The sequence below is a fragment of the Ochlerotatus camptorhynchus genome, unplaced genomic scaffold (assembly GCF_037179485.1).
Source record: "Ochlerotatus camptorhynchus isolate MF236.1 unplaced genomic scaffold, CSIRO-AGI_Acam_v1.1 ptg000597l, whole genome shotgun sequence".
Classification (NCBI taxonomy): Eukaryota; Metazoa; Arthropoda; class Insecta; order Diptera; family Culicidae; genus Ochlerotatus; species Ochlerotatus camptorhynchus.
In genome coordinates this window covers 319126-463304 of record NW_027041077.1, presented here as the reverse complement: position 1 = coordinate 463304, position 144179 = coordinate 319126, and the positions used below count along the sequence as shown (strand labels likewise).

The following is a 144179-nucleotide window of genomic DNA, read 5'->3' as shown; positions in this document are numbered from 1 at the left end:
AAAATTTTATTAAAATTCCAGGACTAGATTTTGTCTTCACACGTCTTAAAAAAATTGAAATTAAAACTAAATTGCAAAGAATGTGAATTTCTTTTAGATCTTCAGGGAACAGAAATTGAACAAAATTCTTAAAAGTTCGGAAAGCTTCATAGAAATGCAGCAAATATACAGTAGTGCTGAACTACAAGATTCTTGTACAAGTTGAAAGAATTAAATTGAAAATTGAGTAATTTCGCAAAACTTCTTTGAAGTTTAAGGAATTATGCAGTAGATCAGCCTAAGCAACACGGCTTGTCATAAAGAAGTAGAAAATACTTTTTAATGACTTACATAAAGAATCAATAATACTGTAATATACGTCATTTAAAACATTTATATAACCTGAAAAGCGTAAGACGCGGAGCTTATACAACTAAATACTGGTCTTATAACATGTTTTGGAAACATCATAAAAACCAGCGGCAAAAAAACATTAAAAAAAACTTGAGCATGGGATTCGATCACTGGTCCTTGGCGTGGCAGACTTATTACTTCCACACGCTTTCGATCCGTCATAAAGATGATTTGTTAGCAGCAAAGCGTACATCTAATTGCCAGAGTGTTATTTTAAAGTATTTTCAACTCCTTATAAGACAACCTGCACATTTTCAGTTATATTAATTTATGAGATGTCATAAACAAGTGTTTTCCACTTTCTTTATAACAAACCTCCAAATACCTCATAAGAAACTGTCAATCACTGTGCGAAGAGACAAGTCCGGCTGAATGGCGCCGTCAATGTTTACGTCAATCTGGAAAGTTCAGAATCTTTTCAAGAACTTTATAAATTCAACTAAGATTGATTTTGTATACGACAAGTTTTATAGTGGTATTAAAACAGTAAGATGCACGTTTAAATAACATTTAAAGATAAAAGCAAAAGAAAACTATTTTGGAAAATGTTGAATCAAGGAAGTATGAAGAAAACATCTATAAACCTCATATATAACGTGGGATGTTTTCTGCATCACTTATAATACATTTATATAACAAACCGTTCTAATTATTTTTCAAAAAGATGTTTTATGTGTTACTTGGGAACCACCATAGGGAAAAAAATCCCCTACCTGATAGTGGCGCCAGCACGCGCCTGCGATCCAGCAGCCACACCAAACCAACCATAAAACGCACTGCCCACAAAATCAGACACGTCCCCTCGAAAATGCAATCGATAAATATATAAAGTGGACCCAACACGATTGCTTTTACAGACAATAATCGTATTGTCAATACATTTTATATTGACGTCAATACATCGATATTGACAATATTTCTGTATTCACATCATTAATATTATTGTCAATAATTCCTCTTCACGTCAATATATTGATACGTGTGGGGTTCGCTTAAGAATAATCTTCAACTGGAACGTACTCACCAGATCAATGTATCCGGGAGCGCCTGATGCTTCCATGCATATTTTTCTCTAGACATTATAAACAATTCCTTCTCCAGCGCTTCCAACCACACAATCATTAGATATCCCTTTTCTTTTTCAAATCACTCTGTGCACAAAAGCAATGCAAACTATGAAAGCGAACGCACGCACAAAACAGAGAGCAAACTTAAAACAAAACCGTATCCAAAGGGGTTCGAAACTGCACTTCATTTTTAAACTGAGCAGTTCCACACAGATTCGCAAATCGTTTCGGATCGACCTTTTACGATTATGATGAAACTTTGCACAGTTGTTTGTTATTGCACAACATGCCATTTTACATATATGGCTCCCTAGTTTTGCACACGACTAACACTTGAAAAAGGCTTATGCAAAAATGATACGCATCAATAGAAAAATATATATCTCGTGAACGATTTGTTTGATCGAGATGGTGTCTTAGAAGAAGTTGCGGACAAGTATTGTGCCTTCCAAGAAAAAATATACACTGTAAAAATTATAATTTGTTTTACAAAAAAAAATCAAAAAAAAAAAATAAAATTACTCAAGTTGCATTTTTTTTTTCCTTGATTTGTTTTCCGTCGATCTTGTTTTCCGTGCTGAGCACCAGTGCTACCGACGCCAGGGAGGCAGCTCCTACACCTGGACCCTACCTATCGACCCATTAACTCATGAACCGGGGACCAACGGCTTTACTTCCCTTCCGAAGGAAGGCGTGATCAGAGATGTTATGCCTCAGAACATCCCGGCGGCGCCGACTGGGATTGAACCCAGGCCTGCTGGGGTGAGAGGTAATCACGCTTACCACTACACCACCGGCACCGCTTGACTCAAGTTACATATTTTTTTAAATTATTTTTTTGTATTAATTTTGTAGTTTAGGTAAAGTATTACCTACTGACACTGTGCATTTGCTATGCAAATCATAAACAAAAAAGTTATGAATAATCGTAAAAATAAGTATTTTTCAAAATACTACCAATAGTTATCGAATATCTTTGAAATAGTGTTAATATTAAAACACATTAAATTTACAACAAAAAAGCACGTGATACTTAAATTGCTCAAAGTTGTTATTTTCGAGATACTCGTAGGTTAAAATTCACTTGTCGCATAATTTGAACAATTTTTACTCTTTTGAGATGTTATTCGTCAGTGTTGAATCTTGAAAGTATTTTTAACAAAAAACCCAATTAATTTCCTTAAACTTTGCTGTTCACAGTTTTTTAATCAAACGCATGAGTTAATATATAAGGACTTTAGAAAACATTTTGGAATACAGAGAAATTCATAGATTAGGTCTGTTGAGTGTTGTCCATTGGTCAATTCCATGTTCATGTTATATTAAAACTATTGATTTGTTTTCCGTACTGAGCACCAATGCTACCGACGCCAGAGAGGCAGCTCCCATACCTGGACCCTACCTATCGACCCATCAACTTATGGACCGGGGACCAACGACTTTACTTCTCTGCCGAAGGAAGGCGTGATCAGAGATGTTATGCTTTAAAACATCCTGGCGGCGTAGACTGGAATTGAACCCAGGCCTGCTGGAGTGAGAGGCTTAGCATTACATCACACTTGTCAGAATGAAAAAAATAACTATTAACTTCCATCTCGTAAAATCTATTAAAATATCATTAAAATAACATGAGCATGGCCCTCTTATTATTGGAACAACATCAATTAACATCAATTGGATTTGAATCAACTGATTTGATAACGGGTTTCAATTTTTTTTTATCCTTATACGACCCATCAAGCGGCGCACAACGGTCTCGTTCACTGTTTTGGCTATTTTATCCCACACATTTTTCAACTGAGCTGCCGTTTTCATGACTGTACATTTTACTTTCAAATTTCTCTTCGAAATTGCCCACACGGTAAGAAAAAAGTGCCCTACGGCCCTTCCCTTTAATTACTTTTGACTAGTTTGACTCCTTTTCTCCTTCTAATGTTGTCAAAAACGGAGGAGCAAAACTACCCAACAGGGGTAGTAAAGTAAGGGAAACCAACGTTGAGTATAATCATATTTACCTACTTTTGGGTACAACTAACTTACTTTTGGGTAGAAAGCTAGTGGAAAATTCCATACGAATTGCTCACAAGTAAATGAAAACTACTTTTGGGTTCCTGCACTATTGTGCCAAGATGAGTGAAAAGAACTTACTTTTGGAGACTTTTTGATTACCGTGCAGTAGTTTTCAAGGGCCTGAACTGGGAAAAATTGGGCGGAATGAGGGTTTCGGGAACAAATTTTACTCCGTTGTCACTTCCCGGCTGTAGTGACAATTCGCAAGATCCGGCCAAAATGTCACCGGACCATCATGTGACTGGATGAAGGGCAGAATTCGCTTGTCTTCTAGCCGCAGCTGCAAATTCCCTGCCAGATCATATACATATTTGCGTGCGAATTATCCGCAAAAATAAATTTGAATCTGCCAAGGACACCTCCTCGAGCCTTCGCCTTGTCAAATGTTGGTTCTGAAAGCTGTCCGAAGTCGGCCTTTATCATCCATAAGTATGCACCCAGCGGACTTGGTCAGCAGGTTGTCATACTGCTTTCGATCGCGGGTTCTAGCTACGGTATTCAGCTTGAGTGATTGATTTGATTGCCTAATGGCTCGGTATGCCTGTAAGCCTTCGCGGTAGGGAATTCCCTGCACTTTACTACGGGCGGCATCATAGTGTTTACTCAAATCGCGATCGGACATACCTAGGTTGCTTCTGATGGACCTCACGACCTTTCTATGGAGCTGCCGGTTAGCAGTTCTACTCCGGCGTTTACTTTGAGGCTTTCGATTCGTCGTCAAGACATGCTTGGCATACACAGTTTTGGTCACGAACTGCTCATTTGCTAATAACTTCACAGTTCGAAAAGTATTGTAAATTTCTGTTCAATATGATGCACACAAATGGAGCGTCATATATCATATAAGTTTACATTATATATCATGTAAAGTTCTAGCACAATTCATGCAATGGAGCAAATATTGTATACAAACGCCCATCTTTGTAAACAACATTGTTTACAAGTTGCTCGGTTGTGTGAAATTAAATTTAAGTTTACGTGAATGAATGTTTACATCACAATTAAAATTCAGAATTTTTATCTGTGTTGACACACAGTTGACAAAACATAGTTCTGTTTGGAGCAGTAGATAGAATAAAGTTTAAGCTTGTAATAGGTACGTAAGAAAAAGTAGATTTTAATTCTAGTAATAAACTGTATTTGTTTTTACGTTGTAAAAATAAAGTGAGAAATGCTCGCTGCACATCTCGGACTTCAAGTGTAAAAATTCATTGGTGTTGATTCAAATTTTAAGGTTTACCTACACTTTGCATATCTATAGTAAGTTATGATCCTGATCTATCAATTACTTTAAAGAAAATCAATTTTCAATAACTGAGTGAAAAGTTATTAACAAATGAGCAGTTGGTGTGTACAACTGTGCATGCCAAGCATGCGTCAAGGTTTCCCTGTCCGTTTTGAGCACATGCCATACGGTGTTTCTAGGAAAATTCAACACTTTAGCCAGCTTGGACGCGGACCACGATGGATTTTCTACGCTTCTCTTGCATGGTAACTGTCACCGAAACAAGAGCGTTTTATGAACTGAAAAAAAATACAGAGCTATTGTTATTGTTGTTGTCAACAAATGGACGTCAAAAGCTCCCGAAAACGTCCACTAAGAGCGCTGTAATAAGCAAATGAATTTGTTCCATTACTAAGTGCGCCATGGTTTATCGTGCAAATATACGCCAAATCTAGCGTTAACTACGTGTGAGCTATGCATCGCAGAAATTTACATGAATTTTTAAACAGTGCTCCTCCGCAAGTACCCATAATAACTAAAGAAAGTTTATGTTTCGCTAAGTTATATGGAAATACATGTTCATCGATCTTGCTTGCCAATAACTTTAATCAATTTTATTTATATCCATCACCCACCAAACCACCTTGTGTTACGCATTGATTGATTTACGACCCGTCACGAAACTGCTACCAACAAGTTTCAGCCTTTTAAGGCCTCCAACGATCGATTGCAATCAAAACTGGAACCGCAGAATACTCGCGGACTCTTGCTGACCAGATCAATCCTAATGGGATCTTATGAATTCGATTTAAAGTGATTTTAACGATCGCTTCGAATACACACACAGGCTTACGCAGCGGGTGCTTATATTAGCAATCATTTTGTCTGTATCAGAAAGGACATTGCGTGAACAAGTTGTTGAAATTTCCAACCGAAAAAAAATAAACGGGACCATTCGGCTACGAAGCATTTCAACGCACAAAAAAATCTACGAACTCATCTTCATGCGTCATTCTCGAGTCTCTCGAATGCATCCTTCTGTTCGGAAGCATGTGGTGTTATTATGTGGTGTGTTTTATGGGACATTGATTGGGGTGCAACCTCGAACTTGGACAACGAGCGTTACAAAAAACGAACTAAAAACGGGTTCAACAGAGATTTTCTGGTCTGCCTAAAAAGAACTCTAAAAAAAGTGACGGCGATGTTTTTTTTTGTTTGGCTCGATTTAAGTGGCAGATTTTTTTGTGTGTTCTCTCACTGTCGACTTTTTTTGTACTGTTTGTATTGAGCAGCAGACGGTTTAGTTTGGATGCGAGCATTTCTTTTGGAAGTGGTTTTTTTTCGGGAAATTGAGCTAACAGGTTGTTGGGATGCAATGTGTAGGTCCCCGGGCGATTGACCGAGAATCAAAACAAAGTGGTTGATGACAAAAAAAATCGTTCAACAAACGGAAAAAGTGTGAAAATTATATAAAGCGGGAAGAGGCAAAAACTTGAGAACATAATTTGTTGCTTGGAAGGTTTGAAACTAAACGGAAAGTAAGCTTAGAATGAACTTGACAGAGGTAGATCCCCTCAAACAGTTTTGCATAAATGTGTCCTTTTGCAGGGCACGGTATGTAGTAGTAGTGATGCGAATTTCAGTGTGTGGAATAAACTGCAAGATGTCCTCTTTGGGCCATTGCAGAAATATGGAACTGAAAAGAACCCCTGTGTTTCTAATTCGGACAGGGACTGGGACGCTCATAAATTCTATGAGACGTAGAATAAAAAAAAAAACAATCATAAGAAAGACCGTTTTGGGGTCAGAAAGGTCTTTAACTGAAAAATTTGCTAGTTTGAAATCATCAATGTGGAGGCATACATGAAGAATCTTTTCTCCAAGTTCAGTAGTACCCAACCAACACATAGTTGAGACCCTTTTCAAACCTCATCGTTTTAAACATGGAAGCGGGTAACGGTATGTTCAACATTTTGCTAACATTTGATCTTTTACAGCTTCTGAAATTCGAACCTTTTGAATCCAAGGACAAGAAGACATATTCCAAAGCAAAACACTCATTCATTCAAGTGTTGACCTTTTTACAACGCGCGCGGATCCTGTTACACAACACATAACGGTAAACGCGACTCGGTGGCCTAGCCTGGTAGGTAAACTTGGGCTGATAAGTAGGTCAAAAATGAATTTTCCTGAATCCAAAATCAGAATACCTGTGCTAGTTTACGACTTGAAAGCCTGAACAATTGCATAACATCATCCTCTTGTTCTAGCGTAACGGTTTGACCTTAACAAGCGTTTCGTATTACCCACTCTCAATGATTTTTCGTTATACTTCGTGATGAAAAATATTCTAATTGCTTAATTGTCGCTTTATGATGGGTTTGAAAATAAACAACCTCACAACCGAACTCAATGCGTAACCCTTTCATCTTTGGACAGCGGAGAGGCTTAGAAAATAAATTTTGTATACCTGACTTCTTACCTAAATTTGCTGCTGATGTAGGGCAATAACTATTTTTGAACATATTGCAATATAATCCTTTCGGTGGAGTGAAACCTCGTTTTTTTTTTTTGGGTTGGAAAAGATCAATTTTGTAATGATTTTCTGCCGCAATAAGGACTCACTTTTTGCTACCCATTTAGTTGGGACGCACAATACACGTTGACTTCCCTTGTTACGGGATTGTCATGAATTGACGAAATAACCACCCAGAAATTGGGAACATACTAACTTCTTGGAAGGGGGCAAACGGGTATCATTTTTAATGATAGCAAAACACTACGGAAAATAACGGTATTGTACTATGCTAGGAAGCGAATTAACCCATCGGGCCACTATTTATAAAAATATGTGCTTAATACATTTAAAAAAATTGAAAAAAGGTAAGATTTCAAAGTGCAGCAAACTTTGACTAACACTTTCATGTGTGATATTGTAATGAAATGGTTGACGAGCTTCTACCACTCTACAAGATTTTCCTTAGATTCAGTTCATTAATATTTTATAGACAGCCAATTTGCTAGAACTGACTGTGTTGCAACTTTTTCGGATTTCTTAAGAAAGAAAATTGTATTTAAAACTGGGCTCGCTTCAGAACACGTTTGTTGATTAATAGCCCAATTCAGCTTCACAATCGTACCGGTAATCGATTTACAATGAACAAAGGTAAGTAAAGGAATAACAAATCTGTGTGATCTTAAAAAAAACATGTTTTTGGAAGTTTGTTGTTCATAACAGGTTATTCCGATGTACCTACTACACAAAAAAAACACAATTTATATTCGGAAAACCCTTTATGATTAACGTTAGGATGGCCAAGAAAGGGTTTAAATCAAATTTGGCTGTACTTAGCTGTGTTACCAAACTTCCGGTTACTTGAACGGACACGTTGAATATTAGACCCTTTTGTACTCGGCCAAATATTTTTGTCTAAAATATACCTTCACCGTTGAAAATAAACATTTTAACTGCTTGTTGACCATTTGCTACGAACAAAAGGCCAAATGCTTTTGAATATTTGGTTTAATATAATTCTAGATGCATTACTCATCCTTGTGCATGAAATAAATTGTTAATCACATGGTTTCTATAAAAGTGTTGTTTATAGCAATTGCTGCTGATTGTGAATTTGTTTCAGACTGTATCGTCTTATTCATTTTTAATACACTAAATCAAATGATCAGAATTGGTTGATAATTTGGAGAACTTGTATCCACGAAAGTGGAACCTATAAAATTGCGTAGATAATTGCTGCTGAGGTTGTCCTGAAAGTTGTGTTTGATCTTGAGGATCCCATGATATGATCTCCAGGGAGATTTGCTGAACCTAGAACATCATAAATACACGAAAATCAATCGTAACAGATGCGGTTCGACTCCATGAATTTGTTTGGATATGTTTCGCTGATAGGAACATTGTCTCAGTTGTGGTTGAAGCATTTAATCTAACGATCTGAACTCCACGATGTTTTGGAGTATATTGAATATCTTATATGTGAATAAAACGTAAATGATGCGCATATACTCTATGCATCTGTTTAGACATCTCAAGTAACAATCTTAATGCTTGGAAGATTTATTCTTATTTTATCATTGTTTTATCATAGCATCCCTTGCAGCATGTGGTTGTATTACGGTGCTTGTCATAAAATCAGGCCGTCAAGTCGAATATAAAACTGTTTTATGACTACTAAATTAAAACTCAGACTTCATAGTTTTAACGGTAGCTGTAAGGTGGTTCTGTATTACTACTTATAACTGCAGAATAAAACCAAAACAAAACATACAATTATGTTTTTAGCATACTTTTTATGACCGATATAAAACTTGAAGCAGTCTTAGACCTACATTAAAACCTTATTACAACTATCATCTTTATCAGAGGCCTAAAATTCACAGATAAGAAATATAGTACAACAATAACAAAAAATACTCTGAAAATTGCTACCAATATAAAAAAAAAAAACAAATCTATTCAGATACATGAAATGAAAACCCCGTCAGTGCATTTGAACACGATGAAGATGAGACAACCGCCACTATGAAACTCCTGGAGTATCTACAGTTATAGGCTCCCTCATTTAACATAAGGCACAGTGCGGTGAAGGAGCTTTTAAAAATATTAAACAAGCGGCTTTCCGATACACTTCCGACAGATCCACGAACCCTTCTTGAAACAACGCAGACAGTTTCACTAAATCCGGTTGGAGAGGGCCAGTATTTGCATCACGGCTTTGCACCTTGTATTGTAAAAGCTTTTAGTGGATCCAATAAGCATTTCTTACATCTTGATTACAAGAGAAAATAGGAGGATCGCTTGGAATGTTGACTTTTTGACAGGTTGCCATGGTTTTTGTTTTGTTTTGATTCGCTGTACCGAATAAAACCAGCAAGCTAGTTATAGAGCTTAAATATAACTTAACGCTATTAGGTTTATGTTATGCTATAGAATTCCAATCTAGGAGAATATGTTATATTGAGGAGTAGCAAGTTATAACGAAATAAAAAATCGCCGTATGAACAAATTTCACACCGTATGAATAATTACGCTTTATTCCTTTTGGTTTGTTTTTTCCGTCGATCTTGTTTTCCGTGCTGAGCACCAATGCTACCGACGTGCCAGGAAGGCAGCTCCCACACCTGGACCCTACCTATCGACCCATCAACTCATGAACCGGGTACCAACGGCTTTACTTCCCATCCGAAAGAAGGCGTGATCAGAGATGTTATGCCTCAGAACAGAACACAAATGATACGTATAGACTCTATGGATCTACTTGGACATGTTTCGATACCATTAACATTGTCTCAGTCGTTGTTGAACTTGTAGATCAATTTATGTGAGCTCCAGGACGATTTGGATAATCTAGAAAATCTGATATACATAGAAAATAATCAGAAATGATAGTGTATTGACTCACTGAATCTACTTGGACATGTTTCAGTGCTAGGGACATTGTTCCATTCTTTGTTGATCTAATAGATCGAATGATCTAAACTTCAGGACGATTTGAATAACTTACCCAAGTAACCATAGGCACGTTATTTCACATTGTTGGCTATATATAGCTAAACAACGGCTTTACCAGTGTTTGTAAGTTCTGATGAGGCCTGTATATAGATAAAAAGGTGAAATAACGTGCCTATGGTTACTTGGGTAGATCACCTTATAAACAAAGGAATATGATCGCAATTGATGCGCACAGGTGCCATGAATATGTTTGGATATGTTCTGTTACTAGCGGCGCCGGTTGTGTAGTGGTAGGCTTGATTGCCTATCATTCCGAAGGGCCTGGGTTCAATCTCAGTCGGCGCCGCCGGGATTTTCTGAGGCATTCTCTGATCACGACTTCCTTCGGAAGGGACATAAAGCCGTTGGTCCCCGGTCCATGAGTTGATGGGTTGATACTTAGGGCCCAGGTGAGGGAGCATGACGTCGGTAGTATTGGTACTTAGTACGGAAAGCAAATCAAGAAAAAAAATGTTCTGTTCCGATATTTTGCTATTTTTGTAAGATTTTCGATAAAATCTACCGAAAAACTTCAATCAATTTCTTAAAATAAGCATAGAAAAAAGTCGTCCCGAAAGAGTTAAGCCAAAATTTGCATTACACATTTGAGATTGCTTAAATAAGAAGAATAAACTCACTTCGAAATCATATATTGCTCTTTTTGTTCCTATAGTAAATTACATACTTATTGCGGCACCCGTAACTCACAAACAAAATTTGTTGGTTATTCGACTGAAATCACTGAAATCACTAGATATGCTATTTGTCATTAAAAAAACAATCATGAAAACAATACACAAGAGAGCGAATGAAAAACACAAGTTTTACTATTATTGTTAAAATCGGTTTTGTCAGAAATCTGTAATACATGGATATTGCCATAACTGATTCATATTCCCTATTAGATTTAATAATACATGTTTTGAAGTAGGATAAACAACCATTTCAACTCATCACACCCGTACCAATATCATATTTATTCAATTGCAGCCTTCATCTAGGTGCGACTGCCACCAGACCGATTCCAATTTCTCAAAATGGAGTCCACTTGGACGAAAAAAAAAGTAACACGTTTGATTCCTAGGATAAATTATTCGTTCATTGTGGGAGGGTGTCAAAGAATATAAGATCACTTATTAAGAAACCGGGGAAACACCAAATCGAGTCAGGAAACTTTGTTGAAAACTTGAAAGGGGTCGAATTCGCCGAGGGTTGCTAAAATGTGAAGTTTAATGAAAAAAAAGGATTTTTTTTTCTCATTACACCATGACGCATTCCCCTTCCCGTTGAAATTACATCTCTTACTGGAGGATTTTTTTCCCGCTCATTTGCATACTAAGAAGAAGAACCCCTTTCCTGAAAACACGTTTCTTGGGTACAGTTACTATCGCGTGGAATGAAAGTAGCCTATATCTCAGAAGTCAGCAGAACCTGGACGACAATGTTGCCTGGTTCAAGATGTTTGCGGAAGATCTGGAACAAAACTAATTGAACTTTCATGTTTGTTGCATCAATCGGTCAGATGTGGCATGCTGCTGCTATTTTACCTGAACTTGAATCTGGATATTTAATAAAGTTGATGAAATATTGCTACCTCAGAACAAAGAACGATAGCGCTGTCACTAAAAAGGAGAAAGTGTACGGTTTGATGCATCTGTTGCTTTGTCCTGGTTCAGGATTCCACCGTGATGAAACTTTCACATTTTTACACTTGTCAATTAGGAGTGAAGCAGATGCTAAAAAAAGTACCAAAATTCAATTAGTAGCAATGATTTTGCATTCTCACTGCCCCGAAGTTGCTGATCCGGGCAACAAAAGTCACAGCAAAATGTGAATCATTCAATGATGTGAAGTGAGGCTATGAAAACGAAAAACAGACCCATTTTGCACAATTGTTTTGACGAAGCCCTGGAGAGACAGAGCGAAGAGTGCCAAAGATATTTGGTTCAACCGGTTTCTTTCCTAGAAGAGGGGTCCCACCATCCCAGACTCTTCTTTCGAATCTACCTGAAGAACTGTGATGATGACCATTTCTTCCCGACCGCATTCGATTTCCGTCCCCTTCTTGCATCAGATTGGGATTCATCTTTCCTTTGCTCGGTTCCTTCGTTCCTGCCGTCGGTTGCCGATGCTTTTGCAAGAGAGTAAATTGCCTTGTGTAGTTGCTTGGTTTAACGATTTTTAGGAAATCGAAGGCCCCGAAAAAAAGTGTCTTCTTGTGCAAGTCGGTCAGCAACAAATAGTGGATGGAATCGTATACAAATGGAAGCAAAAAACGCACAAAACAAATTGTAACATAAACACACACAGAAATGGCACGCGCTAACAGCCCATCACACTCACTTACCGAGATGGCAATTGGCTGGTTATATGGTGGTTAGAAAACTGCTACACAAGACGAAAAACGAAGCGGTTAAACATCATCATTGGCCGACGAGATAAAAAGGAGCGTTGATGATGAGGTTTACTCTTTTTTGTTTGTATTCCTGTCACCTCCCTGGAGGTTTTGGTGGTTTTCTCTCTTGGTGGCATTGCATCGTACGAGCTAGCTCCACATCAGCCCTTTGGCTATGACGGTGCGTGGTATGTGCGCGAGCACGTGGTTTTTTCTTGGCATGCGTCGTGTTTTGCTAGTTCGACTGGGATTGTTTTTTTGTTGCTATAGAATTCATCTTACACTAGACTCTCTTTATGATGGGATTGTACTTATTTATATGAAGTATGTATTTATGTTGCTTTTTTTCCTACGCTGTAAGCCGATAGCAGTACAAGCTTATGATTTCTTAGATGTTTGACTTGGTTAATAGACATCAACTCGCTTTACTAAGTATGCTGGGTCATGTTGTTGGCTTCTCAGTCTTTTCTAGTGAACATAAACAAATTTATGTTTCTTTTCATGTGACGTTCTGATTCGTATTGGATTCGTATATGTATTAGATTTTATTACTTTCTGTGATTTTACTAGCGTCGTTTCTATGCATCAGATGAATTGTTCACCTAAAAAAAGGTACAATTTTACCGGGTTTTTGAATAGTTGAAAAAGTCGGTAAAATTTAGAATGACCGTTACGTGTAAGAAATCAATAAAATCGACAACCAGTCCGCATCGTGCAGATCTATTTGATTGTTGCTGAAGGAAGTGTTACTGCTACCTAAAGCTACAACAAATTTAAACAGCAGTTCGCAGTATTAAATATGACCTGCAAATTTTCTACCTTGTTCCATTCTTATTCCTATTCGATCCTTGTTTTAACCCTACACTTTTAATCACGGCTTCCTTGTTCGGTTTTTTTTTGTGATTTACAGTTTTTGAACTGTAAATCACCAAACATACCGAACATTCAGCTATTCCCAATAAACTACTGATGTTCAGTAGCTTTTGCGACAAACTACTGAATACGGTAATAGCAGGTACTGAATTTTCCGTAAAATGACAGATTTACGGTAAATGACTAAAACTCAGTAAAATAGAGTACCGAGTTTTCAGTATTCATTATGTTTTACTGAACAGTCATCAAACGAAATTTTAAAATTTCTAATCTCACCAGTAAGTCAACTTGCTTGTGTCATCCTCCTCCGTTTCTCCTCGCGTACTTTATCATGAAAATATCTGTGTGCTAACAGAAAACTCTCGAGAAAACCTAAGTGAAAATCAAGATGAAAATAAGTCAAACATCTGGAAGCAGGGTGCCTTCCATTCATTTTGACTAAAAAAATGTTTTAGGTAATTATGGAATAATACGATATTATGATGGTATTTTGTATGTGTAAGGAACAAGACAAATTTTTAAAGTTTGTGTTTGACACATAAAACCTGCAAATTTAGCTTTGACAGAGCCACAATAAGCGATTTTCTGATCGCCTCTTCGCGAAGAGTGAAGAGTGAAGAGTGGGTGAGATAAATGACAAAATCGCTTATTGCGACTCTCATGCAGCAACATTGGCTGGTATTATGTGTCAAACACAAACTCCACAATCTTTTCTTGTTGCTTACATAAACAAAATATTATTATAATATCTTATTATTCCATAATTTTATAAAACATTTTTTTAGCCAAAATGAATGGAAGGAACCCTGTCTGGAAGCCAATGCAGGAGTGCTGAAACTGCCACGGAATTGGGCAGTGTATGCCCTCCTGCATCGACTTCCAGTGCTGAAATAGAAATACTGAAAAACTCAGCAAAAAATAAATGTATACAAATAAATTACTGAAACAGCCAGCAATTATTTTACTGACTTAAACGGTAATTTTTGACAGTTCAGAGATTCTGCGATTTACGGAGTTTTCAGTAAAAGTAAAAACTACTGGGTCGATTACTGAAAACTCAGCTGTTTAAAAACCTAGAAAAATTTACCGACTTCGGTAATCTAAACTCTGTGTGTACCCGAGATAATCCTGCTTGGATTATTTGGAAGTCGATTTGAAGAAACTTTCCTCTGCCGCCATGGCACCATAACGCAAAAGAAAAGAGCAATCTCTTGATCCCTTTCTGATGAATATTATTTGAGCAATCAATTTGATACACTCACGGATGATGAGAGCGATCCGTCCTAAAAGGCAAAATTCCATTAAATATTCCCGGCTTAATGCCAAGAAGTAAAAGGTCCCCCCTATTGTGATAACCACTTCAGATTTTCATGCTCTTCGCACGGAACTTTTGAACCTGTTTAAATTCATGTTTTCACTTCAAATTCTAATGATTATGCCTTCACTGGGTACAAATAACAAATTTTCCAGAAAAATCAAGATAACTTTAAAAAAGAATTATATTAGTAATAGTATTAGACCAAAGCAACCTCTTAGCCAAATACGTGGCCCTACCTGCCTTAAACAGGTCTCATAAGAATTTGCAAACACTGATATAGCCGTTGCTCAACTGTATATATCAAAAAATGCGAAATAAATTGAGACTGGTTAGAAAAACTGCTGGCAACCCTGCTTTTGAGTATTTCAGTTAGGTTACCCCTAACGAAGCCTAAACCTGATTTATTTGCCCTTTCAACCTTTTATTCTTTTTAATTTTTGAACCGCTACAAGTTATTTGAATTTTTTGCGATTCGACCATTTGTCTCTTTTAATTTCAATTAAATTTAAAATTCGGCAATAGGCCCATTTAACCTTTGGTCCATTTGGATCTTTGGTGTTTTTGACTTTTTGGAATTTGGCTGACTGTTTATTGAAGGGACGTCGGTATATAGTACTGGTGGTAGTGGATGCAGAACTGAATTATGTGGTGAGATCGGTTCTGGATCAACATCATGTGTACTGCATACCGGTGAACAATGCGAGTTCTGCGTACCAGCATTTGGTTCGGAAAATGTATTAAACCAGTCGAAAACTACTTATACTGCAGAAACATACTTAACAATATGTGCTTACTTATCTTAACAAATGATGTAGATTCTTAGTCACCAAACCAGCTATGACCAACATAATCCATTGGATGCATGCTAGAAAACCTTCAATTATGTTTACAGGTGTTTGATTTCAACTTTAATAATTAGTCGTCTATATGAATAAAATTAAGTAATTTTAAGCAGTATGTACGACCATGCTATCGAAGACGATAATGATTTTTGTTATTATTATAATTATCGCCACTTAAACACATTTTATTTTTGCCCGGGGATTCAATTTAATGCTTGTGACCTTTAGCGTGAGAGGCTTGGATGCTAATCACTACACCGGACCCGTCTTCATGATAATTATTTAAATAAATAAATATATTTGCAGTCGTTAATAAATAAAACTGTTGATGTGCACTCGGGCTCTAGAAGGGCTTTAAAAACAGATGCAGGGCAATTTAATTTTGCAGCCAATTCAAATTATACCATGCATCAATAAGCAAAAGCACTTTTACCCCTAGAAAATAAAAAAAATATACCCATTCAAATTAGAAATTTGACCGGTAAAATTAAAAACACTCCCTAAAAAAATATAATTGGACAATAAATAAAGGTAGTTGTGCCTATTGCTAAACGAATATATACCCATAGATAAAGGTATATAAGTTAAGATCAAATCCCCCGGGATCCCTAACATAATACGTCCCAACACCAATCGCTCCGTTGATGCATCATTACGGTCAGCACCATTGCCAACAACAACAACAACTACAACAGCGGCATTGACGAAGACAAGTCAACAGCACCCATGGAAGCCAACACCATAATCGAACTCTGGACCGAAGTCTAACATCAGCAATTCTCCACCCGTCAACATTATAATCAAACCCCGAGACCATTAGCCTTGCGTCAACAACTTTTTACTCGAGAAGCGAATGCAGCGTATTACAACATCAATAAGCGACCATCCAGCAGTGAGCAACGACCTAACATTTGGACGGAAGACGCATCAGCAGTTCGATGCATTTGAAGCAGCAGAACAATGACAGCATTCTTTTTGTATTAAATAACGTACGCAGCTTATCGATAGGGTTTAAGGTTTGATTTTCTTCTTTTTGTATGAAATAACTTACTCAGCTTATCGATAGGGCTTTAAGTTTGATTTTATTAAATTCGGAATAAACCGGTCAGTCGGTCTAGGACCGTAGCGGTACACACTTAGAAATAACTAATTTTACACGTGACAGAATCCACCATTGACATACAAAATGAGACGTAAAGAAACATGTCATATAAAATTAAGTGCTCCGAGACTAAAAAGTTCGAAAATACGTTTGATTGAGCTGAATTTTGCGTCTATTATGATTCAATTTTATGTCAAAATTGACGCTCGTATATGTCAGTATCAGAGCACCTAAATTTACATGATTTTTTCTAAGCGTGTAGTTAAACTTATTTTCAAAAATTGGTAGTTGATGACAGCATTCACAAGTTATAAACCCATAAACCATGGAAAATGCTCCTTTACTGTGTAGCTTTCCAGATTTACTGTTCTGTCCATGTTGTTTTTAGTCAGAGGAGCGGAGCGACGGGCAAGCGTCTAGGATTAGCTTCTAAAAGAAAATTCTAAAGAAAATGCTTCTAAAAGAAGCTTCTAACGCAGATTCTAAAAGAAACATTCTTGACACTTGTCTGTCAATCCGCTCCGGGAAGGACAGTCAATCTGAGTATCTACGCAGTAAAGGAGCATTTTTCCATGATTGTATATTCCTTTATTTATGGTTTATGGGTTCATATTCCTTTAACCATGGATACAGATTCATGACGAGGCTCGGTAGCTCAGTTGTTACCATTTCTGCTTACTGAGCAGAAGGTCGGGAGTTCAATCCCAGGCCCGTCCCCTTCCTTGCAATTTTTCACATTGCCTTATTCTAACCCACTAGATTTTAATGAAAACAAATTCTTCTTTAACACCGATCGCATCACTTACCACAGTGTGGGTCCTGATCTAAAAATAGAAATTGGATGAGTGCACGCGCGTGTGTGTGTGTGTGTTTGTGTATTATAATCGCTTTACTAAAAAACGATCCCTGCGTGTGCGTGCAACCTTTCCCCACATCCAACATCCCAGTGATTTCTCGTGGAAGCGCAGAGGATTTCTCGGTTTCCTCACAGCGAGTACCACGTCAACACATTCCTTCCCATTCCCTAGTTGACCTGCATTCGGACACGGCCGGCGCTGGTATTGCTAAAGATTAGATCTCCAGTTCTTTTACACATTGAGGATGAATGTTAGTCCCAAACATCATCTGTTGGTTCTCTGTGTAATTGCAGCTGATCTGGTAATAACAGAGCAGCAACCGTGGGCGGTCAATCTGATTTGATTTTAACCATGGATACAGATTCATTAGTTTACGAGTAAAATATCGTTTATTTATGGTCACAACTTCCTTTATTTATGGGTGCATAATCCTTTATTTATGGACACAACTTCCTTTTGTTTATGTTACAATTAGGTTCTCTAGGGGGTATTTATGTATTGCATATTTGAAATCAGCATTAAGAATGGATCTGAAATCCAAAATTTCATCAATTTTGCTGCACTGGAACTATTTTAAATAGGTGTGATTACATTAGCAAAAATTAACATCTTAGCGCCCCTCGGTGGTACTTTCTATGGTAGCGACCTGTCAATTAATCATATCGTCGCGCAGTTTTGTGGCGATCTTCTACCAGCGATGTTATGAAAGTGAAACAATAAGTGCCGCTTTTACAATTTTACACTGCAATTGACCCTGGTATTTTTACGATAGTGTATATGTTTATAATGCGCATAGTGAATACCCCTAATATTAAAATATTGTTCGACGACAAAGTTCTAATGGTAGGAAACGTCATTTTAAACTGCTCTAATGATATGATCCATTGGTTAGTTCTGTGGTCCGCAGTACGAGTCAATCGATTTTATTTTGCAAGCCAATGGAAAACAGCTTGACATTTTTATCAACTGTTTTGCTCTTTCTCAGTTGATTCCCCCAAAATGCTCTGACCTGGGAGTGCTCAAGCAACCATGACTCTATCAGAGTGTGTTTACATATTTCGCCAAAGTATGGTTTACTGCAATTTAAAACTCAGCTGAGTCATAAAAACTATGCTGGTTTTTATGTTTTCATCACTGCACGGCGAATGAGAACGACTCAAATTTGAGTTTAGTTCACTAATAATCGCCAAAAGTGCAGGAACTCAGCGATGAGTAAAATTTGTCTCATGGTTTCCTGTGGAAAACCTAAAAAATCTGAGTGAGTGAATGCAATCTTTACTTTTCTCAAATTCGGGAATTTTTCCCTGGAAAAACCTGGGAAAACATGAGGCAAATTAACTCATCGCTGAGTTCCTGCACTTTTGGCGATTATGAGTGAACTAAACTCAAATTTGAGTCGTTCTCATTCGCCGTGTGAGCCTTTTTGTTTTTGCCTTTGAGCTGTGTTATAGAATGTGTTACACTGTACAAAAACATCATCCTCTGTTTGAATGAAACCTCAGACCATTCAAATCGACACATCGAAATCGTTTTTTTTTTCGAACGATGATGCTCCTCTCGAATACTAAAAGCACATTGATACGAGAAGCAAACGGACCTCAGTTGATATACGTAATGCTCTCTGCAGAATCATTGTCATCGCAAATTGAAATGCATCAGCCCCATAACACAAATTATCTAAAAGATTATGTAAATAATTCAATCGAACATCATTTGCCGATCTGAGTTGACAAACGAGTTGGAAACATCGTCATCGCTATCAGAGGTGGTACCAACATTGGTAAAGCGTGGAAACCTAAAATTGTCTATTGCGTGGTGAAGGAAGTTTCCTCCATCAACAAACGAGGTTTGTATCCGTGATGGAATGGCTGTTCATGGAAATGTAATCAATCGAATTATAAATCTAATTTAAAGCATTTGCAAGTCATCCTATTCTTAAATTGTTGCCCTCTGAGCCATAAGATAATCATCAAAAATTCGAAAGCATATAGTTAAAGGGCTCGACAGATGCAATAATCTTTCGAAGTATCGGGATATTTTCATTCAGTGTATATGGATATTTTTTATGGGATTGCAATGCTTGACGATAGATAAGAACAGTTTGATTATCGGTTTAGCGGCTTTGCAGTCAATTTAATTATTTATGAGAAAGTTTGAACATACTGAGAGGTAAAGCTACTCATAAACGAACAGGTAACTGTCAAATAAGAACAATCGTCGTCTAGCTCGTATAACTGGTTTCAAAAGATAACAAGCCATAAGCAGCGATGGTTTGTTGATGTTGGGAACCAAATTCACAAATGAAAAATTCATGAGTGTAAACAGGTGACGCCCAGTGAATTTGTCGTCTCTTTCGTTCTCCGACTGTTTAAATGGATGACGAAGTTTGAGTCACACTCCTTCAACCATTTAAACAGCGGGAGAACGATAGAGACGACAAATTAACTGGGCCATACCTATTTACATCTAATTGATGGATGATCAATAGGCCGATTTTTTCAGTGTTCACTCGGCTGTCGACAGAAGCAGGCACTCTCAATGTGTGTCACGCGATCGTCTGTTTACTCGGCAGCAACCATTGTGTGGTCTTCCTCATTGTTCTTCATCCGCAGTGCTTTCGGTCGATGCGTCGTCGACTTAGGAAAGCAACCGTATAGTGGATGATTGTGTGTGAGTGCTGACCACGTTTTGAATTCATTATTGCAGTGGAAGTGCTCTGCTCCCCGTTGGTGATACTGCCATATAATGAAACCACTGGAAGTGGATTCCGTTCTTAGCAGAAGATAAAGTGATTGTTGTGTTGTACCTGTTGACTATAGGTTTAAGATGTTTTTTATAATGAACAAGAATACTGAGCTCGGTAAAGTTAATTCGATTGAGCCTTATAGAATAAATTTAATAACAAAAAAAATAGGCCGATTTGACAGCTCATCTCGCCTCTGCTGAACCTTTGGCAGTGAAAGTTCACACTAGGTCACAAGTGACACTCACTGAAAAGCACATTGAGTGAAGACACAATACCCAGGTTTTAAAGATGAAAGTCTATGGGATCAAAAAAAATATCATAAGATCATTTAGAAATGGGGCACTTCATTTCGCCGAAAGTGGCGCTCGCAGTGGTCGAATATGCAAGCTTTTGACAGTCTTTTGTTGTGTGTAAACAGTTCTCGGTCTATTTTTTTTACAGTTTAAAACTAATGTGGTTCCGAGATATTCATCATGCAGGAGGAGAAAAGAAAAATAATTGTGCACTGTTACTTCCAAAATCCATCACCGTCAGCTCGAAAGCTGGCAAAACTGTTGGATTATCCTAAAAGTACTGTAGCGCGAGTGAATAAAAAGAACGAGGAAACTTTCACAACTACCAGAAAAGTGCAAACCAAGCGCCGGAATGGAACAGTTTATCGTCAACTGCGGTCATTCGGAAAATCAAGGCTGATACCAATTGCTCGGATTATGATATGGCAAAAAAAAACTGAATGCTGACCGGTGTACTGTGCGCCGAATCCGTCTCCAAGAAGGCTACAAATGTTACCTAGCAAGTAAACAATCCAATCGAAGCCTCCAACTACAAACAGTGGCTGGGCCCGTAAGCTGTACCACCAGATACTGACGAAACTCGATGGATGTGTCTTGATCGACGATGAAACCTATGCGAAAGCCGATTCCAAAGAAATCCTGGGGCTCAAATTTTACAAGGCTCCTGCTCGCGGTAAGGTTCCTGATAGATTCATGTTTGTTTTCGCGGATAAGTTCACGAAAAAATAATAATTTGGCAAAGGGTTTTTGTGACGGAAGTATACAAAAGGGAATGCCTCAAAAAACGGATTTTACCCTTTATTAAGTCCCATGATGGCCCGGTTATATTTTGACCAGATCTAAGTTCATCTAACCAGCTGCCATTACAGCAAAAACGTGCTACCGTGGTACAACGACAATTGGCGTTGACAGCGACTCTGTAGCTCTTTACTCCTACGGAAAATCCCGTACGCATACGTCAGACTGTGCGTGAATCTTGGCGGCCTTTGTACTATCTCTTCATTCCACCGAAAATTCCCATAAGATACGGATTGATTGATTTCTTTATTAGACTTTCAGCCATTGCCATATGATACTGTAATTTTTTGCTAGAAGAGAAAATGTTTCTACTGTGCCATCAATTCCAATAGACTTCTCTGACAGCCACCTCCAGCATATTCTTGCTTTGTAGCTGTGCCTTTACCGACTGAGCTAAGGAAGGCCCCGTTGTTACCGTTATTATGTTATTACCTATAAAATCTTAGAAAACTTTAAAAAAAAAAGTTCTAAAAAATAAACAAATTTGAAAATTTTTTATTTCTAAATTGTTAAGCCTTTAGTAATGAATATATGTCTATAAATTAAAGAAACCAATTGTTATTTTTATGGAATTTTTGTTTTTCATAATACCTGTGCATTTTTCAATTTTTATGGTACATTTTCTATTTTCTACAGGAAAAAGTACTATTTTTTAGGGTACATAAAACACTGCATTAATGACATAAAAATCCACAACCCGTTACGTTTGCTTTGCTCGGTGAAGTGATGTCATCTATTAAAATTTCAGATCTGCCGAAAGGACAGTTTGTGGTGATCTGTGAAATGCTTCAATTAACAATTTCTTTATTATTTAATATCTTAAAATTTGTTAAGTTGCCAGTAGGCGTAAATAGCCAGATGGGGAAAAATAGCCAAAGAGAGGACGATAAATAAGAAAATAATTACTATGACCTCTGAGCGCCGGCATTTAATGAACCATATAAGTAGGAAACTGAGAATCCATTATTTGAAACTAAGGAGGCGCATGGTTGTTCAATAGTCCACGTGTACCTAAACTATAACTGCGTTTGAACTTAAAACCTAAGAGGAAGAGGTGACAATTGGCTTCTTCCTCTTTTATTTCTATCTCTATCTCTATCTTTATCTATCTCTATCTCTATCTTACGCACATGAAATCGGCCAATCAGGAGCTGGTTCACGTTTGACAGAAAAGTGGTTCATTTTCGCCCCCGTATTGTCACCTCTTCTCTTAGCTTAAAATAACTCTCTTCATATGTAAAAATTGGTGTAATCTAGATTATTCTCTATGTGATTGGCTAAATGAATTAAAAAAAATTACAAATTTTACTTCAGAAATGGCACAGGCTGCTGGGCTGCAGCAATCGAATGTCTCTTACATTTCATGAAACCATACACGACAGCCAAACAGGGTGAAGAAAGTCAGAGGAAAGCATGAATGCTTGTTCCAATGTAGCACGTTAGTAAGCTGATACACCATGCACCGCCTGCTTCTTTCCAACAGCTCATCATCTAACAAACAGCGAACATCTCACGTCTCACTTTCTCGCGATCTCTCGTGTTCTCCTCCGCGGTTACTCGCCACATATACACCTAAAAGTGCCAGCAGCACTCACTCTCATGTTCTATGCTGCAGCTGAGCTCTTGATGCGTGCGTATTTCAATGTAACCACAATTACGCACACTTTACCAACGTGTGTGTGTGCTCTCAACATCATCATTCAACCGTCATTGACTACGACCGTCTGGCTTCTCTGCAAGTGGCATGTTCGTTCCGTCGTTCCTCTCCGGCCAGATCTATGCTGTTGCTGCCACTGACTGACCGACTGGCTGGTAGACCAACCAACACAGCACAATGCCAGAGTGTACGACACGCGGTGCATGGTTGAGTTCCATTCCAGCATTACTGGAGAAAGATGGGTGGCGGAAGGAGGCAGCATACCTACGTTGAGGTCTCCCAGACCGATTTGCGTATGTGTTGTTTTTTTTACTGCTTTAGTATGCTATGGTAGATTTTTTCGGCAGTTTCACTCGAGCACTCTCCGCACTTTTATCGAGTAAATTTTGATAGAGTTGGTTGTATATAGAAAAGGAAGTTGTTCCATGGCAGCGGCACTGTCAGTCAGCCTGACCTAGCAGTAGCGTGGTAACTGAAATTTTGGGAAAACTAGGGATGTTCTGGAAATGCGGAAGATTGGAAGAACATTAAAAACGATAGAGAATATTAGCAATATGCATTCTAGTTTACTAGATGTTCAAATAATCGTAAAAATATTAACAGGGAGCAATAGAGGAAAGCCAGAAGGATCCAGAATGTTCTGTGAAGCATACCCTAATAAAAATTGTATGGTTAATTTGCTTAACGACGTGTTCTGGGTATCATCCAAACTATTTGTGGAATAGTTCAATGATTTGGGTTATCGTTCGTTTATGGTTATTTTTTATTAGGGTAGCCTGATAGAAAGTTACTCGAGTGTCCAAGAAATGGTCCATCATAAAGATGACCCAAAAATCACTAACCACAGTTTAGTGGTTGAGAAGACGTCCATTAAAGCAGTTAAGAAAATAACATGAAAACATGTTGAAAGACAAATATCTAAATAACTTAATTTTATTTTTTCCTTGATTTGTTTTCCGTCAACCTTGTTTTCCGTGCTGAGCACCAATGCTACCGACGCCTGGGAGGCAGCTCCCACACCTGGACCCTACCTATCGACCCGTCAACTCATGAACCGGGGACAAACGGCTGTACTTCCCTTCCGAAGGAATGCGTGATCAGAGATGTTATGCCTCAGAACATCCCGGCGGCGCCGACTGGGATTGAACCCAGGCATGCTGGGATGAGAGGTAATCACGTTTACCACTACACCACTGGCACCACAAGAGATAGCTTAATAAAAAGCATGATATTTGCCGGGAAAAATAATAGAGTATGACACTGGACCATCTTGAAGCATAGAACAATAGCAAAGCATATCATCAAGTTGGCTCAAAATAAGACAGTAGAAAAGTACAAGGTACAGTACCGTACATCAGTATCTAATATCTGGATTTGTTTTTTCTCTTCAAAAAAGTTTAAAAGCTTTAAGTTTTAAGGATAACCATTCAATTTTTTGAAATATTAGCTACTCTTTGGTCAATTATTGGTTCAGTTTTGAGCGTGATTGGTTGAATCTTTAATAAGATTGAACATTTATAGTAAAATCCTTCTCTTTTGAGTAGCATTTTAAACAACTAAAATTGTTTATTTTTTTGTGTTTGGAATTCCCTTATTTTGGTGATGATAGACTTGAGAATGGCCGCCAAAATAATTGATATTCAAAACTACTTTTTTTACTTTTAGAAAAAAGGACATGTGTTGTAAAGCAATGTTGTAGCTGAGTTAATTTCAAGCAACTTTTTCAATTAATCATTTTTTTATATCTCTTAAAGTTCTTATTTAAGAGCAATTTTTCCGAATTTGATTTGGGTGTGTCTGAAGAATGTAGCTATCGGCTATAATTTCTAGATACACATTTTTCCGAATAAAGCGAATCAGTATCGCCTAACAATAACGCGATATTAACGATTTTCTTTATTAAATGCGACTTCTTCAGCACGGAGCAAATACACACAAATTTTGAAAGCCAGTATTGGAAAGGGCACAAATATTTGAGTATTTGAAGGAAGAAGTATTTGATACGAAAAAATAGAGATATTTTATAAACTCATGTAAATACAATTTTGCTTTATTCATTTTGATGTTGGATACAACATCTTTATAAAAAAAAAGAGATAGAGACATTTTTGTTGAAAAACATGCATCTTAAGATGCTTCAAAATATCTTCAAGTTGAACTTATTTTTAATATAGGCAAAACATTGTTTTGAGAAAGCCACCCTAGTGGCCACCCTAACGACAAATTTACTTCTGAATACTTACTCAAAAATGAGTAAGAATGAGTTAAGAGAGTTGCTTAAAATTAACTCAACTACAATTTTGCTGGGTAAAATATGTTCATATCTTCAAAAGTAAAATAGTTAAGTTTTCAATACCAATTATTTTGAGAGCCACTCTAATATTTACAAAAGAAGGGAAAACACCAAACGACTAAATATAACAGCAAAAGCTCGTAGTCAGGTTGGTTTTGTTTTCGCTGGCGCTGATTTCATCTGTTTTTTGCATTTTTTTTTAATTGTACCAAATCAAACAAATATTAGTTTTCGCGTGTGGATAAGTGTAAATTAAGATCAATCATGTCTTAAGAAGTTTTTTAGTGATATTGTAATTAACGTGAAAAATCTGGGACAAGAAATTGTTTCGAGTAGCTGTGTTGCTGTGGTGTCGCGTCGGTCGGTTTTTCATTTCGCTTGTTTTTGGTGCTTTGCCTCCCTCCCAAGAAGAGTTTTACCGGGTTTTTTTTTTCTTTTCTTGGTGCTAGCGTTCTGCCTTCTGGAGGATGCACGCGAATGAGGTGTCAAGCAAATATTCGGTGCAAATGAAAAACTTCAAATGTGATTCAAAATGTCTTGTTGGGTTGTAAAAACAACGCGGAAGATTTTTTCGATTACCCCGAGTGAACAAACCGGCCCTTTTTCGGAGGCAGAATTTGGTGAGATCCATCTGATTTATAATCAATCATAAATGCATATTTCCATATATTACTAAATACGCACCAGATTTCGAAACATCACATTTCGAAATCTGGAAGTGTGTTTGCAGTACCATTATTCATATGATAACGGTAGTGTTTACATGCGGGGCTTATTGTATGTGAAAGTAACCTCGGAATGGACGTGAATTACCAGGCATTCTGAAATGGGTTGCTGGATCTGCAGTAGAGCTATCACTTTCTAACTCCCGGACTAAACACACACACACACACACACACACACACTCGCTGTCACCCTGGCGGAGGACAGCGAGTGCTACAGGCAGAGGGAAGCCGGAAGAGTACGGAAAGTTGTGAGAGTGGAGTCATTGGCTAAGTGGCAACAGGAGTGGAACACGGCGGAGAACGGTAGATGGACACATAGACTAATACCGATTCTTTCGACCTGGGTGAACAGAAAACACGGAGAAGTCAATTTCCACCTAACGCAGTTCCTGTCTGGCCACGGCTGCTTCAGGAAATACCTGCATCGGTTCGGACACGCAGCGTCACCCCTCTGTCCGGAGTGTGGCAACGTCGATGAAACGCCGGAGCATGTGGTCTTTGACTGTCCAAGGTTCGAGGCAGTGCGAACGGAGATGCCCGTCCTTGACGTGGAGAATGTCGTTGATGAAATGTGTCGAGAGGAGGACTCTTGGAATGCCGTCAGCAGGGCAGTCACACAGATTATGTCAGAGCTGCAGCGTAAATGGAGAGAAGAGCAGCGATCTAGCAACGCCAGCTAGCGCTGAGAGTACGACAAGTGCATGAGCACAGCCACCCCCCGAAGTAGTCGCTTCACAGTGGTCCCGGGGGGATCCAGGCAGAGGAGAGAGTAAGGAATGGGTTTTAGTGGAGCTGCACTAGGCAACTAGTGGATACCACACCGTGCCACCTTCACTACAGGCCAGGCTTCTTGAAGCTTTCCTAAACCTTACTATAAAAAAAAAAAAAAAAAAAAAAAAAAAAAAAAAAAAAAAAAAAAAAAAAAAAAAAACACACACACACACACACACACACAAGTCCAGAAAGATAATAAGTTGAATTCAAAGCATTTATTCATCAGTATGTTTATTTCATAACTTCTGTATAGCGAATTATCATATAGAAAATAGTTTAACCACTTAATTTTAATATTTTTACTTCCAACGACAAAATTTTCCGAGCTGCCATCGATTTTTCTTCCGACATCTTTTGTGTTTTAATGTTTCAACTACCCTCGGGAGTATTGTTTACCCAGATTTCTTACAATGTTTCTTCCAGAAGTCCATCTGGCTTCCACGGTAGCTTCTTTTGACTTCCACTGGAAGGTTCATCTAACTTCTTCAACAAGTTTCATAAAATGAAATTTGAATTTTACATTCAATCGTTTTTAACTGCCCAGAAATTTTTATTTGTCGTCTCCGGAAGTTTCTCCGACTTTTTTGATAAGTTTTTTTGACTTCGCAAGAAAATGTCGTCTGATTTCCTCGGATGTTTTTTTCTGGACTACCGAGAACTTTTTTCAGGCTTCTCATATCAAAATTCTTCTGAATTCACCTAGAGCATTCTTTCAGTTTCCTTTAGAAGATCCAAGTCACTGGACGTTTCTGCAAATTTTCTCCTATATATATCATAACTTTTCCGGAAAAGTTCTTTTATTTTTCCCCCAAAAAATTGGGAAACGTGGAAAGGTTTCCGGGATGTCCTGGGTTGGAAGCACTATTTTGCACTAATCTGTCTCCCAGCCTTCCTTTTGGTAGCCTGAACTCATTTTCAGAAGACACCTACTTCCTAAATGATCAGGATTTTGAAGAATAGCTCATAGACTGAATAGGACGCTCACATGCACACTTGCTCTGCGTAGTGACAAAATTTTGAACATATTTGTTCAGCATCCGGAAATCCTCAATCATACGAACAAGTTTTTCGAAAATTACATCAGTATCAGCACAGACAAACAGACAGGTAGGAATCTGTTGACGTGATACCCGCTATGTTAGATACCGTGAAATGCTCTGCACTTCCACGAGGAATCACTGGGATGTAGGATAAAAGGGTTGGGCTTGCAGCAGAATTCGTTCTGGTAAACGGTAAGCTGAATTGATGTCCTAACGATCCTATAACGCGAAGGTGCTTGGGATTGAACCCATGGTCTTCTGCTTAGTAAGCAAAAATGTTGCAAACGAGCTCTTTATATTTATAAAAAATCCCTTAACGTCGAGTTGTTTACCAAGTAAACAAATAAAGCGATTAACGAATGTGCACGGGTCTGAGATTTCATGATGAATCCTGATGAATGTGGGCGTCTAAGAGGAATACCTGTATAATGAGAGAAAGAAGGATTAGTAATTTCCATTTAATTCCACTACCTTATTTGCTTATCCTTGACAGATACGCGTATTTCGTCTACAATGTGCAGACTTCTTCAGTGTCTTGTACTAATACTCGACTATACTCGACGAGTCGAGTATTAGTACAAGACACTGAAGAAGTCTGCACATTGTAGACGAAATACGCGTATCTGTCAAGGATAAGCAAATAAGGTAGTGGAATTAAATGGAAATTACTAATCCTTCTCTCTCTCATTATAAACTCGTGATGTTCTGCTCAGTAAGCATAAACGGTCGCTCTAAGGCCACGGAGCTCCTTATATATCACACGCGAAGGAGTGGTTGTAACCATTCAAACCCAGCACCAATGATGACGACAAGTTTCGCAAACCCACGATAAGCAAGCGATGTGATTATAAATATGAACGGACCTGGAACATAACACTTGAGATCAAGGGGAATATATAAGATTAAGTCGCTGAGACCATTGATCTTTCAAACCCGGAGACTAAAAACTACAAAAAAGCACTATGGCCTTCATTAAAATCTACTTTTACGTGACGTTCATTGTTTCGATTTGGGTTTTTCGTAAGACGGGTTTTTACGTAAGACGGAAATTCGGCCTCGAAATCATTCAACAAGGTCATCTAAACTGGATCAAACGTGCGTCATTCTGTTTATAACACATTATTTTTTTCCAATCATACACCTAAAGCATAGCATAGTATACCACAAGCAACCGAAAAAATCGTAAGTGAATATTCCAATTGAACAAAATTAGCATGATAAGGACTAGAAATGACAAATTATTCTATCAAACAAGAAATGAGACCACGCCCGATCGAGGCCATCCGGCCGGCAGGGTGGGACTCTACGAATCCCAGGCGGGATTCCACGAATCCCAGGCGGGATTCCACGAATCCCAGGGTGGGATTCCACGAATCCCAGGGTGGGACTCTACGAATCACAGGGCGGGATTCCACGAATCCCAGGGTGGGATTCCACGAATCCCAAGGTGGGATTCCATGAATCCCAGGGTGGGATTCCACGAATCCCAGGGTGGAATTCCACGAATCCCAGGGTGAGATATCAAGGAGCCCAGGGTGGAATTCCACGAATCCCAGGATGGAAGTGGGTAGTTTAAAGTATGAGGTTTCTCTTTTATGACTTATGCACTAATTTTCTAACCTACAAATACTTTAAAAATCATAATGATCACCCCTAGCTCGTCAACCCCAGCATACACATAGCCACACGATTATGACGGCTTCTCGTCTACATAGGCTCTATGGTTAGGCGGTATGCTCCGCTCCGCTGGTGGTTCGCTTGAGTGATGTGTGTATGATCACTTTTTTTTAGCTCTCCCTCTCTCCCCCACGATTTTTTAGTTAAAAGCCACACACATACATACCACAGCCTCTCGCACACTCGCGCTTACTCACTCACTTCTCTCGCCACTCGGCCTACGGTCCATGCGGACGGAACGAACGTGCTCAACTCAACACACCGCGTAGCGTAGCTTTGTTGTTGCTGCTGGTCTGGTGCTACTGCTGCTTCTGGCTGCTCAACTTCAACTCGCTATGCATATGTACAAGAGTTTTTAGAAATAAAAATGTATGTACACAAAAATGACGCGCGCCTGAGTGTGTTTTGTGTATATTGGGTGAGCGAGTGTGAGCGAGAGGAGGCAGGCAGGCAGACCGTAGAAGCAGCACGCAGAGCACACACAAAACGAACGGGGAAGATTATAATGCTAAAAAGTTTGAGGACCAAAAACTTTTTTCTAAAACCAGTCGAGTTTTTGCCTTGCGCTGATTAACACACATTTTCGGCCCCCTGTGCGAAGAGCTGCGGTAGACTTGTAGAGCCTAAATTTCACGGCGCGACGGCGAGAGTTCGGTAGATTTTTTCGCGCCGCGAATCCTCTCGAAACCCTCGAGGTTCTATTGTAAAAGATTTTTTGTCCGAACAGTGAAACAGTTCTTGATAGTGGCGACGGCGGAAAAAGTTCTACGAATCCTTGACTTGGATGTCATGACACAAAGTGACAAGTGGAACTCATCGGTCCGGAAGTGAATAGTGACAATTTCGCGCTAAATGCAGAACGCGCGCGCCGGTTTCCTCGAATGATTTTAAATGCTACGTGTGGGCAATGAATGATACTGCAGCGGTTGTAGAAGATTTTTCAAGAGATTCTATGCGCTTCGCTGGGTTTTGAAAACCCGGAATAGAACCAAAGCACAAGTACAAGAGTGAAGAGCGCCTGCTGCCCGCGTGTGCAGCGCCGCTTCGTTTTTTGGGTTCGTTTTTTTGAGTCATCGGTCTCTGTTGTTATGCGAATTATTTTTTCGCTATATACCACATAAAACGAGCGTCCTCCCACCCACCCCCGCATCGTCAAACCGCGTCCGCTGTGGGACCGTTGTCGTAAAATTCGTCGTACGTGAGAGCTTGCGGCGGCAAAGGTTTTTTTTTTTCGAAAGCAGTTTTTTGCCCCCTTTTTTCGCTGTCTATTTAGAGAGAAGAGAACCCGAAACAACTGAGAAAATTCAGACATCTGAAGGGAAAAAGTGAAGGAAAATTTACTTGGTGTGAGTGATACGAGAAAAAAAAAAGTGGTGGAAAAACGATTTCGGTGGTTTATCGACCGAGAGGAAAATAAACACAGTTTTCAAACTTCAAAGTGATAAGACAGGAAGTAAACAGTAAACAAACGGGGTAGTAGAATCGGTTGATCCATGTGCCGCGGAAAGTGATCGACGTACGGTGTTGAATGTGATTCGTGATTTGAAAATTGGTGCCTTCTAGTAGAGATCTGTGATCATTGCTGCAGACCGTTCCGCTGTGGTTCTCGAACGCTAGCCGAGAGAACCGACCTTATTGTGACCCCAAGTGCCCGCGAAAACGGCTCCAAAATTCTCTCCCTACAACATCACCACCCCCATCATCCCCCGGCCGGCACCCTGGAGGGTAGAACGATCGAGTACCGGCCCAGCGGCGGGTTGGACTACCACAACTCGCCGCTGATGGCTGAAATCCCCACCGGAGACTACAGCCACATCCACCGTTCCATCGACCAACTGCGGTCGATGAACGAACGTGGTATGCTTGGTCAGCTGAACGCTCTGACGGGCAACTCGACCGATCTACGGTCGGCGATCGTCCACGACTACAAACCGTACATTAGTGATTTGCGGCAGCAGCAAAATATCCAACGGATCGATTATGCTGCCGTGGTGCACAAACAGGCGCTGGACGAGCAGCGCGCTGCCGCGAATAACAACAACAATTCGGACAACGAGCTTCGACACCCGGAGGATCAGAAACCAGTGCACTACAGTGCGCCGTCCACCCCACCGACGCCGCTTTCCATCACCGAGGCGCAGATGCACGAGTCCAAGGTAGGTCACTTGATGGTCATCTTGAATATTAGAACAGAATTTTAGAAATCAACAGCTAATTCCTTCTTCCGATTGGTGTGAAGAAAAACTGCGGTCCCCACCTAACATCACCGCAGCCTTGGCGATTTGCATACAGTGAGCGTCTGGTCGTCCCTAACGGGCAGTTTGCGCGAGGGTTCGAAGTATACGATTTGCCTCATTCGTTGCAAGATATCGTAAGGTCCTTGCGTTTTTTTTTTCTTTCTTTCTCACCTATTTTGAGCCGTCTCAACAGATTCGAGGTAGTCTTATAAGATTTCCTGCTTCCCTTTTTCGTGTATTCTAGTTTCAAACCGGTTTGAGAGAAAATTGATACTCAATGCATGCTGAATCGTACGTAGGGACAACTTTTTCCTTTTTTGTTTAGAAATGTGTGACTTGATGGTTCAAACCTTGAGATGTACAACATTCCCAGGAATTTTGAGTCTCGAATCAATGCATCGAATATTGTATAAACATTATTTGTCGTATTCATAACTGCACAATTAACCATTATGTATTTTTTTATTCTATTAACTGGTATTTTTCACTAAAATTCAAATTCAATCATTTAGCTGTTAATTTCTGCTTAATACCAGTTCGAAATTATAAGTTGAAAAAAGCGTGTCAAAATGTCTGCCAAAATTTAAAACTAACTTCTTGGTAGTTAAAAATCACTTAACAAAATTGTTAATAAACGTGTTATGTGTATTCAGTCAATTGGGAGTTAAATAAGATCTTTAAAATGGTGTGCTTCGTTGCAAAGTGGATAGCGGCGTCACCGAAGTGTCATTCAGTCATATTGGGCACGGAATAAGAATACAATATAAAGGAAGTATCCCCTGGTATATGTGGTAAACAAATAGATAAACCGAATTACTCGCGAATAAATGGTTGGGGGATCTTTCATACACCTGATTGTGTTTTAAGTTTCGTAGATTGAGCTTTCATATCCAAGAAATCGGCGATTGACTTCTTTGTTTACAAAAACACGCTCTGGACTGATGATGATGATGATGAATGATAAATTTACGTGTTTTATTAAAATGTGTTTTGTGTACGAAAGCCGTTTTTACGAAACGAGCATAACAGAATTAACAAAATAATGTTATCTATGTAAACTTACCTGAAAATTCCTTCGGAACTCCACTCGTAATAACCTTGGAATTCTCGTTAGAATTCTCTTGAAACTCGCAGCCCACGGCTGAAAGTCTCATTAATACCGCCAACCTTACCTAACATAAGCATTTTCTTGGAATCTCAATTTAAAATTATTATCATAATTTTCTTTGAACTTAAAACTCTCATCAGAATTCTGCTCAGAAATCCATCATCGTTTGAATTTTCTTTGAACTTTTCTATTTTTTTTAAATACTCCTCCAATTTTTTTGGTTCTACTTATAATTCTTTTTGAACTCCAATCTGAGTTCTTTTGGAATCCTCCTTGAAATTATCCTGATATTCTCTTCATGACTCCCAATAAATTATGCTTAAAATCACCAACGAATTCAACTTTCTTCCTTCTACACCGAAATTTATTGGAATTCATCTCTTAGGACATTATTTCAAAGTTGTTTTGGCATGTTGGTCATCACTACCTTAGAATTTTTCATTTAATTCTCTTCAGCAATTGGAATAAAAGCTATATATCTTGAAAGTTTTGGAACCCTGAATATTCTTCTAAGTCCCAGGGCTTTGATAGTTGTTCAAGGTAAATTCTAAGATGATGGATTTTTTTTTAAATTCTCACATTTCGAGTGTTTTTCTCTTTCCTAGATTAATGAAAACATTTGTATTTCTGTTTTCTTTTTTTTTTCTAAGTCTAGAATCTACCTCCTAGAACCACGAAAATGTGCATATGACACATGAATCTGACAATGCATGAATCTTTTAATGTTTACAATTTGATCTTACGAACCATACAGTCCGATGGTGTTCGGCCTAGTAACCTTAAAAAACGTCTGTTTCTCAATAATTCCTGGGGCTTTGAAAACATGAGGTCTATTTTTTATTGAATATATCAAGTGACGCATTTAGTTGAATATACTTTAAACTTTAACAAAATGCTGCCTGTAGTTTTACTGCGGAAGATTTACCCACAAATGGTCATTGGACATTTTCGTTTTTAACTAATTATCAAAAACCTCGAACATTTTTAGATTTGTACCGGAAAAACGTGGAAAAAACCGAGAATTTCAAAATGACAGTTCACTGGCCACCCTGTTTTTAACTTTTATGTTACAAGAAGAGGTTGAAAAGTAAATACGTGTTTCAATTACGCTTCCTGAACGATTTTATAATCGTTTTTTTTTATAAAAAAAAATCTGAATTTTATCTCTCTCGTATAATCTCCATTCGTTTAGTTTTGAGCTATACTTGGCATAAACAGCGAAATCGTTTACAAGCTTGCATACAATATTGCTAATTTATGCGATATTGCGCTTAAATTTACACGAAATATAAATAATAAATATTTACACGAAAATTTAATGTGTGCTATATCTCGCAGAAATTTACATGAATTTTTCGAACGGTGCACAGATAAAACATTTTGTAAATTTCAACTACAACCTGGTGTTTAAATATAAAATAACACGTTTAATAATTTGTAATTCAATGAATTTAAGCTGAAATTAATACTTTCATGTAAATACATCAATGTGGCACATGTAAATTTACTAAGTTTTTGCTGTGCATGCGAGCATCGGTTCACGTGTTAGGGGCATTACAAGTTTTGTATAAAATAGGTGATAGGCCTTTTGCAAATTTTACGCGAGAACTATCGAAGTTGATATTTAATGTTATTCTGTACGTAAATAGTGCATATCGTAACATTCAACAAATAAAACCAACAATATTTGTATGCACGACGGTGGTTGAATGGTAAATTTGACTGCTTTCTGACCCCAGTGTGCCAAGGTTCAATCCCAGCCGAGGTCGTTGGGATATTTCTCAGGTGAAATAATCTCTGGTTAAGTCTTTAAAGTCGTTGGACCCGGCCCATGTGTTGATGAGTATGATATCTACCAGATGTGGAAGCCACCTCCCTTGCATTCGATTGCCATCAATGGCTGGCAATAAGTAAGCACGTCGATGATTGTCACTCGATTGCGGTACAGAGACCGACATTAACTCTCCAAACACGATGCCTGCGGTAAAATGTGTATCGGCAAATTGGCAATGTTTAAATAATTATTGCTCAACAATTTATCTATGGATTTTAAATCTATGTATAATTAATAAATATTTAAAGTATTTAGTTTCAAATGGCACCAATAGATTTGAAATTCGTCAATAAATGGCTGAGATATGGTTTTTCAAACATTGCAAGATTGCCGTTATGCATTTTACCGAAGACATCGTGTTCAGAGTATTAAATAAAATAACTAAGAAGATTTGTATGTACGACTTTTGCTGGTGAAACTTTTTTTTCCTAGAGTTTGCCTTTTCATTTTAGCCATAAAGAATCTTCATATGATTTGTTTGTACGAACATTCTCCACAATTTGGACGAAACACAAATAAGTCTTACCATGATAAAAATAGAAAACTAACTTTTTTCTATGAAGGTATAGAGGAATCATGAGCAAAGTTGTAGAAAATTTCCAAACAAAGTATGGAGCATGTTTTATGGTAACTCCCTGTATGTATTTTTTATTAACTTTATGCGATTGGGAGCGATTCTAGTCGAATTGGCAAATCCATTAATTTTAGTATTTATTTGAGTATTTTTTTTTAGTATTTATTTGACTGAACATTTTCAGAAACGTTCCTCATGACCAAAAATGCCATTTTGTATCTTCAGATCACCATTTTTTTATCGAGTCTTAATTTTTAAAAGGGCCTATAGAAAAATGTTATGCTTATCTTCAGAAAACTGTTACTCGAAAAACGTTCGGTTTGGTACCTTTGGCAATGTTGTAAGGAACATCTAGAACTATTTAATAAAAAATACACTCTAAAAAATTATCTATTTTTTTTTTTTCAAATAAAAGCTAAAATAGTTTTTTTTCTCAAAAATGGTTGTATTTTTTGTACTTTTTAATTTTTTGATAAGCTTTAGAGGAAAATAAATGCTATCTATTTCACTATAGGTCAAAAAAGTTATGATTTTTGAAGAAAAAAAAATTGCACATAAAACTGTTTTTCTCAAAAAGGAATTTTTTAAATATGTTTTTAGATTTGTTTTAGAAGACAATTAATGTCACCTATTCCACTATAGGTCAAGATGGAGAAATGATAGACAAAAAAGTTATGATTTTTGAAAAACTCAAGGTTTTGTAAAAATATCTAAAATTTGGTTAAATTATTTATTCGACTTAATTTATTCACATTATTATTCACTTTGGTTTATGTTGGTAGTTTTTGGTCAATTAAGAATGTATTTCGCTGTTCTCCAGTTCCAATAATATTTTTTCCGAAAGATGATATGATATATATGTATCATGCTATATGAGGAACACTGAATCGTATGGCTACCAAAGCTAGTCTAGCTAGAGAAGGTGAACATCTGATCAAAAATGCAAAGGAACTATACGATTGGGCTCAGACGCGGAACGAGGATTAACTGACTCAAATTTTCTTTTGTTATGCAACTACTGAAGAATATGAAGCAAATAAATAAGAGCTTAACGAACAATACTCAAGAGCTATAACCATTCAAGGAACTCAAACCACTATATCTATTCAAAGAACTCAATACTACTCATATATTCCTATTTCTGAGAGACAAATAGAAGCCATACAGTTTTCAAACTGTAACAATGAAAAGATTTTTTTTTAAATTACTAACAAGTAAATTATGAATTTCTGTAATAACTGTCAAGTCGCATAATTGAACCAAGTGTTGGATATTTTTCCAAAAACATGAGTTTTCAAAAATCATAACTTTTTGTCCATCATTTCTCCATCTTGACATTTTTATGTTTTTATTTTAAAATAAAAAAAATTAGCACGCATTTTTTTTTTTTTTATTGTTCCAGATGTTCTCTATAACATTGCGCAAGGTGCCAAACCGATTGAATAAACATTTTTTAAGCAACAGTTTTATAAAGATTAGCTTTAAACTTTTATATAGGCCCTTTTCAAAATTAAGGCTTGATCTAAAATGGTGATCTGAAGATGAAACATGACATTTTTGGTCATGAGGAACGTTTCTGAAAATGTTCAGACAAATTCAAAAATACGAAAATTAATGGATATGCAAATTCGTCTGGAATCGCTTCAGGGGGGTAATTGGGTAATCGACTTGCCCATATTTATATGGGAGAAATTTTGAATAATTTATTTCCAACGGGCCCACATAAAATTTCAGGTCATTCAGATGTAGCACGAGCTGGCACTTTTGGTTTAAGGTATATATAGGGATTTTGGTTGAAATATATGGAGAAATAACATTGCTTCATAACATTGGTCCAGCAAACTCTATTTAGCTCAGAATTGCAGGCACTTGTAGATTAAAATATAAGGAAAAAATTGAAGAAGACAGCATCACGATTCAAGTTAGTATTATGAAGATAATCATTAGGGCAGCTTGTATCAACTATAGTTTTACCACTAAAAAATAAAAGTTCATATTTTCCACGGGCCAACATCCAGACTCGTGTCTTTAATCACTAAGAAAACCTGTCTGAATGTTTCAGTTGTTTTTGACGTAACATGGGCTGGCGCTTTTTGTTTAATGTTTATTAGGGGATTTGGTTGAAATTTCATTTACAAAATGTTCATATACATTCAAAAACTAATATCTCAATAAAACGAACTGAATTCATGATGCAGTCTTGAGCAAAATTGTTACTTATTGTTTGAACAACATGTCTTGAAATGTTAAATGAAATCAATCATAAAGAAACTTTTTTTTAAATCGGAAAAGTGCATGTATTTTATTCAAAATCCCCATACAAAATTTAAACTAAAAGCGTCAGCTCATCTTACAAGCTGATACTTTCAGATAATGGCAGAGGCGTCGCGTGTCTCATTTGTTTACCTATCATCTTGTGTAAACAAAACTTGTATGGCCCTTTTCGCGCTAACCGAAGCAGGAGGAATTGCAAAACCTAACTAATTCTCGTTTTTATCACAAGGCTAACTCTTTCGACCGAAGTGTAATGAAGAATATCCGTCAACACTTCCGAAAACATTGTTTGATACAAAACAGTGTCAAAATCTAGAGAAAATTGATGTAGTCCCCTGGGTAGCAAACTTGAATTAATCAACTCTTTAGTCATCAAAACAACACTATCAGAATGAGCCAGGGGAAGCTCATAAGTTTTGGCGCACCGGCGCAACCATCTGTAATTGAGTCTTTGCCTGCAATCAGATATCCAAGTGCACTGCGAGAAAATGCACACTTTAGGCACCCATACACCACAAATGTTCTTCTAATTTAAACTCACATATTCATACCGGTCTGCAAGTATGATACACGTCCAAAGCGTACCAGACTACTGATTCCGTGTTGCTCCCGTTTGACGCGTGACTGCTGAAAATTTCAATTACAACTAGTGTTGTAATTGAAATGGTATCCATGTATCGTGGAAAATTTGTGGTATGTTTCAAGAGGTGATAGAAGGTCTGCTTGGCTTACATCAGCCATTTGACCTTTTTGGGTGCATTTGACGCTTTTAGGTGCACTATTTGACGAGTTTTGTCATGGTAGTAATATCGACATGCTTAGAAATCAATGCATTAGGGATTAGGCAGACCATCCGAACTGAATTTAATCATTTTTGAAGCAATCCATGGTCGAAAATTTAATTAAACCCCACTATAAAAGAGTGTATTCATGGTCACATGTGGTCTGGAGTAAAGAAGTACATACAGCTGTAATGTGACCATCAAATCTATTAAATCTGAGAGAATTTTTTTTTTAATTATTTACACCTGTGTCGTGCACAGGTTGCACATGTGGACGCGACGCCACTGGATAATGGCATTCTTACCTAAAAGAACAAATCTAGGGGTTGGCTCGTAGAAACTTTTATTGTTGTGGGGTAGTCTAATGGATCAAGTGGAGACACCAAAACTACCTATCAGCTTTAAGCTTAGATTAAGTAATATATAGTTAAGAAGATTTGGTTTGTCACCTTCTACCGATATTTGAGTACGGTAGCCTTAAATGTTCATGTTTTTTTTTTATTATTTTCATTTGTGCATACATAACTTTTCTGTATTTCATTTTTCAAACAAACAATGTTCTAGAGAATAATTGAAACAGTAAATACACAAGTTTTGCTGAAGACAGTAAGTCGCTATAAGAATTCCTTGCCATGTTATAGCAAATTTATATTTTTCCTTGCATACGCTCATAGGGGAGAATGGGGCAAGTAGAAATACAAAGTTAATTGGACTTCTTTAAGTTTAGATCAAAAACTATAAAGCTGTGAACCAGAATGACTTGCCGCTTGAAAAAAAGCTGAATCCAAATTTTCAATATTAATGGACTTACAAAAAACCTTATAAATTAGCGACTGGAAAGATATAAACTCGTTCCAAATTCACCCAATTGTATCTTAAACCATCGGCACAAACGACCTCCATCGGTTAACTATGCTTATTCGATCAATAAATTGGTTCTATTCGATAACATAGATGATCTGAATATATTAAATATTGTTGGCATTTGCCCTGTAAAGAACAACGACTCTTAATGATCATGAATACAAACTATCGTATTCCAATTATTAATAATAACAATAACAATGCAGTTAGCTATACTTCAGAAAAGCAATGAAAGTCCCCATGCAGTGAAATATGATCAATTATCACGATAACAAACTTGCAAAATTTAATTCAACCGTCGATAGTACTGCACAGCATATTTGCGACCATTTATTCCCAGTTTCACCTGTGCGACGCAGGTTAATCCAATTTCAGCAATTATCGCACGTAAGATTCATCTACTGATGAGGGGTTACCTGTCCACACGGGGTGGCCTAGCGCCGAACAACCACCATTGGGCGACCTTCGTTGTACTTAAAACATATGCATGACTTCTTCTCTGCCCCGCTCCGACTCCGGACCCGGGTCGGTGGTGCTTTGTTTTGTGTTTTTCGTACTGCGTGCTGCTGCTTATACTTACTCATACTGCAAGCATAAACACAAAGTTTATGTCGGTACGAGCAACAGTTGGCGTTTGCGACGCCGCGTCGGCAGTCGTCGACGATGATGTGAAAATGCGATGATGTTAATGAATTAATTAAAATGAAAAGCTTGAAAGCGCGAACTCTTTCTTTGTTGCAGCACAACGGCGACGACGCGTCGGATTGGCCCCCTTTTCCCAAAGGGCCTTCGATAGAATCCGAGTCAATCGTATTCATGCGTTGCGTGAAAATCAGTCACTAACGAACGTTGCGTTCCTAAGCCGTAAATCATGAGCCGCGTGCAGGCAGGGATCTGAGTGGGATTTTAAGCAAATTAACTTTCACGAATACAACAGATAAGAGAGGGATTACACTCGGATGGTTAATAATTATAATTTGGCTCGCGTTCTTTCGCTTATTCCGCAATGATAATAACATCCTCGAGAGCAGGTGATGACCAGGGGCCGCCAACTGACCGACCGACGCCTGTTGTCTGTCATCAGCAGAAGGCTCGACGAAACTTTCTCCCGCGGTTTCAGGATAATGGAAATTTCGTGTGATTTCTGATTATACGGTTCCGTGCGTGGAAGAAAGCGAAATGCTTAATGTAATTAGTGGATGCGAGGCTTCTGCGACCGTAAATCATACATACGTGGGCCATTCGAGAAGGCTTAGCTGCTAGGTTGTCATATTGTTACACAGAGATCGTCGGATGGTTTGTGACATTTTTTTGCACTTAGGATGATCGAAAAAAAAAACTACAAATACCAACTGCTTGTTCCGGAACGTCGTGTTTGCAGTCCTGTATGCAAGGTATGTAACGTCAGATCGATGGCTATCTTATCGTTTCGTCCGTTTAGGGCTCTGCTTCGAAGGGCTTCGTACCTGGCTCTTGTACGAAGGGATTTTTTTGTTTTGCTACCAATTTGCTGTTCCTTCGCTACATGGAATGGAATAACACTTTGCATTTAAGAGGAATTAAGTTCCCCAAGGACAACGGTTTGAATGTTTTGTATTACTACATCCTGTTGCAAACTTGATCAAGGTCCACTTATTAGACTAAATATAATGCTCCTTCCAGTCTAGTTAGTACGTGTTGCTGTTGATAGGATCGACTAATAGAAGTTTTATTGCCAGAGACAGATCGTCTAAGCGTTCATTGAACAGTACCGCGTAAAGGTCATTCGGTTTTGCTTTTAATTGCGAACGCACTGAAAGTGTAAAATAATCTATAAAAATATGATTGCATTTTCTTCGAATGAATTTCACAACTTCGCGAAACAACGAAACAAACTTTTTTTTTGGTTGATAATTCTAATAGGTAGCTACTGGAATGAATGGATTGCTTGTTTTTTACGATTATGACGGTGTTGGCTGACAGAGACCACCACCGGACGGAAGGTTAATCTCATTCAATTCAGAGATCCCAGTAGGGTTAATCGTACTGTCGGGCCACATGTTGATTGATAACAATTATGTATAAATGGAAAGTTTTTCTTTTTTCAACACTGGTGTACAATGATTCGAGTTTTGAACTTCAGAAATCACTAGCATTAGTCCCGAACTTGAAATTAGCTTCAAATCAGCACTGCTAGGACTAACAACTGTACAATTAGTCTAGATGAATGTGGGCGTCTTAGTGGAATACCTGTGTAAAGAAAGAGAGATGGATTAGTCATCTCCATTTCATTCTACCTGATTTGCTAATCCTTGACAGATACGCGTATTTCGTTTACAATGTGCAGACTTCTTCAGTGTCTTATACTGAAGAAACAGTCGTAACGTACCGAAAATATATTAACCTAGGTACCTAACAAACCAGGAGATCGATTCCATGAACATTGTCGCAGAAGATTAGTATAACTTTGTTATAAAAATGCAAAAAATTTAGCTTCAGCTTTTGCCATCTCCTGTCGTCTCTGAAACATAGCACAATTCGCTGGTTGTTTTAGCCTAGGAGTAGCGCTTTTTATTCACTGCAACCGTTTACGTTTTTAGAACAACAGTTTAAGGTAACCGGATTTTTCCAACTATGTATTGGTTGGCACAGAAAGCCCTAAATTTATAATTGTGTAGTGCTTCAAGAACACTAAATTTAGAGCTGGCAAATGGCTCGTATATAAAGAGTCCAAAGCCAGGGAAAATCAATGCATTTAAAGAGCCATTAGTCAGTGCTTACAAGTCCTGGAAGTAGTGAAGTTTTATTTCGAAAATATATGGACTGGACACCACAAAGGCTTTTGAATATGTTGACAGTAAAACCACATTCTCAGTTATGAGGCCAACAACCCAACTATCGAAATTAGATGATGAATTCACACGCACTTTATCAAATATTTTGTCTTGCGTACTCTCCAGCATGAATCAGTTGAATGATCATGAATCATCAAAGAAGTCGTCAGTATCAAATTTCGTCTTTCAGCTTAGATTGTAAGTTGGGTATTTATTGATCCAGTTACTGCAATAAAAAAACCTATGAAGTTTCTCTTAAAACTCCTTAAATGTCCTAAAAAATATTGAACTCCTGAAAATGTTTACAACATTTGGTTTTTGGCCTATGAATGTAAATGTTACGAAATCCTGTAAAGTATAAATTAGAAACATTTGGGATTATGTAAAAACAATCTTACATTGAAAACAGAAAAAAAAACAGAAATTCGGTTCAACACCATTGAACCTGACTGACACCGAAATAGTAAAATGTTAAAATAGTGTGCCCATACCTCACCGTGAAGGAATTTTTAAAAACCACCATCATTTAGATAGTGCTTAGTTCTCCACTCAAATGGTTCCAACGGTAATGACTACCCGAGCAAAGCATTATACCAAATTGATAACAAGTTCTGATACCCGGTTCTCAAGATTTGATAACTGAACATGATATCATTATGATTTAATAAACAGCGAACATAACAAAAATTATAACAAAATAATTCTTATTGGATATCAAAACAATACTTATTAAGTTATCATTGAAATCATCATGATAACAAATCCTGTGTTGCATGCACTTTTTTCAACAAATTTCAAATTATTTTATCGATTTAGTATTAAAAGTTGATAACTGAAATTTTATTGGCAGTATTATTTGTTCTTACCATGCGGATAATATATGGAGTTTTGAACCAACCTTGCATCATTTCATATTATTTTATGATAAAAATTTATAATAAATTAGCCGAGGTTGATAACTAAATTAGTTATGCGATATCAACTAAAACCCAAATAATATCTGGAATAACAAGACTTGTTTTCAAGATGATATCAGGTTGTTATTTCACTTTGCTCGGGTGAAGAATATTTAGATAACTGCAGCATCCCTTGTTTGACATCTCTCGGTGGTTTGTTTACATGGACTTTGAATAGCTATGTGAAAATATGCATGTGCTATGTTCCAAGCTGTGTGAAGTATTTGATGGAACATCAAAGAGGAACATCGTCAGATAACACATCTATTACATAGTCATTTTGAAGTAAGTGTCAGTCTAGTCGGACACAAGAGCAGTCAAACTAAAATATTTGCAATTGTTATTGGGGAAGTTTTGTTATTTGCTTCATTAGTTAGAAATAAATATTTACAGATAATGCGATAAAGAAATCAGAATGGGAAATGAGAAAAAAAAACACGCAAATCTAAATTGGATGCTGGATTATTTTCCTCTTTGGAATCGTTTACCGTAAAGCATAGGGTCACTCTAGAGCTCCAAGCCAAAGATGAAATCTCACTAGATAATTTCCCTCTAATAACAACAAACGGATCAAATGTGACCAAATCAAAAGATAAGTGAAGTTTTGAGCAATGACAGATTGATGAGATTTGTTTCTACAGGGATCAAACAGTGTATCTTTGTTTATACACTAAAATAGACTACTCTCACTCTGTAGTAATCACCTGGTAAGGAGAAGCAGACACAAAATATATAAACGTCAATAGGAGCCAGAATCAAGCTGTCCCGAACCGTCATTGGGAGCCAAGCAGTTTGATGATGCTTTTGTTACAGTTGAACAAGAACACACGGGGTGGTATTGAAATCTTGTGTAAAGTAATTTATCTTATTCTTATTCAATGGGACATCGTTTGATGCATTGAATATACTTCAATCCGTATTGAAAGATATCATTGACCAAGATTTTTTTCAAAATATTTTGTGGCATAATAAAATACCAAACAGAAAAGTACATGTTCTCACAATCTCAAACAATCACAACACGCTCAAAGCAAAACAGGCTATTTTGCAACGCCTATTTTGATTTAATTTCAATGGCGAAAATTTTCATGACAACAAGAACAAGCTGTAAAATAAATACTAAGCCCTCCAGTAAAAGAATTATCGTTCAAAATCCATACTGACCAGTTCCACGCCAACTGACGAATCGATTTTATTTTCCCCTCTCCCTGTTCTTTGATTACCGGGTGTTCAATAAAAAATTAGAATTTTTTCAGTCATATAGGTAGTAAAAAAAAATTTCAATAAATTCAGTATTTTTTATTAAAAACATAATGTTTATTCTTCAAAAAAACGTCAATGAATGAGTTGGTTGGAAATGCTAACATGAAGCTTTAGTGTGATGATTTATTAGCTAGAGAATGATCTTTAGAAGAGGGTAGGTGGATAGTTCCGTTAGAGTACGGCAGTATGAAAATTGAATAGAAGTTGAAAATGAGCGAAGGGCCATTAATGCGTCAGTTTTTCAAGATAGACGCACATTTTTGCCTAACCCGTACGATGTACGCGGGGACTTGAAGTATGTCTCCAAGTCCACAGGCAAAAATATTGGAATATTGGAGAAGGGGCCCTGGTCAGCCGTACGACGCAACTTAGTCGCGATGCTCTCACAAGAGCGCTGGACGGCACTGAAATCATTCTAATTTTTGATTGAACACCCGTTAGTTAATTTTGAAGCATATATTGTGTTCATTTTAGAAAAGGTACCATTTTTGATAAGCTTTCAAATAAATAAAAGTTAAAAAAATCTTGAAAATGTACTTTGCTTCCTTTACTTTTTACTGTATTTCAATTTAAAAAATTTACCAGTTTTTTTTTACGAAAAATAGAAAAAAAAATTAATGTGTTTTTTTCTGGAACAGCAATCCAGATCTTACAACTATGTCTCAGGCGTCATTTAGATTAGATGAGCTGTTTTCGTGCCGTGATTTATACTTTTTTAAATCATAAGAAAGCATTTCATTCCATGCGATTTTTCTCCACCGTGGAAAACATTTTTCAGGTTATATTTTTTAATAAATTTTTTATTACTAAGATGATTGGTTAATAAGTTATAATGTTTTAAAATGTCCGGGAAAATTCGAAAAAATCAACTAAATTCGTAAAACTTTCGAAACTTCTTAGACATTCATTTAACTTTGTAGAAGTTCTGGAATCTAACTGCACAATTTTATAGATGTTTAGCTAACTTTGTGAAAGCTTATCGAACTTTGTAAAACCTCTGTGAACTTCATAGAAGTAGAATAATTTTGTAGAAGTTCAGAGTACTTAGTAGTCCTTTATCAATCAATCATTGTAGACAATTAGCGAACTTTGGAGAAATTAAACGAATTTTGTAGAAAGCCAAAGATCAGGGATGATTTCGTAACATCATTAGACTTTTTAAAACTTCAGGGACTTTGTAGATGTTAACGGGACATTGTATAAATTTAGGAAATTCAATATAAATTCGAAAAACTTCGTAAAGTTTCAAAGAACTTCGAAGAAATTTAGGGAGCTTTGTAAAAATTCGGAAAAAAATGAGTAGAATTTATGGAAGTTTGGGAAACATTGGCCACTGAAACTGGAATACCGGAAGAACAAGGAATTAACCGGTAATGGAAATCAACCGAAATCGGGAATTTGATTTGAACCTTAAAATATATTTTTATGCCTTTATAAATCGAACTCTGTCAAGCTTGGAATTTTTAATTTTCCTTACTACGAGACCCCAAAAATTCTAAATTCTAAACAAATTATCAGTTTGCCTGAGCTTCATAAGTCCACGCTTGACGCTTTTTTTATTAGTCTAGTGTTAATCCTAAAAAAATCCAAGCTTAAGTCACTTGATTTTTTGTTAACTTCAGAACAACTTTTTATGGCGATTTTGTTTTTATTCAGCTCCATTCTAGATCGGTTCCGCTTGCTTTCTGACAAAGATCAGTTTGCTCGTTTGTTTTTAAAACCTATCTCAGGATCACAAATTCGCACTCCAAAATGTTCGGTTTCGCACTGGGTTGGAACTGGTTCAAATCCAGATAATAAAAAAAAACAACTTTTCATGTCACAGAATCTTGAAAATTTCTCCATGTTTGGGATATTGATTTTTTTTTCAAATTTCACACATCTCACTATTACACTTTTCAGAAATAGTCTCTTAATCTTAGACAGTTCAGGATAATAAAACATTTTCAATATCTGATTCAACTAAATTATTTCTTCAGAACTTATCTACTTTCTCAAGGATTTCTTAGGATCATCCCAAAATGTCTTTAGAGTTACCTTCAGGATTAGCCTCAATAATCTTATGCTTCTCTCCGGTTTTCCCTTAAAATTATATCAATAATAAACGAGAAATTCTGTGTTCTCACTTCAAAATTGATGAAATTCTCTTTAAATTAATCAATTCGTTTCTGTAATTCGCTTAATTTTCTCTCCCCGTAGGGGAAATGGCTCTAATGTTGGCCTATGGATCTAAGATTGGGCCCATCGCTAAAAATCTGCTATTTATCAATTTTATCTAGATGACCGCGTCATTGGGATGGTACTAATGGATATTTTTGGTCGCTATTGAAAATTTAGTCGAATGCTTAATTTATGTATGGGCACAAATTAGGGGCATTTACATCAATTTCTCCTATATTGTTTTTAAATTTTCATGGAATGTACCTCAGAAATCTCTTAGAATACACTTTACAATTTAGAAACGCTAGAATTCTCCTCAGAAAACCCTTAAAGTTCACCTGTTATGTTCTTTAAATTATTATCAAAAATATCTAGGAGCTATTCCCATGATGCTCCTGCCCTTGGAATTCACCTCAGGTGTTTCCCAAAGTATTGTCCCAAAATTACCTTGGAATTCACATCAGAATTTCATAAGACTGTTTCTCAGAATTCCATGAAATTGTTTTCAAAATGCCCTTGAGAGAATTTCTTGGAATTTCCTCTTCGGAATTCCTTTCAAACTTTCATTAGAATTTCCTTAAAACTATTCTGAGAATTCGAATCATTTTGAACTTTCTTTTGAATCCCCCCCCCCCCCCCCCCACAATCCGCATAAAAGTCTCTTTAGAACTGCCTTGAAATTCAGCTTTAGTTCGCCTTTCCTTTTTTTTGAAATATTTCTTAACAGTATTTGGAACTCTTCGTTGAGTTTCCTAGGCATTCTCTACATAATTCCTTTAGAATTACCTTTGGAACTTTTATACAATTCTCCACAAAACTCATTTGGCATACTCATTAAAGTTGTATACACAGCAAAAAAATAATTTTGATATCACATCAAAGTGGATGCACTACAATCATGTCGAAAATTTCATGTAATTTTTATGACCACATAAATAAACAAATGCAGTAAAAGCAGCGTGATGTCAGTTCATGCATTGTATTAATGATATTTTTGTCCTTTTTAGCAAGTAATATTACACCATATTTTCAACATGATTGTAGTGCATCCACTTTGACGTGATATCAAAATTATTTTTTTGCTGTGTACACAATTGTTGAAAGTCTCAGAATCCTAAAACTATGTCCTGGTCCTGATGTTTTGTTTATGTCAGATCTTGATAATAACACCATATTTGAAATTCAAATTTTTCGGTGTCAGTCCTAAATCCTAAAAAACAAATCTCATGCAGGCTTTGAAAAATGGCTCAATCCGAAATCTAATCGCAGATCTATTTTATTTCTAGATAAACTTTCATGTTCAATATACCATAATGCACCGAATACTGGAACATCAATCCGGATATTTTTTTTTTTTAAATAATATAGCTTCTTCTTCTTCGCATTTCAAGCATTTTGCACATCGCATATAAGTTTATTGCGTGCTCTTAACTGAGTGTTCTAGATGCACTTCCACAGTTGTTAATTTAGAGCTTTCGATACCTGTACCATTTTTGCATTAGAATAATGGCAAGTACAACCATACTTATGCTCAAAGGAAATCGAGAAATTTTTCAACCCGAAGCATTCCTAGACCTGACCGGGAATCGAACCCATCCACCTCCAGCATGGTCTTGCTGGCCCCCTTTTTATAAAATTGCTTTAACGATTGCTTTTCAACATAATAAATGTGTGTGATGATCGTTAACGATTTTTAAAAGACCATGATAAAATTTACGTGCAATTTTGAGCAGTGGTAATCAACTTTTAAAAGTGTCAGGATTTGTAGTATTTGTCGACCTTGGAGGCCATTTTTTTTTTTAATTCTGAAAATATATTCATGTGGGTATTATTTTTTACCACATTGGGCTGTTTATATGAAACCGGGAAAACTACGATGGCCACTCGGAAAAAAAACGGGAGTTTAATTTCTTAAAACCAGTGGCCACCCTGCTATAGCTTCAGGGCAATTCGTTAAAGTTTAATGGACTTAAAATAGATCAGCAAATTCATTTCTAAGGAATCTTTGAAGAACTTCAGGGATTTACACAGAAGATTAATGAGTTCAAGGAATTTTGTAGAACTGAAGCAAACTTCATGGAAATTCTGAGAAATGAGTAGAAATTAAGCGAATTAAGCAATTCGAGAATTTTTGTAAAACTTCATAGTAATGCTGATTTTTTTTTCAAAGTTCAAGGAACTTTGTAGAAGTTCAGCTAAAGTTGTAGAGGCTCAAAGAACTTCTTAGAAGTTCATGGAATTTTGCAGAAGCTCGGGGAGTACTGTAAAAGTTCAGCAATGCTTCATAGAACTTCAGGTTTAGATTTGAGAACTTACTGAAAGTTTTGGGAACTTTGTTTCCCTCAGATTATTTTTTCCATAATTTGTTTTCCGTCGATCTTGTATTCCGTACTGAGTATGCTACCGACGCCAGGGAGGCAGCTCCTACACCCTACTTACCGCCCCATCAACTGGGGTTTCGCTCAGATAGTTAGGAAAATTTATAGAAAAGGTTCAAATTTTTCTCTGAAGTCTGAGTCTGCTGAAGGTTTGAGATCTTGATCGAATTGAGAGACCTTGGGAAAACATAATTATTGAACTTCGGGAATGTTCAATAAACATTTGAGCACCTTTTCCGCCCTGAGGAATTTTTGGATGGCAAATTGCACCTTCGCCACCAGCTGAGTACGGTGTTGGTAGTTTATATACATGCAATGGTACTTTGTACTAAACATTAAAATATAGTTTACTGACATAGGCGTACACATTTAATTTTTATTGCCGAGCTTGAGATAAAATATTTCAAATATACCTCAATATAGCTCTAAGATATTTTGAAGAATTACAGTCTATTTGATGTAAATTTTGAATAATTTATGACATGTATCGTTCACTTGCGCATGTTTTAGAAAATTATTTCAGAAAATAATTTTTTTTTCTCAAATTTCATGTGATACATATTGTTCAGTACTCTAAAAATAATAACATTGTGAAAAAGATTGAGCTGATCAGTGCCGATCGAGGAAAAATACTAAAAGTAATCTTTTGAACGAATCTTCAAAATTTTATACTAAAAACGTGAATTTCAGGCAAAGTTTATATAACTTCGTATACTTCAGTTGTTTGAAGATGTAGACACTTAATTTTTTTAGCCGAGATTCCAACAGCCGAGTAGTTCTGTAATTTGTTTTGCTGAGATTCAGTAAAACAATTGAAGAGACTCAGCTAACAAATAACATTTTGCTGAGATAATCAGCTAACAAACAGATATTTTGCCGAGATATCAGCAAAAGTAAATGCCGAGGTAATCGGCTGTTGGAGATTTTACCGAGCTAGATTTAGTGCGTACAGCTTTTATGTCTTGGACAACTTTTCATATAATGCTACGTTCTACAACTTTGCCAAAAACAGTAATCCTCTATCTTGCGCAATACAAAAATTTGTATCATAGCGCCATCTCTGCGGTCATTACTTGGACTATTTGTATCCACCAAATTGTAGTCCTAATTATTCCAAGAAACTGCATTGAAGATGTCGACTCAATTGGATGCAATTCCATAGCGTTATTTTTTTTCTGCAAGATTTAATTACTGGCCCACTGTGCAGTGCGGAGCAGCCTTGTATTGAAGACCCAGCAAAATTATTGTTGAAAATATTGACAAGACTTCTGCACTTAAACACTAGCTTTTACCTACTCTCAACTTAGTGGTCTTGAAGCAGTTTTCTGCACAGTTATTAATTGAGAGCTTTTCTATGACAATCAATGCAGAAAAGTTTGTATATTGTTCTGTAAGCACAATAACACTCCATGCCCAGGGAAGTCGAGAATATTTCTAACGCAAAAGATTTTCTTGACCGGACCGGGAATAGAACCCGCTGCCTTCTGCTTTCTAACACCCCACCTTTACTGACTACTCCAATAGGAATCATTCCCGAAACGAATGTCCATGCTAGATTAACCTGCAAGGTTAGCTGAATACCTACATCTAAACACTTTAGCAAATTACTTTAATTTTTTGCAAATTCTTAAAAAAAATCTCTTCATAACTATTTTTAATTTTTCTTATTCAAACCACTGCGTTAAAATTGCAGCAAAAAGTATACCTGTGCTTTAATATACTTTGATTCCAACCGAGAGACAACATGTCAAATGGATTAGCTGACTAAATGCTAAACATTCGCTACTTCAACACTGCATCTTGATCTAAGTCAATAGAAATACCAAACCAACATGCCTTGAAAAGTTTGAAAATTTGCCCACCAGTGTCGTTCCCAACGTAATGTTGACGCGGAATCGACACGAAAACCATAATTCATACTGAACAAGCGGTTCCTTATAGTGCCGCCGCTGCCGGTCGCCCGGGTCAAGTCTGAGGTCACTCGCGCGTACATGGATGATTTCATTTTCGGCGTATAATTTTAATTTCATGTCATTTCTAGTACCTATTGCGGGTGTGTGTGTGTGTGCCGTAAGATTTGTTACATGATGAGCGCAGATGGGATCGTGTTAAAATGGAGACGATTCGGTGGATGCAGAAAAATAAATCAGCAATTGACGTAGCTATCAGAGGAGGATCCGGTAGCGGCCTGCAGGAACTTCATTAAAAACGTAAACATTGAGCAAAGCGATAAGCCCGTCACACGAGACCGCGTGGTGCGTGTGAGATTAAAATTGACAGATAATTTGTCGGTTGTCATTTGTTGCTTGCCTCTTCGGTGAGAATTACTATCAATGAATCCCCTGCAACCTTGAAGAGGGGAACATATTTGAGCTGAGGGGTCATTTTCTAATCAACAGTTGACCTCACATCTCCATCTGATACTACGGCACAATATGTTTCTCAAAGGTGGTAGCGATCTTGTAACCTGCTACAGCTAGCATGGCGTCGTCGGTGCACCATAAAACATGAAAGCCAACAGTTCCTACGTTTTCTTCTCGTTGAGGTACTCACACTATCGCCCGTACTATCTCTTTCTTCCCCGTCACAGACCAAACGCTCGAGTTCGTATTTCGCATCGTACTTAAGCCCCCTACTCACTGTACTCTGAGTCTGAGTAGTACATAGGTATAAGTTACTGTTAAGGTTTTTATCGGTTTTTCACGTTAATTGCGGTGGCGCTGCTGCTAGCGTGTATCGTGCAGCCATGGTGGAAAGACGCCTCGAGGCTGCTGAGAAAAGCTCCCCCTTCCAGCAATGTAGCCCCGAGGGAGAAGGGCGTCGCCCAACGGGCAAATCCATCAAAATGTACCTGCATTCATATGCCATATGTACACTTAACTACTTCTCTATACTGCTGCCGCTGCTGTTGCCTGGGTGCCCACTCAAGTGAGAAATAAAAAGTGTGCAAACTATATGTATACGTAATTAGCATATTTTAATTTATAATTGCGCCTAATTAGCGCCTCCCACCGGTCCCACCGAGGGTGGCAAAATAAACCGGTGGTGGTCACGTCCCTTTGGGTGACGGAGGACGGAGAAAAAGTAGGAGGGTCCTAACGTTTGATGGCGTGCTCCACACACAGACCATTGCCACTGCCACTTGACTTTGGAAAGGAGGAGGGGCACGATCGTACGGTGGCCACCACAAATGATGCGGTGCTTTCTTCAAGTTTACGACTCCACATCACAGGCACGTGCGTGTGGCAATTGGCAACTGGTAGCGTACGGTGCAGTGGTAGTCGTAGGCCGTTGAGTGAGTGGGGGGGGGGGGGGTTAGGGAGACTTTCCTCCATACGTTGTGCTTTCCACAAAGGCGGAGAATCCATGGAGGGAGATTTGAATTGATTAGCTTAAAAGATTTGCACAAATACATGGAATGGGGCGTTATCGATAGATGATGCAAATTTCAAAAGCCATAACGATCGGGGTGTGGATTTGACGAATCGACGAACAGCGATACGGTTGCAGGGTGTAATAGGGATGAGACTTATCGATCAAGTTGGTAGTGTTGATTGTTTTTCGACAACCGTTCGGTCTTAATCCTTTGTTAATGTTGTTGGACTTTCTTATAGGGTGATTCGGGATAACTGTCTCCGATTTCACAAATATACAATTCTCAATGGGTAAAATTGGTATATATTCAAGTATTTTTTGTTTTAATGTGTGTAAAAATATCAGCTTGTATAGGATTTTAAGTTTCATTCGTTTCCGATTTTAAGCAGCCTGAAAATGGAGCATGTCATAAATAAGTACAAATTCGTGTGTTATCTTTTAGAAACCGAAATCTCTTCGAAAGAATAACACATTCATTTTTCGCATCATTATAGAGGTAAAAAGGAACCATGCGTGGAATAACCGTTCAATATCAGAGTTTAGACGCATCACCAGGACTCCAAAAGCGCTGGAACTAAAACGTGCGTGTTCATTTTCGTGACAAATGTGGCTGGTAATGAAAGGCAAAGGGAGAAAGATTTGAATTATAGTATGCTAAGTTGAAGGTTATATATGTATTTATGTCTGGAACACATTGATATCAAAAAAATCATGCAAGTATTCCATAGTTATGACCATTTTCTAAAGTGACATTTATTCTGAATCACCCTGTAGAGAATATTTGTAAACAATTAGATAGAATAGCCTATAGTTGGAACATATCATAAAATGAACGTCTAGCCATAACTGGTACACGTTCCCTTTTTTACTAAACCTCAAAACTCAATTTAAATTGTATAAAAAAATTTGTCTGCATTTTTTTTAATATGACATGTGTTCAATACTGATTCTTTCCTAAAATATGGCGTCAAATGGATTTTCAAAGAGTAAGATCATGCTAAAAATCAAATTTAGAGAGATGATAAAACTGATTTGTACCTTCCTAAAAGTTGTCTAGCTCGCTTTCTACTTCTATATGCAATTTTCACACTGCCGTACTCTAAACGGAACTATCAATTCTGTACTTTCATCTCCTCATCTATCGTATAAAAATTACCACTTTAGTCTGTTATTTGAAATTAGCATCTTCAACTATGTAAATCGTTGACTTCACGCAGAAGTAATATTAAACATATAGTCAAAGTCATTAAACAAATTGAATCTAAATAATCATCAGCACCGACTTGCCAATTAATGGAAAATGAACCACAAACAGTATATAGTAATATTTTTTATTTGAAGATAATTGAACTGATCTTAAACGCTTGTTGGTCACAATCACTATCGAGTCAAACATAAAGTAAGCTATAAAAAGATACAGAGATTTTAAAACCGATTCAACCATTCCAATCAAATTAATAAAAAAAAACATTTTTTATTTCCTCACTTTAAAACAAATCTCTTAATAGAATCCTTCACAAGGAGATTTTTGAAGAGCTTTGAGTAGTTCCCAGCATCAAAATGACAGCAAACCGAAATTCAATTTTGATATCAACATCAAAAAATTGGGGTGATCTTCAATTAATTGATATTGAAAAAAAAAATGAAATTGAGTAATGAAGTTTGGAGAACAGTTTTTATGAATTCACTTAGATGTTCCTGAAATTAATCTAAAATGAGAGCTTTTAAGCTGTAAATAATTTCTCCTTCCAAATCCATAACAAATATTTTTAATAAAGTTCTTCGATTATTTACGTCATGTCGTTCTTTAAAAGTAGACACCTAAAAACAAACAAAAACATTGTATTTAAGGTACTAGGGAACTGGCATCATCTTAAATTTAATTCTTCTTATGATATTTCGGACAGTGTATTTTCGTACTTTCTGAGCGCATCGTTCCAGTATGTTTTTTACTCTTTCATGGTTAAGAAGTGCGAATATACTATTCAGATGCTATCTACAATTGCCGCTCACTATGAACGTTTCCATGGATGCAAATTATAGTAAGATCGTGAGGGTTTTTAAAAATATTAAAAAAGATAGGGGAAATGACTCTAATGTTGGCCCATGGATCTAAGATTGGGCCCATCGCTAAAAATCTGCTATTTATCATTTTTTTACATTTTCCGCTCACTAGATGAACGCGTCATTGGGACGGTACCAATGGATATTTTTGGTATTCTCCTTCTTCTTCGCATTTCAAGCTTATTGCTTATGGCATATTAGCTTATTGCGTGCTCTCAACTTAGTGTTCTAGATGCACTTCCACATTTATTAATTGAGAGCTTTCGATGCCTACTACCATTTTTGCATTAGTATAATTGTGTGGCAAGTACAATCATACTCTATGCCCAGGGAGTCGAGAAATTTTCCAACCCGAAAAATTCCTAGACCGGACCGGGAATCGAACCCAGTCACCTCCAGCATGGTCTTGCTTTGTAGCTGCGCCTTTACCGGACTGCGCTAAGGGAGGCCCCCAAGGGATATTTTTGGTCGCTATTGATAATTTAGCCGATTGCTGAATTTATGTATGGTCCCATATTAGGGGCATTTAAGCCGACATTACCTCCATTTCCCCTACGTAGTAAAACACGGCTATTTTCCCCATTTGAATAACATTTGAAAGAAGGTACTTTCCCATCTTGAGACTGTCATACGTTACAGTGGGCCCAACACAGCAAAACAAACAGCAAACAGCTTTTATGTCTTAAATAACTTTTCACAAAATTCTACGTTCTACAACTTTGCTGAAGACGGCAAATATCTATCTTGCGAAATAAAAAAGTTTGTATATCTGCGCCATCTTTGCGGCGAACACTTGAACTATTTTTGTCCTCCAAATTGTAGTCCTAACTAATCCAAGAAACATAACTGAAGGCGTCAACTCAATTGGATGCAATCCCAGAGGGTTATTATTTTTCCCTGCTAGATTTCATTGCAGTGGAAGCTCTGACAAAATCGATTGGATCATTTACTCAGCAGTTTTTATGTAGACTTGTGGAGTGTAGTTGCAGGGTTCATGTGCCTAAGGGCCTGGCTGACTGTCTCTAATATTTGGCTCATACATAAATTTCATTGCCTTGTTAAATTGGCAAACAAGGCAATGAAATTTATGTACACTGAAGTCTTTTTTTACGCGGTTTTTTTTTTACGCGGTTTTTTTTTACACGGTTATTTTTACACGGTTTTCCACGATTTACACGGTACGTTTTTAACGATTTCTCGACAACGATACAACCTATCGACTTGATTACAATCACATTATCCGTTTCGAGCTATAAGTAATCGAATGGCATACTTAGAAAAAAATCACAATTTTTGGTGTAAATACAGATTTTTTTTAAATATGTCTGTATGGACCATATCATGCTTTAATTACAAATGGCATCAAAATCCGATTTTTTAAAAACATTTAAGCATGCGAAAAATCAAAATCTCGTAGGTTTTTTTTTTACACGTTTTTTTTTACACGGTACGTATCCCCCGTGTAAAAAAAGACCTGAGTGTACTAAACTTTTTTTTTTTCATTTATTAGAGAGACTTTCAGTTGTGGGCTGGTTCGTCTCTGCTTCAGGCAAGTTTTATAAAACTTCGTTATATCTCAGTTGTTTGAAGATGTACAGATTTTATGTCTTCAGCAACTGTTCCTAAAATTTTACTTTATACAACTTTGTCCAAGACAGCAAACCTCTATCTTGCGAAATAAAATTTTTGTATTGCTGCGCCATCTTGCGGCCAAAACTTGAGCTATTGTTATCTACAAAATTGTAGCCCTAAGCAATCCAAGAAACTCGACTGTTCGAATTAGGATTTCTAAACTGAACTGGTGGATTCCGAAGAAACCGTACAGTACCGCAATACATATACGTAAGAAATCCGCTCACCTCTTGGAATATGTATTAGGTGTACGGATTTTGGACCCCATGGTACTGCACCTTCTGCACTTGGCGAAGCGCTCGATAAGCTTCAAGATAAGACCCAAAAACAAGACTCTAGTCATGGCCGACTGAGAAAAAAAAAGAAAACAGATTTCCTAATATTATAATTATAATGGTCAGCCTTTAACGTGTTTATGAACTTCGAATCTACCAACTGCGGTTCGCAAAAAGTGCTTCTGTTTTGGGCACGTTGCCGAAGCGCTTTGTTTGTGATTTTAAGCGAGTCAGCGAAGGAGAGTACAAAAGACGACCACTAACTGAAAGACTTTTAACTGAAATGTTGTTTCAGTTATCGAACACTTATCGGTCAAATTGGTGCATTTCAAAACGTCAAGATGAACTACGAACACAAACATGAACATTGATTTATTTTAAATACATTTCAAGCCGAGCAATGCATTAGGTCTTAAGTAACATTGATCGATTCTCTTCGTGGACTTTCTCTTTCGTTATTAACTTAGCTACAAAACTGTTTATTGCCGTGTTTGCCGTATTAGATGCGAGATAATAGTTTATGTTATCGTACTGTGCGTTGGAAATAGCTTTAAATTGTAGGGAATGAGTGGTAATTTATTAATTTAGTATGTACTGTACAGTTCTGTGAACCTGATTATTGTATCATCGGACAATGATTAACTAACATATCATTTTAAGGTTAATGGTACTTGTCACCTTTAATCTCTGCACTAGGATGTCACACCGATACGAGAGATTCAAGTTCAATTCCAAATTTTTTACCAGTTTGTACTACGCCTTTTAATTCAAACGACAACGTGCAACTCTAAATATCAAGTAAACAACATGACTATGAAACAAATCATGTATGCGATGACATGTTGACTGTTGAGGGTCAAATAATTGGAAGCTGATGTTACTCTTGGAGAAATGTTGAAAATTTAGTGACCTCATGTTGGTGCGGGTAGGCCCTGCACCAACTCACTTTTGCTAGAAATCAGTTTTAGTACAACTAAATAAACTCAGGTTTTTTTCAATTCATTATTTTGATCATTTAGAGACACATTGGACCCACAATAAACTGTCAAATCCTTAGAAAATAAACAAAATATACCGAATGATCGATCGTGTGCTGCTGGATGTTATTTTTTTTTTTCAGCCGATTTTAAGGTTTTGGCAGCACTAAAAGATTAGAATCCTGTTGTTTTGCACACATATTGTCATCTTAACCTTTTATCATCATACTTGTGCGTTTATAGATAAGTTTTACCATTAATTTGTTGTTAATTATGATTTTTTTTAATGCTTTGTTGGGGTAAGACCGTCGTACTATTTGGAGTGCTGAGGCTGCGGCTGAAAATCTCGATAATAAAGACATAATAAATACATATAAGATTTGTATTTCGACCAACACGGAATGAAAATATTGTCACAAATTAACACTTTTCTCAACATCGGATATGTTTGAGATTTAGATTGGGAAACTCAAGCAGAATAACTCTTTTGAACACTGCAACTCAATTCAAGTACTGCGCCAAAAGTTAACTGACCAATTAAGTTGAATAAATATGAATCAAGTTCTATGCACATACCTACAGGCGTATAAGGAGGAGCACTGATGAGTTATGAATTCTAAATAGTTAACAGTTTAAAGTGTAATTTTTCTATTGAATGCTTTCTTAATCATCATTCAGTAAGCCTTGCATATAATTTAATCAAATTTTGGAATACAAAAACTCGTTTGGTAAAGAGTGTCGGTCTAACCTTAATAACCTATTCAAAACTTGCTAGCACACAATTTCTATTCAAAACTGTCTAGGACTCTGCATGGGAAAGATAACCAAATTAGCTCTTTATTATTTTAAAATAGTATTAATGCTTAAGGGGCTGGGCTTACCCTCCAGTTCCCCTATACGTGGTTGTGGGGATGCAAAGAGAAACCCGACGAAGCGAATATGTCATTGTTACTTATGACTTAATCCATTGTTCGGCTTAATTTGACAGCTAATTTTACAAATGAAATACATTTCAGTTAGCGAATGCCGTTCGCTAGGTGAAACTTAATCATGTTTCAGTTAGCGATCGTCCGGTGTACAGTTAAAACTGCTTTTACGTGTTTTTTTTATTCGTCCGTATTTTTGTTCATTTGATCTCTAATCGCATCCAAATATACTGCAACTTGTTTCAATAAATCAAAGAAAAATATGCTGCTATTAAAACTTCAATACTAATTCTAAACAAAGAGAATCTGTCATGTTTTTGTCGAAAAAAATAAAAATCGCGTAAAAACAGAAAAAACTTTCTAGTTCACACGCCTAAATGAGAAATCCACGTTATAGTACGGAGCTCTCCTAGCTCAAATTTGGTCGGTGTCGTTGACAGTTGTCTTGTCTCCTGACATGAACTACGGCTAATAATTTCATAAATAAAGAATTAAAAGAATTGAACAACAGTCGATTTCTCATGGCATCTCAATGACATATTGCCTACTCACGCTTTTTGATGATATGTTTTACTTAAGTTACTATTTACAGTGCCTTCCCGTGTTCGGCAACACGACCTCATCAACTAATTCTTTTTTTCAAAGCTGTGCTAGCGCTTTCTGGGGAGTTTTCCATGGAATTCCAAGTAGATAGGATCCTTAAAGAGAGGTCTAGTGATATCAGAAATGGAATTGGATTGATTTTCTGGAAAGTGAAGAAGGCAAAAATTATGTGCTGCCAAAAACAGAAAAGGTACAGTATTATAAATATGTGGCTTGTGACTTGAATAACTTTGTGATGTAATAAATTGAGTTTTATTGACTGACTAGAAAATAGTGACCTGACCACTAAAAAGTGACATGCTACCAGCCCTGATTTTAGAAAAAAATGTGACTACACCTTCATCAATCTTTCCCTTCTTTGGCACAGCCTCTTATGTTGGGGTTATTAATCAAACTACTGTTTGTACATTTTACAGGGTAATATGAGTTGATTTTTAGCCATTTACGCAAACCTTTTTTCAAAGAGTAATGTCATCAGTCTGTCCAAAAAGTATCATTTACTCTGATGCTGCTCTCATTTCACAGCAATAAAAAAAATGCAAAACAAATTCAACGCTTCCCCCACGCTAGACCAATTTCCATAAACCAGCATCATAAATCAATAAACGAAACGCACCCCGTCAACCAATGTGCAAATATCGATACCAATTCCGCCGCCACTACACCAACCATGCACACACAAAAAAAGAGCTAGATGACGAAGATAACATCATCGTGTTTTGTTATCAAACTTACCGTTCGTTGCTTGCGATGTTGTGGAGCAAGGAACATTATAAACAAAAAATCTTCTTTTTATGCATATTTTAAATCGTTCGGTTATTTTTTTTATCGTCCTGAGGGCAGGTCCCAAAATAAACATAGAATGTGTGCCTGTACACTTACACACACACGCACACATAGGCAGGAACTATAACAAAAAAACAAAAAGAGCTTGTTGTGCCTCTCTCTTTCGAAGCATGAACATAAACAAACCGCAAACGTTCATGCGACTGTATGCTAGTTGTCAAAAAATAATAAAGAATCGCCCAACGTCATCCCTACTACTCAAACAGGGGGAGTTTATCTTATCATCAAGATAAGGTGGGTGCAACTATGCACGTCTAAAAATATCACTCACTGACTGCCTCAACACGCGATTATGTCAGTCAGTTAAGAGGTTAGGAACGTCGGTCATTCTTTTCGTGATCCAAGATTTATGTGTTGGAATTTTTTGAAACATTGAATTGTAAATATAACGTTATACCAATCACTCTTGAATTTTCTTTTCTTAAGCGCTTCGTGTCGATTGTTTTTTTTTTTTACACATACGACGGAAATGGGCTCCATTCGACGAAGTAGCGCAGATCTATATCTACTGCACAGTGGTCCAGAATGCAGATTTAGGTGGAAGGATATGTTTTGAGCCTGAAATTGAAACTTTAGACTAAAAGTCTCTTGTACACAGTTGTTTCTTATAGCTAGCCCCTCGTTTTTATGAGAATGAATTCTAGGGTGGTTCTTATTATCTTTAAAATAAAAAATTTCCCTCTTTTTTGTTTGAAGGAATTAAGGCATACATTTTTCTAAAAAGTTATAGCTGAGCTAATTTTAAGCAACTTTGTATAAAAATAACTTTTTTGTATCTCTTAAATTGACCGATTTAGAGCTATTTTCTTGAATTGAGTTAGGGTGTCTCTAAAAAAACAGTTGTTTTGCTCTAGGTTTCTCATTTCAAATTTCTCAGCAAAGGTGTCCTCAAATAACTTTTAGATCTTTAGAAGGCGCATATTTTATTTATTTACTTATTCATTTCGTCAAGCCAGTGTAGACTACATACAATGATTATTACAATGTTCACTTACATACTATGCATTAATTCTATTCTGTTTAAACTTAGTTTTTATTTGCTGCTTGGACATAGTGATGTCAATAGTTCCGCAATGTTTTTGCATAGTTTGTTCTGCACGATTTTTCAGAAAATAAATTCCGTGATATCTTACGACATGGTGTGTAAAAGTTTAGTTGTGCGAGAATTTCTGCCGAATTTATGCGCATTGAAATAATGTCGTTGATGAAGAAAAGCATTGCAAATTGGCGGCGCTCCTTAAGTGTTTGTATATTGATGAGCATGCAGCGCGCTTCATAAGATGGTAATGGAAATGCTGTTCAATTCAATTTACTTAAAGCATATAAAAGGAATTATTTTTGGACAGATTCTATGCGTTCTTCGTGTATGGAAATGTATGGATTCCATATTAGGTGGCAGTATTCCAGAATTGGCCTTACATATGTGGTATATAATAGCTTAAAAGTGTATGGGTCTTCGAAATTATGACTGATCCTTTTAATGAAGCCTAGCATTCTGTTTGCTTTACTAGTGATAGTTTTATAATGTTCTATAAAAGTTAGTTTGGAGTTTATGATTACACCTAGATCTCTTACAATTTTGCATTTTTCTACTATTTGGTTGCATAATGATATTTCAACGTGCGGTGTTTCAATTTTTCTGCTAAATGCTATTGCGATACATTTTTTTACGTTCAGTTGAAGCAGACTTAGGCTTTACTTTACTTAGACACCAGGTGTGGAATATATTGATTTCATTCTGGAATTCTTCTGCATCGCTAGAATTACTTATTTCCGTGAAGAGTTTCATGGCGTCTGCATATACAAGCAGTTTTATTTTTTAAGTATGTAGGAAATGTCGTTTATGTACAAAATGAAAAGAAGTGGGCCTAAATGAGAACCCTGGGGTACCCCCAGAGGTTTTTTTTTTTTCCTTTATTATAGAGATTTTTAGCCATAGGCTAGTTCATCTCTTACCCCCAGAGGTGACTGAAATTGGTTCTGAAAGTTTATCAGTTTACCCAGGCTCCATTCCTATTTTCTGCAACTAATAATGGTATGTCGATGCGGTCAAATGCTTTACTGAAGTTGGTGTATAGCGCTTCAACGTGCTTGCCACTGTCCACCGCTTTAAGAATGAAAGATACATATTCAAGAAGATTAGAGGTAGTTGAGCGACCTTTAAAAAAGCCGTGCTGTTTTCTTTTTATTCGATTTTTCACCTGATGAAAAATATTGCCGTTTACGATTGATTCAAAAAATTTTGGAATGCAAGAAATAATAGCAATTCCACGATAATTTCGAATGTCTGATTTTGCGCCTGATTTGAAAATAGGTACCAAATAAGATGATTTCCAAATTTCAGGGAATTTTCCATTTTTCAGAGACATGTTGAAAATACGCTATAGAGTAAATGCGAGTTCTTCAGAAAGGTTTTACGCGTTTAAGTTTTTTAATGCATTCAGGACTTCATGTTGAGAAAGCTGGTTGACAGAAATGTTTTTAGAAATTTCAATGCAATGAAATCGCGGTCACGATCATCTTCGGAAAATGTGGTGTATTTTTTCTTGGAAGAAGTTTGCAAAGAGATTGCAAATTTCAAACGAATTCTCACCTACATTTGCATCCAAATTCATTCGCGAAGGAAAATTGCTAAAAAGTAGCGTGTTTACATAATAAAAAAAGTTTTTAGGACATTACAAACACAAAGCTTGTCGATATCTTTCGTCTATCAAGATTTATCGACGTTTGGCTACTAACAATATGCCCTTTTCAAATGTTAATATCTCTGGTTGGGGCAAACAAAAAAAAGTTTGTTTTACGGTATTTGAAAGGACGTATGTTTTTATTAATAATATGAAAAAATAGGATTATGTTATTTTATAAACTCGTAGAAAATCAATTTGAATGTATTCATATTTTTTACTATAATTAGGTATATATTTTTTTATTAGAAGAGATACAGACACCGCTTTAAAACGTGCATTTTAAAGAGCGATAGATTTTCGATTTCAATGATAATAAGAACCACCCTAGAATTCATTGTCATAAAAATGTGGGTCTAACTATAAGGAACAACTTTGTAGAAGAGACTTTTAGTCTAAAGTTTCAATTTCAGGCTCAAAACATATCCTTCCACCTAAATCTGCATTCTGGGCCACTGTGCACTGCTCGATAACAGGAGTGATCTATTTTTGGGTATATCAATCTAAAAAACTGAAGTCTGGGGGTAAGTAACATTTGGAAACGACCTGTCTGGGTATTGATAAAAATAAATGTCGACCTTTGCCTCATGGTTAAAATTCTTTGCCCGATGCAATTTCATGTGGTTCACCGCCGAATAAACCACGCGTAGCGCCCCATTTGGTTTTGGCATCATTATTTCGGATGACCAATTGTATACATTTAAATTGATCACCCGAACCGGGACGCGTGTGACCGGCAATGGAAACTGCATTGCACACATGTACACATCAGGTGGCAGACCCCGCCAATGTTTGCTGGACATCAAACCACCTACGTTGACCAAGAAAGGGAGCGTCAGCTCGCGATAAAATTAAATCAATTATCGACACCGTTTGCGCATTTTTGTTGTTGTTGATGGTTCAATTGCCTCTCATCATACATGCCCCGTGGCTTTATTGTGATCTTTTGACACCCGGCGTCACATCATGTTCATTCTTTTTCAAACATTTGAACCATTTTTTAGCATTGAAAAATTTGCAGAGTTTACAGTTTCATTTATTTTACCATTTGAAATCCAGGTCATCTATAATCCATCGGTGTATTTCGCAAATCCTTTGCGTTTAACATGGTTGAAAAATCATATTTGAAATGCATGCAAAAGCTACGGGTAATAATTTCAAAACTGAATTAGGGGAAACGGGGAACGACGTCGCCGTCGGTGACCAGCCAGCCATGCGTCATTCATTAAATGTTAAAAATTAGTGTGGAAAAATGTGTGATTATTATTTTTGCCCTTATTATTACTGCTACTTTTTTTTATATGTTTATGTTAGGCCAGCGCACATCCAAAAGTGCAAATAATTTGCGGCTGCACAGAATCGCTATGGCAATGCTCTGTAGTCGACGGAGGGTGTGGGGGCGGGAGAAGTGAGGAAGTGTTTGTGTGAATGCCGGTTGGGTGCTGAAAAAATGTGTACTTGCAATTGTGCATTTTTACCCTTTTTTCAATTGGTTTGTGATTTATATTTTTTGATTTTTTGCACCAATGAAGTTCTTCTTTTTTCAATTCTAGCTAACGCGATCATTTTTTTTTCGCTCTGACCGATGAATACCTGGGCAAAACGGACCACGGTTTCATTCACGTTCATGGACAGTCAGCGGTGATTTAATAATAACAATAATGCTAATAATAATAAACGTAATCAGCACGCCGATTGGCCGGGGGTGGTTCTTAAACGAAAAAAATTGAACATTCATCTTTATCGTTATTTTCAGATTTCCGTAGCTCTGGAACTTCCAGAACCTCACGATGAGATTCCCTGCATTATGTGCTGGGATTCTTCAAATAACAGTTTGTCTTCTTCTTTGGCGTAACGTATCAACTGGAACTTAACACCTACTCTGGGCTTAATGTGCTTTGAGTACTTCCACAGTTGTTAGTTTATAGCTTGCTATGCCTGTACTACAGACAAACTGACGTAACTCTTTAAATATATTTTTCTTTAAAATATCGTCAAGAAACTCACTAACGGCATCTCGCGAGCAATTCGCGGAAAAAAGCGTGCTTACCAATGTCTCAAACAATGTTGCATACAAGTTCGATAGAAAATGTATAGAAACGTTAAAGTGATCCGATGCTGTTTTGAGAGCCTTGCGAAACTAATATTAATTCAATTGAACGTTAAATGCGTGTACGATGATTCAGAGTAAAGACCTATGTCTGTTTGTCTGTACCTGCCCCATTGCTGCATTCGTATATTGTATGGCATGTGAAATTCTCTGGCATAATGACAGTCGAGAAATGTTTCCACCCGATAAAACTCTAGAGCGGACCGGGAATAATAATATTCCCTGAATCACGCTCCAGTATTTTTAGATATCTCTTAATCCCACGTATTATTATTTTTTAATCCTGTTCTGGAAGTCCCCAATTTGTTTTCTGCGGTTTCCTGAAACAACCATGCCTGATCTTTGATTCCATGAAGTCCATTAAGTTCTCAGATTTTTAAATTCCGTATTTGGATTCTCTGAATTGTGATCTGAAATTGACAGTTGCATCAACCAAACTTAAACTGCTACAATTTCATCATCTGTGTCTCTTAAAACCACCACCAAACGGTCACAAATTGAGGATCACAGCAGGTGATTCACCCGATATCTGGAACCATTACGGAGACGATATTTTGGCATTCACTGGCGTACAAGTTTATTTTTCAAACAGTGATATGTTTGTTTATGCAAGATTTTTGAAAACAACTAAATAGAGTCAGGTGAATCTGGTTAAGCTGACCACTCTGGAATACCGATCCAGATTCTACTGAAGTCTCCTTGGTAACAATTCCATCTTATCACCAAAAAATTCCTTGCAACCTCATGATTTAGAATGATCAAGCCGATACGTATAGAAAGATTTGCGTCCAAACTGATGAAGTCGCTTGCGATCATCTGGAACAGGATTCGGAAGGGCGATTTAGGGTACAGTTCAAATTTATCACCAAACCAATACGATCAAACTCTTCGGAACATCTGTAACAGATTTCAATTGGACCTTTTAGGGGACTTCTCCACGTTTTCGTTGCACCCCAGTATATATTAGAATATGTTCGTATTTAGTCTAGATTGAATAAATTTGTAACCGTTTCTAAATTTTTACATGAAATATCGATGAAATGGCAGCAATTTGATGATGAGATCACTAGGTCAGGAACGTAAATTGGTTGCAACGTTGATTCTTATTCTTCGATTTATAATTTCAAAATTTCTTCCCAATACTTCACTCCCAGGATTTATCATAAATAAATGATGATGATGGTCCCACCTCTTACCCCTTTTTACAAAGATTTGAGCTGGACGATTTATCTTTAAGATAATTAAATATGACATTTTAACCAGGTTAGCAAACAAAATCGAACTGGTTTCAGTTACAGATATAAATTTCCTCTAGATTTTACAGTTGCTTCACAGCGAACCATTATCAGCATGACTATGAATATTTAAAATAGGTTGTTCAAGATATTTGTAGTGGACTCGAGACAAATGTACTATGTATGAATCAGAAACAGAATTCTTCTTTGAAAATCCATAGAATTCCTCTTAGGGATTCCACAGAATCAATCATGGAGATTCCACAGAACCTCTCTTTGAAATTCCGCAGACTTTCTCACTCTGGGATTTCAGAGAATCTTTCTGTGGGAATCCATAACAATCCCAATTTCTTTTCCTCTTTGAAATTCCAAACAATCTTTCTTTGAGATTCCACAGAATCTCGCTTTAAAATACACTGGATCTTTCTTTTAAATTATACAGAATCCCTCTATGAAATGCCACAGAGTCCTTTTTTAGGATTTCCTCTTTGGTAGCCCTCATTATTTTTCCACATATTTCCTCTTTGGGATTTCTCAGAATTTTTTTGAATTCCATATAATATCTCAATGGGACTCCAGAGGCACTCACTACAGGATTCCACAAAATATCTCTATGGGATTCCATAGAATACTTCTATGGTTGTTCATATGCAGTCAACTCTCCATATCTCGATATCGAGATATAGAATCATAGTAAAATGAGCTTCATGGCTGCTGTGATGATGATTTCCTATGGGATTGGTATTCTGTAACTCGATGGTGGGATTCCCAATTTTAATAGCAATTCCTTAGAATCCCTCTTTAAAATTTGTCATAATCTCTATTTGAAATTTCACATTATCCCTCTTTGTACAGTTCGTTCTCAGCTATTGTTGGCAGCAGTTGGCAGCAACCTCTTGATGTGTATCACGCAATCGTCTGTATACTCGATAGCAGCTATTGCAGTTCGCTCTTCGGATCCCAGGCATGGCAAATCATTTACATTAATTTCGTTTATTCATTTACATTCATTAGCCTTTAACTATTTCCATCAACAGAATTCCGTTAAATGATGTAAGAAATTTTTGTAGGTTTTTATATTAACTACATCTTTTGTCGATAATTCAAATCTGTACATCTTATGCATTACGAACTAGAGCGGGCAGAACTTGTTACTATTTTTCAGTGAATGTAATTAACATTCACTGAAAAACATAGGTAAGTTCTGTTCGCCCCGGTTCATCATGCATAAGATATACAGATTTGAGCCATCCAGAAAAGTTGTAGCTTATATCAAAACCTACAAAAGCTTCATACCTCATTTCATGGAGTTCTGTTGATGAAAAAAGTTAGAGGCAAATGAATGTAAATGAATGCACAAAATGAATGTAAATGATTTGCCATGCCTGGTGGATCCTTTTATTATCGACGTTGGAAGTGAAGAACATGATTTACGTCCATTTCTCCAATGGAAGCGCTATGTCCCCCATTGGCAGAGATTGACATATTTGTGAAACCACTGGAAGTGAATCCCGTTCTAATAGAAGAAATAAGATATATAATAGCGGAAGATAAGGTGCTTGTTGTATTGATATTCTTAACTATAGTTTTATGAATGATTGTATTGTATAGTGAACAAGAAAACTAGGCTGTGAAAAGTTTAATCGGATGAGCGTGATCAAATAAAGCAATTAAAATATAAGAATCCCTCTTCAGGATCCCCCAGAATACATCATTAGGATTCTACTCTTTGATAGTTGTCAGAATCCCTCGTTAGAATTCCACACAATCTATCGTCAGAATTCCACAGATTATCCACACTTAGAAATTATTGCCGAAATAGATAATTTTATCGAAATCTCAACAGCCGGTAAAATTAAGGAAATGAAATTTAATTATTTTGAAAAATAATGTTTTAAAATGAAGGTCAAAGTTTGACTGACTGCTGTTCAGATTTCAGATAAAAAAATATCGAGTTCGATAATATTTTCTGAGTGTGTCTCTGAGATTCCTCAGAATATATCTTTAGGAATCTACAGATGTCATCTTTATGGTTCCACAGCATCTCTATTTGTAATTCTACAGAATCAATCTTTGAGATTTTACCGAAACTCTCTTTGGGATTCCACATCAACTCATTCTGGGATTTAAGGGAATCCTTCTGTGGGTTTCCATATATTCCCTCTTTGGAATTCCCAACAATCTCTCTTGGGTATTCCATTCAATCTAGGGTGGATTTTCGCTATTTGCGGTACTGAAGGTATTTTTGTTTTAAAATCAGATTTAAAAAGTCATGTCATCATGTGTAATTTAAAGTGGGTAACTCACTAACTTTAAATCACATTGGAATGTGTACGGCTATTTAAATTTGATTTTAAAACTAAAATACTGCCAGTACCGAAAATACCGAAAAAAGCACCCGATTTTAATCCAATTTTGAAATGTTATAGACTCAAATCTCTCATGAAATCTTCTGCTCAGTAAGTAAAAACTGTCGCCACTAGGCCCCTTACATCACAACAAACCACTGCGGTTGACGATCTTTCAAGGCATATTCCTATTCAAATGGAATGACTTTTTTTAGGTGTCATTTAAACGTTTTTAAGATCTTTTTTTAAGTTTTCAATGTGATTTTGAGAGTTTTCGGGGTTGTAATTTATGACTATTTTGGTGTTTAAGGTCAGTTTAGCGTTCTGAGATTTTGGGGTTTCCACCCTATTAAGTGTCATTTTATGGCGAGTCCAGCGTTTTGGAATTTTTAGACCATTATTGAGATCAATCTCGGGTAATCATGACATTTCCTCACTGAAAACATTTTGCTCCTGAGTCAAAATTCCTGAAGTGGACCACTGATTTTTCACAAATCATTGGATTCCATTCAAAATACGTCTATATATTGCTCTTACCACGACAAACAATAACCCAAAATATTTCGGCAAAATTCGCATTTAAACAAAAGTTATAAACAATTAAGTTTTTTTGACCCTTTTTCGAAAAAAAATCTTATCTCTAGATCGGGTCAATGAATTTTTCTCCAGTTTTGATATAATCACAAGAAGACATGTTTCTTCCAAAATCACTAAAATTTATTCATCAAAAATGTAATTTGTTTATAATAATTACAATTTTTTATAAACAAATGCAATGTTTTTGGTGTTCCCCGCGCGATACAAGATTGCTTTTTTTTTTAGAATTGTTCCCTGACTTTTTTCCCATACAGAACCGTTTCAACATTTTTGTCACCAGTATTGGGAGCCGAGTTATAGCAATTTTTGTAACGCGCCGCACCAAGCGCGCGGCGCCGCGACGCGCCGCTCGCGCGCGAAGCGAGTCGCTACTCGCTCTTGGTCCGAACTCGTTTCCTCGTTTCGTCTTTCCCGTGTCTTTCCCGATGCGTGAACGCGCGAGCGGCGCGACGCGGCGCCGTGCGCTTGGTGCGGCGCGTTACAAAAATTGCTATAACTCGGCTCCCAATACTGGTGACAAAAATGTTGAAACGGTTCTGTATGGGAAAAAAAGTCAAGGAACAATTCTAAAAAAAAATCAATCTTGTATCGTGCGGGGAACACCAAAAAAATTGCTTTTGTTTATAAAAAATTGTAATTATTATAAACAAATTACATTTTTGATGAAATTTTTTTAGTGATTTTGGAAGAAACATGTCTTCTTGTGATTATATCAAAACTGGAGATAAATTCATTGGCCCGATCTAGAGATAAGATTTTTTTTCGAAAAAGGGTCCAAAAAACTTAATTGTTTATAACTTTTGTTTAAATGCGCATTTTGCCGAAATATTTTGGGTTATTGTTTGTCGTGGTAAGAGCAATATATAGACGTATTTTGAACGGAATCCAATGATTTGTGAAAAATCAGTGGTCCACTTCAGGAATTTTGACTCTCCTACAATATCAATCTACAATTATGAAAAATTATGAAAAAGTGAGCAGCAAGCAATCAACGAGAACTAATGAATAAATATATTTCCATTCAATCAACCAAAGAACCACCCCATCCCGGTGTGAACTCTTTGAACTCGGCGCGCACATTGTTTTTTTTTTCTGTTTTATCGGTTTACATATGAGCAAGTCCGTCCCAGCTCTCCTTAAAACCACTCATCAATGTATCATTGCGGTGACAAGGTGAGTGAGTGTGCGAGCTCATCAACGGCATGGTGAGCGACATCCATATTACCATCCTCCCTTCCCCCTGCGACCGTTCCAGTCCTAGTTCGTCCATCTGATTTTCTATGTTATCCAACTCCAACGTATGTGTGTAACGTTTAATAACTTTTCCAATTGTAATCGCAATTTTTTATGTTTTTGATTCCTCTACGCAAACCATCTCTCCATTCCGGTGGTAATGCTGGGTGCATTTTTATTATGACGAAACCAATAATTAGTGCACGCCAAGCGAGAGAGGTGAATTTTAATAAATTTCAATATTCTTTGTTATTGTGCGGTGGGCAGTTTTGATTTTTTTTCTCCACGCGCGTTGCATTTAATTGACCATTGCAAGCATAACCGGGACTGGAATTATGCCCCCATGGTTGGGCGCGGTTACGGCGAGGCGGCAGGCAGCAAAGGGAGCGTGGTTAAGCACATAGATAAAAAAAATATGAGGAAAAAATGCCAGCTAACCGGAAATACCACCAACTCTCAAATCAGATCATCAGAATGTTGCATACATTTGTTCCCTTTCCCAAGCGGAAAAATAAAAATCGCATAATTGGTTGAGTTTGATGAGAATTAATTAAATCCAACGTAAATAATATCGGCAATAGATTATTTTTTCCCTGGTAATTTTATTCTGTTCGACAAATTGAAAAACAAATCAACAAAAAATATTTTGCAAAAATCATCCACCAATCGCAAATGCAATCGAAAAAATGCATCACTAATTTGAGATTTTTCTCCGTTCTCTCTCTCTCTCCCTCTTTCCCTCTCTACCCAACAGCCATATGGAATAAAAACGAGCCGCAATCGAAAGGTTAGTCTTTTTTCTGTCTCGATTTGTGTGTAATTCTGTGGTTCATTCAGTCGGATCAACTAATTTCATGCTTAACACTTTGGCACGTAATGCACTCTTGAAACTGTTTCCATTTGTTTTTTTTTATAACACTTAACACTTTACCAGCACACTTAACACGCATCAATGTTTGCTTTTTTGTGTTCTTCTCATAAAAGGGTCATTTAAATGGGGGTCGTAGTACTTAAAGGTGATTAAGCTGCTTACTTGCATATGATACTAACATTGAGTTTATTTGTTTTTTTTCTGTTGATCACTTTAGTTGTTATGGCTTACTTACTAACTGTTTTAACACATTACTTTGTAACGAGTTTTCCTACTAATTGTATCATTCAGTTCGAGGGCATTTCAGCTAGATGAGATATTACTTTTCGTCCATATGCAGCCCTTGTTTTGAAGACAAATATCTTGATGACATATTATATTGTAATGGTTAACGAAAAAAAAAGAATATCAGTGCTCTCAAAGAAAAAAAATGGAGCTAATACAATTAATCATTTGCTCAGAAACTGTTTATAAAATAGTATATGTTAAATAAAGAACAAAAACAAGCACGGTAAGTACATCGTTTATAAAAGTCGACTCGATCCATGGCTACTATTGCCAGCCACGCTGTTTGCAGAGGCTCTTCCACAGGTCACCTGGTCTTGCCTAAAGTCCTCTAGTAAAAGTATGGCCGTCTGTCAAAAGTTCTAACGTTTCTAAAGGTGCCAAAACACCCAAACTGTAACTTGTCTCACTCAAATCTGTTCAGCCATCGCCCAGAAAATAACGCACAGACGCATACAGACGTTTTCCGATCTCGTCGAGCTCCCATATGTTTCTGAAAAGACGCAACAGTAATACCATATAGGTAACTCTACGACTCAGCTCTGGTACTCTCTTCGGTCCCAAGCTAATCGATGCACCCTTCAAAACATAGGAAAATCCACGAACCCCTCATTTTATCTGTCAAACATTCATAGCGAATCAAAACAAACATAAACATTTCGACTAGAATGGGATACGTTAATCAATTTGCTTGGGACCAATAGGCTAGCCAAGTAGTGAGCCAATTTTAAATCGTTAGTTTCCACCGGTTGGCAATACCCTCTCCCGGTGAGAAAGGTGACCTAAACCATTCGTGGCATTATTATTTAAGCGTGTAATCAATTAATAAGTTTAACAAAATGAAAGGTGTAGCAGACAGAATTAGCGTTCTAATGCATTCTTACACGCCTACCCTGCACAGTGGCGCCAAGGGTATCAAAACACGCGCTTTTTTATTTACGCTGAAATGGTTGATTAAAGGTACTAGGTGTCTTCTGAGAAGTTTCTTGAGTTACAACACTCTCTCTTGTAGTAAAAGAAAGTTAAAGATTAATCCACCTAAAAGTGAGATGCAATTTTTTTTTTAATTGATGAGATACAAAATAATTGTGTTCGGCAAAGCTGTATAAAATATTACTGTGAACAAAGTTGCTGAAGACTATATCTTTTTAGCTCTTATGACTGCTGAGATATAAAGGTTTTCTTGTGGAGACATCGTTAAAATCAGTTTTGTATCTATAACTTTTTCCAAAATATTTCTACATGTTTGGCATTTTCTACAAAGATGTTAGAAATATCAAATTACATATCTTTTCAGAAGACTGCAAATTGCTATCATTAATATAATGTTTTAAAAGTTATTTACATTTTTTGGTTGAAAATTACCCAACTTCCAATACCAATAACTTCTAAACGGGCAAAAATGAGCAGGCCATTCTTTGAGCAATTGAAAGTACAAGAAAAAGCAATGAAATGGTGAAGAAACCAGACCGCCCCCACGTGACCCTTAACCGAAATACTTGCATTGAAACTTGTCACTTTTCAGAATTTGAAATGGCGGCACTGTTATCGAGTAGGTGTAAAAAGAGGCATACAAATGGATAACGAGTGAGGTGTGCTTCGGGGATGCTCTGCAACTTTTGTCCATCACAGATGACAACGGCGAGAACAGTGATATCGACGAAGAGGAAACTGCAAGCGCTCTTTGAGATTCGTACAACTTGAATCGGAACATAATAAACATTAAACATTTTGGTATTGTTTATTGACAAAATCGAAAAATATTCAAAGTACATAAGCAATTCAGTCAAGGGACGTCTCTTTTTGATCCCGAGTAATTCTGTTAGTCACTAGAAATAACCCAGGTTGCTTGGTTATCCATTTGTATGCCTCTTTTCGCACCTACTCGATAACAGTCCCTTGGTTTCACAAAATCGCCATTTCAAATTCTGAAAAGTGACAAGTTTCAATGCAAGTATTTCGGTTAAGGGTTACGTTGGGGCGGTCTGGTTTCTTCACCACTTTATTGCGTTTTCTTGTACTTTCAATTGCTCAAAGAATGGCCTGCTCGTTTTTGCCCGTTTAAAAGTTATTGGTATTGGAAGATGGGTAATTTTCAACCAAAAAATCTAAATAACTTTTCAAATATTAATGATAGTAATTTGCAGTCTTCTAAAAATATATGTAATATTTGATATATGTAATTTGATATTTCTAACATTTTTGTGGAATAAGCCAAACATGTAGATATATTTTAGAAAAAGTTACAGATACAAAACTGATTTTAACGTTGTCTCCACAAGAAAACCTTTATATCTCAGCAGTCATAAGAGCTAAAAAGTTATAGTCTTCAGTAAAGTTGTTCACAGTAATGTTTTCTACAGCTTTGCCAAACACAATTATTTTGTATCTCATCATATTAAAAAAATATTGCATCTCACTTTTAGGTGGATTAATCTTTAGTTTTCTTTTACTATAAGAGGGAGTGTTGAAACTCAAGAAACTTCTCAGAAGACACCTAGTACATTTAATCAACCATTTCAGCGTAAATAAAAAAGCGCATGTTTTGATACCCTTAGCACCACTTTGTCCTGATATCATAACGTTATACCAACAATCAATACGAAACTAACGATTTTAAATTGGCTCACCACTTTAGTAGCCTATTGGTCCCAAGCAAACGATTAACGTACCCTATTATAGTTGAAATTCTATTACTACACTATGTTTGTTTTGATTCGCTATGAAAGTTTGACAGATAAAATGAGGGGTTAGTGGATTTTCCTATGTTTCGAGGGGCGAATCGATTAGCTTGGGACCGAAGAGAGTATCAGAGCTGAGCCAAAAAGTTGAGCTCGTTTCTTCGGAACCTTTTGGTCTTAGAGTTACCTCTATGGTTATACTACGTTCAGACTATAGTTGATATCTCGTAATATAATATGATATCAAGAAAGCCTTTATTACGTGATATCAGCTGTAGTCTCAACGTACTATTAGGTTAATGGCGAAACAAACAAATGAATGAAAGGCAGATTATATCTGCCATCCCTCTTTACATACCAGATTGGCAACTGACAAGAAGCGAACTATCAACACGCTAAGAATCGAATTTGGGAAATCGATTTACACAAATTTGAGTTCACCAGAGCAACATGTTAAAATGGCATAAAAACGTAAACAATGTATTTAAACGTCGATTGTTCCCGAATTACAACACGTCTACACAAACTAACTATATCATCTGATAGAGCCAACTTTTTCTCAGATGCTGGTGTCGGTTTGCCAGAATGAGTCTATATTCACGAGAAATCGACGTTTAAAGTCATTGTTTACATTTTCCACAAAGGTCCGTTTCACATGTTGCTCTATTTACTACCATAGAGGTAACTCTACGACCAGACGGTCCCAAAGAAACGTGCTCAACTTTTTGGATCAGCTTTGGTACTCTCTTCGGTCCCAAGCTCATTGATGTACCCCTCGAAACATACGAAAATCTACGTACCCCTCAGTTTATCTGTCAAATTTTCATAGCTAATCAAAACAAACATAGTGTAGTACTAGAATTTCGACTAGAATGGGGTACGCTTATAGATGTACTTGGGACCAGTAGGCTAGCCAAGTAGTGAGCCAATTTTAAATCGTAAGTTTCCACCGGTTGGTACAGCGGTAGTACAAACTTTCATTTAGCGAATTATCGATTAGACAATCGACGTGTTCCGGGTATCATCCAAACAATTTGTAGAATAGTTGAACCATTTGGGTTATCATTCGTTTATGGTATTATTTTTTATTAGGGTAACCTTTGCCCTCTCATCTTGACGGATAAGGCCAACTTACCATAGCCACTTGTAGATGGCGCTTCAGTTGCTTTGTTTTGGTTTTGTGACGCATTCTCACATTCCATTACTAAAATGTTCTATGAGAAAAATCATTTTCGTTACGTATGCTGTGAAAGTAAAGACTGACCTAGTGCTAACTTTGAAATAGACGAAAGTCATTTGCAGAAACAATTAAGACTGTAAAACTTTAATTGAAGCATATTATTTTCGATTGTCTATCTATGCTTTATACGAGGCTTTATGTACGTACGAGGAATAAATATTACTTTAAAATGACCACAAAGTAAACGTTTTGTATAACACCAATGTTTTCAATAATTAGTTTGTCAGTTCGTGATGATATTACGCTTCAAAATAGATCTTTTTTCCTTTATTTATCGTATGTCTCTGTTCCGCAATCTAGTGCCACTCACCGACGGACATCGATTACCATCCATTGTCGGCAATGAAATGTGCAGGAAGGCAGCTTCCACACCTGCGTAGGATATCGCATCCATTCAAACACATAGGAAGACGTGACCAGAGATTTTTACGCCTCCGAAAAATCCCACCGACCTCGGCTGGGATTGAACCCAAACCCATTGGGGTGAGAAAGCAGTCACGCTTACCACTGCACCACTGGCGCCGGCTCTTCAAAATATATGTAAACAAAATTCGCGAACACTAGAAAATCAACTAAATTAAAAATAATGGTGTGATACGAGATTACAAGTACCTTGATAATTTTTCCGGATTTCGAAATTTTAGGGCACTGGGAATTTTTGAGATCTGACATTTTTAAAAAATTTCAGATATTTCTAAATTTGTGCACATTTAAAATGTCAGACTACGAATGGATGTTTCGTGGCAGATGTCTCTTCCTTTGAAATATTATCACTATGTTAATACATGCAGTTGAATTCCGGACATAAATTTCATGGAAGAAAAATTAGGCATATGTATAAATTTCATTCTGCACACTTGCTCATATTACGATTTTTTTAGAATCTGCTTAAAATATGAAGCAAACATGTTCTTCAAAACTATTTACAAAACATGAAATGTCTTCCAAATGTCTTCAAAAAATTCAAGTGGTTTTGAGTAAAAATTCCAAAAATTGTCATTTCGATTTACGTGTGACGTTTTAGAATTATGATGAATGTTTAACCATAAAAACAATTGCGCAAACTTTCATGCAAAGCGGAGAAGGTCACATCAGATTGATTCGTCATTTTGAGTGGAACTGCACCTAAATAAAAGGATACCATAAATACTCGAATGTAAAAATTACTCCCTAAATAATCTGGATTATACCCCGAATTCGTTGTTAAGTAACAAGCAACTAAAGTGTGTTCAGCAGCAACGAACTGTGCCATCATGGAATTCTCTTTAAATTCACAAAACAATTCCCTTGTTACTCTTCTCGTACCTTGGAATTATATTCAAATTCCCTTGAAACTCCGGTAAGAACTTTCTTAGAATCCTCCATAGAATTAGTAAGTAGAGTGATTCTAAATTCTGCCACTATGTATGTTCGGAATTCTGTAAATCTGAATTTCTGTCCTCGGCAAAGTTATTCAGAATACTGTCACTATGCAGCGCTTGAGTGCATGCGAAATTTAAAACTGTGCTATATCTCGAAATATTCGTTGTTCAGATAGCCATATCCCTCGAATGGTGTGTAGATTAGTTCAGAATTCTGCCACTTGCAGTAGGGTGTTAGTGGAATTTCAAAGTCTGTTATATCTCGAGATCCTGATCAACTTGGAAGTTGCTGTCTTTGGAAAAGTGGATCAGATGTGCTGATTTCCGCGATCTTGACTTAGAAATTAATGCTTGGAGAAATATCCAAAATTCTGGGACTCAGACAAAAAGGAACAGTGTTTCTATGATACTTGATTCTGGCACTGGATAATTTGTTTTACGAAAACATTGATCGGCAATTTTAAATAATGTAAGGAAAAGTTGAATGAAGTTCTAGAGATAATACTTCCGAAATGTTGGTGAGAAAACATAGTGAATTCTGCGAAAAACTCCATGAAGCTTCCAAGAAACATTTTTAGTTTTATCGAGGTTGTGCATAAAGCACAAGTCCAAGCCAACCCTCATAAAACCTAAATTATTACTTGGGCGTCTGACTATAAATCGTAGGTAATCTATTTTTGAATTACATTGAAAATCTTAGGAGCGAATCAAGTGAATGATACGAAGAATTCCTAGAAAATCTAAATCTTAGAAAAGTTTCAATCCAAAGAATATCTGCGAAGAATTATGCCGAGAAAATCACATCCTGAGAATATTGGTGGGAGATCCCGGATAAGAATAGTAAGAAACTTCTGGAAGCATTCCAATGGAATTATAAACATGCCGGATTCTAAGGCATCTCTGGAAGTATTACGAAAGGTTTTTAAGCAAAAAATCCCATGGTATTCCTTCCTAGTGTAAATTGCAGGAAAATTTCTTGAGCGAATCCGGTTAAGAAATTGCAAAACGAATAAAGCACCACAATTTAAGCGAATTTTTGGTAGAGTTATTAAAAAATCGAAAAGAATTGCAGAATGAATCACAAGACTTTTCTGAAAGGAGTTTTCTAAAATTGTATCAATAATATGTTATACCAGAGAAAATCTTATGAAAATTTTAGAGAAAGTTGCGTCCTGCGCACGATCACTAAAGTAAACAGTGTTGGGAAAATATCAAAAAAATTAAATCTCACCAACGCCCAAGATCACGCTTGATTTTCGTAGACAAAAATCAACAAGCAAACAACTGCGGTTGATTTTGCAAGCTGTGATATCGCAGCTCGGAATATCAAGCTAACAAAAGTCACCAACTGCAAATCTCACCAAACTGTGGTGAGATTGAGTTTAATGATTTTTGCTTTACCCGAATGCAACCGTAACTTCCATAACGGCTTGCAGCAGTCCCTTCGCGTCTGCCATCGGTGAAGATTAAAAGGAGATAGCAAACTATGCTTTCTCTTTCTAAGAAAACGCTGTGTAATGGAATCATTTTTGTGTCTAGTCAACTCTCAGCTTGATTTTTGCACGTTGTGAATAGTCTCGCAATATCAAAGGTGCTTGTAAAATCAATATCAAGCATGATATTTTGTTCCAATATCACGCGTGATATTGCGAGCGCATGAGAGCGGAAAAATATCAATTGATTTCTGATTTTGCCAACACTGAGAGTAAATAAGCCTTTTTTATATGTTTTGTCATCAAGATGTTGGTGTAGTGCTTGGTAGCAAAATAGATACGTGCTCTTGCATTCCCTTTTGATACCTGGCATGACCTCGACCTCAATCGCGTTTGATCCACTGTTCGGTTGGGGGCAATGTACCAGAGACTTTTGTTCTCGTGAATGTGTGTTCTTATAGAGAATAGATACCACGATCATGATCAAACATACGTTGCTTGGTTTTGGCACTTGTCCGATTGGAGTGAATAACTGGTACAGGGATAAAATTGTCAACCTAAATCAGAATGGGATGTATCATGGGCAGTGTTATGAAAAACCCAAAAACTTACATCTCATGCAAGAGATTATTCGCCTGTGAGTTTTAATTTAGAAAATTCAGCTACGCAAAAACCATCCCTGACATTTTAGCTTCAAAGATTAATCCCTTTATATTTTGTTGTAATTTATTAACAACTGAACACTGATCATAGGATAATTTAAATGGGGATCAACAATGCGCAGGGCGGAGAGCTAATCTCTTAGTAGCTTAACCTTCACTAGATCCTAGTAGCTGTGGCGGAGAGGGAGATAGAGTAATATTAAGAGCGTGCTCATTCTAGACGCTTGCCCGTCACTCCGCTTCTCTTACTAAAAATACACAGGCAGGACAGTAATCCCTACACTGAAAAAAGTTTTCACTTAGCTTCTATTAGGAAAGCACATAATATTTTTCCAAAAACAAAAATAATGATTATTATCTGGATATCACATAACATCATAAATTCTATGTGACTAATCATATAGATTTCATTGGACACATAACGTTCATGTGATTTAGTGGTGCAAGTTCTAATTATGGGATCACATGAAAGTTATGTGAAATTCACATGGATATTTTCCACTGGTTATGTGATTTATTTTATGAGTGTAGGAACTACACAGTAATTAAAGGCTTTTAAAAAATCAACTGCTCATGAGGCAACATTTGTGTAATTGGCGCGAAGGATACGGCAAAACACTCAGACTACTAAGTCATAGTGCAAGTCGCGATATCATATCAAAAAGTTGTTGGTTTCGAAATCAATTAATACCTAATTATCTTGAAGTTCAATCAACAAGTGGTCTTTAGCAAAGTTGTAGCTGATAAAATTTCACATAACAACAAATAGCTAGATCGATGACAACGAAATGTTCAGTGTTCCCATAGTAATTTCCATTTAAAATTCAAATGGCCAGTGCAGTAGGAGATGGCAACCAATTGAGTTCCAATTTTAGGACCTAGCGGTGCCGGTGATGTAGTGGTAAGCATGATTACCTCTCACACCAACAGGCCTGGGTTCAATCCCAGTCGGCGCCGCCGGAATGTTCTGAGGCATAACATCTCTGATCACGCCTTCCTTCGGAAGGGAAGTAAAGCCGTTGGTCCTCGGCTCATGAGTTGATGGGTCAATAGGTAGGGTCCAGGTGTGAGAGCTGCCTCCCTGACGTCGGTAGCATTGGTGCTCAGCGGACGGAAAAACAAATCAAGGAAAAAAAAATTTAGTACCTTGTTTTGATTTAACGAGCTCGGTGGCCTAGTAGCAACCGTTTGAGTTTTTTGAGCAGAATATCGCGGGTTCTATCCCATGCCCCTTGAAATTACTGAAATTATAGGGTTGCATTACGCATCACCATGATATTTTACATAGTTTTTAGTTTAGTTAGATAAAACAGTCGCCATTAGGCCACCGAGCCTCGTAAATCACAGAAAACCACTGAGATCGATGATCGTTTAATCCCGACGACATAAAGCTTTTCAAATCAAATTACTTCCCTGAAGTAGCAGCCTATGTTTTCAAGCTATAATACATCATACATTGACCAGGAATACCGCTGTTAGACCGAGTTCTACATGAAGCAATTTTCCACGTTCTGTATCACTAAGCTTCTAACATTTTGTGAATTGAGAGTGGGTCAAACAACCACATTTTATAGCGCTCTCCTAAATTAAAATTATATTGGTCCAGCATTGAACTAATTAAGCTAACCACCCCGATCAACAAAAATACGAAATGACTTTTCTAAAAATGTTAGAAAAAATATCAAAAATCTTTAAAAAAAATACATTTTTTTCTAAAAAAAACTTTACATGTGAAGATACGTTTACGTCATCATGGCAGGAAGTTAGACTAAAAATAAACGACTTTTAGTTTTGTTTAAAGTCCAACATCTTCTCATGATGCAATACGAAACATATGTTTACATGTAAATTGTCTCTATAATCTAACGAAAAATAGGAGTTTCAATCAAAACGTGCCGGAAAAAATATTTGTTTGGCGGTTATCTTTCCCTTAGTAGAAGAAATGTCATAGGGGAAATGAATGTAATGTCGGCCTAAATGCCCCTAATTTGGGCCAATACATAAATTCAGCAATCGACTAAATTTTCAATAGCGACCACAAATATCCATTAATACCGTCCCATCTAGATAAAATTGATAAATAGCCGATTTTTAGCGATGGCCCCAATCTTAGATCCATAAGCCAACATTAGAGCCATTTCCCCTAATTCACCCATGGATTTTATTTAATAAATAGGGGAAATGGCTCTAATGTTGGCTTATGGTTCTGCTATTTATCAATTTTATCTAGATGAACGCGTTATTGGGACGGTACTAATGGATATTTTGGGCCGCTTTTGAAAATTTAGTCGATTGCTGAATTTGTGTATGGGTTCAAATTAGGGGTATTTAGGCCGACATTACATCCATTTCCCCTATGTGTGATAATCATGGACCATCAGACCATCATAAAATATACATGCTATCTTGAGTATGGTAGGCAACGATTCTTTTTTTTTCTTTGGTTTGTTCTCCGTCAATCTTGTTTTCCGTACTGAGTACCAATGCTACCGACACCAGGGAGGCAGCTCTCACACCTGGACCCACCTATCGACCCATCAACTCATGGACTGGGAACCAACGGCTTTACTTCCCTTGCGTGATCAGAGATTTTATGACTCAGAAAATCCCGGCGGTGCCAAGTGGTATTGAACTCAGGCCCTTTGGGATAAGAGGCAATCAGGCTTACCATTCCATTACTTACGCATTTTTTTTTAATTTAATGCAAATTCCAACCACTTCCTCCGACAACGTATACAGCGTCTTAAATGATCAGCCTAAGATAGATCAAAATGATAAAGCATGATTCAAGATTCTCAATTTCCATGCTCTTCAACATGGATCCAACTAAGCTGTACTCATATACATCACACATGATAACGTAACACTAACGGATGGACGCCATCAATCTGATGGGCTCAATGCAGCAATGTGGAAAAATATGAGTAGCAGATCGTATCATATTCGTTCGTTTGTAAAGCTGAGAGCACAGAAAAGATCTCTGCGCAGTTTAAACAAGAAATTTACAGAAAATCGCTAATGCACCTGCATTGTTACTTATTCTGCTGTGTGCATTGTGCAAAACAAGGTTGCAAATGCTCATTTAGCATAAAAATATGTTCAGTAATACTGAAATCAAGATGTTATGCTCGATTTCAAAATATTATCTTAACATCTAATGATTTCATAATTCCGAAAAACATTTTTTATGTGCAATGTGTATTTGCAACCGCGTTCCCAATCAATCAAACTTTACGAGCTGCAATTCTTCCTTACAATAAAAATCAAATCATCACTTCCTCGTGTTGAAAGCAAATCCAAGAAGTGCAAATCTTAAAACCCAAAAACGTTCCAACCGAAAGACCAAGGTCACACTCATACAATACCGGTTAATCGCTAGAGCAGCCCCGATCAAAATGAAGTGAACGGATTTTTCGGAGCTAATCAACCTCCACACACCGGTCATAGCAACAGCATTAGTACGTACCCAGAAGTGGAACTTGAAGTCATTGAAGAGTGGAATTAGGCACAACTTCAAAACGCCAAAAATGTCTAACCTGTTTGGGTGCGCGACACAACCGACCAATACATGACGAGAGTCCCACGCTGCCGAACTACTCGAGTGGCCAAACTGCGTTCAATTGTTTTGCGTTCAACTTGTGGGACTGGGTGGTTTTTGGGAAGATCATCTACGGAAGGGGGTCCACTGTGTACCTTCTCAGGGTACAGATCGCCGACCGGCGGTGGAAGGTCATTAACGACCAACGCTAGAGCAAGTGTTTGTGGAACCATTGCCACTTGATCTATTCAACAGCCTCAGCAGCAGAAGCAACGAAAACGAGTTTCGCGAATGGGTTACAAGGTGCTAGTTCGGAAGAAGAAACGATATTGCAAACAAAATAAACAATCAAATCACTTGTAATTTGAATTGGGACCCATCATACGCAAATCATGGGCATCGCTAGGGGGCTACTTTGATGAGAGTGAATTGCAAGTTCGTGGTAGCTTCTTACCCCTTTGCACATCAGTGACTTGCCGCCGCGCCGGGCCGGATAGCCTATATCCGTATCGAAGCCGTTCGCGCAGTCGCACTTAGACGGAAACTGCGAAACAAAGCGTAATGGAATCAAAATATTTTGATGTAGCAGCTTTTTTCGGAGGCTAAGCACCTCATGTATCATGCTTGCGTATCCAAAACCACGACTTGATCGTGTGTACGTTCGTTTTGTTCGAGGCATTCTGTCGGGCTCAACTCGGTCAGGTAGGTTCAGGGACTGTGCCAAAAATCGCATCACGAATTAGATGTGCTATTGTTGCATCCCAATGAAGATGCACCTTCAAAGATTACGTTTCAATTCTCTGGGATTAATTGCGGTCGAGCAAGCGTCGATTTTTTTTTTGAAGGGCACGGGACAGGTTTTAGAGGTCCCACGTGGCGCAGCCGTTTAAAAGTAATGAATTGCTCATTTAGTTCAAATTGAAAAATCGATTCAACCCGTTTGTTGTAACAACACCACCACGACGCCATTCGGTCTTAAACCTGTTTCGCACTTTCAAGCTGTAATGATACCCCCGTGACGTACGGCGATCGATCTGTTATCCACAAAAAGTACAGACATTTTGAACGAACTTTTACGTTCGATCCGGCAAGGATGCTAATTGTGGGGCCCCTAAAGAACCTGCTTATCGTACCCCTCGAAGTCGTGCAGGAGGCTGATTGACAGTCAGCTGTGATGATGTCTGAGTCAACCTGAGTTCTCGATCGAGGTGTTACCGACAAATGAGATTAACAACCAATGATAAGGACACGCCAAATTGTACGCTATCAAAAGTCAATATTTCTCTCCCTATCTTTTGCTTCTTTGGGGTTGAACATGTTGCTGCATTTTCGTGGTGCCTTCCTTGCAAATTGGAATGCAGCATTAACGGACTTGTCAAAACTAATTTTTAGGCCACGAAGGGTACATGCCTCAGGACCTCGGGAGGCGTTCCCATTGCGTTTGTTATTATGCTGTCAGGTTGATTTGATGTGGAAAGAACACGGTGTGCTGAAATGAGGATGTTTGGAGGAAAATGAAAACGGACTATTCACTACGGTGCTTCATTTTGAAAAGGTATTTTCAATCATTGAGGCCATCCTCCAGTTTTAATGAAATCCCTAAAATATGAGCCTATTTAAAAAGTTGTAAATACTGATGTAGGTTTAGAGATAGCGCAAATGGTTTGAAATTTGTATGGAGATTATGGCCACCATGAAAATTCCAAATTTGATTCTACAACATGTATCCATTTATTCTTCATGATACAAGCAAATGCTCATGATTTGAGAAAAGGTGAACCAATTGTGTAGAAAAATCAGAACCACTGAGAAAAAGCAATCTATCAGGGTTTTCTTGAAATGAGACACACGCACTACAAAATGCTGCTGATTTCGAGTTGCCGATGAAAACACAGCTGTTTAACACGCAGCTCAAATGGAAAGGTTGCCAAATAAAAAGAGGTTGCCCACAATAGTCGCTCTCACTAGAGAAGATTGGAGCATTTTAAAAGCGTTTCAAAACAGTTTTTGATAATTCTTTCGACTGAAATTGTTAGAGCAGCTGGCAGCACAAGATTGTAAATAAACCAATACTGCAGATGTGTGCGTTCCTTAGAGAAAAAGGCTATAGAAAGACGGTCGCTGCTTAGGTTGCCGAGAATACGTAAATTCCCCTACTTCTTTTTTAAATTTGTCATCTTTGCTATCATATTCGTTTGAAGCTATAACATTTAGGCGATTGATGGTGAGATTCTTTCTGTATTTTATTGCTTGCATTGTCCATTTTTACCTAAATTCTGTCCAAACTAAATAACACTTAGATAACATGATAATACTACGTGCTTGTCAACATACATAACAATAAAGAGCAGTAAAATAAGAAATTTAGGGCAAACTAATAATTCTGGACTAGAAACTCCTTTGAAAGTAGTCACTTTAATACATTTTAGGTCATTCGTTTCCCTTTCAAATGGCATACAAACATTAGGATTTTACTATAAAACTATAAACTATATTTTACTATAAAACTATAAACTATTTTACTATAAAACTATGAACTATATTTTAAAACATCTAATACCTTAGAACCTCCAAAAAGTAGTGAACCAGTTTCAGCGAGAATTACTCAAATATTAGCTAAATATGAGTATTTCCAGCAATCAACTAAATCCAATCATGAGCCTAAGCATCCAGTATAAGGACATTGAACAATATAAAAAGTGAAATCTTTCAATTTTTTTGAAGTTCATTCAACGGCAGCATCGGCAAAAAGATATTGCAAAATCGCATTGCTTACCATTGATTTACATGATAAATAGAAGAATCCCTAATACGCTTCTCTGAGGTATACTAAAGTTATTCCGCGCGAGACTAGAATAATCATTAAAAAAAAAGTCCATTGATTTCATTCACACATATAGCTCTCTCAAAACATTTCTATGTAGAACTCTTATTATTTATTCAATTCTGAAAAGCGTGATATATGCGATGTGAAGTGTGCGTGATACATGCGGAGTGTGAAAAATACGAACCGTGATTTAAATCGGAATTCCACTGTATTGTATGGTTGTTATTCAATTGAAACTTTTCCAATTCTTTGATCAGTTGGATACTAACCACATTAATAAATTGGTGGTGGGGTGCATTAAAATGTTTTTTTTTTTCCTTTGATTTGTTTTCCGTCAATCTTGTTTTCCGTGCTGAGCATCAATGCTACCGACGCCAGGGAGGCAGCTCCCACACCTAGCTGGACCCTACCTATCGACCTATCAACTCATGAACCGGAGACCAACGGCTTTACTTCCTTTCCAAAGGAAGGCGTGATCAGAGATTTTATGCCTCAGAACATCTTATTAAAATGTGGATAGTAAAATTTTACCCACTGCTTAGCACACTTCAAGCAGCTCCTTATACTTGTGCCAGTCTCGGAAATTTTGAAACACCTGGAACTGCAACTTGAAACTCTTGAAACTTCAGAAACTACTAGAACTCCGGTAATTCAAAAATTTCTAGAGCTCACGATACTTCGGCTACTCCCGGAGCTGTGAAGCAGTTCCGGAACTGTTGACAGTTATTTCTCAGGAGCTTCGAGAATACCAGGCACTTCGAGAACACTCAAAACACAAAATTCATAACGCAATTAATTTTTGAACTGTTTTGTATACATCTTCTTCTTTTTTTGCATTTCAAGCTTATTGCTAATCGCATATTAGCTTATTGCGTGCTCTCAACTTAGTGTGCTAACGGGTGTTCAATAAAAAATGAGAATGATTTCAGTGCCGTCCATCGCTCTTGTGAGAGCATCGCGACTAAGTTGCGTCGTACGGCTGACCAGGGCCCCTTCTCCAATATTCATTGAGGTTTTTTTCTTAAGAATAAACACTGAATTCGTTGAATTTTTTTTTACTAGCTATATGACTGAAAAAAATTCTCATTTTTTATTGAACACCCGTTAGATGCACTTCCACAGTTAGTAATTTGTGTAGTTTATTATTTTATTCCTTGATTAATTTTACGTCGATCTTGTTTTCCGTGCTGAGCACCAATACTACTGACGCCAGGGAGGTAGCTCCCACACCTGTACCCTATCTATCGACCCATCAACTCATGAACCGTGGACCAACGGCTATACTTCCCTTCCCTTCGCAATCAGAGATGTTATGCCTCAGAACATCCCGGCGGCGCCGACTGGGATTGAACCCAGGCCTGCAGGGGTGAGAGGCAATCACGCTTACCACTGCACCGCTACCCAAGAAACATTGTAGAACTTTTGAAAACTTCGTTTACATTCATTGAACGAGTATAAGCTTTAGAAATTTTTTAGAAGAGTCGAAAATTTTATAGATGTTCAGTTAACTTTGTACAAGCTCAGCAAACTTTGTAGAAGCTCAATGAACTTCATAGAAACTTGTTTTGTATTTGCATTGTAATTTTGCATAACTTTAGCAAGTTTTGTGAAAGATCATAGAACTTTGTAAAACTTCGTCAAACATTGTTAAACATTTTGCGAGAAATTTAGAGAATTTTGTAAAAAATCGGGAAACTTCGTTGACGTCCGGGGATTTTTTTTTTAAATTTAATTAGGCTATTTAAACTTTAGGCATTTGTAGATGTTCATTCTAAAAAATTTGAAAACTTTTTTGAAAAGATTTTTTGATGGCAAATGCAACCTTTGCCACCTGCTGAGTAAACTTAAAACTAAATTTTCCACAGCTCGCGAACTTTCGGAACTGCAAAGACTTACAGTGCTTCCAAATCTCCAACAAACCTTGAGAACTGCAAGAAATTCTGATAATTCATTCAAATATGCTACAAGCTACATCAGAACTATCGAAACATTTAGAACTGCAAAAACTCTCAGAATTACTGGAACTTCTGGAATTCCAACAACCCAAATACTGGCTACTTCCAAAAAACGATCATACTCTTAAAACTTCCCGTGCTTCTACTGCCTTAATAATGGTAGTATGTATTCCCTAGAAGATGATCCAGCCCACGTCTGAAAGTCTAGAGAAAATTATACTAACAATAATATTCCCAGGACATTAATAACTACAAGAACGTTTGAAACTCTACGAACTTCTGGAACTTTCGGAGCATTAAGAACCACAGTTTCAAAGTTCTAGGAACTTCAGCAACCCTCAAAGCTCTTTAAAAGTTAAATAATATCCAATAATCTGAAATCGTTCGAAACATCCACAAGTACAATAACGTTAAGATTCATACAAAACTCTTGGAACTTGTAGAATTCCAAAAAATGTATTACTAAATCGTGGAACTTCTATATATTTCCTGCAACCCTTAGACCTATTAAGGATTTCAATACATTATGATAATCTACGACTTCCAGTACTGCAAGAACTCCCAAAACTCAATGAGCTGAACTCCAGAAATACTCCTATACTGTGTGTACCCGCTCTAGTTCGTCATGCATAAGAGATTCAGATTTGAGTTATTCACAAAAGTTGTAGTTAATGTCAAAATCTTCGAATGATTCATGAATTATTCTCAGTGCTAAATATTACCTACACATATTCAACTTTGTTCGATTCTTATTCCTCTTCGATCCTTGTTTTGACCCTTTGGGTAATCTTGCTTGGATAAAGATAACTATCGATTTTAAATTGGTTCACTAATTGACTAGCCTATTGGTCCCAAGCAAATAGATTAACGTACTCCATTCTAGACGAAATTCTTGTACTACACTATGTTTGTTTTGATTCGCTTTGAAAGTTTGACAGATTGTGGATTTCATGGATTTTCCTATGTTTCGAGGGGTGCATCGATTAGCTTGGGACCGAGATAGGCCAAAAAGTTGAGCACGTTTCTTCGGGAGCTTCTGGTCTTAGAGTTACCTCTATGGCTATACTCATTAAGATAATTCATGGATTTTTAATGTGATCCTTTTATCAAACAAGAGCTTACCTCTTCAACATTCTTTTTCCATTAAAAATGTCAACCTCATCCATCGCATCCGTCTGCACAACCCGGAATAATTTCTTCAAATTAGGTAAAAAGACTATTATTCGATTCCCAGGAGGTTGAAAAACTTAGAGGACAACACGCATGGGCACAACATGAAGTAAACGGCGGACAACAACATAACAAATAGCTGCATGCATGTAATTGAGCTTGAAGATTGTTATTTTCCATTACAAAATTGCATATTTTCAAAAACACTTCTCTCCTCATGTCGTTTAACCAAACACCGCTTCTGGCGGTGTGATGTGGCAGGACTTGCATATGCTCCTCTGCCTCTCTGTCTCGTTTCTTTCGTCCAAACAAGAAAAGACGAAACCCTCATCCATCAACATTGTTGCTCGTCGCATTATTCGGCAGCAAGAATTTATTTTACACGCATTTGATGCAAATTTGGAATCCCCCGAATCCGAACATGATTCATCGGTGAACAGAGCCAGTTTAGACATCTAATGTCTTGGGTCATCCTGCACTTTGCGATAATTATCCATAATTCAAACCGCATCCTGTCCCGTCAACTTACCGATATGGCAAGGGCAATGAAAACTTAATTGAAACCAAACGACCTGACGGAGTGAGACGGAGATCGCGATCGAAGATCACATTTTTGGGCTACGGCTTGATGGTAGCGTGCAGAACAGTGCCAAAACTGCTGTTCCCACTTGGTACCCCAAGGCTGCTGGCAGGCACAACATGTGGAGACAACCTGTCAAAGTATGATTTATCAGTCACTTGCGATTTCCGGTCGCCGTTGATCCCGGCGCAGATGGTTGTCGCGGCTGTGTCGAGTGATTTACGACCAATTTTTGAATTATAGCGGCTATCGTGGTGCTCCAAAAAAAAATTACGGTGACCTGTTTTTTTCTGCATAACCAAAGGCAAGCTAGTGTTTTCAAACAAGAAGCCGTTAAACATTTCGGCAAAGAAAATGTGGACATGACAAACACTAAACAAGTACGTGTGTGGATGGGGTTGTAAAGTGTTGCGTTGTCGTTGTCGTTGTCGTTGTTGTTGATGATGCTGTTCTTACAAGATGGTTGCGATAGCTGTCCCCGACGACTACTCAACCGACACGGATGATTGTGCAAAATGTCTACCAACGACGGAAGGTTGTCACGCAGACCCTCCTCGGGTTGTTTGCTTGGAAAAACTTGTAAATCGCCCAACAGCACGTTCGTCTTCAATTTGACTAAGCTCTATGCGTAGTGGGATTTTTTGCGGTAGATTCAACGCTTCGTAGGTTTCGGCCCTAATCAAGGCGTGGAATTCACCTTCAAAGGATTTCAAGAACACTTGAGTGAACATTGAATGACAGTGACAGGATCTTCAATTGTAAATCCATATGAATTTAAATGTAATTTCACACTCGGCTTCAAGGTGAGATGTACAGTAATCTTTCAATTGATAGGTATTCAGGGAAGAATTCAGCAGACATCTAAACGTCAAAGGTTAACTCAAAGATCTTCTTAGGTCAGTCACCAAGTCTTCAAGGTTCGATTCAAAGGTTACTAACAACTAGTTCAAACGATTGAAAATGAAGCATATATTGTGCATCATGAGTCAAAGCATACAATTCAAACTTCCGTATTATCGTATTTCCCGTAGATCGCATGTAGAGCACAACTCCAACCAAAAACAACCGATTCTCTGAATCCCCGAATTCTCACGCACTTAACGACAACATCTCTAATTATCCTATTGTTTGCTTGTTTTCCATTGCAGGTACATCACAACAAACAACCGCTTCAACCTAGATTAAGGAAAGCTTTCTTTAGTTTCGCCGCGTGAGGTAATTTGATTCAACGCCAGCTGTCATCCAAAACAAATACACTCGCAGTTTTGGACGACACTTCCTAGAGTAGATATTGCTAGCATTTCGCGAATGAATGGTCCGAATGTCATCGTCGCTTGACGAATAGCAAGACACATAAACCTTTCGCACATACAGAACCACGGCTTGTTAACATGCGTAGGTAGGTAGGTACGCACGGTGGCATGTTTTTCGTTTTCATTTCGACGAACGCACTGCCATGTAAACAATACCATGGGATATCAAATTTGCACGCTCTCGAAGTTCGGTGCTGTTCTTGTTCTGTTTAAAACCACAAACTTGTGCTGACAATCTGCACAGACATCGTTAAATTGTTTGCAATGCGATTGCCGAATTTGCAAATCAGTCACCGCACTCTTGTTTAATTGCGTCATTTGGTGGTGACCGTTCGTGACAAAATTTCGCACAGTCGATCGCATTCGAATGGATTGAATGATTTTGATGGATTTGTTTTTTTTTTTTATTCAGTTGGGCGCAGTGCTCGTAACAACCATTTAGAGGAGTTGATAACTCGAACCCAAGCTGCCAAACAGGAAAAACTGACCTTGTTCGCAAAAGGTGTCTAGTAGCAGCAGCAGCACGATTGGATCCCACCTGTTCACGAGGGAATAATAGTCGGGTTTGACATATGCAGATCATTCGAGTGTTTGAGGTTAAGCGGATCAACGTCGTTGGGGAAAATATGCTTACTGAAAGTTGGTTATGAAACAGGTTTAGAAGGATTCGATTAACTTGCAGCACCGTCATACCTACACAAGTTTCCGATCATAAGCTTCAAGTTGTTCGTACTTTGTTCCATTTTGGAAGCAAATTCATTTTACTGTCATAGGTCAAGTATTTTCAAATCAGCCATTGTTGTTAGGACGATTTAGGCAGCTTGGATGTGGACCAGTATGGATTTTTCTGGTGACAGCGCACGATTTTTTTTTTCTACGCTTCTCTCAAAAACAATAGCGTTTATGAACTGAAAAAATACACTGTTATTGTTGTTGTCAACAAATAGACGTCAAAAGCTTCCGAAAACGTACACTAGAAGCGCTGTAATAAGCAAAAGAGTTTGTTGCATTACTAAATGGGCCATGGTTTATCCACGAGAAATCGGCAATCGCAGGGCTGGTAGCGATCAATGCTGTCAAAATAGTGATTTTAGTGACCAGGCTCAAGAAATAAGGAATTAAATAGCGACCAATAAAAAATACTTAAAAATGACCTTAGAATAGAACAGTAGTCGTTCTGGTGGTACACCAAATAAATGATTGATATTTTAGACTTATTCAATTAGTATCTCACAAACACTTATGTACGATGTGAACCTTTAAAGCGAAAAATCATACATACTACTTGGAAAAACATGGAAAGCCAGGAATCCTAATGAAATTATTTTTCCTGAAAATACCTCGATGACTCAGGGAATCTCATTACTACTCAGGGAATATTTTGCTTACCAAGGGTTTTTTTTAGAGAAAAGAATGCATTTCAAAATACAATAATGTAATTTTCCTCGTGGATTAATCACCATCAACAAATAAATTTAGAAAAAATCAGAGGCTTTTTCTTTGTTCTGAAATATGCATATTTCCCACAAATTTTAAAGTTTTTCAAAAATTTTAACTTAAAAGTTATAATATTTCAAGAAAGACCTCACTCTAAGGCAGTTCTGGGGAAAAATTATTGAGAAAAACATCAAGTGAAATCTGCTTTCAAATCAGTTTTTAGATTTTATGTGAATCCAGAGATAGCTTTGAAAACTCTGAATTTAAAGTAAGTTTTTAGGAAACCTTATAGAAATTTCTGGGGAGCAGAACTCCTGTGAATTTCAGAGGAAAATTCGAGTGCATTCTGAGAATGATTGCATGAAGTTTGGTTGTGAAAACGAATCTGAAGCATAAGTCTTTTTTTTTAGAACACTTAGGGTGTGAAGGGGATGCTAAAAGAAGGATTATAATTAAATCTTAGAATAACTGCAGGAGATCCTCAAAGGAATTAGGAATTCCAGGAAAACTTGCAAAACAAATCATGAGGAGAAATCTAAGGAATCTGTGAGAAGAAATATAAATGAATTCTTAGGAGACTTTCAATGTGAGTAGAATTCCAAGGGAAGGAGTGACATTCAAAAGGAAGTCTTAAACTAATTCAATGAAAATTCTAAGAATCTTTTCAAAGGGTTTCTTACTGAGGAGAACTTCAATTTAATTTCTAAGAAATTAAAAAAATAATATTCAGGGATAGTTCCAACGAAATTTTGAGGAGTATTTCGATGTAATTGCGAAAAGTATACGAAGAATATTTTTTAGATAATTCAAAAAAGCGTTCCAAGTAAAATTCTAGAGTAACTCCATAAGAGTTTCGGGAAAATACAAAGCGAATGCTGAGGAGAACTCCAAGGAAATTTTCATGAGAAATCTCCGTTGAATATGCAAAGGACTATTCTGAGATCTTCAGAGCTTCTTGAAAGTTCCTAAAATATTTGTGAAGTTAATTAAACTTCCTTGAGATTCGATTGTAGTTAAATAAATAAGCCTGATGCTCACAATACTTCTCATCAAATTTTGAAACTTTCCTGATCTTTTTCGGAATTCCTAGTTTCCTCAGTTTTCCTTTCGATCATGAATCTTCTATGTAGTTTTAAAAACTTGCTGAAATTCTCGAAACTTTTTTAAAATTTATATATTTTTTCTAATTGTAACGGAACTGCTTTGAGGTTGTCTGTTCTTTCCTGAAGTTTTCGAAAGTTTTTGCAGTTTTCATGAAGCTTGTTGTACTGCCCTGAATTTAAATGCACTGCCCTAAATATGTTTAAACTTCCGTAAGACCTCAATAATTTTCTTAACATCTCTGAAGTTGTCTAAAAATCTGGGAGCTTCTTAATATTTCCCGCCTATTTTGAAACTAATGGAAATGAACTCCCCCTGAAATTCTTCCCATTTTTGGAGCTTACTAAACATCTTTGAAATGCTCCCGTATTTTGCTAATGTTGATAAAAATTCCTGAAGTTCTTGGATCTTCCCTTAAGATACACAGACTTCAATGAAGATCTCTATGTGAAGTTTTCAGAGTTTTTTTTCTGAAAATTCGGGAACTTCTTTATGCTTCCGCAATTTTCACTGAAGTTTACTGTCACAAGAACTGCCCTTAAATTATCGACACTAATTCATAACTTCTTCAATAGGCTAGACTTTCCTGATGTTATTTATAGTAAACTTCTAAATTTCCTTGAAACTCTCTAGTCTGCCCTGAACTTCTTAGTATTTTTTATATGAACCCGCATTTTTTTTTTTTTCTGAAATTGAGGTTTCGACAGTTTTCCTTAAGTTTTATAAATTTTATAAATTCTCGAAGTTTTCTAAACGTACCTGAAGTTTTCAATTTTTTTTTTCTGATGTTTTGGAAAATTTTCTGATAATTCCATGACGCTTCTGAAGTTCTCTGATCAATCATAAAATTTTCGGAATATCCCATAATTCCACTGAACTCCTTGTAAGTCGCTGCAAACCTTCTAAGGGATTGTTAGGTAGTTATCTGATTTAGAACTTGTATGAAAATTAGATTCCTTTGACAATCTTCTCAAAATTCTCCTCAAAACTTATTTGGCATTCTTATTCTCTAATCAATGCAATGAATCCTAAAATTTTGTCCAAGTCCAAGTAATTATCGCCATATTTATAACTTTTTTCTTTTGACATAGATTGCTGAAATTCAATAATGCTGGTATTCATCTTTTAACATTTTTAGCTGTTTATATGAAACTGGGAAAAGTATGCTGGGCACTCGGGAAAAAATGGCAATTTATTTTCTTGGATGCAGTGGCAACCCTGATATTAAATACTGCATCACCCAAAGGAAACGCTAAATCACTTCAGAAAAGTTTAGAATAACTTCGAATTGTACTGAAAAGCATTAAATAACTTCATAAATGCTTGAAATCCCTTTTAAAAGTATTGAATTACGTTGTATAGTACTTACTTACTTCAGAAAAGTTTGAAATAATTTCGGAAAGTACTGAATCACTTTATAAAAGTTTGGAATCCCTTCGAAAAGCATTAAATCATTAAAAAAAATATTTCAATCACTCTTAAAAGTACTGACCTACTCTGGAAAGTACTTAAAAACAACAGAAAAGTTTAAAAACATTTCTGAAAGTACTGAATCACTTCAGAAAAATGGAATCATTTCGGAAAGTACTGAATCACTTCAGACTAACTTTGTAAGCTTTAGAACTTTGAGAGCTCTGTATGACCCAGAATCTAGAAAACTTCTCCATTCTTTACCTCGGAATTCTCCTCAGAATTCCATTAAAGTGAACCGCAGAATTTTTATCAGCATTATCTAAGAAATATCCTCAAGATTCTGCTGCTCTTGGAATTCTGGAAAGTATTAAAGTATTATCCCAAAATTACCTTGGATTGTTTCTCTGAAATGTCTTGAAATCATTTTCAAAATTCCCTTCAGATAATCTCTTAAAATTTCTTTGGGTCTATTGAGAATTCGATTCCTTTAAATTTCTTCTCAAAATTCCTTTGAAACAGTCTTCCGAACCATCCTGAAATGCTACTCAGAATTCTTTGAAAATTTGCTCAAAATCAATTTTGAATTGCTCTATATTTACCAGGAGTCCTGTCCCACAATCCTCGTAATAGTTTCTTCAGAACTGCCTTGTTATTTATCATTATTTCTCCATACAATTGTCTTGAAACACTTCCTACAGTTACCTGGAACTTCTTCACAGAATTCCTTTAGAAGTATCTCTAGAACATTTTGTCCAAGCGATGATTTTTTTAAATCAGATCTTGACAATTACGCCAAATTTGATATTTTTTTTTAATTTTATAATTTCGGGCTAATGTATACTAATTTATTTAAATTATGAAAATATAATTTGACAATTATATGCAATTTTGGAGTATTCCATTTCACCTTATTGATGATAATTCAAAACTACTCACCGGATCTCATGAAATAGCATAGTTCCAGTGGTGGGCACATTTTTGTTTAATCGTTAACCGTTACTCAACGGCGTCAATTTATGTTAACGAATGAACGTTTCCGTTAAACATGAAATTGATTAACGATCGTTAAATTGTGCTCCGTTAAGAACAAAGTTGATAGAATCTACAAATGACCGTTTTCATGGCTGATTTGCCTTGTAAAATCTGGCATGATAGCCGCTATTTGTGGATTATATCGATCTTGTTCTTAAATTATTCGTTGATTTCATGTTTAGGGTTGATGCATATATTTTGTCACGCTCTAAGGGGGTGGTCTACGATTTTGTGACAAGCAATGCATTAGGTATAAGAAAAACGTCACGATAGGGGGGAAGGGGTAATTTTTTGCTCGATTTAGCGTGACATAATTAATGCATGAGCCCTTATGGATTTGTATTCTAGGAGCGAATCTGCTATGCACGACATTCTGATTAACGGGCGTTGGGAGATGGTAACTGCAATTAATGCAGTTATCATCTCTCTGATTGACAAAAACATTATTTCTTGAATAGTTCCAATTCCATTTTCCAAAACAGCATTTGTGGAAAGATTAACGTTAACAGCATTGATTTCATCTGTAGCTTTAAAGTTAACGCGTTAAATTCGCTGACATACTTATTAAAGGTTAACGATGCTTACTTTTCCGATAACGGTGCTCACCACTGCATAGTTCTATAGACCCAATAACTACTAAATTTACTTACAACAATAATTTAATTTCTGCACCTTTACTATAGATAATAATAGAAAAAACTTTGAAAAAGGACAGCCGGTGTGGGTCCTGGAATCCAGAAATAATGAAAAGAAACCACCTAAAAAAAATCGCATCTTTAGCATGATGCCGAAAACTGCATCCATCTCGCACACTCGAACGAATGGGACCGACCGACAGGCTCGCCGTCGTCGCCGTCCGTACCATGACGATGATGACCGGCGTATTATAGCCCGTGTAGTTGTGCGGGTGGGTGGGTGGTTATGTGTTGGAAGCCGGGCTGCACACCAATACAGGTGCTGCTTGCATAAAATATAATAATAGAAAAAATGGTGATGATCGTTCGCGTATTTTTCTTTTTTTCAATCGATGCTCGCTGCCTTGCGATTTTTTTATGTTAGAAATTTGTGCATGATTTTTTGTGGAGAACCAGAGCGGCTGCTGACTCTGAGTTCTATGTGTCGCTGGGGTGCCACTTTCTTTTCTGACGCACACAGACCAAAGTAAATGGATTGATGGATCTGAGTTTTCTTGTGTTGGTGATTTTTTTTTCTTTTCATTATTTAACAATCCGCAAAAAAATAAAGAATCGACATATGTCTCAATTCCAGACACCGAAAATCCTGTTCCGTTTCCCGGGAAAAACGTTACATAATTCCATGAGCTCGTTTCCGAGGTGCAATGCATCCACTAAAAATTGTCACGACACAATGATGTATTCTGGGAATTCTCAAGGTTAAGATCCAATCCCGATTGACGCGATCACTCAGCAAAGGTAGATAGAATTCGTTTGGGCGTAATTTTTTTTTTCTTGGGCCAATAAGATCCAACTAGAATTACTGCGATGCCCAGGTAGACGACCGTCAAGCTGCTCTGTGCCGTGTGGAAGGTAACTCTAAAATAACAGAGATTGCACTCTTGTGATGCTGAAACTGGACCACTCACTCACTAGCCCCCGTTGCGTTCTCTGCCGTTCGTTCGTTTCCAATTGGACAAAATTCTCCGATGGATCTGTGTCTCTCTACAATAACAGAGAGCGCTCGAAAGTGCTCTAAAACAACATACATGCCGTGCGAGAATGAGTGCCGCCGAACCACACGGGACCAGTTTTTTGCTAGAGGACAAACGAGTTCAGCTTCATCCGTGAGTCCAACGTCGGCGCGTACGGGTGTGTTGTGCATAAAAAAATCCCCAGTGCTATTGTGTTTATTTAACTTCTTTTTTGTAAAAATTCTGGTGACTGACTGTGCTCTAGCCAAGTTCCACTGATCTACTGAACCAATTGGGGATAGTTGTCGGAAAATTCTCGAAGCCTCTTGCTGGACAACATCAGTGATCTCGTTGATGATTGAGGTTCTCGATATTTAAAAAAAAAACGCATAAAAGCGTCTCCAGGAGCCCCAAAAAATCAACCTCTGTCTCACGTTTAGTAAAGCAAAAAAAAATATGGTGTAGGAGAGCGAAAAAAAGTGAAGGTACCTATATTGAAAAAAAAAGTTATGGCGTACCGCCACCACTACCAGACTAGAGAACCGTGAGTGACACGTCGCCGTCCGCGGTGTTTCGTACGTGTGCAGCAGTCCAAGTGTGTTGGGAGTACATATTTGCCAAAATAGCAGTTCGTCGCACGCGCGCTCCTGAGTGACCATACTGTGGAATATTTTTTGCAAACCGTGTGAGTGACATCAAGATTACACCGCCACCTTTTTGAAGTTGGTCGTGTGAGGGAAGATTAAATTTTTTGCACTCTTCGGACGAGCAAAGAAGAATGCCGAAAACGAGTTTCATTGATTTGGGTAATTGCTGAAAATTGGCAGTTCTCATCCACTTTGGAATCGATTCTGGCCGATAGGAACAGGCCCAAAAAGGAAACAAAAGCGACCGTCGTACACCTATAGATCCGAAGCAACAACGTGTGTGAAAGCGCCGATTCGTGCGGGGAAAAATGAAAGCGAAAGTTTAGAGTTGTTTTTCTACTTCTAACTTGTACCGCTCGGCGACGACGCCGCCGCTGAATTCCGTGAGTGGAAAAGAAAAAAAAAATCAAGAAGAGTACAGGCCCCTGGTGTGCCGAGCCGAGGTAGGGGGGCGTGTGTGTAGTTGTGATCCGTTTGAACACTGCTCTGTCATATACCTCCGGTCCCGGTACCGAAAAATCCACCAAGCTGGCTCCGGTTTTTGGACAACTGATCATCACGGCGGCCGCGGTGGAAAATGGCAAAATTCCGCCGACGGCCCTCGTCCAGATGAAACGGGAAAAGAGCGAGGAAGCCGAGGAGCTCGATGTTAAGGTGAGTGGATCGCGTCGTGTACTCAATGTCGAATAAAAACATACACAGAAAAGCGAAAAAAATATCCTATACACCAACGTTAGAGCACACGGATGATAGCTACCCCAAAAAAAAAATACCACTCTTCGTCCCTTTCGACTGGACTGGAGCTTGCAAAAGAGAATGCAATTTTTCGTATATTTTATTATTATGTTGTTTTTTGCTTCGCATATCAGATTTTGTTGTTTTTGGCTCTTCTCTTTTCGTGCACGTTCGCGTTAATCCGTGCCCACTAGGCCTACTGACTGCTACGATGGCGGGCGAACGAGCGAGCGAGCAAGCCAAGCGACATACGAAGGAGTGTAGGCAAAACTGACTGATGTGAACTGAATAGTCAGGGGTGTGCTTAGGAGTCTAAATGATCAGTCCAATAGTAGCCTGATCTCGAGGCATCAAAACGGTGCATGTAGTCTAGGACAACAGTGGCTGAATCAACGTCCTTGACTGTGGTGCATTTGAACGCTCATGATCCAAAATAGTGAGATCTGCACATTCCTTCCCGCGGATATTCTTTTTTAACAATGTGACATTAGTATCTGCTGATCGAACTATCGACAAGTTCTTTGAAACTGTTGAAACTTGCCAAAGACTGTTTGTGAAATCGCTGAAATCGACTTTTTCTTTCTTGTTGGCACATAATTCAACACGCGTTCCAACCGACCACAAACTTAGATAGTGTTTTTGAAAATAAGCGAAAACTTAAAAAATACATTAAGAAAAACAGACGGATTTATGTTAAGACACACATACACTCAACAAAGATACGCAACTGAATATGGTGGAATATATCACCGAAACGTCGGAGACTTGATGTTTTTGCTGCTTTTGGAAGACTGAATTTCAGAAATTTTATCCAGGATTATCCAAAACCTCTTTTCTTGTTTGGAAACTGTCACAGGGCATAGATTAAGGGCCAGCCCAATAGCTTAAAGATGCAGCCATTTATGATGAATGTGTTTTTTTTTTTCATTTTGTTTATTAAAGTAAATTTTGTTCATCGTCTTCGGTAGTATTGTACAGACTAGTTCAACTTATGCTACGTTTTTAATCCTATGTGTAAAATAAGTTAGTTTGTTTACTAAAATGAACTATGACGATTGTACATGACAAGTTTTTCTATAATCAATCCTCGTAAATTCGCGTAATTAACATCAAATATTGATCACTTCGGTATGAAATCAATTTGGAAAGGCATTTATGACCTTCCGGTCGTATGAAACAGGTCCAAATCCGCCCTTATTTGTTTTGCATTGTTTATGGCAAAATTATGAGATTTTCATTAGTACTAACGGTAAATAACTCACCATCACTAGCGGATTGTGAGTACTTGGCCACCTATACATCTTACATCTTGAACTGAGCGGATTGTTATAGCCATAACACGTTATATGTCCGGGAACAGCAATGAGAGTGCCTAAACGTTCAGAAGTATTTGCAGGAGAAGGTCCGAGCAATCCACGTTATTGTTGAGGATGTCAAACACAACCAACCTTGGCAATTTCAGCCGTCTTGTCGAGAGTAGTTCTAAATCAATCAGTCGACATCATTCCGGATAATCGGATCATTCCATGGTAGATGCCGAAGAGCAAAGCAAATGAAAGATTTCTACACACGCTCAATACGAATCACCTGAGAAGTATGGTATGGGGCCAAATGGGAGCTTCGTAGTCTAGGATAATACGAACTAAAGCACGGTAGGTGAATGGTAATGCATTACGACGGATGAACCCAAGAATCAAAAAAGCTTTGGCAGTAATAATGGAGATGTGTTCGTTAAATCGGAGCTTGAAATCCGTGATACCTCCTAAATCACTGAATTAATGTACATGGTCCAACGAAGTAGCGTCGATATTGTCTTGGCACTTGCCATTTATTAATGTTCACACACATTCCGTTTTATTTGCACCATCGCGAACGGACATCGACATCCAATATGGACGTCATGACTCGGAAGATTTTGAGGTCGTCGGCAAAGAACAGTTTCCCAGATGATATTTGTAATCATTAATGAAAAGGATAAAGATCAATGGACCTTACACACTCCGCTGCGGAACTACAGATGGAATGTCGAATGTTCTGGAACATCCACAGTTCACTTGAACGAATGCTTTCCTACTGGTTAAGTATGGCATAAGCCAGTCGGATCGCTAATAAAAATAACCATAAACGAACCCAAATAATAGAACCTTTCCACAAATGGTTTGGATGATACCCGGAACACGTCGTTAAGCAAAATAACCATAACAATTTTATTAGGGATATCTAATCAGGAAGACCAATATATCTCAGCTTCTCCACCGCAAAGATGTGTGGAACAGTACTTGATTCCGGCATTCAATCTCTCAAAACAACACGTTCGTATAGCATAATAAGTTGGTTGTTGCAGAGCGATACGTAGCGAATTCATGCTGGTAGGTATTCCGATATTATCGATTTTTTTGCAGACAGTAAGACCTCGTGAATCAAAGATTCAAGGAGTTTTCATAGGCAGCAGAAAATCGATATCAGGCTTCAATTTTCGATGAGGCACAAGCTATCTGATTTGTGGATAGGAATCATTTTTGTAGTTTTCCAAAATCTCGGGAATGTTAGATGTAAAAACATTCCCGACGATTGAAAATCATCGTCATTGGTGCGCCAAAAGACTCAGTGCAATTCTTTAGTAGAATAGGTGCTAATCCATCTGTACCGAAAAATAGGAGATCGTAGTGAGCTGTGCTCGAAGAGAGACTTAGAAAATTTTCAGCCGTCAATTTTTGCTCCGTTTTTTCTAGACTTTTGTGAAGTTGTAATTAGTGTTCCTTCAACTATTTGCCACCCCAGAGTTCTTAAACCACTGATCATCTCGGAACCTAGCACCATTGGTTGTTCTTTGTGGCTCTTTGTGTTCCTTACAAGTGGGTCAGATTCTCCGTTTAGCAGCCTGAATCCATTCAGCCACAATTGTGCTTTCATCATCTGACTAATCAACTGATTGGCCATACAGGATTTTTGGTTCGCTTGTCCGATACTAAGAATAGGAAAACCTATTTTCGAGCCCAGTCAACCAACCCTTGAGTATGGAGATCACTGTAACAGGACATCGTTCATGGATCAATTTGGTGAGTCCGTTGCAATTTATTCTGGTGCTTATAATTGGCAGGATCCAATATTGGACAGTTTGATGTTTATAAAGTACTATCAGTTAAAACTGTGTTTTTGAGATTTGTCTATATATATTCTTTGGTGCTTCCTACATCGGTTGCAGGACAGTGTTACCGATTTATATTGGATAATCCAAAGCTATGTTGATCATTATAACATTAAATTTTGAATAACAACCCTAATAAACAAATACCATAAACGAACTGTATCTCGGATAGGTAAACCATCCCACATAGGGTTTGGATGATACCCCGAACACGTCGTTAAGCTCTCTTTTATGGTTATTTTTATTAGGGAAATGATAAGACAATCTTATTCAAATGTCGTAATAATACCTCTGACCAAGGAAGAATGATTTATATAGTTTTCATAAAAGTTGACAATACAAATACTAATGAGGAAAGGAATTCCGCATTTCCTTTTCCCAAGTCCTTTTCCTCTCCTTCCCTTCCCTTCTTCTCTTTTCAGAAAGCGAGTAATGGCGCTATAACCATATGCCATATAGGGCTAGGACAAGAGTTAGTGCTCAGGTCCCAACCGCTAGAAGAAAATGGTAGCGAGCAAGGGCGCTATAACCTAGGCGAATACAGCATTCCCTCCGTATAGGTTACGTCCGCACACCGCTCTCTGTTGTCCTTCGACTGAGGTCGGCTGGATCGATTGAGGGATGGCAGTGGGTTGGCGGTGCCGTCCACGCTTGTACGGAGGGAGGACTGTACGCTCGAACACAAGGGGTAAATACCTGTGTTCCATCCCAGGAGATCGGACAATCAAGGAGTGTACATTAACTTTCTTAGCTCTGTCACTCCCAACGATTTATATAGCCTATTTTCAAATCCTGCATACGGAGCGGTTGGTACGGTATGTCCCCGCTCTTTGATTACCTGTGGATTAAATGTTAACCACTGTCTATACTTATTAAGTAGACATGGTAAACATTCACTTCCACAAAAATTAACTTAACGCTACACAGTAGGCCTGGCCGCTTTATTGTTTGTTTCACATCCTTGATGTGCAGCAAGCATTAATAATGACAAGAAAAATGATAGATGTATCATTTTCCTGGATTCTTTCAAGTACTGGCTGTGTATGTGTAGACTAGACTAGACTAGACTAATCCATCTGTACCGAAAAATAACTTATTTGGTCCGGTCTCGGTGTAAGAAAAAGGTTTGCTTTATTGCTCGCTTCAATATAATGAACTGATATCGGAGTAGATGCTTTTCGTTTGGCTATTTATTTGCGACTGAGACTGATCTGGCTCTTGTATAACCTTTATATGAGATGCTCATGATCGAATACAATTAAAAACCCTACCTACGGTTACTCGTGTGATCATTCGGTGATAAGGAAATCTAGAGAGAGAGAGATCAGTATTGCCAAGGGCTCTAGTACTACAATAGAGTATTTCATTTGGATATAATTAAATTCTCAACATAGCCGGCCACCGTTGAAAAGGTTGCTTTTCAAAAGACCCTATTATCTTAACTACTAGGTGGACCGGTCGATTATCTGATCTAATTCAAACATAAACAAATCTTCGTAACACGTGCTTCTTCGTATACAAGTTCGGGCTGCTGGTCTCTTCGGTTGTTGACATGTGGGACATCGATATCTTCTCGTTCGGCGGTTGCCGACTGGTTGCTTCGTTCAATTGGATACGAGAATGGCTTCTTGCACTTGCGGTGGCTGGGTTGATGATAGGGCGACGGACCTCAGACGTAGCAGATGTTTTGGTTGATATACCTTTGGAACTAGGTATTTGCAGCCTGACGGAAATCCTTCTACATGCTTGTAGCGTTCGAAATGAGTGTTCACCTGGTCGTCCGATGTTCCTCGAGGTCAGCGGTCAACTCACAGAGCCAGATGCCATCGGATGTGCCAGTGAAGCCAGTCTCAATTTACCATTGATGTCACAGTCAGTTGGTCGAGAACAAACAGAAGCATTAGTTGGGTAATGTTAGTTAGTATACGGGACGACACAAAAGCGCCATTGCGCTGAGCATGCTGTTACATCTCAGAGAGTGCATTATCTTCACCAGCGGATGTTGGTGGCTGTACAGGGAGCACGCAAATTTTCGAAATTGCGCGCCGGTAGTCTCCGTCAAGGGTTCGAACAGACACCACCCGAACGTTGCCATCGTCCCCACGGAAGATTTCAATGACACGACCATACCGCCATTTGAGCGGTGGAAGATTTTCATCCTTCAGCAGCACCACCGTCCCGATGCTGATGTTGTCGCGCAAACGAGTCCATTTCGTGCGAGGGTGGAGCCCGGAAAGGTAGTCGGTGCTCCAACGCTTCCAGATTCGTCGAACGAGTTCTTGCGAGTTCTGGTAACGATTCAGGCGATTCGTTGATAGTTCTGCATACGAAGGCTCTGGTATAGAAACCAGCGGCCGATGAACCAGAAAGTGACCGGGAGTGAGCATTTCCAGGTCTTCTGGTTCGGAAGTTAGTGGTGTCAGCGGTCGGGAGTTTAAGCAGCTTTCGATTTGTGCCAGAATTGTTTCGAGATCGTCCTTGAGGAGAATGGTGGTTCCGATTGTCGCCTTGAAGTGCTTTTTAAAGGACTTGACTGCGGCCTCCCAAAGGCCGCCGAAATTGGGAGAGCGTGGGGGAATAAATTTGAAGAAAATTCCTTCTTCAGCACAGTGAGCGGTGACAGCGTGTTTATGTTGTTGTGAACGGAATTGCTCGTAGAGCTCCGCTAACGTCCTTGATGCTCCCAGGAAGTTCTTTGCGTTATCGCATTCGATCACTGCTGGTCTACCACGCCGGGCTACAAAACGCTTCAGTGCAGTGATGAAAGCGTTAGTCGAAAGGTCAGCTACAAGCTCAACATGTACCGCTTTTGTTGCAAGGCATACGAATATTGCAACGTAGCACTTGACAGGAGCCGATTTTCGCAAAGCGTGTCGATAGAAGAGCGGGCCACATAAATCTACACCAGTGTTGAGAAATGGAAAAGCTGGAGTAACGCGTTCGGCAGGTAGGTCTCCCATGATCTGCTCGGTTACAGTGGGCTTGCAACGGAAGCACTTCAGACAATCGTGCACTACTTTCCGCGCCAGGTTGCGTACTCGTAGTGGCCAAAATTTCTCACGGACACTCGCAGCTGCGGTCCAGCATGTAACAATTTCTGATGGTAGGACGCCATGATGAGTTCAGTTAGTGGATGATGCGTGGCGAGGATCATCGGATGCTTCCGGTCTTCTGAAACAGGTGCGTTTCGAAGCCGGCCACCGATGCGCAGGATCCCGTTGACGAGGATTGGATGCAAAGATTTTAGCTTTGAATTTGTCTTTACATGTTCACTAGTCCGAAGTGATTGGAGGTCTTCTTGGAACGATTCGGATTGTGCTATACGGACGAGAGTTTGTGTTGCTTGATGAAGTTCTGATGTGTCGATAAACCCTGTGGTTCGATTCTGCCGGTTCGCACGCTTAGAGTTGTGGATAAACCTTCGAAGATGTGCCACTAGACGAACTAATGCTGGAAACGACGATCGTAGACGGAGGATTGGGTTTGGCGGCTGACTTTGTACTGGAAGAGCAATCGATCGTTCCTCCAGATCTTCAATTAGGAAATCGTCGTTGGATGTACGTATGTGTGACGGCCAGAATCTAGAGGTTTGCTGAAGCCAGGGAGGGCCGTGCCACCAGAGGTCAGTTTCCATCAGTTGAGTAGGCAGCATTCCACGCGAAATAATATCTGCGGGGTTTTCTAATCCGGATACGTGTCCCCAAACTCCATGCGTTGTTAGGTGCTGGATTTCGGAGACTCTGTTAGCCACAAATGTCTTCCAGCGTGAAGGAGTCGCTGCCAACCAATGTAGCACAATGGTTGAGTCGACCCAAAAGAAGGATTTGAGGTTCAATTTCAGACTTTGTTGTACTTTCTGGAAGAGGTGGCTCAGTAGCAATGCACCGGAGAGTTCAAGGCGTGGAAGACTGAGTTTTTTCTGCTTCTTACTATTTCCCAGAGGAGCGACCTTCGACTTGGAAGTGAGGAGATGAACAGAGATTTCCCCACTGGAGGATACTGCACGTAAATAAATGCAGGCTCCGTACGCACGTAAAGAAGCGTCGCTGAAACCGTGTACTTCGAGAATTATAGGTTCGGAAATCGATATGACTCGCCGTGGCACAGTGATGGTTTCCACAGCTGCAAGTTCGCTCCTGAACTGCAGCCAGCGATGTTGCAGTTCTTCTTCTAACGGTTCGTCCCAGGTCTTCTTACTTTCCCAGAGCTCTTGCATAAAGCATTTAGCGAGTACGATGACAGGGCCTACGAGTCCTAAGGGATCGTAGAGGCGCGCAGAATCAGAGAGGGCGATACGTTTGGTGATGGCACCCTCTTCATTCCACTTCGGTACGTGGAAACCGAGTTTGTCGGAGGCTGGTGTCCACTTGAGTCCCAGGGTTTTAACCGATGAAGTGGAATCTAAGTCAAGAACGGAACGTTCGTCACGGAGCTCAGCGGGGATGCTTTTCAGAATTTCTGGGGAATTTGACGTTACGACTAAAACCGGCGGATTGCAACAACTCAAGGAGCTGAGTGCATAGAGTTTTTCCTTCGTCCACGTCGTCAACTCCGCTAATCATATCATCCATGTAGAAATCGTTGGCGAGAACCCTTGCGGCAAGTGGATGAGACGACTGGCCTTGTTTGGCAAGCTCTTGAAGACACTTAGTGGCTAGGTAGGGTGCAGTGGATGTTCCGTACGTGACAGTCTTGAGTTTGAAGACCCGGATTGATCCACCAGGTTTGTCTTGCCACAGAATTTGCTGAAGAAGTTGGTCAATGAAGTTCATCCAGATTTGACGATACATTTTCTCAATGTCAGAGATAATGGCATATTTTGGAAATCGGAAACGTAAGGTAATGCAGACTAGATCTTCCTGCACTACCGGACCCACCATTAATACATCATTGAGGGATATTCCTGAGTCCGTGGCGCACGAAGCATCAAAAACAACCCGTAGTTTGGTGGTAAGACTATCTGGACGAACCACACAGTGGTGTGGAAGAAAGTATGTAAACGACGGTCTTGATAACTCGTTGGGAACTTCCTTCATATGCCCAAGCTCGAGGTATTCTTCAATGAAAGCCGAATAAGCTGATTTGAGTGAAGGATTTGCTTCGAGACGACGACTCAGCAACAAAAGCCGACGTTTAGCTACATCGTAGGATTTGCCAAGTTGATGCAAAACCTCCAACTTATTTGGCAATGTAACAACAAACCGACCATCCTCGTCCCTAGTGGTTGTTGCAGTGAAGTGAGCCTCACAGGTTGATTCTTCGACGGATAACGTGCTGGAAGACTCACACGATTCGATCTCCCAAAACTTCACTAGCTGATTCTCCAAGGATTGTATGCTGCAAACGTGAGCGACGCCTGCTGAATTAGATGGTTGACGCAGACCAACTCTTCCGGAGACTACCCAGCCCAGCATTGTTTTCTGCAACACCGGCTTCCCTGGTCCTAGTTTTACGAAACCGTCTAGCAGCATATCATAGTATTAGATGGAAGATTGCTCGTAATTTCACTGAGGGTGTAGAACTTCAAATCTGCACTGAAATCCGTGCAGTGTGAGTGGATACTGAGGAGGACTGAGTGATTTGCAACAGTCGTGGATCCTCCAATGCCCCCGATGATATGATGGTCTTTATTCTTCCTTACATGTAATCGCTGAACCAACCGTTCGGAGATGACGTTAAGCTGTGAGGCTGGATCGAGGAGAGCTCTGGCCCACAGTAAGAATCCTCTGGAATCGATGACCTTCACTAAGGCTGTCTGCAGCAGGACCGTTGATGGAATCTTGCGGATGTTCGCAACCAAGGAGGTGGAGCAGTGGCTGAGCGACGGTGATGCGGCAGGAACAGAGACGACCTGCGTGGCTGGCGGAGGAGGATGGTTTGAAACACTTGGCAGATTTAGAGCGTTCGGATTTTGGGATTGCGTTTGCTCGGAGCGGGGTGGACTTTGGATTTGTTTCGGAGCTTGAGATTGGTTTGGATAGCGATTGATTCCTTGTTGGTGAAGCATTGTGTGATGTTTCTGCCCACAAACACGACACACACTGGAGCTGCAGTTCTTGATCTGATGATCAGGTGAGAGGCAGTTGATACAGAGGGACTTCTTTCTTACTAACTCGTACCTTTCAGCTACGGACGAATTACGAAAGACATCACATTTGAAAACAGAATGCGATGGCTGCTTACAAAATGGGCATGGTTTGGATGGGGAGCTAACTACAGAATGGACGTTACTAACTTTAGATTTCTGCACGCGACTTGTCGGTGTTGGATCGGCGATACGTGATTTGGTTGGCGCTATTGATTGAAGAACCATTGCGTGGCTCCTCAGAAACTGAAGCAGGTCATTGTACTCCGGTACTTCCGTTGATTTGTGGTGGTTCTCCCATTGCTTGAGAGTTGACGAATCTAACCGTGTGTAAACCATGTAAGCTAATAGAACACTCCAGCCTTCAGTGTCTATCTCCATCCTTTGAACCATTTTTAGGTTCCGTTCAAAATTGTCGATCAACCGAACGAGGGAATCATAACATTCTCGCTTGACCGGTTCTATTGAGAAAAGCGCATCGAGATAAGTTTTGACAATGAGCTTTTTATTGTCGTAACGTACTTGGAGCAAGTCCCACGCAACAACATAATTTGCTGAAGTAATCTCGATTGATTCAACCATTTGTTTAGCTTCCTTCGTTAGTGAGCCTACCAGGTAGGTCAGTTTGTCCACGTCGGACAAATTAGGGTTCAAATCTATCAAACTCTTGAATGAATCTCGAAATGGTAGCCAATCAGTAAATGTACCATCAAACGAAGGAAGTTTAACTTCAGGAAGTTTGATTCTTGATTGAACGGGGTTAGCATTTGGGTAAGCCGATCCAGAAGCGATAGGTGTGGGTGGAGAGTTTGCCTTGCGCTCGACTGCCGATAAGAAACCAAGGACCTTTACGTAATTCTTCTCAAATTCATCGCGAACTTTGCGATGATCTGCTGTATCTTCATCTTCCTCATCTTCATCAATCAATTCCAGTTTCAAGCGAATAGACTGAAATTGTCCGAAAATTTCGTTCAAGCGATTCTTCCAGCCTTCGATCATAACTTTGTCCCTATCTTCCTCGTAACGCTGCATAAACAGCAACAAATTTTCCATCGTATCTAAGCAGAACCGTTCCTGCTTCTTAAGCGTCTTCGAAGCTGGTGCCATATCTATGCTATACCACCAAAAACTCTCTAAGTTCCAATACTGTCGAAGCTCAAGATTCTCACAAAACCCGATAACATGTGCTGGAGATCGATCTTGGCCTTACAACCAACAGTTTGCTTACCACCACCCCGTATTAATTTCGCAAATCGTCAAACCAAAGCTCTAATTTCTTGCTCATCGAACAAATGGAACGCACAAAAGTTCATCCAATGAAAGGGTTAGTACCATGCATGCACTCTACTTACAGTAGGCATCAGCGTATCTCTTTGTGTGATTCACGGGTCCTTTGTCAATTGACCCCTTGGTGTGAACCCAAGCCAAGCCACCACCACGCGGTCTCGATGCCACGCCAATTCCACGCAGTATATTGGCACGGGCGACGCGGTTTCCACACTTCGCGGTGAATTTCACGTCACTTTCGGGATGAAATGTGCACTTTATTTTACCGAACTATGCGGATATATCACTTTTCTTTCCCGTTCGACCTCAGGATATGCACTATCGTTCTTTAGTCCGTAAAGGCGGGGCAGTATAATTATCTAATTAACTGCTGCCACACTCAGTCTATACGGTCACTAGGAGCGGTCCACCACTTGCGGGTTTTATACACTTTTTTCCAAACGGACTGAACTGATTCCCGCACTGATTTGTTCGATCACTTTTTATCACGGTCTAATCACTTGGGAATGGTGTTCAACCAAGGATTATCACGACCCGATAGTCGTGAAACTTCTCACGACCAGACACTTTCTTCGCACTCCGCGAACTGACTTCGACACTTCGACCGATTCCAAACTATCCGGCTCGAAGGACCAATTTTATGTACCGAAAAATAACTTATTTGGTCCGGTCTCGGTGTAAGAAAAAGGTTTGCTTTATTGCTCGCTTCAATATAATGAACTGATATCGGAGTAGATGCTTTTCGTTTGGCTATTTATTTGCGACTGAGACTGATCTGGCTCTTGTATAACCTTTATATGAGATGCTCATGATCGAATACAATTAAAAACCCTACCTACGGTTACTCGTGTGATCATTCGGTGATAAGGAAATCTAGAGAGAGAGATCAGTATTGCCAAGGGCTCTAGTACTACAATAGAGTATTTCATTTGGATATAATTAAATTCTCAACACCATCTACAGCTTCTTTCGACCCATCTAGTTTAATTAGTGCTCTCAACACTTCATCACGAGAAAAAATCAAGAACGGAAGACGGATATCATGAAAGAAGCATGAAAAAAGGTTAGCAGCCTCGTCGGATGATCTGGCCACATGGTCACCGCCCTTGACATCGCCCTTTGCTCCTTCACGAACTTCCAGAACGCTGAGAGGTTTTGTTTAAAATTCCATTGGACGTATCAACAAGGTGAAGTGATTATGGTTTGTTTGGTTGACGAATAACCGTTTACGTGCCTTCTTCAGTTTGTTGCGCATGTTTCTCAACTCAGTAGTCCACCAAGGCTTCCTGCTGACTCCCCAATTGTAGCACGGCGATGGCGATAGTCATTCAAGTGAAGTATTTTGAACAGCTTGTCGTAAAACAGAAGAACAACGGTGTCAACAGTTTGAAGGGGGCGACCCCGGTGTAGTGGTTAGCATCCATACCTCTCACGCCAAAGTCACGAGTTCAAATCTCACCCCCGGACAAGTCACGAATGACCCAAGAGCGTTAAAGTGACTATAACAAAAAAAAAAATTTGACCCTGAAGAAGCTGTTCCCATGTGCTGATGAAAATGCAGCATTGAGAGAGTCGAAGTCGTAGTGCCTAAGACCTAGATCAAAGTAATCCGTTTGAGCGTCTGCTGAACATTTGTGGAAATTTAACCAAAGGCTTCCATTCCTAAATAAGTTCGAGCCAATCGCTGCGATTCTCAATGCAGTACTGGTGAAAAAACACTGCTATTCGGATGATTCGAGTTGTTCATTGTGGCTTCACTTTGCAAGGAATCTGTCCCAGGTCTATGTGATGCGCTTCTATCGTCGCAGTTGTACGAAATTTTGATTTTGATAGGATCATTTCAGTGAATGAAAAAGAACCCAGTGGTACAACATGTGCACCGCATATTGGATCTAATCTGCCCCATGTCAAGTTGAATTTACAAACCAATCTATATTCGTCTTGAAATTTACACTATTCTGGCGCTATTAGCATGATGCAGCTATAATTGTGGGCGATTACAAAATCTTCTTCTTCTTCTTCTTCTTCTTCTAGGCTTTTTACGCTTCAGTAGCAAGGGTTTTGCCGGCTCTTAACTAAGTGTTCTAGATACAACTACCACAGTTATTACTTGCGAGCTTAGTATGCCAAGGAATGCATTAATTTTTATATTGCACAATGATACTTTACACCCAGGCAAGTCGATATAAATTCTAACCCGAAAGATTTCCTTTATCGAACCCGCCGTCTCTGGATTGGTAATACCGTGCCTCTACTGACGAGGCTATCTTAGTTAATTACAAAGCGTCGAATATAATTATAGAGTTTGACAAATAAGTCGCCCCTCAATTCCCCATTCGAACAGGCACTTGCTGTTTGTATCTGTCCATACTGTATGCTGGGCCTACGAGCGAATGGTAAGCTTCATGACCTGGCTTTCGTAAGTGATTCAAATTGCATTGAGCTTTATGAGCCACCATCTGTAATTTTCAAAGTTGATCGTCACCGTATCCAGCATATTGCAGTGAGCGATGCATAGTGTAGAATAACTCAAATAATTCCTTAGAGAAGCCGTTCAGGCGACAGGTATTAGATACCTTAATCCTAAATTTTGACATATCTAATGGTGCTCACCCTTTTGGATAAGCTGCCTCTACGACGGTTGATCCAAAATGGGTTACCAATAGAACATAACCTATCAATTCTAAGCAATTAGGTACATAGCCAGCTTCAGAGCAGGGATGACAACTGGAGAGAATATCTGCTCTCATCCGCTTCATTAACATCCTTTGTAAACAATGGCTTCTCTCATTGAATTCTAGGAATTCAAGGTACGGTTACACAAACCAACCTATTCATCGGGTAGGGAAAGCCTTCTCCTACTCGATGATGATGAGAGTCGTGACTTTCGAGAAATCATCGAGAGAAGTCATTGTTTACAAACGCTGTTGATGCTCTATCTAGATCTGATCTTTGAAACTAATGTCTAACCATATTTAATACCAACTCTACCCTTCCGCCGAAACCTTGTATCGCCTACGTTCGGTATAGATTGTTCCCCCTTTTTTTTTGATCACCACGGGCGAGCGAAAAAATGTGCATAAGTAGTGGTGATTTTTTCCAACCTTCCTGATGCCTGCAAAGTAGCAGCTAGCAGCGCCCATTCGGTTTTGCATTTGCAAAAAACCAAAAATCATGTTTCAAGTCGGTCTGTTAGGCACTTATTTGCATGCCTTTTCTACGTGTTTCTTCCTTTTCTTGCTGTTTCAATTTCGGACGGGTATTCCGCTTTATATTTGATGTAGGAAGTGGCAATGTTGCTAACTTGTTGATTGCAGGGAAGTGAGCTACAATCACCACCGTTCACCGTTTAAGGTCTAGTTGATTGTTTTTGACGTTCTTAGAATTTTCCTTTAAAAAAGTCATCCCAGTTCAAAGCAAGCCATTATCTTTGCGCTAACATTTTCGCCACTTTTTTTTTGCATTTGCCCCACCAGCATCATCATGGCAAAAATGTCCTCTCACACCAAGAATTCCCATACACACTTCTCTGTCGCTACTACACATGAAAAGTCTTGGAAGAAATCACTGAAACCGATCTAAACCTGGCGTCCCGTTTCGTATCTTGCCTTTTACTTCGTGTCACCCGCCACCCATCGATTGTGACGACAATGATGTCTTGGTGAAATTTTGGGGAGAACTACTACCTACAACAGTATCCAATCACCCACCAACAACACCCACACGCACACACACTTCGATGGGACTGAGTTCCTCGTGTTCGATCCAATCGCTCAGTCGGTCTCGAAAGACGACTAAACCCAAAAAAATGGTACTGTCTGACAGCAGTCTTGTTCTAAGATGCGCTCTCCTCTTGGTCCATCATCAGCAGCATCCGCAAACCGACCGGTTGCATATTAAAACTCCTCTGCTAGCGTCCCATCGTTCGTTTCGGTCCCAGCAGTACGCTGGGGGCATCTAATGGCAATACATATCCACAAACACATTCGAAGAGAGCATTTGAGTACTGCTACAAACCATGCCGTATGAAGATATAGATGGATAGTCGCTGAGTTTTTTGCTCGTCGAGGGAAACGCGCATGTTTGGGGATGTTTTTTCTGTCTTGTTTGGATGATGATGTTTTTGATTTTTTTTTCAACATCAGCTTCTCTTTTCGTTCCTATATCGTATTGCTTTTGCTCCAGAGTTTGTTGATTCTGGCTTTGTTATTGTTGTTTTTTGCTAAAATACATTTTTGTGTGTCGATGTTTTCCTTTGGGTTCTCTTGTGCGGAGGATGCTCTGCTCCGGTCAGGTTTACTGTGGGAAGATTATAGCAATATTGTCAGAGTAATTACATTGCTTCTCGTTGTCTTTTGATAAAAAAAAATCCATTACAATGCACCTTGAATATTATGATCTTTGAACCATGAATTCGTCCTAACTTTTCACCATAAATCACAGCAAACGACACTTGTTCCAATCCAAAGAGAAACAACGATCACTGAAGCCGGTAGTGTACCAAACCACGCGTGTGATTTGTTTGTTTTTGTAATTTTTGTTTGAAATCTTTACCGATGGATGTTGTTGTCGTCACCGCACGCACCGGTTTCGACCACGACGACACGGTAGTAATCAACACACTTGAGATTTCTGAGAGATACGATGAGTGCGAATCAGCTGTATAAGGCATACCTACTGCCGACGACCTGAACGGATCCTCTCCGGAGTGGGGGAGCTGAACAAGCGCACAAATATCTCGGATAAGAGCCGTTTGTTTGTTTTCCAATAAATTTCTTCGGCTTTGTTTATGTTTGAGCTGCTCAATTTCGAGTTGGCTGTGTACTTGTTCAAACTGGGATGGAAGGATAGGCGTTTTTAGTTGATTGAACGTTGTTCGATGAGTAAAGAGACAAAGTTACTGCTGACGTACTGTACTTAGCCATTTTCCGTAGATCTACGGAATTGATAGAATTTTGCGAAAATATGGATCCGTAGTTGTCATCTACGGAATTGTTGCCTTATTTTAAGGAACTATACGGATTTTATGCTGTTTCTATGGGATTATACGTAAAATGGAAATTCAACGGGAGAACCGGGAAAACCAATGAACCTTAACATACCCCAACACACATTGAACGTTGAATAAAAGCTTAAGTTCATTCAAACAAATATATGCTTCTTCAAATAAAACATGTCTTATTTAACTCTTAATCAATTCAAATTGTTTGTTGGGACGGTTACTCAAATTATAGGTAGTAATTTGTTCATCATCAATTTGGAGGTTATGATTTTTAGTGTTCTAGCATTGCGAACTACTCTTATGTCATAATGAAAACTCAATATTAAATATTCAGAAGTTTCAAATCCTTTCAAACAGAAACCTGAATCAAGTTGATTTTTAACCACCGAAATGGCTAGTGAAGTGCCAACATATTTATAAGGCCATATGAAGGAACCAGTAAGTTGCGACCTGTAGATTGAAAAACAGTTAGTTAGTAGTTTTGTTGCAGTTGCGGAAGCATGTAATTCCAAAATATTTTAATGATTTATGTATCGATGTATGTAGCAGAAATTAGAAAATACCTTACACCTATTAAAATATTTAAAGACATGTTTACACCAGTGTTTCAGAATCAATTAGTTAAACACAGGCCTAAGAAACACCTACTCTTTTTGATGCATAGATTTCATGAGTTTTCGTCAATTTGTTAGGAATTTATTGCTCATCAATAGTTTAAATTGTCCCTACTCCAACCCAGAAATAATGAGCATAGCTTTACATTTAATTTGAAATTATTTTCAGTTTACTTTGAGCTTTACCTAAAACACTCCTCAGAAAATCTTCGAAATTGATCTCAAAATACCGTTAAATACTCTTATGAATTTTCTTCAAACTTTCCTTCTTTCAAGTTTACCTCAGAATACGATTCCTTTGGTGTTTTTCTGAGAACTGCCTTTTAGTTCTCTCCGGAATTTTCCTCAGTTTTTCCTTGAAATTATCCTCAGCACACTCTTATAGCGAATTTGTATTTTGTATCGGGGTTGGAACCAGTGTGAAACCGAACTTTTTGTCAGTGCGAACCCCAACCTGAGGTAGGTTTTAAAAACAAACGATCAAACTGTCGTTTGTCAGAAAGCAAGCAGAGTCGATCTTGATACCCGATCCAGGTTGAAACTGAATAATAAACAAATTCGCTATTAGATTCTGTTTATTTTACTAATACTCACCTGCTCTTCTCCTCAGAATCACCCAGGATTTCTTCTTGAAGTTCTCCTTTAACTATTTATTTAAATATGTTTTGAGAGTTGTTGAACAGGTAGATTGAGGTTAGGGCTACGCCACTGGATACTAAGTGTCTAGAAAATAACGTGATATTGCAATCTTTTTCGTTTTACTCAGGGTGGCCAGCGGACCGGGAATACCGGGTAATATCCGGAAATTTGAAAAGTAACCGGGAAAACCGGGAAAAACTCGGAAATTCATCGAGAGAACCGGGAAAAATAAATTTACCTTCCATAGGAACAAATTTTTATATCAGAATTTCAGAATAAACCATTAAAACAGAATGATTATTCACCAAATGAATGGCTAGCTCTATTGTCTGCATAATTTTCTTCAGTTTCTCGTCTTATTGTTTTTTAGAATTTAATCACTCAGCAATATTTCAAATTGATTTTTGTCGTTTCAATTTCAGATGTAAAGTGCATGTGCATGGGCATTAAAAGAAATACTGAAGATACTCGACTTTAGAAACAAATATTTGTAAAAGCCGAATCTGAACTATTCTTTTCCAAGATTTTAATTTTTCGTTTTTAATTCGAAATCAAAATAACCATGCAATTTTATTTAAAATTATTATGATATGTATTCCAGAATTAATTTGGAATTCTGTTCTGAAATAGCATACAATTTTTCTGAAATTAACCAGAAAACACTCCGCTTAATAATAACCATTGAATTCTGGAATTTTCATGAACCCCTTCTTTGAATTTGATAGGATTCCTTCTTAGAATTCCCTTGAACCTATTCGGAGACTTTGATTCCTTTGAAATTCTTTTCAAAATTTTCTTTGAACTCTATTCAAAACAGCAGAAATCTTTTGAAATTTTATTTTAAAACTCCTTGTAGTATTTTTTAGGATTTTCTTTCTAATTATCAGCATTTTTTTGCAATCAATTTTGTTTGAGCTATGTGATGAATCTTTCGCACTAGGGTTGAAATTATCCCCAGAACACTCTTAAAACTCTGTTTCTTGTTGAATTCTCATCATAATTCTATTGGAATTCTTCGTATAATTCATCTGTCATTTTCCTCACGATCCCATTGCAAATCTTCTCAGAACACGTACGAATTTTCAAAAAAAAAAAAAATCTTTTCACAACTTCTTTTGAAATCTTCCAAAATTTCCTAACAATTTAAAGTAGACCTGGCATCCTTCTCCACAGAAATCCCTCCAAATTCATCTAACATCTAAGGACTTCATTGCAGAATAATTCTGGAATGCTGCTCAGAACTTCGAAAATTATACTCCTCAATTGTTTGAAATCAACACTTTGACTACTTTTAAATTTTACTAGAAATTACAGCGTTTGTCCGCAAGATTCTATGGATTATTCTTTTATTTGTTATAACCCTTCAAATGCTTCCTAGTCTCAGAGCCTTGACAATTATGACTCCAGTATGATTTTTTTTTCAAATATGTGATCTTGAAAATTTATCAAAATCTCACATTTTAATTATTTTTTCTCCAAATCTTGTATCACGAAAATTTTAAAGAAAAGTTCTAGTTTCAGACTTTACACAAATTTCAAAGCCCCAGAATCTTGGGAATTTTCGTAAATCTTTTTTTTTTTTATCCTTTCAGTAATATTCTCAAGTATTGGTCTATTGGATGGGGTATTAAATTTCATGAACCATGTTTAGTTTCAATTTGAGCGAGTTCCAACATCAATAGGTTTTACATATTTCTTTTCGTGTTTAACTTTGTACATCAACGCGACTACTGAAAGGTTAATATTTATGTTAGTATAGACAACGGAGTGAAGACACATTTTCTTTATCCGATATCCCTAACAATTTCCTCAAATTCTAAAGTTAATTTTTTTCTGAAACATAATTTTAATTAAATCATTTACTCTTCACAATTCTGTCTTATAACCAGATAGCATTTGACCTAGTGACCTTACCTCTGTTACTCAATAAATTCTAGGGCTTTGAAATCATAAGATGTATCAAGTTTATTAGAAGTGATAGAAATTGAGTTTTCAAAGTATCTCGAAAGATCAATGATGTGTTTGGAATACATTAAGTGACTCATACAGTTCAATTTATACTTTCAGCTTTAAAAAATACTTTCTGTAATTTTGCTTTTATTTTCCCACAAATAACTACGAAATTTTTTTAAAGATTTGAACCGGGAAAACCGGGAATTTCAAAATGAAAATTCACTGGCCACCCTGGTTTTACCTGAACATTAAAAGCCGGGAAATTTTTGAGATTTAAGCCGGCAAAACCCGAGAATTTTGAAACGGAAATCTACTGGCACTACTGTAGTAGTGCAAGCCAAAAATCAATTAAGAGAATGGATCACCACGGTAAGACTCTTATGATTTTGAACGTAAGATTCAATAAAACAAAATCAAAATACCCTGATGATCTTCTCTTGCAAGGTATACCGTGAATTAACTGCCTAGAAAACCCTGAAAGATCATTAGTTGTACTCTAGCACCTTCTATTGAATCGATTCAAAACTATACTATCCACCTCTAGGTAGGTTTTGTTCAGATGAAGAATTCTGCCAAAGGATATCTGGTTAGGGGTCTGAGTGTTCATTAATAAAGCACTATTTGCTCTCCGGTAGCACTTAGTAAGCCGATTTTAAACAATCCTGTATATTCTAAGATCGATCTTCTTCAACTGAACAGCGTTGCTGAAGAAAGACATTACATATTAGGTTAACCGGTCTGATTTATTGCTATAAGATAATTCCGACGGTTCCTATTCAGTCGATTCCGAACTATACACCCAACCGGGGATGTAAGATTCGCTAACAATTATGTGGGATTCATCATCAAAGGATGTTAGTGGAGACCGCATGAACCGAGGATGCGATATACCTAGCTGAGGTCCAATGCAAGAAAATTGGAGACCGAAAAATGTAGAGTGTATTAGTGAGGTAAATTAGTTATGTCGAAAAAAATAGGAAACAGATTGCCGACTGGACTCGAACCATGAACGTTGCGCGATTATCAGACCTGTGCTTTCTCCACTGCTCTCTCCATGCTTCTGAATATGAATAGCCTAAAAGTAAACACGAAGCGCTCATTTTCTCACATACTCGACTTCGTATGCTTTTTCTGCTGGAGAGATTCGAGGCAAGTGTGTGCGTCATTCTACAAGCTTACTGGTATAGTCGAAAGCGTAGATAGAACACGAAATAAAAAAGACAAAAAACCATTACTTAGCCTACATGGTCAACTTCTAACATTCGCTGCGATGTTCATGAACAGAGGATGATAGGAAGTGGAACTAACATTCATTGTAATAATTTTTTGGTTTGCCTGTAGATTCCAGGTGAAACGTAACGAGAAGTCCAAGGTAGTTCTGTGTAGAATTCCAAGGGAATCCTGAGTAGGATTTATAGTAAATTTACAAGAGAATTCTGTGGAGCATTTCAAGGCAATTCCAAAATAAATCAAAGAGAGTTCTGATAAAAACTGAAAAGTAAATGTGATGAGACTTTTCAAAGGGACTTGTAAGAAGTACTGGAAGTGAATTGTAAGGAGAACTCCAAAGTTCTTGTAAGTAGAATTTCATGTGAGAAGAAGGATTCCAAGTAAATTCTGCAAAGAATTCAATGTTCAGCATTCAAACATTCTGAGTATAATTTCAAAAACACTTTTAGGAGTATTTCAAGGAAATTTTGAGGAAAGTTTCAATTGAATTTCTAACGAAGTTAAAAGGTAAATTTCAAAAGAATACTATAGATTTTGATTTGAAATATTACTAGTTTATTAAAAATGTTGTACTACTCTATTTCGAAACCTGTCCTCGTAAAATGTTGGTATGATAAATAAGCATCACACGGATAAACACAATTCATTATTAATACATCTTTTTCTGTAAATAATACCCAACATTTCTGTTTAACTATGAAGTATTTAACATTCAGTAATAAATTAAATGTCATTCATTTAAATTATGATTGTTAAATTTGTGTACTAATTAATTACTGTCGAAATGTATCTAGAACACTAAGTTGAAAGCTGGCAAAACGCTCATTTCAGAAGCTTTAAAAACTTAAAAGAAAAAGAAAAAGAAGAAGAAGACCACCTAGTGATCCGATACTGAGATTGCGGGACAAATCGTCAAAGGCACAAAAGGTTGAATGGAGAAAAGGTCGCCTTGTCCCCTTCTAATTATTCGAGCTTTTTTTTAACTATACTATCAGCTACCATATGGGTCTTATTGAGCTGAATAACTTTGCTGTAAATTGGAACTTTCCATCTGGTCTAAGTTTTCACTAAAAGAGCATTGTTTTCACTCTTTCTTCACGTATTTTAGGGCTTTTTCCGCTTCTGTAGCGAATGTTTTGCCGGCTCTCAACTTGGTGTTCTAGATGCATCTATGTTCGAGGATGTACAATGAACAAGTTTAAACTCACGCACTTTTTCTCGTTTGTGAGACGGCTACCTACTAACGCTTCTTATGTGTCTTTAATCTATTAGTTAACCAGCATATTGAAATAGACAAGTGGTCAAGTCACAGGCTTGATGATCGCAAGGTTCTTAGTTCGAGCAAGGCTGCATCAGTTATTATTATTATTGTATTTATAATTCTTCACTTATTTTGCCCGTTTACCGTGTACAAATATCTGCGAATACACTTGTGCTCCACACCGGTACACCCGAGTGTATTGCTTGAAATTTACCTGAGAACAAGATTGCAAGCTGGCGCTTTTGGTTCAAAATTCAAAGATTATGCTCCGAATTTCAGGGCCTGTAAATTCAACGATAACAAGAAACAACTTTGCTGAAAACTGCATCACGATTCAAGTTAGTTTTATTGAGATATTCACATTTGAATTTATGATTAAATTGTGTTTTGGAATTAGAAATTGGAAAAACTCTTATTATGGAGTAAAGCAAAATAGTAAAAAAATATATAAATGATAATTTTCCAAGATCTCGGAATCAGGCAAAAAAAACTGCAGGGAAAACTGAACACACTTGATCACTCGGGACACTTGATAGCCCCCTGTTTTCTCGAAATCCTGAAAGGTTTTTTTTTTGGATAAGTTTCCACAAAACTTCATTTACTTTTTTTAGTCTGCATGAAAATTTTAAATAACTTTTTGGATATTCAACCAAAACGTATAAATTGTCCACAGCTTAAATCTTTGAATAAGTAGAATCTTTTGTTCAGTTTGGTTTGAAGTTAGGAACTCAGTTAGGGACAACTTAATCCCACATAATCCTGAGATATGAGTGAGAAAAAATAAATAAAACACTGTTTGAGGAGACCTGCTCTTCCAGAAATTGCACACATTCGATTCCGGAATGTGTATAAAATTAAATATCCATATGCATGTAATAAATAGAGGATAAAGTCTCCCCTTGTTCTTAAAACTGCGTGTCCTGGAAATTTCAGTAAAAAGTACTTTCAGGAATGTATATATCATGCTAGAGGCTCGAGAGCAGGCATGTAAAATCATTTACATTCGTTTCATGCATTCATTTACATTCATTTGCCTCTAACTTTTTTCATCAACAGCATTCCGCAAAATGATGTATCGAACTTTTGTAGGTTTTGTTATTAACTACAACTTTTGTCTGTAACTCAAATCTGTATCTCTTATGCATCACGAATTAGAGCGGGCAGAACTTGTTACTGTTTTTCAGTGAATGTAAAATACATTCACTGAAAAACAGTAGTGGATTCTGTTCGCTCTGATTCGTCATGCATAAGAGATACGGATTTGAATTGTTTATAAAAGTTGTAGTTAATAACAAAACCTACAAAAGCTTTATACATCATTTTGCGGAATTCTGTTGATGAGAAAAGTTAGGGGCAAATGAATGTAAATGAATGCACGAAATGAATGCAAATGATTTTCCATGCCTGCTCGAGATTATTAAAAAATGTCATATGAAAGGTCCCTGAGCCCAATCTTCCTTACAAAACTGCATGTAAGTCTCTCGAGCACTTCCACGCCAAATGACGAATCGGAAAATCTTGCCCTTCTTCGATTTGCATAAAACTTAGCATAATTGTGTGTTATGGACAATCATTTAAATTTTTGCAAAAATTCAGCCATTTTGGATCTTTTATTTTTTGTTTCAAGATGGCGTCTTTGTCTTTTCAATAAATTGTAGCAAGAAAACGTCACTCCCGATCGAAATGACATCTGATGCAAAGTTGTAGAAAAAAATAAAGTACTTCTGAGAAAAATGTACACGGTATTGTTGTTTAGTAATTTTGAGTGAAATTTTCAAAAATTAAATATTTCAAAAATATTCCTAAAGTTTGCATTTCTCATGAGTTTAAAAAATTGAAGATATACTTTTTGAGATATTTGAGCTTTTAACACTTCTATGTACATATTTGAAGATGCTAATTTCAAATAACAGACTGTAGTCGTAATTTTTATACGATAGATGGAGTAGATGAAAGCATAGAGTTGATAGTTCCGTTAGAGTACGGCAGTGTGAAGATTGCATATAGATATTAGAATAGCGAGCTAATTTCAATTTCCAAACATACGACTGGATGCCTTCCTTCAAATAACAACTGAAGTGCGGTAAAAAATCGGTAGAACTGTGTCAAACACACAGTTGGTACTTGAGCGGGTTGGTTTTCATCTCTTTTTGCCTGTGGTGGCGGGGGGGGGGGACACCCCTCACCATCCCTCTCCAAAGGGGGAGTTTGGTAAAGAGAGATGAAAAAACCGATTTGTACCTTCGTTAAAAGTTGTCCTAGCTCGCTATTCTAATATCTATATGCAATCTTCACACTGCCGTACTCTAACGGAACTATCAACTCTATGCTTTCATCTACTCCATCTATCGTATAAAAATTACCACTACAGTCTGTTATTTGAAATTAGCATCTTCAACTATGTAAAATCGTTGACTTCACGTAGAAGTAATACTAAAACATATAGTCAAAGTACACTCAGGTCTTTTTTTACACGGGGGATACGTACCGTGTAAAAAAAACCGTGTAAAAAAAAACCTACGAGATTTTGATTTTTCACATGTTTAATGTTTTTAAAAAATCGGATTTTGATGCCATTTGTAATTATAGCATGCTATGGGTCCATATAGACATATTTTAAAAATTTCTGTATTTACACCAAAAATTGTGATTTTTTTTCTACCTATAGCTTGAAACGGATAATGTGATTGGAATCAAGTCGATAGGTTGTATCGTTGTCGAGAAATCGTTAAAAACGTACCGTGTAAATCGCGGAAAACCGTTAAAAAAAAACCGCGTAAAAAAAACCGTGTAAAAAAAGACTTCAGTGTACTTCTATGTATTTTTTTCTCAAAATTGCTATAAATAATTACTGTATATGTTTCCTAGAAAGACTTCATTTTTCTCAACACTTCGATCAGAAGTGACGTTTTCATGCTACAATTTATTGAAAAATGTCAACGGCGTCTCGCAAACGGCGTGTTTGAAGTTTTTTTTTTCGCGATTCAATACAAAACAAAAATTTAGTAGTTAGTGTCATCTTGTGTTCTCCCAAGTAGTTAGCTGCCCATCGGTGTACTCCGATGTTTGTCTCATTCATTAGTAGGTCGCTTAGTTCGAGATCAAGAGCACATTGCTCTCCAAACCTTGTGTTCACAATCCCTACCCTGCCATCCATTTGTTACAATTTGTTACCCTTAACCTCGAGATAGCCGCGAGTAATCGGCCCCGCTTTACTAACGTTAGTTTTAAGTAATTTTGTGATCTAAACAATTAACATCGGCTCCGCAAAGCTACAGTAAATAAGCCTTGAAAAATAAATGCATTATAAAAAAACAACAACAGAAATAAGCCAATTAATTTTGAAAATAAACTATAATTCAACCAAGAAAATTGGCAATACCAACATGCAAATTGAGCGACATGTGAGACGTCCGATCACTCATACCAATCAAAACCCATTCTTCAGCTTCGCGTTGATCGCGTCCACGCGCCCGTCGGACCCCAAAGTTGCCGAGAAAGAGAACATGTGGCGATAATCGTGCGATCGCATTGCGGCCCGATTCCAACCGTTTTGAATGGTACTATAATTAGATCGTCTGGCGTAGTAAGTAGACGTATGCGACTACTACCACTGCAGGCATTACTACCGGTCCATGCTTTGCTTGTTCTTCTGTTTAGTGTGTGTCAACTACCAAAAAATATAAAAAAAAATACGGGCAGCTGTTTATATGTATACACAAAGCGACGCGATTTTTTTTCTCTAGCTGTTTCGAGAAATTCTAAATTTATAAAAAACGGCGTTCAAAACAAAGCGCTCGAGCGTCACCTATGTTTGCTTTTTGCTAAAAGTGTAACTTTTTTTTCCCGGTGCTCGTCGAAAACGAAAGCTGAATTAGTCGAGAGTTGGCAGAATGGAATCAGACGAGCAAAACAGAAATCGAACGAAGAGCCGTAAGATTGCCGCGCCACTAAGATCCAGGTATACATCACAAACAACTAAAGGCGCATTCGTTCAATTGAACTGACCTTCATTGAAAGAGCGATGGGAAAGTAATTTCACAAAAACAAAACGTCGAAATCACTTTCTCTTGACCCTCGGCATTTAGTCCATTCCATAATTTTTGTAAGAGTCCACGAAAAACATAAATCAACTGGGAGCAGCAGGAATACCAAAAACAATGCCGAAATTATTCCCTCATCAATACATGTGCTTAGTCGTAATAAATCAGATCGGAATAGCCTTGAAGCGAGTTTGAACCTTATGACTGCTTCCAATTGGAATTTGCTAAATTCATCAACTTCTTGTGCGGATATCGGCGTTATCAAATTTGCAATCTGCTGATGCAAATAGTTGCCGCCTGACATTCGTTCAACAACGATCACCACTTCAGATCCATAGGGTAGAGTGCTACTTCGTCGTAATCATCCATTTCCGTTCTATCGAGCAGAAAACATCAGTATAATCAATGATTTCACCGTTCACAAATCAGTAATACGTTTGTACCGATGCGTTAGTTCACAAGCTACAACACAAAGCCTTTTAGAGCGTATTGTGTGAATATTTACTCTCATTGTTCTCAAAACAAAAAAAGCGCTCCTAGCGAACTCGCTTTTTCTACCTTCATCCGTAGGACGAAGCAAATCCAATAGCGTTTCAATGCGTTTGGACGGAATTGAAAATTGTAGGACGACTTTGGAATCAAGAAGCAGTGTTAGATTTTTAACAATATCTCAACAATGTGTGGCTCTTTATCAAATTCAACGGTACTTATGAAAAGAGGAATACATTTAGAAGTAATCTTTGATAGAAACATTCCATTTATTGTTAAAATCCGTTCAAGAAAGAGGGGTAAAGCGTGGGTTGTGCTTATTAGGACGGAAATTAGTTCAAAAACCCTACTTCCGCTTCGTAGAATGGTCTCACATGGGACTAAACTGATTAATTGCCCCCTTCCTGAAGCTGCAATAGAAAAAATACACATTTTGACTGACGAAGATACACGGTCGCACATACCTACCTACACATGTATGTGGCCTTCCTACCCGTGGATGATTTCAAAAATTAACTAAAAAACGGAACTTGAACTAAAACGACCAGTTTCTGGTTGAAATAGTATTGATTGATTCACCAACGAGGCTGTATTTATGTTTTGTTTAAAGCTAACTTTGTATGCAGATGATCTAAAAATCTTTCTGATAGTGCGATCAACGGACTTCTGCCAGCAACTGCAGTGGTATCTCGAGCTGTTTAAAGAATGGTGCAACTGGAATCACGGGGCCTCCCTTAGCTCAGTCGGTAAAGGCGCAGCTACAAAGCAAGACCATGCTGGAGGTGGCTGGGTTTAATTCCCGGTCCGGTCTAGGAATTTTTCGGGTTGGAAAATTTCTCGACTTGCCTTGGGCATAGAAGTATGATTGGACTTGCCACACAATTATACCAATGTAGAAATGGTACAGGCATCGAAAGCTCTCAATTAATAACTGTAGAAGTGCATCTAGAACATTAAGTTGAGAGCACGCAATAAGCTAATATGCGATACGCAATAAGCTTGAAATGCGAAAAAGAAGAAGAAGGCAACTGGAATCAATCTCATGATAATTGTGAATAAATTTCCCGTAATACACGCAGGCCAGCGAACCGATAAATAACCGGGAATTTGAAAACTAACCGGCAAAAATCAATCAACTTTAATATATAGTCACTTAAATGATAAGTTGTTTTTTGTTTTCATGAATTTTACTAGTTTACTATAACTCCTGATGATGTACATGTTTTGATATTTTTCAGATTCATGGGATATGATTTTAAAATTCACGAAATCAATCAATAAAATTTGTATCCATTAGGGTTTTTACAGACTCCTCAGATACCGTGGTGGCCGTCTTTGTCCAAGTTTGTTTGAAGTGTTTGATATCTTTGATTCCTTGATTCTTTCCAGAAAACTTCCACTTCACCAGAGTCCAATATCCCTCGATTGGACGTAAATCTGGACATTTTTTGAATTGCTTCGTACCACTCCATCACAGCTTTAGCTTTAATGGCATGATGCCAAATCGGGCCAGAACAAAGAGTTTTCTTTGTGGCTTTTGATGAAGGGTAACAATCGCTTCTGCAGGCATTCTTTCTGGTAAATCTCCTTACTGATTGTGCCTGTAGTGTCGAAAGATTTACTCTTTCGGCCAAACGTGCAAATTGCTTGCCAAATAAGGTATTGTTTAGGATATTTCGATGCCTTCTTCGTCCTGCTGTAGCATTTTTGGCCATAGCCGAATAGAAAGCCAGCCCTGGAAGCTGCTTGAAATCCTCCAGGACATAAGTTTCATCGTCCATAACAACGCATGAAAACTTCGTCAAATATTCGCATTACAAACGTCAAGCCCGTGATTTGCTGTCAAATTCTGTTTGTCGTTGCGATTTGGAACTGTTTTACTTACTTGTAACTTTATACGACTTCAGCCTCAAACGCTGTTTTGATTTTTGGACAAAACCAGGGGACATTCCTATTTTACGAGCCAACGTTCGAACAGAGAGATTCGGGGTTTCCTTCAACATCCTCTTTACCTTTTGGTCCAGGATTGACAGGATCAGCACGTCCAATGTTTTTATCACTTCTCGGTTTCCTCTCGACCGTCAAACGTTCTGAAAATGATTTGAGCACACCGTAAACAGTGGATTTAGGTCAAATTTTCAATTTTTTTGCAAGTTCCTGTATTGACACAACGTCCGCACAAAATCCGCTTGCGCACGTATTTTTCATTCGTCGCCATCTTCAAAGATCGATCTTACCAATGTGTAGTATAACGAACGAAGAAAAAGAGGATCGAAAAATTCGTCCGCTATTTCGGAGATAAACCCAAGTCGATTTGATCCTAAGATCATATCATTATAATGATGCCGATAGGTAAACACAGAATCAAGGGGGACGCCCTAGTCACCCACTGGAATTACACGAGAAAGGGGCTCGTTTACGGCAATGCAGCCGTGTGTAATCGGTTTCTGTTTACAACGAAACGAGATAACGCAATTTGTGGACACTTAGCGTCTGCAAGTTATTGGTACACCACTCTGCAAAGCTATCTATCATCTGTCGTAAAATTAGGCAGGCATCGTGGCATCTTATAACCATATACATTTTGACGTCGTCAGCATAGAATAACCGGTAACATGGGATAGACCGTTGATGAACAGCGTAAACAAAAGTGGGGCTAGGTTACTTCCCTGTGGTACACTAGATAAATTCGTAAACGGCTCTGAAGACGTGGATCCAAGTTTCACCACAATCTTTCGATCCTTTAGATACGAACTTAGGCAGCTGGCGAGGACCGCGGGATTTTTTTTTCAAGTCGCGTGGTATTCCATAGTCTACTCGGTCGAAAACGGGTTTTAAGTCAGTGTACCAGCGAATTGAATTAGGTTCGTAGATGTAGCCCTCCCTGTTGGTTACTGAGCCATGAAGACTTTATCAACTTATGTGTTACCCATTTAAAATTAAAATAATTTTTTTTTTCATATTTATTATGGAATTCTGCTCAAAATTATCATGGGATCCTCCATAAACTCACATGAAAAATGTCCTTGGATTTTTCAGTTACCATGGAATTCCCTTGAGACTCACTGAAGAATTTCCTTGGAAGCCTTTAGAGTTTCTAATGTTATCCTGGGAATTCAATTCCATTGAAAATTTTCTTAAAATTTTAATCAAAACTCTCCTCTGCATTCCGTTTAAAATTATCCTCCGAGCACCATTTAAATCCTGTTTATAATTCTTTTTGAACCACAGTCAATATTATCAAGGAATTATCCTTAAAATTCACTTACTATCATTCTTGCTTGGATGGATTTTATTATTGCTTGGAGTACCGCTTTTATGGTTAAATAATGTTTCAAATATACGTATACAAGCCTTGCCTTGGCTGCACAGAGTGGCTTTATTGAGTATTTTAGGTCTTCATTGTAAACCTGCATAGCTCGTAAAATTAGCTTCTCAGTGAAGTTTAAGTATTGTGATGATGCTGCTATTGCAATTAATATGTAATTACACTGGAGTCGCTTTTAACGCGGGTGATACGTGCCGCGTAAAAAAAAAACGCGTAAATTCCGGAATCCGCGTAAAAAAACCGCGTAAATTCCGAAATCCGCGTAAAAAAAACCGTGTAAAAAGCGACTCTAGTGTATAACAATAAACCGCGTAAATTCTGAAATCCACGTAAAAAACAGTGTAAAAAAAACGCGTAAAAGTGAATTTTTTAGGTAAAAACGCTGTTTTTACGATTTCCCAAATTCGCCCGCGAATTAGTTTTTGGTCAAGCGTATTATCCAGAATAATTTTCTAGCGGACCTTGGTCTCAAAATGTGCTCAAGGCAAAACAAATAAGGGGATTAAAGTGTTTCATATGTAAAATACAGCTGACCAGTGATCGGGAAAATCGAGAAACCGGGTTGAAGCCGGGAATTTAAAGTAACCGGGAAAATCCCGTGAATTTCGATTACAATTCGGGAAAAGTATACTTCGTTCTCTCTTCAAAAAACAAAAATTAAATTTTAAGACCCTTGAGCTGGACTAGATTATCAGGATACAGTCACTTTAAAGAACTATTAAGAAAATTTTAGATTTGTTTTTTTTTTGTTTCAAAACAATTTTGAACAGATTTTAGAATGAATTCTAGAGATAACACCAAGGTATTTCAGAGAAAAAATTTAGGGAGTGTTGGGAAAATCTTTAGAACTCCCATGTCCATTGAGTGAGTTCAGAGTAAAAATTTAAACTTCTCTCTGAAAAATTCAATGACGATTGTGAGGAGGATTCCAGAATTCGAATTTTGAGGGTACAATTCCAATAAAAATTCTGAGGATATGACATGTGCATTTCGAAAAGGATCTCTAGATAATTTTAAGGAGAGTTCCAAGCAATTCCCAGAAAAATTTAGAGGAGAACTCTAACATAATTCTGAGCAAAACTTAAAAACAGTTATCGACGGGAGAATTTTCCCTGCCCGATGGTGTTGGCAGGGAAAAGGGGTTACAAGTTTTGCTTCCATTTCAATTGTTTGTCGAGAATTCTGAGGTGAATTGCATGGGAATTCTACGGAGAATTCCGAGAACTAAAGCGAATTAAAAAATAAACTTCAGTGAATTCAGTGAAAGAGTTCAAAATTCGAAGAGAATTTATGGACGAATTTCAAGAATTGTTTGGAGTGTTCTACAGAAATTTTCAAGGGACTCCCAGAGAGAATTTTTAATTTAGAAGAATTCTGAAAAGAACTCTGTGAAAGGAAATGATTCTGAAGGAAATGCTTAAGAACAATCAAATAAAATCCTGTTAAGTTTTGAGTGAATTTTCATAGACAAATTGTGAATACTTCGAACGTATCGCAGAATTCAAGATCCAGGAAAGTAGTTTTATATCGCTTGAGTTGATTACTTGACGTTTACCGCGTTTAAACTGTGTGTGTGTTTAGAAAAATGCGCTGTCTTTCTGTTTTTGGCAACACACGCTTGATGTCTTATTTGCATTCTATAAAATGTATCGAACGCTTTATTTAATTTGTAATTGTACACAGCAAAAAATAATTTCAATATCACATAAAAGTGGATGATGCACTTCAATCGTGTCAAAAATATGGTGCAATATTACTGGCCAAAAAGGACAGCATTATCATTTATTCACTGACTGAACTGACATTACGCTGCTTTTACTGCATTTGTTTATTTTTGTGGCCATTAAAATTACATGAGATTTTCTTTCGACATGATTGAAGTACATCCTCTTGAATGTATTATTAAAATTTATTTTTTGCTGTGTATAGGATCACTCTTCATGGGTTAGAGGTCCATGCGGTATTTTATGAAAAAATATCCAGAAGGCACTAAGGAAAGTAATAGCTGTTGGGGTTGCCAAAAACGGGTAGGCGCATTAGATGGATTTTTTCTTCTTCTTCTAATTACTGGAAAATCAGGGAATATCAGGGAATTTGGTTTCCTTCCTTGAGTCGACACCCTGTCTATCGTTTTAAACATTCCAAAAGGTTGCAAAATTTAATTATAAATACCGAAGATTTTAACACTTTTTGGAATTTTCACTCAAAATCACTATAAAAAAAAATTACAGTGTATATTTTTCCCAGAAAGAGTTTAGTTTTTCTACAACTTTGTCTCATACGTTATTTCGATCAGAGGTGCAGTTTTTTTGCTACAATTTATTGAAAAATGGCATAGATGCCATTTTGAGAAAAATTACTGAATTTTTTTTAAACGGGAATGACGCGCTATTATGCAATGTTTCAGTCATTTGGCGTGGACCTGCTTATGAGCCCTCTTTACTATTGCCACGAAATCTAATTGTTGATTCAAATTCAAATCGATTACAACCCCCTTCTACTGCCCAAGAACGATATCTAATCAAGCCACCGTGAAGGAGACTCAGTCACTTTGTGGTGGGCTCTTTCAAAAGAAGTTCTCCGCGCAAGTGCCGGTTATATAGCGACTCATTGAGAGAGCTCACCGTCGTCCGACCGCAGCCGCCACTACCATATATCTTCGTTCGAATGTCTCAGTATGTAGGGGCACTTGTTCTTCAAGTTGATTAATATCTGCCGCAAGTCTGGTTTGTCTAAGCCTCATCAATCGAGTGGTTGGTGGTGGACCATGAGCGTGCGGCGAGAACTTTTGACAATGACCTTGGTGGGGAGCTCGCCGCTGCTGGTTCAAATTGCGATTGCGATGAAGGAAAGGAATTTCAAACTCTATAGATCCAATCCGCGTTCCGCGCGCTGGTCTGCCCCCTCGCACCCAATTCCCTGGTTACAAGCCCTACATAGCGATGATGCAAAGCTAAGCAAACAACAAAGAACCGGTACCAAATCACGATCATCATCATCATCAGCAGTAGCAGCACCACCACCGCACATTACACACTTACCCATTTTTTGGAGCGAGAGGGGTAGTCTTTGAAAGTAAACGCTGTTTTCCACCTCTTTTGCACCATTATTTTGGAGTCAATTTTTCATGCTGTGGATCCGAAGGTGTTTCGATTCCGATCAAAGCGTCTCCGGCAATGACATGTGACCTACACGAAGGTGTTTAGATATTAACATTCTCCCAAAACATGGATCAAAACTGAACGAACCCCCTCGAAGACAACGGCTCAAAACCGGGACACATGTGTGAATATCACTAAAATATGGATGCCTCACATATGTTTGCCTGCTACTAATTCCATGACGGTGCACCAACACAAATTAAAACGAAACCCGTTGAGTTTGTCGTCATGAGAGTGTTTAACTCCGTCTCTCAACGGGGTTAAGCTCCTCGGTTCAAGCTAAGTGTGCTGCACTTCAATTGAATCCATTACTCATGCAAACGGCCACACTCTGATGACATTCGACGACAAGGTGAATTATGAGCGCGTCTCTTGTGAACCGAAAAAAAAACCTTCACGGATTTAATTGGCGCGCGTACGCAGCAGGCATCATCACCAGAAAACACCTGCCCTTTTACATTCGCGCTGAAATTTGTTGTAATTGAGCAAAGTGTTGTACGCGCAATAAAAATGCCTCGAAAATATATCCCATGCTGGCTGCATGATGAATGAGTCATAATAAAAAAAAAACTCGTTACTCTGACCGAGGGACAGCCAGCATCAATCGATCGAACGCAAAAGAAGAAATCACCAGGCAATAATTGTCGAATCCAAATTATTGACAACCAAATTGGTGTATTTACGCAGGTACCTTAAAATTCAGGCATTTGCAGGCAAAAACACCTCAATTTGGACATCCGAAGAAAAATCACGTCAATCAACACTGTTTTCTGTTGTTGTTGCTGATGCTATTGCTGGATGTACGCCCAAGTGCGATTATTCAAATTAACAGCCATGCATGCAGCTCCTCGTAGAGCTAAGTAACCATGTACCAAAACGCAGCCAGCATCAGCCTCCAAAACTAATACGTAACCTTGATTGCGCCTGCCGTCGATTGGTTGGTTGAGTTGGAGTCTCTTTTCTTGCAACCGCTCGTCCCGCTCCGACACGGCAAGGTATTTAACAATTTCACGCTATATCCGCCCTGCTGCCGTCTGAATTATTCGGCTGATTTGCTACATGCTACATGCATCGGACGGTGTAAGCGCTTTTTTTTTTGGCGCTGTCATAATATTGTTCAGTTAGTCGCTGTTGGTTGGACATTTTATAACTATGCTCACGAAATAATGTGATGGCAGATTGAAAGCTGAGTTGTTCTTCAGTAACCTCCTTTATGAATGTCTCTGATTCATGCAGACTTCAACTTTATCAACTTATGTGCCACTTTTCCTAATGGTTTAATATTAACCTATTTTAAATCAACAATCATTTGTTTTTTAATTACTTTGGGATTCTGATTAGAATAATCATAGGATTCTCCTTAAACTCACAAGAGAATACCCTTGGAACTCTTCTCGCACCTTGGAACTCTCTTTGGAATTCCCTTGATACTCCCCTAAGAATTTACTCGGAATACTCCATAGAATTCATTTAATACTATGCTGAGAATTCAATTTCTCTGAAAATATTCTCAACATTTTAATCAAAACTTTCCTCGGGAATCTTAGTATTTTAGAATAGGCTAGAAATTATCCGCAAAACACCTTATAAATTCAGGGTGGCCAGCGAACTGGGAAAACCGGGAAATAACCGGTAATATGAAAAGAAGCCGGGAAAACCGGGAAAAAGTCGGGAATTTGACAAATAAATCAATAAACAAAAATTAAAAGTTGAATAACAGCTTGAGCATAATCAAGGAAACAATTAATTAATTAATTTATCTTTATTAGGGAGGCTTTTCAGCCTTGGGCTGGTTAGCCTCCATCAAGGAAACAAGTTTCTTCAACTCAAAAATGGTTTATTCAACTCTTAATTATCTTAAACCATTGATTTTTTTTACCTTCCGTAAAACTATCCTCAGAAATCCTTTGGAATTCTCATCATAATACCTTGGAATTCTGTGCTGAATTTTCATGAAACTTTCTTAATAGATTAATTTAAATTTTTCAGTATATTTCTTTATTTACCTCAAAACACCATTCCTTCGACATTTTACTCGGATCTTGCTTAAAGCTATTTTGTGAATCAACCTCAGTATTCCTTTGAAATTATAATCAGAAACCCCTTTAAATTCTGTTTATATTTCTTTTTCAATTCTCCTTAAAATTCACCTGCTATTTTCCTCAAAATCCGCATACAATTCTCTTCAGAATCACCTAGGAATTCCCCTTGAAGTTCTCCCCACAACTCCCTTGTAATTCTTTTAAGAGTTTGTCAGGTCTAAATCCTTGAATTAATTTAGGATTCTTGTCAGAGCTCCGTTCAAGTTTTCTTCTAGTTCTTCCTCTGACTTCCATCTCCAGGTTTCATGGAAGTTTTTCTGATTTCCCCTGAATAAGTCTTCCGACTACTCCTGATTTTTCTCGGAATTTTCTTACATCTTTGCACGGAAGCCAGTTCCAGTTTAACTATGACTTCCATCGAAAGATTCTTAAAGTTGCATCCTGATATATTCCGCCTTTTGTAAAAAGTGCTTCTGACTTTCTCTTGAAGCTTTTTCCAACATCATCTGGCAGTTTTTGTTTCCAGACTCGCTCCGAATTGACATGGAAATTTTCTTATGATCTCCTTATATATCCTTCTTATTTACTCACTCCAGATATCTTACTGACTTGATCCGGAAGTGTGTGCCAACTTCCTCTGAAAGTTTCTTCCGACTTGCCCCGAAAGCGCTTTCAGACTGCCCCCGGAAATTTCTTCCGACTTTTCCTGGATGCTTATCCCGACAGATTATGTCAGCTCCTTTCTGAAAAAAATCATCTCATATATACCGGGAAAACCGGAAAGAACCTGGGAATTTAAAAAAAGGCTAACGGGTGGCCACCATGTGATACATATGTTATGTGTGCATAGGAACGATTTTCTGGACTAAACAAAACAAATTTTACAGCATTACTTTACTGCCCATAAAAGCATAACTGTCCCATATGAATAAGAAATCAAGCAAAGATGGGACAATTATGCTTTTATGGGCAGTTTAGCTTTCTTAACAAAATAAATATATAAAGGGGGGTGTTTAGCGAAAATCAACGTTTTATGTTTTTTTGTACTATGAATTTACTGAGTTTTTACTTTCAGTATATCTTTGTCGCTTGGAACATTTAATTACCTACAACTTCTTCTTATATGTCTTTTTGATCAGATCAATCATTTTCATGTTATGATTTTTTGAAAAAAATATAACCCAGTTTTTGAATACGCCTTTTTCAAAATTTACTCTGGAGAAAAAAATCATATTTAAAAGAAAAATGCAACTATTGGTAGCAGCGAACATATGAGCAATGTTTCGTTCAAATCGGAAATACTTATGTCAAATACTTATTAAATACTTATTGTTTGCGTTTTGAAGGCTGGAAATGGTCTGTCACTCAGTTAATGAGTAAGCATTGTTTCAGCAAATTTGTTTTGAATTGATTTTTTTCGACAAAAACTTAATCATTCTTAATTCTTAAAAATCCTATCTTTACAGTCCTACACACTTAATTGGCAAAAACCGGCACCGCCGATTACCTCGGTATTTAGTTTTACTGAGATCTAAGCAAAATTTCACTAAGTCCTGCTCTTCGTAGATTTCCAGTTGCGCTCAGTAGTCATTTTACGGTCAATTTCTTCAATCTGATTTCTTTTCTGAATTTGGCTTTTCATTTTTGTCTCCAAAAGGTAACACTATCACCTTGTGAAGAATGTATAATATATCTATCTGGATCCTTAGAGACATTAATAATGTATAACGAAAATGATAAATCGGCTCTGTAAAGTTTTTTGGATAGAGCCTGGACAAATAAAGTAATTAATAAAAAATCTATCTCAATCTCAATCAAAGTTTCAATGATCTTAATCAAATTTTCAGAATATTGAGAATTTTTGTTAATCCTTATTTCTGTGTACGGAAACAGGATTTGTTTTCAATGTTTGATTTTTTTTTCAGTGCTTATCTCAGGATATCTTTGCAAATTGCTCAAGGATTTCTTTATTACCATTCTAAAATGTCTTCAGAATTACTTTTACATTAAGGACTACCACCAAAATGCTTATAAATCCGTCCCGTATTCCTTAGAAATTTGCTTCTTAACAGTCTCAGAGTTCAGTGCAGAATACTTAAGGAATTGCCTCTGAAAAACTGTCGAACTTCGCTGTACATTTATCTTCATATTTTTAATAATTCTTGCAATAATTTTCCAAAATTTTCATTACAATTCGCTTCATCGGAATTGAGTTCTCTTGCAAATTTTAACACAATCTTCTGGAATATGGAAAATGTTCACGAATGTTTGGGAATATGTTCACGATTTCCTGCCAAACCCTTCCGTAAACTCCTTAAAATTCTTATGAAATCTTCGAAAATTTTAAATTTTGTAAAGAAATTTTCGAACTTTTAAGAATTAGATCCCTTTGGAAATATCGTCCATATTTCCTTGCTATTCAGAATTTTTCTTTGATTAATTGATTGATCAACATTTAAGAGATTTTCAACCGTAGTCATCATTGGGCGTAATTTCGGGATTATACTCATATCATCATTCATTTGGCCGTATGGTTAATTCTTATTGAATCCTCCTCTGAATTCCCTTAGAAATCCTCCCTGGAATTCCTTCTGAGCTCCATGAAATTCTACTCTCAATCTCCATAGTAGCAACCGGTGGAAACTAACGATTTTAATTTGGCTCACACTTGACTAGTCTATTGCTCCCAAGTACATCGATAACGTATTCCATTCTAGCCGTAATTCTAATACTACACTATGTTTGTTTTGATTCACTATGAAAGTTTGACATGTAAAATGAGGGGTTCGTGGATTTTCCTATGTTTCGAGGGGTGCATCGATAGTACCAAGGCTGAGCCAAAAAGTTGAGCACGTTTCTTCGGGACCTTTTGGTCTTAAAGTTACCTCTATGATAGTAGTCTCTTCAGAACTAGCTAAGGATTCACCTTTAGTTTTCCTTAAAATTTTCTTGAAGTGCTTCTGAAAATAACTTGAAATTTCTAGCCATATTCCCGAGAATTTCTTCAGAATTATCCCTCCAGCATTCTCATTAGGGACCACCCTCCCCTTGGCTAGTTTTTAACCTGGAAGTTGGTGGGCGGGCCTAATCTTATGTTTCATAGTGGAGCGTTGGAGACGGTTGGTTTAGGTTCGGCATCGCTGGCTCATACCGTGACAGAATAGCGTCATGAGCATGCGATGAGGATTACTGAGCTTCCCCTCTCTGATGAACCATTGCATGAGAGAACCAAAGTTCTAGCCTGAAGTGATAGTATCACACTTGTTACTCCTTTGTTTGAGAGCCGCGTTGTAGTACGCTTACGTATAGGCACTGACGTTGGGTACTATACTGGCGGGTTTTTTCCGCAAATCACTCTTATTTTATTTATTTTTATGCCGATAGATTTATTTGGGTTTGCAAGGGAATTATACTATTGAAATATTTTAGAAAGTGCCCAACAGTGCTCCTTCTATTTGCGTGACAACAAATAAAAACAATGTTAACAATGTTAAACAGCATTTGTGTACATGGTATTGTAACTAATCTTATATGTGCTTCATTTTGATTTGGGTTAAGTGTTTGAATTATGGCTGGGGATTTCCACTGTGGCGTGCTTCTATTGTGACATCCATACGTAATTTTGTGGGACGACATAGTGGAAACGTGTGAGTGTAGTTGGAGCATATACCCTATATAATTTAAAAATCAGCTAGGAAACTAATTTCAAAATGAAGCATTTTAGTCACTTGAAGGTGTCACCTAGGTCGATCTAAGATATAATAAATATAGATCAAAGTCAAAATTACTTTTTTTTTTTATTCGTTTTTCGTCGATCTTGTTTTTCGTGCTGAGCACCAATGCTACCGACGCCAGGAAGGCAGCTCCCACACCAGGACCCTACCTATCGACCCATCAAACTCATGAACCGGGGACCAACGGCTTTACTTCCCTTTCGAAGCGTGATCAGAGATGTTATACCTCAGAACATCCCGGCGGGTTTGAACCCAGGCCTACTGGGGTGAGAGGTAATCACGCTTACCACTACACCACCGGTGCCGCTAAAATTACTTGAAACACGTTAAATTTTAGATTACATAGCAGTTTAGGGACTTAATAAAGCATGAGTAATTATTGATTAGGTAAATTAGAGATTTCAATTATTTATTAAATTAGACTAATGAGATATCATAATCATCAAACGAACTTAAATAAGAAAATTTAGACAGCCTAATAACATAAAGTAGATTAACAAAAGAGTTAGGATGCGGGGGTCCGCTTAGGGAGGCAACTAGCTTTTAAAGCAACTGGCAACTAGCATTTTCATATATTGTCTGTTTATTTTGATTGTTGCTTTAAAATATCAATTTGTTATATATGTGAAAGGATGAATCAGTATGAGATGGATTTTCGGTTTCTTTACATTTTGCATCACAAATCTAGTACTATGTGTCATTTCCTCAAAACCCCCCAATAACCGACCTCTTCAATCCCTTCCTTTTCCCATGGCGTTCAAGTGGTCCGCATAGACTATTCAGTCATTACCCTTCCTTTATTCTCGGCCTGGGATTGACTTGCGCTCCCATTGCCCCACCAAACGCTTCAAAATGAAAATGAAAATGAAAAGCATTCTCATTAGGGACCACGCATAAATTAAGCAGCACAATGTCGACCAATTGTGAACCCACATCTTCTTCGTAGCGTGTTTTCGTAGAGGTAACTCTAAGACCAGAAGGTCCCGAAGAAACGTGCTCAACTTTTTGGCTCAGCTCTCATACTCTCTTCGGTCTCAAGCTAATCGATGCACCCTTCAAAATATAGGAAAATCCACGAACCCCTCATTTTATCTGTCAAACTTTCATAGCGAATCAAAACATACATAGTGTAGTACTAGAATTTTGACTACTATGGGCTACGCTTATAGATGTACTTGGACCAATAGGCTAGTCAGGTAGTGAGCCAATTTAAAATCGTTAGTTTTCACCGATCGCTGTTTTGCTATACCTAATACATGGAAGGTCACAACATCTGATACACCTCCCCCTACCCCCTCAAATGCTACGTTATTTATGTATGTTCCCTTGTAATTAAATGCTTCAAAACCTAAAATTTAATTTAAGTCCAAAAGCCTTGATTTTTTCTATATCTGTGATATTTTAAAACGTACTGAAATCAAAAAAATCTTCTCAAAATGACCTGAAATGTCTAGTCAACTTTCCCAGAATTTCTTCGGAATTATTTCTACACTCAAAAAAAAATCACCTCAGAGCCACGTGAAAACATAGGTAGCTTTCTCTCAACCCTTTCTTCACGTAAGAACTTTATGATTTTATGATAGATTTTATGATTTATCCCATCTTCATTGAATGAAGCGTACCATAATTTCACGTAAAAGTTACGTGATTTGATAGATGGTTTGGACGGATAGATGGTTTCAGGTGGTAATTATTTTAAAGCCAGCTCCCAAATGCTGTCGTAAGTTAATTAGGTTTTCGAATGCAGAGCTCAAAATGCTCAACATTTATTTGTTTGCTTCGAATAAATAATAATATACACGACATGCAAATATATATTAAACTACATGATTTGACATGATAATTCTCACAGGAAACGCGTCAAATCCTAAAAATTATTGTATGTAATTTGAATTGTATTGTGTATTTGAAAATTTATTTTTTTAAATCTCGATTAAATTGAATTCAATAATACCAATTTAACACAACAAACTAACATCAAAGCTGCATCACCGCCATATTGAATAGCACGAATTTTTTCATACATGCAAATCACTTACTATTTAGGTGAAATTCACCTAATAGCATCGGACATGAAAATCACGTAACTTTTATCTCAATTTCTATTGACAATTATGTCCCGAACGCAATCAATAGTCTCATCATCAATTAAAATAGAGGCGTTGTCATACACTCGATTCCGTGAAATTAGCATCAATTTAGTTTTACTTGTATTCAATTTCAACTGCTTACACTTCAACCATCTACTTAGGGATCGTCCATTAATTATGTCACACTTTTAGGGCGAGGGGAGGTTTTGGAAACTGTGACGAGCCATACAAACAAAATTAAGGTCCATACAAAAATGTGACAAGGGGGAGGGGCAAATGGGCAAAATTTTGGGTGACATAATTAATGGACCTTCCCTTAGAGAACGCAAATCTTGATTAAAGTGTGAGACGGTAACTTCTCAGCTGCAGTGAATAACACACATCTGCAAAAGATTAATGCCGGAAATCGTAAAACACGTCGCATGTCTTTAATATACATAATAAAAAAAGGGCTCTAATACGCTTCCCTGGGGCACTCCAAGGCTATTCCCCACGGGACTTGAAACAGAATCATTAAAAACAGTTCGTTGAGTTCTGTCACCCCAATAGCTTTCAATCCATTTATATGCAGTACTGGAAATTCCAAAGCGCTTGATTGATCGTACCAATAAGGGCCTAGAAATTGTTTCAAAAGCGCGTTCGAGGAAATGGAATTCAAATTTGAGTGAGTCTCAGCAGTCATTTAGCAAAATACGACTTCATGAAAGTCTAGATCTGTTCGCTATTTTATTGTTTAAGCTTATAAAATGTTAAAAGACTCTCTACCAGACATTGAGTGTAAGAAGGTAACATTTTTTTCTGGAATTCCCATGGTTCCGGGTGACCTTGCTACTACCTGCACAGTGATGACGCCGCCACCGGAGACGACGGCGACGTTCATGCAGAGATAAGTAATTATTAATTACCGAATTTGTGCTCACCGCGGCATGCATAATTAGACGATGGAGGGAAGCAAAAACAAAAATCGCACATTCAACGTTAACACATGAGATACGACACATATAGCTGGCCGAGCCGAGTTCTCCTGCGAAGAGAACAGCCACATGTGACCAAACCGGACAAAACAAAAAAAAAGAACCAAAGAGCTTCTCCTCGGCGCAAAACACCAATTTTGAGTCATTATTCTCGTGTAAATTCATTAATCAAATTGATGAGCGTTATTCAGTGCGCGGCTCCTCCTTCTCTATGCCTACCTCATGCGTTGACGCGTCGCTTTTTATGAGAGAGAGAGGGGTATCATATGGAGAGTTCAGCCAAATTTGTCGCTGCTGCATGCTTGCCGGTGATCGTCATATTTTTAAATGTGTCTGCAAGCCTTTGCGGCTATTGTGTCTGTCGGCGTTAGGTACATTAATCGTAAAGTGCAACTCAGCCATCATCAACCAGCAGGTTGTACACCACCACACGTTGAGTTGAGTTTGGACCGAATGGATTTCCTTGATTAGCGAAGCGTTACAGGGTCAGGGCCAGAACGAATTGTTTGGTGCTCTGCGACTTAGTGGTGGCACGATGTTGACGCGATATTTCGGTAGATTTGTATTGAATTTTTGGATTTGGGGAAGGGTTTCGAACGTTCGAATTGTTGTCTAACGTCAATCTTCTGCTTCTCTCAACTTCCAGATCTTTGCCAACAAGGGTGACCTGCAGCTTCACGGTGGCCAGTTGCACATGCGCGAAACCAAACCGTACAAGTGCGCTCAATGTACAAAGGCGTTTGCCAACTCGAGCTACCTGTCCCAGCACACCCGGATACATTTGGGCATCAAGCCGTACCGGTGCGAAATCTGCCAACGAAAGTTCACCCAACTGTCACACCTGCAGCAGCACATACGAACGCACACCGGCGACAAACCGTACAAATGTCGACATCCGGGCTGTCCCAAGGCCTTCTCTCAGCTCTCGAACCTGCAGTCTCACTCGCGTTGCCATCAGACCGACAAACCGTACAAATGCAACTCCTGCTACAAGTGTTTCAGCGACGAAGCGTCCCTGCTGGAGCACATACCAAAGCACAAGGACTCGAAGCACCTGAAGACGCACATTTGCCAGCTTTGTGGCAAGTCATACACCCAGGAGACCTACCTCGCCAAGCACATGCAGAAGCACGCCGAGAAAGAGGAGAAGCGCCGAAATCGGGGAAACAATAGCAATAATAACAATAGTAACAATAACAACAACAATCCTGCAGTGGCGGTTGCAACATCAGGAATATCGGCAGCCGATGCGGCCGCTGGATTAGCGGGCCTAGCAGGATTAGGCATCAATCGAATGGGTGGTATGGTCGGTAATGCCGCAGCTGCAACACTAGTGGGTGTAACGGCAGCCGGTGGCGAACATCCTTACTGGCCTAAGGTTAGTCCCGACTCGGCAGCCTCCCTAGCAGAAGCCATGCAGCAACAACAGCAGCAGCAGTACGACTTTGCTATCCAACAGCAGCAACAGCAGCAGCAACAACAACAACAACAACAACAACAACAACAACAGCAGCAGCAGCAGCAACAACAACAACAACAACAGCAGCAACAGCATGGTGGCAGCAACCAAGGAGGAGGTGGTAGCAGTAATTCCGCCAATGGTGAGTTTTGTTTTTAAAGATTTGATGTTGTGTCCAGCAGCTGTGGCCGACATTGTTTTTCTGATCTAGTTGCTTATCTTTCCGTTTCTTCCAGACCATCACCGTAATTTGAATGGTAATTCGGCCAACGCAGACGATGTCGGCGAAGATCTGGTAGTGATCCGGCAAAACCCTCAACAGCAGCAGCAACAGCAGCACGTGAACAATCAAACCCCAACCTCATCGGCAGCGAACGTAGCTGTGACGAGCGGTTCGTACGATACGTCGAGCGTGACCAAACCCACCTCCAATTCGGCATTTACCCCGATCAACGTGATGCCACAGCACCTCAACACGCTGGCCGCGGCCCACCACCATCAGCAGCTGGCAGCGGCACAGAGGCCATCCTACCTGTACGATGCCATTAGTTTTCAGAATCAGAAAACGATCCAGCAAGCGGTGGCCGGAAATGGCGGCGGCGGCGGCGGTGGTGGTGTTGGAAACACATTCCCCAACCAGCTGATTTCGTTGCACCAGATCCGGAACTACGCGCACCAACCGTCGAGTGGGTTGATAGCGGGTGAACATTTGCTCATGGGTGGGGTCGGTAAGGCAGAAAAGCAGTAGGAAGCGGCGCTAGCATTGATATTGCTGAGGGATTAGCAAGGTTTTCGTTTGGGTTTGAGCGGAAGTGAAAGGAAATCTTTCGTTTGAGCTTTGCAGGGTCGCCCAGGAGTTTCCCGTGCATTGCGATCGCCTTGATTGGGGATCGGAAATGTACAAGTCATGTTTTACGCCGGTTGAAGTCGATCTATCTGAGGAGCAGGTCATTTTCAATTAAAGATCTCACGCGTTTTTTTTTCTGGGAAGCTATGTGCTATCAAATCAGCCTACCGATCATCCATATACGATGTTGGTTCCAAACGACAACAAACCAACCTTATGGTTGGTTGACATTTGGAACACATTTTTTGCGAGGTAGGTGATGATTGTTCCTATTTGACAGTCACGTAACTTCCTTCACCTCCCTTAGCTCAGTCGGTAAAGGCGCAGCTATAAAGCAAGACCAATGCTGGAGGTTTGTTGGGTTCGATTCCCCGGTCTGGTCTAGGCATTTTTCGAGTTGCAGGGTGACCTGTGAACTGGAAAAAAAAAGACTCTGGATCTTGAACAAAATTCAGCACCCTTGGACTGGACTGGATTTTCCGGATGCAAGCACTTTGAAGAACTAAATTGATATAAATTCCGTAGAAATATTAACAAGATTTTAGAATTGAATTCAAGAGAGTACAATGTCAGAGAAAAAATCAAGAAGAGTTTTAGGAAGAACTCTTAAAGAGTTTGTGGAGATTCGAACCCATTCGTAAATGATCGAAGACGTTTATTACGGAAAGTATTAAACTCTTTTATTCTTGGCTACACGAGGTTACACGAATGACGAAATAAGTTTTACGAATGATCTTTCTTCTTTTTTAAGATGTGAGCTCAGAGTACAATTTTTAGGTGACGATTGTATAGAGGTCCATTTCTTATTAATATTCTTAATAAGTTCTGAGTAGAGTGTTAAGAGAGTTCTTATGAGAACTTCAAAGAAATTCCGAGGGTATTCAATTCTGAGGAAATTAAAAAGGAAGTTTCAAGTGAATTCTGAAGAAACTTTCAGGGAAAACTGAAAAATCGCAAGGGTTTCGAATTTTTAGGGTATGATGCCAAAGGAATTCTGGGAAGAGTTTTATCGCTATCCGATGATAGTTGCAAGGGTATCTTGAGATAATTTCTAGAGGATTCTAAGGAGAGTTTCAGGTGATTGTAATGGAGAGCTCTAAGATAATTCTTACCAGCATTTCAAGACAAAACTCTGAGGGGAATTACACGGACATTTTAATAGAATTCCTGCGAATTTTAAACATGTTGTATGTTTTATTATTGAAGAAAGCAGCAGTGAATTCTTGGATGAATCATAAACAATGCAAAGTGGATGTTAGGATAAATTCCGTCATGTTTTTGGAGTCTTCTGCATAGAATTTCTGGATTGTGTAAAGACATTTTCAAGGGACCAGAGAGAATCTCATATCTTAAAGGGTTTCTGAAAAGAACTCTATGAAGGGATATGATTCTAAAGGAAATCGATTCTAACAGAAAGGCCCCGTTATTTATTCCCCTCGAAGAATGATAGCACCCTCCGAAGGTGCGGCTCTTTATCAGTCAAAATTGGATTCCTTAGCAACCAAATTAAGCAATGACACCGATAATGACCATGCATCAGAACCCTAGTCTTATCCGCTTCTAGCTAAGGAACAACGAATAGAAGATTAGGAATCACTTAGATGAAGACTAACTCATTTTTCATTTTTCAAGATCATCCTGGGTCCAGGCAACCCGAGGACTTATCACTATTAATAAGGCATAACAAGTAACAAAGACTAAGATGTGTTCCTTCGATTACTGAAAAATCCTGTTCCCCTAGTTTGATGTAGTCAGGATTAGGAATCGGTGATAGATCTTACATTCTTTAACGTACCACGAAAAGGTGTTCTACCCAAGATACGGGGATGCTGTCTTAGTAATTACTCATTTAAAGTAGTGCTTCATTCGGCTCAATCGCATTCAGTTTAATGCTTGATTTAAAATTTATATCGCATTACCGGGAAATTTACCAAAATTTCAGGAAATTGCTAATCGGGATTTGCTGGTCATGATGGAGTTGAAACAATTTTAAACTTCCCTGGAATAGAGTAGTATGACTGTACTTGCCACAAAACAATACTACACACTGAATCCGGATCACTGATGTCGGTAAAATTTTGCTGGGTTTTTTAACAGTTGAAAATGTCGGTACAATTTCAAATAACCGTTGCACGTTAGGAATCAACGATTTTTGTTTTTAAACATTAAATTATGTTTTGAATTTTTCACTGATTTTTAAACTTTTACCGAACTGTTCCGTAGTTAAAAAATTACCGAATAGCGGAGGCCTGGATTCATATGTAATGCTTACACAGTTAATCTAGCTCCAACAGCCGATTACCTCGGCATTTACTTTTGCTGATATCTCTGCAAAATATCTGTTTGTTAGCTGATATCTCAGCAAAATAAATTGCAGAACTACTCGGCTGTTGGAATCTCGGCGAAAAAATTTAAGTGTGTAGAATCCACTGTGAAAGTGCTCAAAAAACACTAAGTAATAAAGCCAAAGAAGAAGATCCTGTCCTTGGATTTTAGAGAAGTAGGCTGTCACTATCATCTGATTAGAAGATGATGATAGAAATTTTCTTTAAAATCTCAGCCATCTCATGATATAGTACATGACGGTTTTTTGAAAATTTCAATTACAAGCTCATTCATTATTAACTATATCACGCAGAAAAAAGTTTTTTAATTTCAATGATATTATGTATTAAGAACAACAACAAAAATTATCATTCCCCGGCTAATAACTTTTTTTATTGAATTCAACAATAAATATTTATTGTTCGGACATAAAATATTTTCGTTTTTAAAATCTGTCAAAAACGCAATTAAAAATATATTTAGTTGAATTTACAATATTTATTTTCAAACAGACAAAATCTTGTTTTGATCAAAAAAATTAAGTTGCTACCAAAAATAACTTTTTTTGATTTAAAAAAAATGCTGCGAATAACAATTTGTTTTTTATAATTTAAAAAAAAATTGGTTTGGCTTAAATATTTTAATTTGTAATTGTAGCAGTTTTCCTATTCAAGAAATAATTTTAAATAAATTTAATAATTGTTTATGGTATCATTTTTTATTTATTAACAAACGGT

General features: G+C 37.9%; 1 protein-coding gene across 2 annotated transcripts; it reads left to right on the top strand.

Moving 5' to 3' along the window:
* The first annotated feature begins 30434 nt into the window (after nucleotides 1-30434).
* Nucleotides 30435-143865, top strand: LOC135713945 (zinc finger protein rotund-like). Of its 2 annotated transcripts, XM_065237163.1 has the most exons (4): nucleotides 30435-31810; nucleotides 70557-70589; nucleotides 139458-140412; nucleotides 140507-143865. In XM_065237163.1, the coding sequence occupies exons 1-4, from the start codon at nucleotides 31436-31438 to the stop codon at nucleotides 141016-141018; spliced, it is 1875 nt and encodes a 624-aa protein (XP_065093235.1). In that variant the 5' UTR covers nucleotides 30435-31435; the 3' UTR covers nucleotides 141019-143865. The 2 variants fall into 2 exon arrangements, with proteins under 2 accessions (XP_065093235.1, XP_065093236.1); XM_065237164.1 differs by lacking the exons at nucleotides 30435-31810; nucleotides 70557-70589 and adding an exon at nucleotides 96516-97650.
* Nucleotides 143866-144179: the final 314 nt, after the last annotated feature.

What these genes read in the sequence shown, in the direction of transcription:
- LOC135713945 (XM_065237163.1), top strand. Translation starts at nt 31,436, where the DNA reads ATGGCTGAAATCCCCACCGGAGACTACAGCCACATCCACCGTTCCATC. An exon ending in AAACGAGCCGCAATCGAAAG is followed by an intron (nt 70,590 to 139,457) that starts GTTAGTCTTTTT and finishes CTCAACTTCCAG; the next exon opens with ATCTTTGCCAACAAGGGTGA. An exon ending in TAGCAGTAATTCCGCCAATG is followed by an intron (nt 140,413 to 140,506) that starts GTGAGTTTTGTT and finishes CGTTTCTTCCAG; the next exon opens with ACCATCACCGTAATTTGAAT.